At 43.7% G+C, this 143,082-nt stretch overlaps 4 protein-coding genes and 1 pseudogene across 4 annotated transcripts in view; 3 read left to right on the top strand and 2 right to left on the bottom strand.

Annotated features, from left to right (window-relative positions):
• Nucleotides 1-40,718, top strand: part of Zc3h6 (zinc finger CCCH-type containing 6) — a 51,234-nt gene extending 10,516 nt beyond the window's left edge. Inside the window, exons 2-12 of the mRNA XM_038330199.1 lie at nt 10,073-10,253; nt 12,607-12,729; nt 19,014-19,278; nt 21,035-21,171; nt 26,073-26,189; nt 26,762-26,873; nt 31,140-31,249; nt 33,032-33,285; nt 34,903-35,405; nt 38,464-38,703; nt 39,170-40,718. Coding sequence (XP_038186127.1) covers nt 10,073-10,253; nt 12,607-12,729; nt 19,014-19,278; nt 21,035-21,171; nt 26,073-26,189; nt 26,762-26,873; nt 31,140-31,249; nt 33,032-33,285; nt 34,903-35,405; nt 38,464-38,703; nt 39,170-40,623 — 3,496 coding nt within the window. The 3' untranslated portion in view covers nt 40,624-40,718. The remainder of the gene's footprint in view (nt 1-10,072; nt 10,254-12,606; nt 12,730-19,013; nt 19,279-21,034; nt 21,172-26,072; nt 26,190-26,761; nt 26,874-31,139; nt 31,250-33,031; nt 33,286-34,902; nt 35,406-38,463; nt 38,704-39,169) is intronic.
• A 9,802-nt stretch (nt 40,719-50,520) lies between these two features.
• LOC119814967 lies at nt 50,521-77,465 on the bottom strand. Its single transcript, XM_038331077.1, has 7 exons — nt 77,260-77,465; nt 68,777-68,960; nt 64,518-67,724; nt 59,300-59,461; nt 57,019-57,191; nt 53,901-54,018; nt 50,521-51,134 (listed from the first exon to the last, which is right to left on the bottom strand). Exons 1-7 carry the CDS (start codon nt 77,463-77,465, stop codon nt 50,946-50,948), a joined length of 4,239 nt encoding a protein of 1,412 aa, XP_038187005.1. The 3' UTR covers nt 50,521-50,945.
• Nucleotides 77,466-86,243: 8,778 nt separating this feature from the next.
• Ttl (tubulin tyrosine ligase) lies at nt 86,244-111,295 on the top strand. The gene is made up of 7 exons (XM_038331988.2): nt 86,244-86,563; nt 89,403-89,481; nt 97,526-97,758; nt 100,512-100,647; nt 101,288-101,557; nt 104,187-104,330; nt 108,067-111,295. Exons 1-7 carry the CDS (start codon nt 86,407-86,409, stop codon nt 108,176-108,178), a joined length of 1,131 nt encoding a protein of 376 aa, XP_038187916.1. The 5' UTR covers nt 86,244-86,406; the 3' UTR covers nt 108,179-111,295.
• A 3,259-nt stretch (nt 111,296-114,554) lies between these two features.
• Polr1b (RNA polymerase I subunit B) lies at nt 114,555-140,420 on the top strand. The gene is made up of 15 exons (XM_038331545.2): nt 114,555-114,798; nt 116,314-116,481; nt 116,933-117,079; nt 118,474-118,606; nt 119,903-120,039; nt 121,009-121,232; nt 121,810-121,981; nt 125,153-125,324; nt 126,005-126,286; nt 128,756-128,889; nt 130,820-130,990; nt 131,913-132,069; nt 136,841-137,037; nt 137,369-137,622; nt 139,072-140,420. Exons 1-15 carry the CDS (start codon nt 114,622-114,624, stop codon nt 139,952-139,954), a joined length of 3,408 nt encoding a protein of 1,135 aa, XP_038187473.1. The 5' UTR covers nt 114,555-114,621; the 3' UTR covers nt 139,955-140,420.
• On the bottom strand, nt 126,796-126,894 carry LOC119815917 (annotated as a pseudogene).
• Nucleotides 140,421-143,082: the final 2,662 nt, after the last annotated feature.

Raw genomic sequence — 143,082 nt, 5'->3', positions numbered from 1 at the left:
CAATGTAATTGCTTTTACCTAATTGAATTTTGAGATCTTGTTCTTGTTCAAATTGGAATATGATGCTGTAAGCAATAAGCTGCCATATTGGTTTTATGAATACCCTTGAAGAGAGTGTCCATTGTATTGGGTATTGTCCATTATCTCAGGTAATACAAGAACTCAGAGGAGAAATTTCTCTTTGATCTTATTCTCGGAAAAAGAAAGATGTGGATTTTTTTTCTTTTTCTTTTCCTTTTTTTTGATCCTGGAAGCATTGCTATCTTATGCTTGATTTTGTTTTCTGAAGATCAGGGCTGAATTTATAGCTAAAACTTAGTGTTTTCTCATATACTTGTAAATTTCTCTCCTGTGATACTGGTGATTGAGCCTGTAATGCTAGACAAGTGTTCTGCTACTGAGCCATGTTTCCAGTCATTTAAAAAATTAAAAAGTTCTACAGTGGGCTAGAGCAGTGGTTTTCAACCTTCCTGATGCTTCAATCCTTTAATACAGTTTCTCATGCTGTGGTGACCCCCCAAACAATAAAGTTATTTTCGTTGCTACTTCATAATCTAAGTTTGCTGTTGTTAGGAGTTGTGATGTAAATATCTGTTTTCTGATGGTCTTAGGTGACCCCTGTGAAAGGATTGTCCTACCCACAGAGGTCATGACACACATGTTGTGAACTGCTGGATTAGGTAGACAATTCAGTGCATTAAAAGCATTGGCTACTCTTCTAGAAGACCAAATTTGATTCCCAGAATTTACATGGTAGCTCACAACAGCCTGTAATTCCAGCTCTAGGGCATCTGCTACCTCTGGGCTCTTTGGGCACCTACACTCATGTGCACAGATTCCCTTTCTCTCTCAAAATGATAGCAAAATTTTTAAAAAATTACTATAAAAAGAAAACTATTCAAGATAATTAAAATATTTTTGTCTGGGCATGGTGGTGCACACCTTTAGTCCCAGCACTCAGGAAGCAGAGGCAGGCAAATCTGTGAGTTTGAGGCCAGCCTGGACTACAAAGCGAGTTCAAGGATGGACAGGGAGGTTACACAGAGAAACCATGTCTCAAAAAAACCCCAAAAATATGGTCAAGGTTTTGCTACTTTGACCAAGCCATTCTTGAATTAACTCTGATTGTGGCAGGCATTGAATTTGCAAAACTGCCTTAGCTTCCCAAGCAACTGGGATTACAGGTCTATACAACCAAGGCCAGATCATCAACCTTACCCCTTAGCCTAGTTTAAAGTAAGCTTGGTTACTTATCTTAAACTTTGGAATTTTAACTAATTTTATTGTATATTTTAGTTTGTTCAATAAGATTTTATAAAAATATGTTTCTGGCCGGGCGGTGGTGGCGCACGGCTTTAATCCCAGCACTCGGGAGGCAGAGGCAGGCGGATCTCTGAGTTCGAGGCCAGCCTGGTCTACAAGAGCTAGCTCCAGGACAGGCTCTAGTAACTACAGGGAAACCCTGTCTCGAAAAACCAAAAAAAAAAAAAAAAATATGTTTCTGGCATATGTCACTGGAGCTTTAATAAAAGATAAGAAATATTGGCAATAAAACAAATTCAGTGTGTCTCTCCACAGTGAAGTTAGAAATAGAAAAATAAAATATATTTCATAGCAACAAGGAGTCTAGGTATTAAAGTTCAAATTGGTTCACTTAGGGTTTACAACATTGTCTTTTGGTTTTTTTTTTTTTTTTTGGTTTTAGAAACAGGGGTTTTTTTTTAAATATTTATTTATTATGTATACAGCATTTCTTCCATGTATGTCTGCAGGCCAGAAGAGGGCACCAGACCCCATTACAGATGGTTGTGAGCCACCATATGGTTGCTGGGAATTGAACTCAGGACCTTTGGAAGAGCAGGCAATGCTCTTAACCTCTGAGCCATCTCTCCAGCCCCCGAAACAGGGTTTTTTCTGTAGCTTTGGAGCCTGTCCTGTAACTAGCTCCTGTAGACCAGGCTGGCCTCGAACTCACAGAGATCTGCCTGCCTTTGCCTCCTGAGTGCTGGGATTAAAGGCATGTGCCACCGGCTACAACATTTTTTTTCAGTTTATTTTGAAAAAAATCACAAAATTGGTTTAATGAGGAGGTCTGAAGTATATACATTAGAACTTGGTTTGAATAGTTTGAACCCCTTTGATCCTCAGTCATACAGATAAAGAAGAGAAAGTTACACACCTGCTGTTTTATGACTTAGGACCTTTATAGAAATTCTGACTTACAAGCCTTGCTTTTAGAACCCTAATTGGGGAGCAGCAGCCCCTTTGTTTCCTTCTATTACAAAGCATCTTTCTGAGTGTTACTTATTATTTTCATTTTGTGTGTGTGTTTTGTTGGCATGTGTGTCTGTGTACCATGTGTGTGCAGTATTCTTAATCCAAAAGAAGGTGCCTGATCACCTTGGAACTGGAGTTACAGATGCTTTTTAGCAGCTATGTGAGTGCTGGGAATTGAACCCCATTCTTCTGGAAAAGCAGTTAGTGCTCTTAACTAATGAGTTATATCTTCTGCAAACCAAAGCTGTTACAAATGCAGTAACAGCTTGCAGCAACATATGTGACTCTGGAGAGCAGCTTTGCCAAACTGTAAGACAAAAATCACCATGAGTGGGGGCTCAGCAGTTAAGAGTGCTTGCTGCTCTTGCAGAGGACTAGAGTTTGGGTCCCAGCTGGTGTCTGACACCCTCTTCTGATCTCCACAGGCACCCCACACACATACTTTCACACAGTTAAACACACACACACAAAGATACTAAAAATAAATATTAAACATAACCACAACTATCATGGAGACACTGGAAAGCATTTAGATGAATGACCAAAGGAAGATTTTCTGTCTTAAGGTGTCAGAATTAAGCATGTTGTCTTTTCTTTTGGTTTGACTATTGTTGGTAATCTTCCCTGCGTTATTAATCTATACAGCAGAAAGTACTAACTGCATCGCAGATTTCTCCCTTGCTGGTAGCAAGAGCCCTAGGGCTGCACTTTTTTTTATAAGTATTAGATCAGTTATTTCAGATTGGTTTGTTGTGTTTCTAGGGCTACACAATTTCTGTTTACATTTTTAGTCAATAGTTTGTTTATAACGTTTTTAAAGTTACATGATCCCATCTAAAAAAGATAAATGTCCTTTCAGATACTCCCAGAAAAACATGGTCTTCTGAGTTGAGAAGGAAATATTTAAAATGGTTTAATTCAGTGATTCTCGACCTTCCTAATTCTGTGACCCTTTAATACAGTTTCTCATGTTGTGGTAACCCCCAATCATAAAATTATCTTGTTGCTACTTCATAACTGTAATTTTGCAATTAGATATTGTAATTTAAATATCTGATATGCAGGATATCTGATATACGACCTTTAAAGGGGTCAGGACACATAGGTGTAGAACAATTATTGAATTGCTACATAGTACTTTTATTTAACAATTACTGTGCAAGCTAGGTGTTGAGTAAGTATGTTACTGACTGAACAAGTGAAAGTTATTTGTAACACAAGAAAGGAATTTTCAGTTATCTGTGGTATGAAAATACTTTTACATAGAGTTAAGTGAAGTTTTCTAAGATTGCCATAGGACTATGAATAATGTTAGGATTAATGAAAATATAAAGTCCATATATTTGTACTAAGTTTCACTCATAAAATAATCTTTATTTGGACTGGTTTAGGCTTTAAAACCAGTACTCATGAGGCAGAGGCAGCCTGGGGTACAAAGTGAGTTCCAGGATATCCAGAGCTACACAGAGAAACCCTGTCTCGAAAAACACAAACAAGAAAGGTGGTAAAGGGAGTTCCTGTAAACTAAATGGCTGAAACGCGTAAGAATATGTTGGATAAAGGACAGGATAGAAAGGTTGTGGGTGTTCATCAGATTTTACCAATGGTAATTTATAAAGAGAAGACATTTGATACTTGCAACACATGTGGTAAAAGGAGGGGCTGGACCAACTCCTGAAAGGCGCCTTCTAACCTCCTTGCACTGGCACACACACACACACGCACAAAGTTATTTTTGATTACCGCTTTTTGTTGTTTGTTTTTAAGAAGGTAAGAGCTGGAGAGACGGCTCATTAGTTCAGAGTACATACTGCTCTTGTAGAGGACCCAAGTTTGGTCAGACATCCTCCTCTGGATTCACAGCACCTGCACTTAGAATATTCATTTACACTCCCCATACAGACACGCGTAATTAAAAAAAAAGTTAGGCATGATAGCGCACACCTTTAATCCTAGCATTTGGGAGGCAGAGGCAGACAGATCTCTGTGAGGTCAATGCCATCCTGTTTTACAGAGTGAGTTCCATGCCAACCAAGGCTACACAGTGAAGTTCTCTCTCAAATAAATGTTTTCTAAAAAGTAACTTAAAAGGTGAACTACCCAGAATATAGACCCCTAAGGTCCAAATCTAGGATAATATAATATAAGGCTGGTAGCACGGCCTCAGGATGACCAGTCAGTGGTTTTTCTTGAGTGGAAATAACTGGTCTAGATGTGTAGTTCAGGGAGATAACGTGCAGCTTGATCCAGAGTTTGTCTAGGTTGAGACAAAAGGTAAGAGTAGGCCTGAGAAAAGCCCTAAACCCCAACAATTCTGCCAAGCCTGCTGCCAGATTCTGTCAGTAGGACCAGTTTATTACAAGGAGACCTGCTTAGTATCACCTGGGATAGCCCTGAAACAGAAGGAGCCTGATGATGAACAGCACTGGGGGAGGGCAGACATTTTGTAGCTGAGGAACTGTTTTACCACAGTGCTAAGCAATTTTCTTTAACCTGAAGCTACATTTTCGGGAGCAGAGAAGGTAATAAATTAGACCTAATTGGACCTTGGAAGGTGAATTAAAAACTGCTTCACAGGAACCTCTCTCAAAGCTGGGAGGTGGGTGAGAAGTAGCTCTCTGACTTCGTCTCCCAGCACTGCCTGTCTCCATATTTTAGTGAATCACAGGGAATGCTGTTGAGGTTCAGGCTGAACCACAGTTCAGCCTTTCTTCTGTGGTCTGTGAAAACATGGAAGGTCAAAGACCAGCGCAGAGCAGTGTCCTACCGTGTCATTCACGGTAGGGAGAAATGACAGCATGAATTAATACAAAGCATGAAAGGAAAATATGGTAAAGTAGAAGTGCCAAGTCTTGAAAAGATTCCCAATTGGGGAGGATCCAGCCTCTGTCTCTGCTTGTGTACTGTGAAGACATCCTGGCAGTCCCTTAGTACATTTAAAGAATATCTGTTGTGTGATATTTATGTCAGCAAATGTGTGTAAAATGTCTTGTTGTGTAGTATTTATGAGAGTGAATATGTGTATTCATGAGCGATCTTGGTAGTGTCTGTTAGGAGTGCTTAGCTAGTCTTTTATTGAGGATTTAGTTTCTTTCAGAAGACTTAATTTCTGATGTTACTTATAACGAACGAGCCTCTAAACAGTCATTGTAAAGACAGAAACTGTCTGTGGAGTTAAGACTGAATGATTCAGGCTACTTTATCCTAATAGCAAAATATGTCAGAATGAACGAAGGTAGAATTATTGAAGGTTGAGACATTCCTAGGTTTTTGAGACAGGGTTTCTTTGTGTGGTCTTGGCTGTCCTGGAACTAGTTCTGTAGACCAGGCTGTCCTCGAACTCAAAGAGATTTACCTACCTCTGCCTCATAAATGCTGGGATTAGAAGCCACCACTGTCTGGCCAGAACTTTTTTTAAAAATAAGATACAGATATATAACCCAGACTAGCCTTAAATATATGATTGATTTATCTTAGCTGCCCAAGTGTCAGGATTATTGGCATGCATCACTATATTCAGCTCCTGAATACCTTCAGAATTACCTTCAGAATGAGAACCATAGGGTGATGGAGGTGGGTCTTCTATCTATGTGTTAATTTCATTGGTTAATAAAAAAACTGCCTTGGCCCTTTAATAGGACAAAAAATTAGGTAGGCGGAGTAGACAGAACAGAATTGTGGGAGAAAGAAGGCAAGGTCAGGCAGACGCTTCAGGCAGTTGCCATGCCTCTCCTCTCTGAGATGGACGCAGGTTAAGATCTTTCCTGGTAAGAGACCACCTCGTGGTGCTACCCAGATTACTAAATATGGGTTAAAGCAAGATGTAAAAATTAGCCAATAAGAGGCTAAAACTAATGGGCCAGGCAGTGTTTAAAAGAATACAGTTTCCGTGTAATTATTTTGGGTATAAAGCTAGCTGGGTGGCAGGACACAGTCCGCCGTTCCATACTACAATAGGGACATCTGAGTCATTAATTTGTACAATTGTTTATTAGGATTTTATCCACCTGTTTACAATTTAGATATTTAAACATCTCACCTTCATGGTGTTGGGAATCAAACACAGAACTTTGCATATCTGGGAAAGTTCCTTATTACAGATATATTCCCAGATCTTAGACATTTGAATCTAAATAAGAAGAGTTTTAGTTTTGATGCACGTAATTAAGCTGGAATTCCATCATTTTCCCCCTTCTGTTTCCTCTCTCCAGCTCCTCACAGATACCCTCCTTCAACCCCCTTCATGCCCCCCCCTTTTAAATTGTTGGCCTCTCTTCCTTTGATTATTATTCTTATGTAAACATGTAGTTGGACTTTCCTTTGGACTGCCAACTCACAAATAATGACATGGAGACTTATTAATTATAAATCTTGGTGTAGATTAGACTTGTCCTATTAGTCCTTATAACTTAAATTAACCCATTGCTATTAATCTACATAGCTTTTACTGCCCTCCCACTCTCTACATCCGATTTGCTCCATGTCTTCCTGGCATCTCCTACCTCTCTTCTTCCCAGAGCTCCTGTCTGCCTATTCTCTCCTGCCTAGCTGTTAGCCATTTTTTAAAAAATATTTATTTATTATGTATACAATATTCTGTCTACATGTATGCCTGCAAGCCAGAAGAGGACACCAGATCCCATTACAAATGGTTGTGAGCCACCATGTGGTTGCTGGGAATTGAACTCAGGACCTTTGGAAGAGCAGGCAATGCTCTTAACCGCTGAGCCATCTCTCCAGCCCTGTTGGCCATTTTTAAACCAGTCAGAAGGCACCTTAGGCAGAGACAGATCTTTACAGTGTAAAAAAGATTATCCCACAACATGTATGTATATATACATAGACACACACAAATGTTTACAAAGTCATTTCTAGAAGAGTCGTTTTCACATACAGATTTCTGGCTCTTAACAGTCTTTCCATCCCCTTTCCATCTGCTCTTCCAGCATATTCCCTGAGTCATAAATTCAGGATCTGTAGACATGTCTGTTGGGGCAGGGCTCCTATGATCTCTGCATTATGTCCAGGTATAGTTTTCTATGATGGCCTCCATCAGCTGTAAAGAGAAGTTTCTTTGAAGAGGGGTAGTAGCTGCACACATACACATGTGCACATAAAGTTACATGTAGTGGTCACAGAACAGTCAGTATTCTAACTATTTCAGTACCCTGAAGTAGCTCCCTCTGTTATTTCTACTCCTGCAAAAGAACTAGTCTGGCTTCTGTCACTACAGATTTTGTCTGTTCTTGAAGTGGAATGATACAGTAGTGTTGTGCCACGCGTTTTTGATTAATCATTATGTCTAGAAGATTCAGCCATATTGTTGTTTTCTATCAGCAAGTTTCTCTTTATTGTATTATATAAATCAATGTATATATCTGTTCACATGTTGATAGAGATATGTGTGTTTACAGTTTTTATTTTTTATAACTAAAATTATTAAAAACATTTTAATACTTGCTTTATAGTTAATATATTCACTAATTTTACTGGGCCAAAGAATTCTCTAGTTGTTTTCAAATACAAAAAAATAATTTGAACAGATGGGGCCAAGGCCAGTGAGGTGGTTGATGTGAAGCTTATAACATAAACGGGATGCTGGGGCCCACTCAAAAGTGGACAGACAGAATTGACTCTGCAGAGTGGTCCTCTGATCTCTACATGCATTCTCCGCATAGTGTTCCCCCTCTGCATCATGCACACATAGCAACAGCAACAATAGCAAATATATCATCATTGTTATCATCACCATCATCAAGATAGCAGAATGCAAATCTCGCTCACAGAACATGTTAAGTCCATGTAGGTGAAAATACACCATTATCTTAGTTACTTTTCTATTGCTGTGAGTAGACACCATGACCAAGGAAACTTATGAAAGAAATCATTTAATTGGGGGCTTGCTTACAGTTTCAGATGGTTTTGTCCGTGGCTGTTATGGTGGCACATGTGGCAGAATGAAAGAGGGAGAGAGGAGGGAAGTGAGGGAGGAGGAGTCAAAAGGAAGGAAGAGACAGGGAAGCTCACTGGGAATGGCATGGTTCTTTAAAGCTAAAAGTCCCCAGTGGTATACTTTCTCCAACAGGGCCACACCTCTTAATCTTTCTGAAACAATTCTACCAACTGTCGAACAAGCATTCCAATATATGAGCCTGGCGGGTGGGCATTCTCATCCAAACAGTACACTGTTTGAATAGAACTGGGGGAAAATAGCAATGACCGTTTAGGATCGTATCCTTACTTGTTCTGTATGGGTATGACATGATCAGTGATTGAGCAATAGCAGATACTGTGCTAGATGCTAGAGGAAAGACAGTCAAACCTTCCATTCACCAGGCAGGGAACAGGTGATTAGAACAGTGTTTGAGTGCTCTAACAGGACCAGCAGGGCAGTACCTGGAGTATCTCCTCTAAACTAGAGTTACTAAGAGGAGGCATATTGGAGGAAATGGCATCCAATTTGTTTTCTAAATATATTGAAATACTAGGGAGTTGTTACTGAGGTGAGTAGGTCAATGAGAAATTTTAGATGATATTTTAAGTCCTGGAGACTTCAGATACTGAAATTAGCTGGCAAAGTGGGGACTCAAATTTTAAGAGCCTTTGAATAATAAATATCAATTGCTATCAGCCTCAGGCCAGAACAGAGTCATTGAAGACTGTTAATGAGTCTTTACTTACACAAACCAGTTTCCTTAACTACCAATTCCCAGTCCTCTTGAGACCATTTCCTCTCTTCAAGTTTCTAGATAAACTTGAGGCACCTTTTGAGTTACTGCATTATTATTGAAGATTTTTAACAGGAGGATGACATGAACAGTTTATATTTTAAACCTTAAACGTTCCTAGTAATTCCAACTTACCTTTAAGATGCTCACATCATAATTTGGTGTTTATCATTTGGTTTGAATTTTAAAATAGAATTAAAATTTAGCTTCTATAACTGAAAATGAGACAGCAATAAAAGTTAGTTTCTAGGATTTGGCTTTGATAATAGCAAAACACTGGTCATGGGAAAGTGGAATTAGGTGTATAATTTTATGTATTTTGTAAATGAAAGCTAAGGAATTTGTAACTTTTGTGGCTTGAATTTTATCTTTCAATTAAATCTGTGCATAACTGCTTACTGAAATTTACTCTGATGGTAAAAATACCATAGGTTGCCTTTATTTTAAAGCTAATTAAAGCTACGTACAGGCCACAAATTAAGTCTCTCTTGTAATTAGAGTATTTCCTTAATTCGTTTGTTTTCATTGAAAGTAGTTTAGTCACAGTTATTTACTGTTAAAATTTGTTTGTAATTACGTTATATTCATTCATTCATTTTGAGAGAACCAGTGATCTTAATCTAAGGTAGAGATTCGGAGCTAAAGAGTGGCTCAGAGGTTAAGAGCACTGGCTCCTCTTTCAGAGAATCCGGGTTCAAATTCCAGCATCCATATGGCAGCTCAAAACTGTCTGTAACTCCAGTCCCAAGGGCTCTGACACCTTCACACCAACGCACATGAAATAAAAGTTAAATAAATTATTTAAAAAAAAGTAGAGATTGACAAACTTCGGTGGCTAAGAGTAATTGTTACAGTTTAGTTTTTTTAAGGAAAGAATTTGTAACAGAAACTAAAGATACTCTTTAAAAAGTAAAATGTTTACTTGCTGGCTCCTTATTGAGAAAAATTTCCAGTTTTTGTCTGTATGAATAAAATTTAAGTTCTTGGAATATTTTTCTTTTCAGAGTATTTTTTAATTTGTTTTAGAATTAACATTTGAAGTGTAAAATTTTCATTATTTTCTACAGAGAAGATGGCGAATTAGAAGATGGTGAAATAGATGATGCAGGGTTTGAAGAAACACAAGATCAGGGAGCAAAAGAGAATGAAAAGCAGAAAAATGAGAAAGCCTACAGAAAATCAAGAAAAAAACACAAGAAAGAAAGAGAAAAGAAGAAATCCAAAAAAAGGAGGCATGAGAAACATAAGGTAAGTTAACATAACTTTCCATTCCTTTTTATTCTTGTTTGCTTGCTCGCATGTGTGAGACCATAGCTCATGTAACCGAGCTGTAGAATTCATTTTGTAGCTGAAGATTACCCTAAACTCCCGATTCTTCTTCTTTCCCCCCAGTTCAAGACTACTGTGTTTGGCGTAGACTACATATAGACACCGTGTCTTAAAACCACCCTCCCAAATAAAGGCCTTTTATAATGATAAAGGTCACAATTCAAAAATGAATATATACATTATTAAATTGTATATTCTTCAAAATAACTACTGTCATAGCAGGAGCTGGTAATGACTAAGAAGAAATAGAACATAGTAGTAATAAACAGGCTAATATAATTTACCTAATTCAGAGAGATCAATTTAAGCGCTTATCTGGTTATTCTTTATTAATAAAATTCAGGAGTCAGAGATATCAAGGTAAGAACCTGAATATCAGAGAAGTGGTGGAGAAGCGACCAGAGACCTCCTCTTCCTTCCTCATTCCTTTATCCAAAACTGGCCGAGACCTTCTCTAAGCCCCTGTCCTACTACTTTCTATCTTTCTGTCCTCAGTCCTCCAAAACCTCTTTAGTTAATTTTGGTCAGCTAAAAACTAGATCTGCCCTCTGATTAAAAGCAAATTCTTATTGGCAGTCTCAGGAGTGTCAGAATGTGATCAAAATATCACACAGCAATCAATCAAGTAATGACTGATTGAGCAAACTTATCTCCTAATGGACAATGTTTATTTCAAACCCTAACCAACAGTGGCTATGTATTTGAAATACTTGGTAGCATAATTGTAAAAAGGTTGTTCATCTGTCAAATAGATTAAATCAAGACTGAAAACAGAAAACCAATCTCCAAACATTTAGAAGCAAAGGAATACTAAGCAAAGGAAAACAGACCCTGCCTCTATAAAAATCTTAGAGTTCAGTTCAATTAAATAGAATTTTACTTAGTTTGTGCTATACTTATGATGGAAATTTACAGATTAAAAAATGCAGAGCCAGTGTTTTTGTTGTAAAGAATACTAAGAACTGCTTAAAGAACTTAAGTTGAGGAGGTAATTATTTTGGCCAGACAAAAAAGCTTGTACTACTGAGGTTGAGGCAGGTGGATGTCTGTGAGTTTGAGGATAGTCTGGTCTACACAGAGAGGGTCAAACTAGCCAGGATTACATAGTGAAACCTTGTCTCAAAAAACAAAAACAAAAATACTTGTTGTTTCTTTTAATTTGAAATTACTTTACAATGTAAATAAACCTTTTCTCGTATTTTGCCAACTATTATCAACCACTTGAGGTTTTCATTTTACTTTTGTTCAATTTTGTTGACTGGATTCATTTCATGTAGGAAATTTGGAATAGTTTAGGATTTTCATGCCAATAAATAACTTCAAAGCAACTTTAGGCAAGATTAAATGAATGCATATTCTACTCATGTTCTGAAACCTTTTGGTGATGAGGAGCCAATTTTATTTTCTTTAATTTTAGATTAAACTGAACATGGTGGCACGCACCTGTAATACCAGCTCTGGGAAGCTGATGCAGAGAAGCGTAAATGTATAAATGCCAAGTGTTTTCTGTTTCAAGCTCTTGGCATGGGGTTGATGAGAAACATATGTCCATAAAGTCCCTGAGCAAAAGGGAAAAAGTTCTTCAGCCTAGAAGTTGTGGTGGCCTTTAGAGCAAGACTTTCTTTCTCTCTCTCTTTTTTTTTCTCATTTTTTTAATTAAAAATTTCCATCTCCCCTTCTCCTCCCTCTTCTCTCCCCTCCCTTCCACCCATACCCCCACTCCACCCCTCTCCAAGACAAAGAGCCATCAGGGTTCCCTTCACTATGTTAAGTCCAAGGTCCTCCCAGCTCCCCCTAAGTCCAGGAAGGAGAGCAACCAAACTGACAAGGCTCACAGTGAGCCCGTCCATGCTGTAGAGTTCATGCTCATTGCCGTTGTCCTTGGTTTCTCAGTCCTCCTCCACCATCAGCCACATTCAGAGAGTCCCTGTTCCATCAGTCCCATTCCAACTGGACTTGGTGGTCTCCCGTTAGATCTGTCCCACCGTCTCAATGGGTAAACGCACTCCTCACGGTCCTGACTTCCTTGTTCATGATCTCCCTCCTTTTGCTCCTCATCAGGACCTTGGGAAGACTTTCTCTTTTTGATTGTGAGCCTGGTATTTAATGGCTGAGTCATCTCTCCAACCTAGAGCAAGAATTTTCTCAATGTCACCCAGAGTCTAAGGCCATAGTGTACCCTACTGGTTGGCACCACTGGCGGAAACAAGCGTATGTGATTATGCACTAGTTTCCTTCTTGTGAATGAGCACGTTTCTTTGTTTCCTTTCAGCACAACTCTCCATCTGGCGATGAGAGTTCTGACTACAGCCTGGATTCAGACGTTGAACATATGGAAAGTTCCTATAAGAAAAGAACTAGCTTCTACAGGGATTATGACATTCCATTTTCTCAGGTATTGTCTTTTTATTATGATAAAAACATGTACAACATAAAATATACCAAGTAACTGCCTTTCAGAGTAGGAGTTAATGACATTAACTATATCTGCAGTGCTCGCCTACCACCACATCCATCTCCAGGCTCTGTGCGCATTTGAAACAGAGACACTGTACTCGGAGGAGCCCTGCTGCCCTCACGTTCATCTAAGAGTTTGCCTTTTCTAGGGCCCTTGTATCATATACTTTTGTGTAACATGAATAATAAAAATCCAGAGACAGATATTGGGGTCGATCTGAAAATCAGAAAAGCAAAGCAGCCAATCATTAGAGAGACCTTTTACCTCTACCAATGCTCAGACTGCAGGGGCAGCCCTCAGACTGCCAAACCTCAGACTCCACATTTTATACTCTACTGAGTTCCGTTCCTGTTTCTTCCCCTTTATATTCTTCTCTTTGCCTAGTCATATGGCTCCTGTCTCTTCCTCCCTAGTGCAGGGATTAAATGTATGGGATCCCAAGTTCTGGAATCACTTTGTGTGAGCTCTGTTTCTCTTTTAGACAGATTCAGTCTGGTCTAGCCCAGGGTGGCCTTGAACTCACAGAGATCTGCCTGCCTCTGTCTCTCAAATCCTAGGATTAAAGTGTGTGCCACCACTCCCTGGCCTGTATGGCTGACTAGTATGGCTGCCTTGCCCTCTGATCTTCAGGCAAGCTTTGATTTATTAAAACACAAATAATATACCACTACACTTTTGTTCTTTTGAATCTGGCTTGTATTACTCAGCATGTTTTCAGGATTCATTCATGTTGAGCATATATTAAAATTTCATTCTTTTTAAGACTGAACAACACTCCATTGTTGTATAAGCTACATTTTTGCTTATCTGCTCATCTGTTGAGGGACTCTTGGATTGTTTGTACTTTTTGACTGTTGTGAATATCCAGTTTATGAAAATGGGTATAAAATTGTCTTCAGAACCTTTCATTTGTTTTCTTGGAGCATATGCCTAGTAGTGAAATGATTGGTCATTCTCTAACTTTCTGAGGAAGCACTAGCTGCTCTCCAGACTGTACTGTTTTACATTCCCGTCAGGAAAGCCTGAGCCATCGTCTCTGTATCCTTGCCATTGCTTGTACTTCTCTGTTTTCCTTGGCTGTGGGGAGTAGAAAATGGGTGTTCAAATGGTATTCATTGGTTTTTAAAAATTTCCTTTTGAGGCCGGGCGGTGATGGCACACACCTTTTATCCTAGCACTCGGGAGGCAGAGGCAGGCAGATCTCTGTGAGTTCGAGACCAGCCTGGTCTACAAGAGCTAGTTCCAGGACAGGCTCTAAAACTACAGTGAAACCCTGTCTCAAAAACCAAAAATAAAAAAAATTCCTTTTAAAGGTGTAAAATACAAGTTTAAGTTGCACATTTTTTTGAAAATCCTTTTGTCATACTAATGTATGTTTGTCAGATACATGCTACAAACTCCTGTCTTTGAGATAAAGAGTGCATTTTATATCAAGTTTCTGGCACTGGTGTTTGTCTGGATCACATATTAGACACTTTTTCTGAGTCTGAAGGCTAAAAGTCCCTATTTAAGATCCTAGCAGCGTTGGTTTCCAATGGCAGCTTTATGGAAGTGTCTGTTTAGGCTCCTTCCTCTCTGGTTTATAGATGGGTGCCTTCTCACAGCTTTGCCCTCACATGGCCATGCTGCTGTGTACAGCAGGTCCTGGTGTCTCTAAATGCACAGATTATTCCTCGTTGTAAGAACACCAGTCAAACAGGGAAGTAGTGGTACACGCCTTTAATCCCAGCACTTGGGAGACAGGGCAGGTGGATCTCTGAATTCAAGGCCAACCTGGTCTGCAGAGTTCCAGGACAGCCAGGGCTACACAGAGAAATGCTGTCTTGAAAAAACACTACAAAAGGACACCAGTCAAATTATATTAAAGGTTATTTTTAAGGCCACTCCCCAGATGAAGTCACATTCTGAGCTACTATGGTTAGAGCTTCTACACAGGAAATTTTGGAGGGATATACTTCAGTCTATAGTTTACCTAGGCACTTCACACTCAGCCTGCTTTCAAAGGGAGGTCATAACGATTGTGAATATACGTGACATTGGCTCCTTTAAATGCAACAATCATTTCGAATGTTTTAAAAATGGAAGAGTGGTAGCACAGTTATCTAGCATGTTCTGGGTTCCATCCCTAGCACTAGAAAAAAAATGGCCACAACATTATACTTCTTTATTTAATATGTGTACTGCATGAACAAAGTCCATATGTATTTCTTAATCTCATAGCGTCAATCTCTTAAGAATTTAGAAACCAGATTAGTTTGTTTGATTATCTCTCTTGTCTTATTCCTCATGCTGAATTGTCTTGTACAGCCTGAATACAGGGGGAGGGAGGCTTGGTTTTGTGGTAGCTTGATTCCCATGCTTTGCTGAAGCCCATGGGAGGCCTGTCCCTTTCTGAGTGATTATGAAGGAGGGGTAGATTGGGAGGAGCTGAAGGGAGGAGAGGAGAGAGAATAGGGGGAAAGGAGACAGGGGAAGATGTGGTTAGAATGTAAAATAAATAAATTAATAAACAAGACTTGGTTTATGTTCTTTTACATAATTTTATTTTGAAAAAAAATCGTCAGCAGCTGAAGAGAATATGTATTTTGCTATGTTTGGATGAGGTATACTGTAGTTGTCTTAGGTCCATTTGATTTATGATGTAAACTCAAATGTTTCTCTTTTTCTTGTCACAATGACCTGTCTACTGATGAGAGTAGAGTATTGAAGTCAATCACGATTATTGTGTTGAGGTTAATCTTACATCCCTACATCTAGTAGCATTTGTTTTATGAAATGAGGTTCACCTGTGCTTGGTGTGTATGCCTTTAGAATCATAATATCCTTTTGATGGGTTTCCCTTAATAAGTAAGAAATGGCTTTCTCTCTATCTTCTTATTTTTCTGTGACATCAATTTGATCAGATATTAGAACAGTAGTAACTGCATATTTCCTATTTCTATTTTCTTGGAAAACCTTTTTAATCCCTTTACTCTAAGATTGTGTATGTCTGACTTTTTTTTACAAAATTTTTTACATATTTTTGATTTTTTTCCATTTTTTTCCTTTTATTAAAAATAGATTCTCAGACTGGGCATGGTGGCACATGCTTTTAATCCCAGTACTTGGGAAGCAGAGGCAGACGGAGCTCTGTGAGCTCAAGGCTAGCTTGGCTTACAGAGAAGTTTCAGGACAGCCAGAGCTGTTACACAGAGAAACCTTGTCTAAATAAAACAAAATGAGGAAGAGGAGTGGGGAAAAAGTGTATAGCTCAATAAAAACAATAGTTAAAAAAGAAAATAGATTCTTTTCTCATATCCTGATTACCATATCCCCTCCCTCTACTCCTCCTAGTTCCTTCTTACCTCTCCTCCCTTCCAGATCCACTCCCTTTCTAGAAATTCTAGTTATTTCAGAAAATATCAGACTTCTAGGAGATAACAACAAACATGACAAAATAAAATATAAAACAAAACCATCACATTGAGTCTGTACAAGGTAACCCAATAGAAGGAAAAGAGCCGCAAGAGGAGGCGCAAGAATCAAAGACCCACTTGTTTTTTAGGACACACTCAGGCATCCTATAAAAACACTGAGCTGAAAACTAGTATATAAGTAGAGGATCTAGTATAGACCTGTGTGTGCTGCTTCAGTTTATATGAGCCTTGCTCAGTTGATTCAGAGGGCCTTGTCCTTCTGGTGTCCTCCATCCCCTCTGGCTCTTTTTTTTTTTTAAAGATTTATTGATTGATTGACTGATTGATTTTTTCGTGATAGTATTTCTCTGTGTAGATTTGGAGCCTGTCCTGGAACTCACTATGTAGACCATGCTGGCCTCAAACTCACAGATCTGCCTGTCTCTGCCTCCTGAGTGCTGGGATTAAAGGCGTGCACCACTGCCACCCATCTGGATTTATTTATTTTTTATGTGCATTGGTATTTTATATGCATGTATGTCTGTGTGAGGGTGCCAGATCCCCTAGAACTAGAGTTACAGACTGTGTGAGTTCCAAAGACTCTCTCTCTGTGTAATGTCTGGCTGTGAATCTCTATATCTGTTCTGTCTGCTGCAGAAGGAAGTTTCTCTGATGATTACTGAATAAAGCACTGAGCCATGAGTATAACACAGTATCATTAGGAATCATTGTATTGATAGGTTTTTTTGTTTTGTTTGGATTTGTTTTTAAGCTAGTAGTGTTTGGTTTTACCCTAGGTCTCTGGCCTATCTAGTCTCTGGTTCTTAGTCTCCCAAACATTGTTGGATGTGGGCCTTAAGTCAAATCAGACATTGGCTGACTGTTTGCTGCCACTGTTGTCCTAGTAAATCTTGCAGGCAGGACAGACCATAGGTCAAAGATTTTTGTGGCTAGGTTTCTCTTTTGGTAGCTTGCAGAGTACCTTCCTGCACCAAAGACACTAGAACATAGAGATGAAGGCTCCATGTTGGCACCAGCTTGACTTCTCCATGCTCAATGAGTTGTATTTGTGTTGTCCTTGGCAGTGGGGCCCTGCTGTTAGATGGCAGAGAGCAGCAACCCATCGTCTTGGCAACAGCCTGGGTTTGAGGATTTCCATTGGACCCCTTTGACCAAAACTTGATTGAATGCAACTCAGTCCCAATACTGGAAGCGTTTGGTGACAAGAGATGGCCAGCAGGGACTCTGTCTCCCTCAATTTTAGGATACTTCATTAGGATAATCTTCATATATTTTAGGAAGTTTCCAATGGACTAGGGTTCCATATCATCCCTCAAATGTCCCTCAGTTCCAGCTGTCTCTTCCTGAAATTCCTTCCTCAACTGATGGAGGAGAGTTATCTGTCTATGTTACTTTCATTGGTTAATTAATAAAGAAAACTGCCTTGGCCCTTTAAGAGAACAGAAAATTAGGTAGGCGGAGTAGATAGAACAGAAAGCTGGGTCGCAGGAGTGGGGAGACGCTTCAGGCATTCACCATGGTGAGTCTCCATGCTTCTCCTCTCCGAGATGGACGCAGGTTAAGATCTCTCCTGGTAAGCCACACCTCGTGGTGCTACACGGATTACTAAATATGGGTTAAAGGAAGATGTGAGAATTAACCAATAAGAGGCTACAGATAATGGGCCAGGCAGTGTTTTAAAAGAATACAGTTTCCGTGTAATTATTTTGGGCAAAGCTAGCCGGGTGGCGGGACACAGCCCGCCGTTCCTTCTACACTCAACCTTATCTCCCCTCTGATCCTCTCATTCTGTCTCCAACCACCTGACGTCCACGCCTATTTAATCTTTAAATTTTTATATATGCATATTTTTGTATTATCCTAAAGCTGCTTTACTATTTTCTTTAATTTTAGAAAGGACTTTCATAGTGTTACAGCTGTAAGGTGAAGGGTTTCCCCAAAGCAAGTGTTACAGCTCTGTTTCAACCTGTATGATATCTTAATATTTCAATTAGAAATGTAATTCTAATATTTTTAAATGTATATAACATTACAATAAAAACACTGGCAGTCTGGAGCCAAGGAATACCACAAAGTCAAACCACAGAATATACCTCACTCAAGAGATTTGTTGGGAAAGACACATGAAATTGGTTGCTTCTCCTTGGATGAAAAGTAGCAAAGAACTGAGCTGGAGGTAGGCTTTATATAGAGAGTGGAGTTCTTGGGAGTGGAGCTTCTCAGAGTGGTGATTTCCAGCATAGGGATTGGTTGGATTTCACGTCTTGATCTTGGGGTAAGCTCAGGGATTGGTGGTTTTTTGAGCTTAGGGATAGGTGGAATTTCAAACCCAAGAATTGAGCTCAGGCTTTTTACTTGGTGTAAAAAGGGCAGAGTTTGGCTGTCTGTATCTGGAGGGGCTGGTTCTGTAGGTTGATCCTGAAAGATGGAGATCCTCAGAGGTGGGGCCTGGCCACTCCATGCCTCGAGGGGCTTAGACCTTTTTCTCTGGAAAAGGGTCTTATATATGAGGGCATGGATTGGAAAATAGCTGTATGCCTATAACTATTGAGACACAGACATGGAAAATAAAAGCTAAAGAATAAAAAGTACAATGTTTTTGTACAAAAGAAGTACAATAAAGAGGTGGCATTTAATGTATTGAATTTAGTGTTAAATATATTCATAACGAAATACTAATGTAGTAAGACTAATAACTGGCTTCTATTTTCTTGTTCTCCCAACTTCTGAGGGAAATGATACTCTTGCTATCAGTTACTATTATTAGTTGAACATTTCTGATAATGATTGTCCATTTTTACCTAGCATGGACATATATCAGGAAGTTATATGACATCAAAGAAGAGTCAACATAACAAAAAATTCAACAGTAAAGAATATGCTGAGCCTAGTTTCTACAGTGATGACAACTTTGGTAACTACAGTGATGACAACTTTGGTAATTACAACCACGAGGGAGAAGAAGACTTTTCCAGTCAGCTGAAATACTATAGACAATCTCAGGAATCCTCGGGTTCATCATTTTCTAAAGAATCAGGGAAAAAACAGAGAACTAAAGGAAGCCCGCCAGGTGAGTTTAAAGTTAGCCTGTCTTAGAATATGAGAACCATATAGGTTTATGATAACAAATTTCTTAGTTCCTTTTCAAGAATAAATCTAATGTTTTTAAAAAGGGAGGTAGATTTTAAAAAGGGTGTGGTTGTGCATGTCTTTAATCCCAGCACCATGGAAGCAGAGGCAGGAGAATATATGTGAATTAAATGCCAGCTTTGTCTACATAGTGAGCTCTGGTAAACCAGAACTACATAGAGACCCAGTGTCAAAAGAAAAAGAATGAATTATGAACCAGATGTGGTTGCTTATGTTTATAATCCCAGCACTTGAGAAATTGAGATGGAAAGATCACTGGGGATTCTAGGCCAGCCTGAACTACAAGGTCAGACCCTGCCTCAAAACAAAACCAAACTAAAATAATCAATTATGAAAAACAAATTTCCACAATTTAAGACCATAGCCATACACAGACGTTTGAATCCATATGTCGAGTTGACATCTGAAAAGTTGATAGGCCAGTATTTTTATAACTGTACTTTTCAGCATGTAAAAGTGCACATTCTCTAAATTCCTGTCAGCACAAATTCTTATAGTTTTGAGATAAATACGAGTGTGTTCTCTATTTGCTATTTAATTTCTTTATTTTTAAATTTGTTATTTTTAAGTGTGTGTGTGTGTGTGTGTGTGTGTGTGTGTGTGTGTGTGTGTGTGTGTCCCCACGTGCTTCAGGTGCCCACAGAGGCCAGAAGAGGGCATCAGATCCTCTGGAGCTGAAGTTAAAGATGGTTGTGAGTTGCTTAATGTGGGTTCAGGGAACTGAATTCAGGTCTTCTGCAAGAGCAGTATGTAGTTTTAACTGCTGAGCCATTTCGGCAGCCCTCTTGATTTCCTGTAACAAAGTGAAAATCTTCACATATTTATTGGTTGCTTAATAAGTCATTAAAAAGCTTATTCTGTATAACTTTGATAAAATATTAAAGTTACATTTTATTATAATTTGGTATCCTGTTTGTATTGTTTTCAGACAGAGTCTCACTGGGTAACCCTTCCTGTCCTGGAACTCATGGTAGTACTCTTGCCTATGCCTCCCAAGTACCAATATACAATTTTTCAAATATTTTATTTTTTGCAGTGCTGGAGATTGAACCTAGGGTCTCATGTATGCCAGGCGAGCAGTCTACCAGTAAGCTGTATCCCTGGAGCACTCTTTTAGATACTTTTGTTGGGTACAACATCTTATTGCGTAGCCCAGTGTAGTCTCAAATGTGTATTCCTCTTACCTCAGCCTCTCAAGTGCTAGGATCAGCCTCTTTAATGCTAGGGATACACTTTAAAATCCCATCATTTTCAAAAACAATGAAGATAGGTGTGTATATATAGAAACAAAATTATCAGTAGAAATCTGACTTGCTTACAGATAAACTACTGTTATATATATATATATATATATATATATATATATATCTTAAAATATGAATATAATGGTTAGTTCATTTGTTAATCATCTTATTCCAAGATGGGAAGGGAGAGACAAGAGTAGCTTTTCTAGACATGGATACTCTTAAGCTTTGCATCCTGTGCAGCTAACACTGCCATCTTCTGAGCAGGAAGCAACACTCAAAAGATAGAGCTGGGTTAACTTTCTCACTGGCTCTTAGGGGGAAAAGGATGATTCACTGTAGACTATTAAAGACAGATTGGTACTTGTAAGCTAATTGATGTTAGTTACACTACTTTTCTGTAATATTTGAAATACGTTTTAATTTTTTCAGGTACTGAATATCGAATTAAAAGTTTTAATACTGGTCATGGACATATTTCGCCGAAGAAAATCAAAAGAAAAGAACACCGTGGGGCAAGAGTCACTAAAGGGCCTAATGTCTTTTCAGGAATGGATGACTTTCAAGAGGTACTGAGAACTTAGATGTAAGGAGGGGAAGACCTTTTTTTCATTTTTAAATTGCTTGGTTGTAAAGAATGCATTGTAACTGTAATACTACTATCTGAATCAGTGAAAAATTTTCAGCTGAGATCCAATGAATATGAATAAAATTCTTCCAAAAGAATTTACTATAAATTAATACATATTAGGCATGGTATTAATATATAGATACACATTTAAGAGACCTAGGAATAAAATGAGTGTATGTGAAAAGCCTCAAAATAAAATTGATATGTTTCCAAGCAAAAACATACCCCTATTCTGCCTTCACTGTGCTTTCCTTTCTTAGAGGTCATTCTCCCCAATGCAAATAGCTGTAACAGGGGAATATAGCTCAGTGGGCCAGGGAGGAAGGTGCTAGTAAGTTTATCTAATTATCAGAGCTGAGAGCATTGAAAAGGGGAAAAGGGTGTATAAATGATCAGAAAGATGAACTTAAATACTTTTTATGTAACAGTTATTCAGCAAATACATGTTAGATTGAGTTGAATTTTGATGCATGTATATTTCAGCAGCTCTGACTTGGAGCTATCCATTTATGTGTTCTATCACAGTTCTAGCTTTGATTCAGTTAGATGGAGGCAAGCGTGCTCTAATGTGCTCATTACATTTTATGTATTTTGTGCTCATGCATGAATATGTAGGGGCAGCACAGACAGAGGTCAGAAGACAACCTGCTGCTGCTCTCCACCATGTGGGTCTCATAGGTTCTGGGATTTGGTGCAGGGGCCTCAACCAACAGACTCCCTCATAGGCACCAGAATAGACTTTTAAAAACAGCAACCTTGGCCGGGCAGCTGTGGCTCACGCCTTTAATCCCAGCACTCAGGAGACAGAGGCAGGTGGATCTCTGTGAGTTTAAGGCCAGCCTTGTTTACAAGAACTAGTTCCAGGGCAGCTAGGGCTGTTACACAGAGAAACCCTGTCTCAAAACACAAAAATCAAACAGACAAAAAAAACCCAGAAACCTTGAGTAAACTACATGGCTATAGTTTGAAAATGCTTGCTTTGGGGCTAGAGAGAAGCCTTAGCGGTTAAGAGCACTTACTGCTATTGCAGAGAACACAGATTCAATTCACAGCACCTACATGGCAGCTCATAACCACCTATAACTCCAGTTCTAGGGGATCTGACATCCTCTTCTGGCTTCTTCAGGCACCAGGCACACACATGATGTACATAAATACTGTAGGCAAGATATTCATACACAGAAAATAAAAATAATACATCTTTAAAAAGAAATAAAAATGTTTGCTTTTTGATGGATATTTAGATAATGGGCACAGGTTTCTTACTGTGTACTACTTAGAATACTATTTAAGGGTATATTCACAAATTTGATCTAAAAATAAAAACTGCCATAATGATATTTGTACCCCTGTATTTATTGCTGTTTTATTCTATGGTAAAGAATTGAAGAATTGGAATCAATCTAGTTGCCCATCAACTGACAAATGGGTAATGAAAATTTGGATATAAAATTGATAATTTTCAGTTCTAAAATTATGTAATCACAAAATTTTCAGGAAAATAGATGAACATAGAATATGTGATGTGAAACTAGCCCTCAAAATCTTAGAAACAAAAAAGTGTGTGTTCACCCTTATATGTAGAATCTAGCCAATAGTAGCTGTGTACATGTGCACATGTGGGCACAGTAGAGCATGTAGAAAGAGAACAAGAAAGGCCAGATAATAGGAGCGAGAAGGACTGAGTAATGAACGCGAGCTATCAAAGGGCATATTCCCGTGTTTTTCTAGTTCTAACTCGGTCATGGACTTTTCAGTTTACATGGTGGATACGTGCATAATATATTTGGTAGTGAAAGTATAAAACCCAATGTGAAGCTCCACAGCTTCTCTTTCAAATGACTACACTAACTACCTTCCTGATGCTGTGACTCTTTAACACAATTCCTTATGTTGTGTGATTCCCAACCATAAAATTATTTTCAATGCTTCTTCATAACTGTAATTTTACTACTCTTATAAATTGTAATGTCAGTATTTTTTTGGAGATAGAGGTTTGCCAAAGGGATCATGACCCACAGGTTGAGAACCACTGGAAGGTTATTGAACTGTGAAAACTTTGGGTCTGGTTAATTTCAGTGTGTGATTTTATTTGCAAGTATTTTTTTATAATAAGGTTTAAAAAATTAAAAGTTTGTGCTGAAGAGATGGCTCAGCAGTTAAGAGCGCTTGTGTTTATAGATGATCTTGGTTTTGTTCTTAGCACCCACATAGTGGCTCACAGCCATTCATAAATCCAGTTCCAGGGTATCTGCCACCCTGATTTGACATCAAGCACCAGATACTCACATGATAGATTGACATACATACAGGCAAAACAGTCATACATGAAAATAAACAGATCTAAGAATCTTTTAAAGTTCATGACCAGATTAATTTGTAAGATGCAGTAATACCACCCTGATTTAGGGGATATCAGTCAACATTTCATGTATGAAAAGCTGTAAGCAGGTTAGGCATAAAGAGGCCTTTTTTACTTTGTTAATCCATTGTTCTCGGCTCTCCTTTCCTCATTTACTAGCGTTTAGTCAGCATCTCCTGTTCCATGGATAAGAGATTTCATATCATAGTTTTTGCTATTACTGTATCTGTTCATTTTCCTAGACATAAAAGATTTCTAGAATGTGTTGCTTTTAAGTAAAGTAAACCTTTTAAGTAAGTTTGCTCCATTCCTGATACTTATACAGTAGGCCTAAAAATAATTCATTCTCAAAAAAGTTCCTGTCTGTTTCTACTTAACTCTGTAAAATGAAGGCATATAGTGTTAACTCTTGAGGATGCCTGCAAACACTAGCATTTTAAACGCCTCTAGATGCAGGCACTAACTAGTTTCTTTATTACTCAGTAGGGAAATCGAGATTAAAATTTATTATCAACTGTGTTAGTTAATTGACTGTAATGAGAGAAACTTTGTATGCAAGCATATGTGTCAGTGTGTGTTCATGTATGGTGCACGCACATGTGTATGTAAACACCTTATATGTGTTGCTCAAGAGCTGTGCACCTTCTTCGAGACAGGGTCCCTCATTAGGCTGGCTGACTGGTCAGAGATCCCCAAGAATCTGCCAGTGTCTACCTTCCTAACACTGGGATTACAGACACAAATCACCATGTCTGACTTTTTAATGTAGATTCTGGGGCTCAAACATAGGCTCTAATGTTTGTCTCATTCATTGTACTGACTGTACTAATCTCCCCAGCCCAGAGATACTTATGATTCTATGTTGTGTGATATTTTACTCTTTTGGATTTTTGAGGGGCCTGCCACCCTAAATAAATGACACTCAAAGGCTTATTCTTAATTATAATTACCTGGCCCTAGCTTGGCTTGTTTCTAACCAAACTTTTCTTAACTTATATTAGCCCATCTACCTTTTGCCTCTGGGCTCTTATCTTTCTTACATCTGTATGTTTTACTTTCTTTCTTACTCTGTGGCTGTCTGTGTTGCTGAGTGGCTCCCCCTAATTTCCTCCTCCCCTTGTTCTCTTGCTGCTCCTTCTTGCTCCCCAGATTTTTCCTTCTATTTATACTTTCTGCCTTTCAGCCCCACCTATCCTTGTTCCTGCCTCAGCATTGGCCGTTCATTTCTTTATTAGACCATCAGGTGTTTTAGACAGGTACAGTAACACAGTTTCACAGAGTTAAGCAAATGCAGTGTAAACAAAAGTAACACACCTTAACATAATATTCCCCAACAATTGTAGGCACATGCAAAAGCCCAAGGGAAAGGGGAAACTAATCAGATGAGAAAGAATAATAGTTACTGGGTTCATATTATGTTCAAGGCATAGTTCATACTTGAAAAGCATTATTATATAAAATTTGTGATTGTGTATCATTACCGTTAGCCTGCTTCAGTGATATATTCTGCCTTCTTATTCCATCTTATACTTAGGACCGAAGTTGAATAGTAAGTGGGAACTACAGAAAGAAGTAAAGCTGTGAAGTTGCTTCTTCACTTAATGTACTTTTTTCTTTTCCCTTAAGTTTGAAGGTAACTTGTGACTTCTGTTCTTTCTTCTCTAAGGAAGTGTACAGAAACCACACTGTACAAACCTCTCATCCCAGCATCTGAACACATGCACTGAAATGGGAAGACAAATCACTTTAGTCGCTACCTTTGCTTTTCTTACTGGAAATTAGATCAGGTTTTTGTTCCATAAAGGATTGTGAGCATTTCTTGTATCCTAAAGTTCTTTCTGTTACATGATTTCATTATGACTGCATAATATTCTACCACCTTAATGTAGCATAGCATAGTTGATTGATATCCTAGTTTTGTCTATGTTCAGTGTTTCCAGTGGCAAGTGATTTTGCATTAATTACAGTAAATAAATTTTTGTGTGTGCTTCCCTGTTCTTAGACTAATTCTGAAAAGTCAAAATTCTGTATTTAACAATTATGTATTTGCTAATTTTTGTGGTGCTGGGGATTGACCTGAACCTTGTGCAGTGCTAGGCAGGTACTGACATGCTGAGCTGCAGCCTTGGCATCAGGGTGGGTGTTTTAAAGTTGCTGATAATGTTTCTCTCAGCAATTCATAGGAGTCTATATTTTATAGTACCTTTACCCAATCTGAGTATTATTATGAAATTTCAAGCCTTTTATAATTTTATTTTTAAAATTTATCTTTAAAAGGAAAAAGGCTCCCTTGCAGCCAGTTGTAACAGTAAACAAGACTACCAGAAGCATTTCTCTCCAGTTAAGCGAATAGACTCAGAATGTCTAATCTTGATTACTATTAATAGTTAATTTATACTGCTTTCCAGATCCATGTAAGTATGTTTAATATGTATTGATATTTCATATCTTACATTCCAGTGAATCTTTTCTTACAGTACAATAAGCCAGGGAAAAAGTGGAAAGTTATGACTCAGGAGTTTATTAACCAGCACACAGTGGAACACAAAGGAAAACAGATCTGTAAATACTTCTTGGAAGGGAGGTGTATTAAGGTAAGTGTTACCGTAAAGAGTATGATAGAGCATTCTAACTTTCAAAGTAATCTTTAGAATTTAGTCCTTTGAGGAGTGGATATTTTCTTTTACTGCTGAGATAGCTTCAATAACGCTAGATATTTAAGATGTACCTTGCATGAAATTACTGTATACACAAACTCATTTAATTATATTCTGGGATAGCAACAAAGAAAGGGAAGAAAACAGATTTCGCTTGGCAGATGTGTTAACGTTTGTGACAGATAGCATTGTGGCTCTCTGGCAGTGCGACAAAAAGCATTCATGGTCTGGCTGGAGCACGGCCATTTACTCCTACGAATGCACTGCTTAGCTGCTGCTATTAGCTCTGATGTATATATGACACCAAGAGGTTAAATAAGTTCCTATGCCATGTGTAGAAATGGTGGGTGCTTGTGGGACACTGGCAGAGTGGGCAGGACTTGAGAGAGATTATCTGCATCCTTGTAGCTCAGTATCTCACATTAAGGATAATGACTAGAATCCCACCGTGGACACATGGCAAGAATAGATCTGAATTCTTCCTTTCTGTTTTCTTTTTGTTTAAATAGGGAGATCATTGTAAATTTGATCATGATGCAGAATTGGAGAAGAAAAAGGAGATCTGCAAATACTATTTACAGGGATATTGTACCAAAGGAGAAAACTGCATTTATATGCATGATATCCTTTATAGAAATGTGTATCAACTAACATACTGATATTTCATCATTGTGGTTTTTAAAAAATCATAAATACAATCTAAAAATCCTAGCTTGGTTTTATATTTAAAGTGACACATTGTATAAACCCAGTCTTGTCATCCTCTCTACTTCAAACATGCCAAGTGCTCAGGAATATAGGAATGCATTTCTTTATAACCCAGGGGAATAGAAAACCTTAGTATGGCTCAAAACCAGAATCAATAAGGGAAAAGACTAAAAATTTGACTGCAAGCATTTAAATTTTACAACAAAAATCTCCAAGCTAAGTAAACACATTAAAACATGGGAAATTATATAAAAATATATGAGTTTCATAAATTCTGTGAGAGTTTCCTAAAAATTGAGAAGATTTGGAGCAGGAAAGAAAGATAATTCACAGAAAAAGAACAATAAGTAGTCAAAAATCAAATGGAAGGATGCTTTGTCTTGTTTGCAGTAAGAGGAATATAATTAAAACCACACCAAGATAACAGCCATCAGATGCATACACACACACATACACAACACACACACACACACAACACACACAAACAATTTGTTATTAGCAAGGCTATGAGAAAAGAGACACACTAGAATTTTCTTGATGGGAAGGTCACAGTAGCACACCTTTATCTATTGTGCTGTTTGTCCTCCAAAAGAGTGTATTTGAGCCGGTTTTGGCGACACATGCCTTTAATCCCAGCACTCCAGAGGCATAGCCAGGCAGATCTCTGTGAGTTTAAGACCCACCTGACCCATAGATTGGGTTCTAGGACAGCCAGGGCTACACAAAGAAATTCTATCTTGAACCCTACCTCCCCAAAGAGTGTATTTGATAATCTGACAAATACACCTCATTTCTTTGTTAAAATATAATTTATTTTGGTCAAGAAAATACAAGTATATTGTTTTCAGATTTGATAGCACTTTTTAGAAACCAGATATCAAATTCTGTTTTTTTAAAGTTTCTACTCTGTTCTTATGGTTTCATTTCACTTGTAAATAAATGATATTTTATTTCAGTAACTTTTGTTATATTTCATTATAGTTTTTTTATTATTCTGGGGGGTTGTTTGCTTGTTTTCTGTTTTTGAGACAGAGTTTCACTATATAGCCCAGACTGACTTTACACTCACCTTATTGCCCAAGGCAGCCTTGAATTCTCTTGGCCTTGTGGAATTGCAAATGTATGTCACCATGACTTTTATAATTTTAATTATTTTCAGTATACCTTTACAGTAATGTTTAATAGTAGTGATTGGGGCAGACAAAATATTTGCCTTAACATAGTTTTTTAAAAAAAAAAATCAAAATAAGTATATTTTACAAAGATTTTTTATTAATTTAAAAAAGGATTTTGAATTTTATCAGTATTTTTTGCATTAGCCAAAATTATCTTGTGTTTTTTCTCCATTGAGTTTGTCCTTCTGCTTGTCTTGGGTTTTGTTGTTGTTATTGTCTCTTTTGAGACTTTGTGTTGCCCTAGAACTCAAGGGGGATGTGGACCATTCCAGCCGTGAATTCACAAAGACCCACCTGTCTGTGCCCCCAAGACTGGGATAAGAGGAGTACACCACCATGCCTGAGATGCAAGATAGCTTTAGTGCCACACAGGTATTCCCAAATGCCTGCCACCCAAATGGTACATTTCCACTATCCATCTGAATTGTGTATTTTCTTTAGAAATCTGTCTCTAAAACTTCAAGTAAAACTAGTCTTTTATTGTTGGGATTTTTATTTTTAACATGACATATTCAATTCCCTTTATTTCCTTTATAGATAAAATTTTTTCTTACCCTTTTTTTGTTCTCTATAATATGTAATCATTGGAAAAGAATGACACATATATATTAAAATCAACACCCTTTTCTATAATGACTAGAAATGTTTTCCTTTTAAAAGTACACTTGTTTTAGTACATGCCTTAACCCTCATCAAAGTTTCTATTTGCAGTAAATGATGGTTAACACAGACCCACAGCCATCCAGGGCAGAGAATAAAACTGGTATGCTAGACCTAAATGGAACATGTATGTCACCATCCCACGCTTGTAAGAATAGGCAGAACTGTCAGTGAATTATTTTGTTCCTCCTGCCCCCTCCCAAATTATGACACTTACTATTAATTATAAAAACTCGGCTGTTAGCTTAGGTTTGTTTCTAAGTAGTTCTTATAACTTAAATTAACTCTTTTTTTTTTTTTCATTTACTTTCTGCCTCTTAGCTTTTATTACTGTAGTGGCATTTCATTTATATTTTAATAAATAAAGCTTGCCTGAAGATCAAAGAGTAAAACAGCCCCACTAGTCAACCTTACAGAGCAGACAGTGGTAACACACACCTTTAATTCTAGTAGCCACACTAGTTTGCCTAGAAACCAGGCGGTGCATGCCTTTAATCCTAGTGGTGCACGCCTTTAATCCTAGCCCTACAGAGGTTTAAATACTGGGGGAGACAGCTCACAGAAACAGTCTCATTTGAGATTTCTGGAAGCAGGATCGCCATTTTCAGACTGAGGTAAAGGTAGGAGCAAGTGGTCAGCTATTTTGCTTTTCTGAACTTTAGGTTGAATCCCAGTTTCTCTCTCTGAGTTTTTAATTAACCGTGCTTCATATTCCTTCATCTCCATAGTGTTCATACTGCTCACTGCTTCTCATGCTGTCTCCACCTTTTTCCTTCCCAGCGTCCTGTATTTGGCTGTCCTACCTATACCTCCTGCCTAGCTAATGCCAGTTAGCTTTTTATTAAACCATTAAGAAGGCTCCTTGGCAGCCTGGCAGTGGTGTCGCATACCTTTAATCCCAGTACTCGGCAGGCAGAGGCAGACGGATCTCTGTGAGTTCGAGGCCAGCCTGGTCTACAGAACTAGTTCCAGGGCAGGCTCCAAAGCTACAGAGAAACCTTGTCTTAGGGGGAAAAATGGCGCCTTGGCAAAGACACATCTTCACAGTATACGAAAAGGTCATTCCATAACACAAAACTATATTAAGAACCAAAGGCAGTGGATGACTACAGGGAACAGTGTTTTCCAGACATAGCAAGACTGTTGCATGTATGAACTCAGAACAGGTGTGACATCAAGCACAAGATGTGCAGACTCAAGAACAATAATTCAAGCATGGAGAGGGGATGTTGACAGGAAGTCCCACCAAAGCTGGGGAGCTATTAGGTTTTCTTTTTTTAAGTATTGCTTTTGGTAGGTCGACTGTGCTCCTGTAGGTCACACTCCTAAGAATATATGGATAGCACAAATTAGACTTGATGGTTTTGGTTTTGGGGGTTACAAAGTTGGGAGGATAGAGAAGGTAGTATATCTGAGGGGAGTTAAGTAGTGAATATTATCAAAACATTCTGAATGTAATTTTCAAAGAACTAATAAAAATGGAAAAAGTACATATGTATTTATAGAATAAGAATTTAAAATTTTTAATGTTTCTAAATTATTAAAATATTGATTTATAATACATTACTAGACATGATTACGGGTTCTTCAGTATAGCAAATACTAGCAAAGTTGTATTGATTTAGCAGTTTTTTTATTGTGGTAAGAAGACTTAATATGAGATATATTCTCAACAATTCTTTTTAAGGTTTATTTATTTATTGCGTATACTGTATTATGCCTGCATGTATGCCTGCACGCCTAAAGAGGGCACCAGATCTCACCATAGATGATTGTGAGATACCATGTGGTTGCTGGGACTTGAACTCAGGACCTCTGGAAGAGCAGCCAGTACTCTTAGTCTCTGAAACATCTCTCCAGCCTACTCTTAACAATTTTTAAGAAGGTATAACATGTAAGTGTTGATTGTAGGTACAATGTTATACAGCAAATATCTGGAAGTGAATCATCTTTATAACAGTTTTTCAAAGGAAAAAGACTTGACCTTGGGCCTGGGATGATGGCTCCGGAGAATGCTTACTATTCAAGCATGGGGAGCTGAGTTCAGATCTCTAGCACCCATGTTAAAGTTGGGTGCAGTGGCATGTGTACATAGTGCTGGGCTGTAGATGGAGACAGACAAATCCCTAGAGGTCACTGGCCAGCCAGTGTAGCTGAATGGTGAGTTCCAGGTTCAGTGACAGACTGTCTTCAAAATTAAGGTTGAGAGTGATAGACACTCGGTGTTGACCTCTGCCCTCCATGTGTACAGGCACGTGTATGTGCACATGTGCATGCACAGATCTGCACATACACACAGTTATCCTTGCTTGTACTCAGTCTGTTCCTTAATGTTTTTGTTTACGTGAATTTCCTTGCAAGTTTTATCATAGTGGAGCAAAGTGCTACCAAGGAGACAACTGCAAGTTTTCCCATGATGATCTGACTAAAGAGACGAAGAAACTTTTGGACAGAGTGAGTTGTGCTTGTGCACTGTTGGCTATTTGTTAGCTCTTTCCTCGGATTTTACTTAAATCAGACCTTATAAAGAGTATTTTATAAGTTGCTAAGAAATTGAGGAACATCCTGTATGTTTTGTTCTAGTAATATAGTTTGTTGGAAAATAGAATTATTGGTCTAGAAATTTGAGAATATTTTAATCTGATCCCTATTCTGATACTAAAAGAAGTAATTTACTTTGAACAATACTCCAAACTTACTAGGGATCAAGAGTTCTAGAATCTTGGCCTTTATTTAAAGATTGAAAAGAAGGGCTCTAGTCTTACTGTAACTTGTTACGCCATGTTTGGTTGATATCCCTGCTAGGCCTTCTCTCTTCTGAAGCAAAACAGGGCAGGTGGGTCTCGGGGAGAAGGGAAAGGGACCAGAGGAAAGGAGGGAAGGGAAACTGTGGTTGGGATGTAATATATGAGAAAAGAATAAATAAATTGCTTAATTAAAAAGAGAAAAAGAAAATAAGGGTTCATACAAAGTTGCCAAAGTAGCAAGATAACTTTCTTTGGAGCAAAGTTGGATTGGAGTGGGCACTTGTCAGGAATGACAGTGGGCACATGAGTGGGGTTCAAGAAGAAGAAGAATGTAGCATGTAGTTCTCTATTTTAAAAAATTATTATTTTTATCTTCTTATTTTATGAGTGTTTTACGTACATGCATGTGTGTGTACAATAGATGTGCCTGATGTCATTGAAGGCCAGAAAATTGTGTCAGATCCCCTGGAACTAGAGTTACAGACGGTTTTGAGCTGCATCTGTGGATGCAGGGAACTGAACCTGGATTCTTTGGAGGAGCAGTCAGTGTTCTTAACCACTAGGTCATTGCTCCAATCCCTACTTCTCTATTTTGCTTAGTAGTAGTTTAGGTCATATAATAATTTTTTATTGCTCATGTCTCCTTCCATAATACAATCCGATTTTAATCACATATATATCAAATTATGCAAAATGTGCTTAAATAAGATGGTAAATAAGTTACCCCTAAAGTCTACTTTAAATACATAGTTTACCTTACTGTGCATGCACATAAAACCAGTTGATGCAGGATCAGCCTTCTGTTTTTCATATTAAACATTGAGAGTACACTTGAATAAAAGATGTCTAAATTTGATTGTTACTTGTAGTGGAGAAATCTGTACTGTTGTTCAGAAATGAGAGTATATGTAGCCAAGCAGGTGGGGATCCTAGGGGATTCTGAGGTTGCTAGGTACATTATTTGGAGAGGGGTATGTATGTATAGTTCATGCAGGTAAAGTGGCTAGGCTTCCAAGTGCATTGTTACAAGAATGTGTGTGTGTATCTATCTGTCTGTGTCTGTGGTATGTGCAAAAACTAGAGAGAGTTCCAGACTAAATTACCTTTTATGTTTGACTGCTTTAAACCACTTTGAACCTCATTCTGTGTATTGAAAATAATTACTCATCTCTGATCCATTTAAATTTTAATGTTGGGGCTGGAGAGATGGCTCAGTGGTTAAGAGCATTGCCTGCTCTTCCAAAGGTCCTGAGTTCAATTCCGGCAACCACTTGGTGGCTCAATAACCATCTGTAATGAGGTCTGGTGCCCTCTTCTGGCCTGCAGACATACACACAGACAGTATTGTATACATAATAAATAAATAAATATTAAAAAAAAACTTTAATGTTAATTTTTTTCTTTTAACGAAAGTAGCTTACTGAGGTCTTTCATTTTCAATGTGAGGAGGAAAGCTTGTTCTGAGGCACTAACCTCTGCAATTGTCCAGGTGTTGAATGCTGATGAAGAACTTACAAATGAAGATGAAAGAGAACTGGAAGAACTTAGAAAGCGTGGCATAACTCCTCTCCCCAAACCACCCCCAGGAGTTGGGCTTCTGCCAACCCCGTCAGAGCCCTTACCCTTTTCTGATCCTGAAGACGATTTTGAGGCAGATCTTTCCGATGATATGAAGAAAATTCCATCTCTTTTTGAAATAGTCGTAAAACCTACTGTGGATTTAGCACATAAAATTGGGAAGAAGTAAGTTAACACCACCAATATGGCAGCATTCTCCCCTAAAGTTCAACATTAAGATACCAAAGAGCATCCCAGGTCATTCACATGGTTAAACCTAGGCAGAGCAGCGGTTACCTGGCCTGGGTTGGGGTTGCTGCTTCCCCTTTCTCTATGCCCTTCCCCTTCTTTCCTGCCCCCAGTGGTTTTCTCGGGGATTTTACACAACCTTAGACACTTTGCTGTATACTGCACTGGCAGGATGCATTTGACTTCCTTCTACTTACTTAGGAGCTTCCATTTTCAAATGGCTGATATGCTGTCTCCTACATTTGGTTCTGACTCTGGTAAGCCGCATCCAGTCTTCATTTTCTAGCAGGGCCATTTCAGTCCTGATTCCTGTCCTTTAGTGAACGTATACCCAGGCCCCTGCTATGTATTATTCTTTAATACTGAATGCCCAGAGAAGCGATGATACCTCAGCAGATGAGGAATAAAAAACTAGAGTAAATATCACAACTAACGTGAGCCAGTAAGAGTATTTCAGTTAAAGTTAAGGAGAAAACCAGAAATGGTGGTAGATGTGCTCATGATGTCAGAACTGGGGCGTTGAGAGGTGTGCTGTTTCGGTCAGCTTGACACAAGCTAGAGCCATCTGGAACAGGAAACCTTAGAGAAGATGCCTTCATCACATTGGCCTGTAGGCAAAACTGGAGGAGCATTTGCTTGATTGTTTGGGAGAATATGGCCCATGGGGGTGATACCATCCTAGGGCAGGTAGACCTGGGTGAAGAAGCTATGAGAGCAAACCAGTAGAAGGCAGTGTTCCTCCATGGGCTGTTTCATTCCCCTGCGTTCCTGCCCAGCTTCTCTTCATGATGGACTGAACTGTAAGACGATGTGAACCCTGTCTTCCCCAGGTTGCTTTGGTCGCAGTGTTTATCACAGTGATAGAAAGCAGACTAGGACAGGAGACTGAAGTAGAAGGGTTATATGTCTAGGGCCGCTAGGGGCCATAGAGTGAGAGTTTGCCTCAAATTTTAAAAGGATAGGAACACCCACCATTTTGCCAATATCATAATCAATGAAGTAAATGAAAGATATAAATATGTTAAGATTAGAATTGTAGTGGGAGACTCATCACTGGGCAATTTCTCTCAGCAAAACCAAAAAATAAACTGACAAAACTATTAGAAATGATAAAGTCAGCATTAAAAATGAAATCTTTTGTATGCCATCGACATAATAAGCTTCCATTGGAGATCATGATCAGAGCTATATGTATAGATATATGTAAGATTTTAATTTGATTGTAGACAAGTTTGTATATATCCAGAAAAACGAAGAGTCTCCTAGTGCTTGGTTTCAAATGACTTTATTTATATTTGCAGTTTTCTTTATTTTCCAAACAGCTGGCAGTGAACAGCAATTTAGAGAACCATATCTAAATGAAAGCAAGAGATGTGTGTTTTTAAGTAATCTATTAAATACACAGGATTCTAATTGAACATAAAAGATCATCCTTAACTATTATCTATGTAGGATGATAACATTTTTGTTTGTCTCTTTGCTTTAAACTGAGAAATACTGCTTTTTGTTTTTGTTTTTGTTTTTTATTTTTATTTTGTTTTGTTTTTTCCACAGACCACCAGCATTTTACAGCAGTGCCTCACCACCAGGACCGCAGTTTCAGGAAGGCAGTCCCTGTCCACAGCACATGTACAATTCTGAGTCAAGTCCAGATCTGGGACCTAATGTGCCTCAAGGTTGTGATAGTCCTGTGAGGCGTCCAGGCTCCCCTGGCCATCACCCATGTGTGGGACCTCCTGGTCCCCCAGTGCACGAGAGTGCACCTTTGCCACCTGGTCCACCTGAAACTGTAAGCTCTCATAGTCAAGCTGGAGGGCTTACTCAGTTGGACATATCACCAGCCACGGGTAGAGCTTATCATTCCCCAAGCTTTCCAGGACCTGCGATGAAAGTCCCTAGAGAGAACCACTGTTCTCCAGCCTCACTGTACCAGCAAATGCCTGGAGAGATGCAGCTTAGCATGGACTCCACGTCCCCGCAAGTCCCAGCCGAGGTTTATGAGGACTACTACTCACAGCATGCTGCACATAGTTTTCAACCACCTGATAACTCTGCTGGTAAGTTGAAGGCAACTAATTTCCAATTTAAAATGTTAAGACTTGCTTTTCATTAAAAACATGCATTTTTAAGTTAAGTAAAATTGATGAAATTGAAACCTTCAAATGTTTTTAATTTCTTCAAAACTATAGGAACAAAACTTCAGCTAACTTCTGATGCAACAAAATTTCTGATAATATTTAAGAATACAGAATTTAATGTAGGCAGAGACTGCATGTTTGATCCCAGCTGCCTAGACCCAAATAATCACATAGAAACTATATTAATGACAACACTGCTTGGAGCCGGGCGGTGGTGGCGTACGCCTTTAATCCCAGCACTTGAGAGGCAGAGGCAGGCAGATCTCTGTGAGTTCGAGGCCAGCCTGGTCTACAAGAGCTTGTTCCAGGACAGGCTCCAAAAGCCACAGAGAAACCCTGTCTCAAGAAACAAAACAAAACAAAACAAAAAGACAACACTGCTTGGCCAATGACTCAGAAATATTTTTAGTTAGCTTTTACATCTCGAATTAACCCATTTCTGTTAATCTTTGTATCACCATGAGACTGTGGCTTACTGGTAAAGGTTCTGGGCATCTATCTCCTTTGGCAGCTGCATGGTATCTCCTTGACTCCACCTACTTTCTCTATATATCTCTGTTTGGATTTCCCAGCTGGATTCACTCTGCTAAGCCACTGGCCAAAACAGCTTTATTCATCAACCAGTAAAAGCAACACATATACAGAAGGACATCTACATTATCTCCCCTTTCCTGACTAATTAAAAAGAAAGGCTTTAACTTTAACATAGTAAAATTTTATATACAGAACTGTTATCAAGCAAGAATTATAGTTAAAATTTTTTGTGAGTCTAAAGTTTTATATTTATCTTTTATCATAACTAAAGAAAACTATAATTAAAACTATTTTTCTTCAACTCCATCAAAGACCCCAGAAGGAAATAATATTACTTAAATAAACAGGAAATGCAGTCAAGCAACTTCCAAAATTCTAGAATTGACTTAGACATCTCACTGCCTGGACAGTCACCCACAGTTCTTCTGTACCATTGGGGCATCCATCTTCAGCCTGCAGGCCCATCGTATCCAGCAGACTTTTCTGTGAAGCTGGAAATTTGAAGATCTGTTCTGCCTTGTACTGGCTAAGTTCATCAGTTGCTTTCTTCTGTGTTCTGCAGAATGTCTGGCAGTTTGTCAGTCACTTTCTTCTGTCCTGCAGAATATCTGGCAGTTAAATGATCTGTACAGGCACAATACCTTAAATAAGAGTAGAAATATACATATAACTAAGTTGACCTTAAATTTGTATTAATACACCAAAGTCTATACAAATGTAAAGTACTTATATCTATATTATATTCCCCTTTAAATGAAAACAAACATTTATAAACAATCATTTTGGGAATTTGGATGTAGTTTTCTCTAAATGGTTTCCTGCTTTTTGTTGATGAAGTATTTTTAGGGTTCACAGAGAACTTTCTGGGGGGTATTTTTCCATCAAACCACCTTAGCCTAGAGGGAATCCACAGGTTTCTATGGAAATAAAAGCAGAACCTTAGGGCTGGAGAGATGGCTCAGCTGTTAAGAGCATTACCTGCTCTTCCAAAGGTCCTGAGTTCAATTCCCAGAAACCACATGGTAGCTTACAACCATCTGTAATGAGGTCTGGTGCCCTCTTCTGGCTTGCAACCATACACACAGAGAGAATATTGTATACATAATAAGTAAACAAATAAATATTTTTTAAAAAGCAGAACCTCTTTTCCATCCTTAGACTCAAATTCTGAAGTTAAGATACTTTTATAAAATATATGTTGATTTAGCTTAGCAGCCCCCAGAATCAAATGTCTCTCTACAGTCAAAAAATTCAAAGAAAACACAATATTATACATAATCAGACTCTCTGTGTATATTCCATCTTTATGTGGCTTATTTTTCTTTACTCCTTTAATCTATGACTGTCTGTAATCTTTTATATTACTTTTGATGTCTCTTTAAAGACTTTGTTTTATTTTTTAAACCTATTTCTTTTTGTAACTATCTATACTTCTTCTCTCTCCCAAGCCTATGTACTTTTATCCAATACTGTGACCCATTCAGAGGTCTTGTTCATCTGAATCTGTCTTTATTGCATATCTGTAATCATTTTCTGACTAGGAGTGCTTTTTTTTAATGTTAAGTGGGTGTGGTTAGGACCAACTCCACAGCCCTGCCTGTTTTCCCCAACCAGTCTAACATGGCAGAGGCATGTTCACTACCCCAGCTTCAGGGACACAGCGAGTCTGTGTCACCATTAAGCAATTTGTAACATGCTGCTCACAAACGCCATTTAAATGTTCCATAGCAGGACCTCCTGAGAGAGCCACAGCTGTTTGTGCAGCCAGTATGAACCAGGAAGCCTTCTTAAAGGAGCAGCATCTCTGCTTGCAGCCAGAGAACAGAGCCCACCCGAGAAAATGCTACTACCAAGAAACTGTGTTTATCTCTGTTCTTTTGTGTCTAGAGTCTCTTCCCGAGCTCTCTCGGGTTTTATGTGGATGTAGTCAGTCCATGTTGGCACCATTTGTTGTCGGTGACTTCTTATTCATTCCTGGCTGCCCGGGTCTGAATAATCACATAGAAACAATATTAATGACAACACTGCTTAGCCAATAACTCAGGCGTATTTCTAGAGAGCTCTTACATCTTGAATTAATCCATTTCTATTAATCTGTGTATTGCCACAAGGCTGTGGCCTACCAGTAAAGGTTCTGGGCACCTGTTTCCTTCAGCAGCTACATGGCATCTCCTTGACTCCACCTACTTTCTCGCTATATCTCTGTTCAAATTTCCTGCCTGGCTTCACTCTGCTAAGCCATTGGCTAAAAAGGCTTTATTCATCAACCAATAAATCAGAACATATACAGAAGGACATCCCACATCGATTTAAAACAATAGACTTTAGACATTTTAAAATATTTAATTATATAACTTAAGAATTCAATGTGGTAATTAGGAGAGATTCAGTCTCTTACACTTTGGTGGAGTTTGAGCTCACAGTGTCTCTTTTGTGTCTGTAGATGAGATGTGGCCTGAAGAATTTGCACCCCAGCAGCCTCCCACTGCCCATGACTCATCTAACCTTGGGAGTGGGCCTGACACCAGCAGCAATATGACAGGTCACTGCCCTCTGCCTGCCTCAGGGCTCCCTCCTGCAGTGCAGAGAGCTCTTTTCATCCGATTGGCTCAGAGATACCAAGAAGAAGAAGCAGCTGGCACCCAGCTTCATAGAACATCAAGCAAGGAAGAAGGTTTAATAGGTTAGATGTTAAAATGAGTTCCTCTGCACCATCACCTTCCAGTTTACCTTGTAGTCCTCGTCTTATAACTGTTCCTGGCTTCAGTGACAGGCTTTAAATAGCAGTTGCAAAGGTTATATTTATACACAAGCATAAAAAAGATGTCAGATAGAATAGTCTTCCTAAAAGTTTACTTGAAAGTCACAGTTTGCCTTACTGTTCCTAAAACCAGTTGATGCAGGATCAACCCTCCCTAAACATTGAGAATACATTTGAATAGAAACTGTCTAAATTTGTTTGTTACTAGGAGTGGAGAAATCTGTACTATTGTTCAGAGGCGAGAGTACATGTAGCCAAGTAGGTTGGGAGGTTGGGAAGGATCTATTTTAGTGACTATACTAAGTTCAGAAATAGTATTGCTTTTAGTCTTAATTAAGGTCACATATGAATGCTTTGTTTTTGACCACAAGCTTCTGTCTTTGTTTAGATGATACAGTTAACTGGTACTCCAGCAGTGAAGAGGAAGAAGGAAGTGGTGTCAGGTCAATACTGAGAACATTACAGAAACAAACAGGAACTCTAAGAAGTCAGCAGCACCCTCCCCCAGAGCTTGGCATTCCTACTGATCCGAGACTTGCTAAAGAGAAGAGGAAAGGAAGTCAGGTGGTTGACCCTAGGCTTCGGACTGTCCCAAGGCAAGACCTTAGGAAGCCTCATGAGTCTGTCCCAGTGGATCTTAGACTTGCGTGGGACCCCAGGAAATCAAGAGGGAATGGAAGTGCTCCTGCAGGCTCTTCTGCTAGAGGAGCAAAGTGTGATTTACATCATGCAAATGCTGGTACAAATCGCAAACCCAAAAGAAGAGATGATGATGATGAAGATACAGAACGAGAACTGAGAGAAAAAGCCTTCTTAATACCTTTGGATTCTTCACCTGGAGTAGTACTCCAGGATCCAAGGTCACAGTTAAGACAATTCAGTCACATTAAAATGGACATTATCCTAACCAAACCCAACTTTGCAAAACACATCGTGTGGGCTCCAGAAGACTTACTTCCAGTACCTTTACCTAAACCTGATCCAGTATCTTCAATCAATTTACCTCTGCCTCCACTTATAGCTGACCAGAGGCTCAGTAGGTTATGGAATACAAAAAGTGACCATCAAAGTGCTCTGTCCCTTGATCCAAAATCAGCAGCCAAAGCCAAAATGAATCTAACACAGAGAGAGGGCTACTTAGAACAGTGTGCAGACTTACATAGTTCAGGAGGTAAATTAGGAGACCCTAGGCTGCAAAAGAATTTTGACCCTAGACTTCACAGACTGCCCAATACAGAGTCACATCAAGTGGCTATAAAGGACTCACATGTATCAAAGAATGCCCCAAACTTAGCCAGATCAAACCCTACTTTATCCCAGCTTTCAACAGCATTACCTACCAATGCTGGTCCTGTGGCTCTTCCTCCATATGCCCCCAAACTGTCTTCTTCAGCTGGCCTTCCACTAGGAACTTCAAGTTCAGTTCTTAGTGGCATTAGTTTGTATGATCCCAGGGAGAAGGGTTCATCATCTTCATCAGAGCTATCAGCCATTTCTTCAGAAGAAAATGCAGAGAACCAGGAAACAAGTGGTTTAAAAAATAGTGATAAAAATGACCCTTCCCCTGGAGAAGTGATCCTACAGAAATCTCCTGCAGACATGGAAGTCCCTGGTGAGGGGCCAGTTGACATGCAGGCAGATACTCTGGGGAGTGCTGATAAGGTCCAGGTTCCTGCTCTGCACAGTCTTCCTATTCAGGCCTTAACAGGCTTAATTAGACCTCCATACAGTGACCCAAGGCAGGCCAGAGAGCCAGGACAGGGAAGCCCAGCCCCAGACGATGACAAGTCTCTGAGAGAGGTTTTTAAGACATTTGATCCAACTGCGTCACCATTTTGTTAGCTGTGGCCACCCTCTCACAGTTCTCTGCTGTTTTGTAACTGGTTTACCTCTATAGTTTATTTATTTTTAAATTATAAGCATTTTTCAGCTGCTAGTATCAGACTAAAGTCTGTGGTATTTTATATAATATTTTTATAACTTCAAGAGACTGTAGTATAGAAATACATATCATGTTAGCGTTAGTAAAAGTACTTTTTTTTCTTTTTGGTTTTTGAGACATGGTTTCTGTGTTGCTTTGGAACCTGTCCTGGGATTAAAGGCGTATACCACCACCACCCAACAAGTAAAAGTACTTGTTACTTGTAAGTAAGTGAACTATCATGAACTCAACACTCAGCCCAAGTAAATGCCAGTTGTCTTTCATAATCAATGTTTAGGTTAACAACTAACACTTTTATATGGTTGTTTAGTTTCAAGCAATATGATATACATTAATTTTGAGAATCAGTATTTTAACTAGGATCCTCTCTGCCAGCACAAAACTGATTAGTGTATAATGCCAACTGCTAAGTAAAATGCAAGGTGGAAACATTTAAAACCATAATTAGCTCAGCTCGTGTTTAAGGGCATCACTTCATTAGCATTGGCAACACTGTTTGTGTACATGAAGCACTTGAATGTTGTATCTTTTAAAAGTATTTTGTTGTACACTGTATCATAGAAGCCGAAAGAAATAAATAAGATGTTTTGCTACAGTAAAAAAAAAAATCCGGGGTTCTGTAACAGAACTTTTAAAATTTAATTTTTCATATAAATAGTTATGAGTTTATTGCTATGTCACATTGTGATAATAATGTATGTATTTCAGTGTTTGGTCTTTAGCTACATAATTTTTATCTCTTTCAAATGATGTAACTGCAATAATTGTGTTCGTTATGACTGGCAATTTTTAACAATTTTCAAAGTGAGACCGTAGTAATTATTAAGCTGATAATGTTTTAAATGTCTAGTTTCTATATTTTTTCTTGCATAGCAAAAACTTCCACTGAGATGGCAGATATATTCCACTGTATAGGGTACCAATAAACAATCTTTTAGATCTCACATGACTGGTTCTATAGCAGAGGTCACCTGTGTTCTAATTATTTAATGTTCTCATAGCTTAGAAATTTAAGTTGATTAGAAATTGTATTTTATGACAAATAACTTGTATTCATTTTTGTGTATTCGTTGGTGAGTATAGACAATGACACCTGTGTTTTATGCTCTAACCCATAACTCACAGTGTTACACTGGCATGGTCTCTTGAACTGCTGGCGTATGGCAATGTCTGCTGCGATGCCTCCAGGAAATCACTTGTAAAGGGGAATTTCTTATGAGACAAAGGAGGTAATAACTCCAGTGCTTAAACAGAGCGCCCAGCGAAGCAGTTTTCACAGTTCACAGCAAAGGTTTTTGTTTCTATTTGTTGCCTAAAATGGCTCTGGATAACAGGGTAGGATTAAAGATACTGTTTAAAGCCACCATAGAAACCATTTTCTGACTTACTGTTTAAATGAACTTTACTGTTAATTGAAAAGTCAATAAAGTAGTTAAAACTGACAAAAATATGTATCCCAAAGTAGTACAATTTCCTTTCATTGGAATTTATTTATTTATTTTTTTTGGTTTTTCGAGACAGGGTTTCCCTGTAGTTTCTAGAGCCTGTTCAGGAACTAGCTCCTGTAGACCAGGCTGGCCTTGAACTCAGAGATCCGCCTGCCTCTGCCTCCCGAGTGCTGGGATTAAAGGCGTGCGCCACTCATTGGAATTTTTTTAAAAATCAATAAAATATCTAAATTTTAGTGAATCAAAAATCGCAACAAATCTTTAGTTCCACTCATACACATCCTTATTGTTGAATTAGTAATAATTCTAAATATACAAAAAAGATAATTTGGCTTGTTAAACATGAAACTCTTAACGAAAGCTCTTTTTTAAATTTCTGAAAAGGAAATTAAATGGATAATTTAAAAGTAGGATTTAAAAGTTATTCATTCCAATAATGGAATATTTGTTTACTCATTTCATTGTCTCAGTCACTGTTCTGTTGTTGTAAAGAGACACTATGACCAAGGCTTCTCTTAACAAAATAAAACATTTAGCCCGGGACTTGCTTACAGTTTCAGAGGTTTAGTCCGTTGTCAGCATGGCAGGAAGTATGGAGTGGGCATGGCAGCACTCAAGGTGCTGGAACAACAGCCAAGAGATACGTCCTTGTCTGCAGGCCAAGAGAAGGAAGTGGGCTCAGCATGGGCTTTTGGAACCTCAAAGCCTGCTCCCAGTGACACCCTTCCTCCAACAAGACCATGCCTCCCAATCCTTCTCAAATCACCCCACTCCCTGATGACTAAGCATTCAAATATATGAGCCTAAGGAGGCCATTACTATTCAAACCATCACAACTCATTCATGGATGTCTAATATATCAGCTAGTGCCCTAAAGACTATTTACAAGCAAATTTAATCTTAGTTGCAGCTTTGACAAAACAATTTATATGAAAGTATTTTTTGTTTAAAATGGGGCTTTTAATATACACAAGTCTTTGGGATTGAGATACTCGATTATGGTGTATTGTACAGAGCCCGTCAACATAGACTTGCTTAATCCCCCTTTATTACTATCTCACAAAAAGTGTAACAAATTCTGCTTCTCCCAGTGAGTAAGCCCTTCTTTAAAGTGGGTTGCATTGGGGTTTAAAAATAACTTTCCCCATGGACTTAGATATTTGAATTCATGGCCCCAGCTGGAGCTATTGTTTGAGGAGGTTTGGGCGATGTGATCTTGTTGGAGGAAGTTTGTCTCTTGTGGCTGGCTTTGAGAGTAAAAAGGACTCACCTACTTCCAACTTGCCCATCTCATGCTTTGAAGATATGACCTCTCAAGTTCTGACTTCCGCAGTGGTGCCCACCTGTTCTAATGCCTCCCTGGCCGGGTGGACTCATGCTTCTGGAACCACAAGTCAGGATAAGCTCCTTCTTCTGTATGTTACCTTGGTCATGAGGTCTCATCACAGCAACAGAGAAGCAGCTGATAGAGTTGGTATTTTCAGAATTTGTGGAATTTGGTGTATAATATCACAGTGAAAGTAAGTTCTGCCCTGCTCTTAGAAGCTTCACATTTCCAGACAACAAGAATAGGCTGTGTCTGGAAGACTGCATAGTCGCTTCTGTTGTGATGCATTGAACCTTCCTGCTGGGTCTCAGAATTCATACCCATTTACTTTGGTTGGATAGAGTGCGAATCGGGCCATAAAATAGGAATAGCAGCTGATCATAAGAATTTAGATATGTCAACTATTTTCCTGTATCTTGGTTAGAACTTTATTCTGAACTTTGAAAACAAATCAGATGTTGAAATTGCTTCACTCTTAGGTACTTGACCCCATTTCTGTATGGAACCTCCGTGTTTCCCACCCTGTACTTGAAACCCCAGAACTGGGCTGCAGTAAAAAGAGCCACATTATGTGATGATATGTGCTTTGGGTTTGGGGTTTTGTTTTGTTTTGTTTTGTCTTTTAACTTGCCTTAGTTTTCAGACCTTAATGCTCCTGCTAGACCTATTTATTTCAAGAGTGAGAGAACAGTTGAGTAGTTAAGTCTTGTTTCAACTATGGGGCTGGAAGGACAGAGAACTTTTGAAGGTCTCAAAGTCTAGGGACAAAGGAATTCACTTTCTTGTTCTGAATTGACTTCTGAGCTTTATGTCAACGTCTAGTTTCTTATCTGTGATATATACATAATTTCAACTATTAGGTCTGAGGTGGGGAGGGAATTGTTTTTATAGCATATTTATAAATATAAAATTGCTTTCTGTATATCGTAGACACAATCCCTACATTCCTATCGGGGTTATTAAGTTATTCCAGGTTGTTCCAGAACAACTAGGCGTGACCTGTGTGGTTTACCGATTTTATGAAGCTTTAGATTTGCACTGAAATCATAAGAGAATTACCTGAGATGTTGTTTCCGAGAATACTAGCCCACCAGGCTAGCAAGTCTTCAAATGGTAGTGTGTAAGAAATCCAGAGCTTTTCTACCCTAGAGGTAGGTGTATAGATTTGTAGTTTGTCATAAGGATCTGATCTGCCCAATTCATACATGATGGATGTTGATGGATGGCAACAACTGCTCTGCTGCTGGGCCATGTTGTGTGTCTCTGGAACAGTATGTGAGGGTGGGGTGGGCACCTATTCGTAGAAAAGCCCCTGGTTCTTAGAAACAGCAGAGATACTGGCTCAGGTGGGCATGTGACCACACTGTTTATTCATGAGTTGTTCATGTTTTAAATGTAAAATGTGTTAGAAAGAATGAAAATATACTAATGTATTATTAGTATCAGCTCTTCAAGTGATTAGTCCCCCTATGTCTGAATCACTGTTGATTTTATACAAACAACTTTTGTTTTCTTTCACTGTCAGAGACGGAACCTAGCGCCTCAGCATACCAGGCAAGAGCTGCCACTGAGCTCCACTTTGCAGCCCTTCGCTATGGATTTAAGTATCTTTAAGGATATTAAGGCTGGAAGGAATATATAAACTTGCATTTCATTAATGTACTTTGGATGTAACTGGCCCCATAATCTCGTGGTGGAGTGACACTGTTTGGAGGCGTGGCTTTGCTGGAGTGGGAGTGGCCTTGTTGGAGGAAGTGGGGCTTCCGATGCTCAAGATACTGTCCCCACGTGTCAGTCGATTTCCTGTTGCTTGCACGATGTGGACTCTCAGCTCTCTTCAGTGCCGTGTCTGCCTGCATGCCGCCATGCTCCCCGTCATGGTGATGATGGACTGAACCTCTGAAACTGTAAGCAAGCCCCCTCAATTAAATGGTTTTTTTTTTTTTTATAAGAGTTGCCATGGTCATGATGTCTCTTTACTGCAATAAGAAAATCATAACAATGGCAGTATCTTGTCAAAGAGGTTTTATCCATAATAATTTATTATAAAAAAATAAACACATAGAGGCCGATTTTTTTTTTTTTTTTTTTTTTTTTTTTTTTTTTTTTTGGTTTTTCGAGACAGGGTTTCTCTGCAGCTTTTTTTTTTTTTTTTTTTGTTAGAGCCTTTCCTGGAACTAGCTCTTATAGACCAGGCTGGCCTCGAACTCACAGAGATCCGCCTGCCTCTGCCTCCCGAGTGCTGGGATTAAAGGCGTGCGCCACCACCGCCCGGCTTTAGAGGCCTAATTTTTAAACAGTAACAGTTTTTCCCTGGATCTCCATTGCCATCGTGCCTTGGCGTTGTCAGTGATGCCCTGTCTTATTTTGCATGCTTTTAAAGTCAACACAAAGGAGAGCATGGTCACCCACTCAGGAAGAGGGTGTCACGTGCCTCCATTTTAGTTTTTCCTCCAGGTGCTTAAGAGGGAAGTTAATATAGAAGAGTTTTTTTTAAAAAAAAAAAACAAAAACAAAAACAAAAAACAGTATACTGCCTTGTAAATAAAAATAGAGGTCAAGAAGTAGTCATTTGTATATTGACTTGACAAAATTTAAAAGTTTTACATTGCTTATGCTACACATGATGCCCCAGCCACCTCACTCAGAAAGGGACTCAGCATAGATCCAAGGTTAGGATTCCACAGGGCTTCGGTGCTTGCATAAGGCAAGGCCTTTGGTGGCCTGTGCCCAAGGTATCTAGACTTGGTGATGTGTTTGCTATCAGATCCACTAGCACCATCTGTCGGGGCTGAAATCTTGGTTATACCTACTCAGGATAAAGTGTTTTGTTTTGTGATTATTTTATTTCCCAAAATTGTATGTCAGATTTTTGGGAAATTCTTCTATTTCACCTTGGAAAGTTTATATATACCAATTTAACAACTGCATTGCTAATCTGTTCAGAGAATACAGCAAGGGTGTGCTTTGCTGAATTGAATAACTATAACATTAAGAGCTAACAAATCACTTGGGAAAAAGCAGATGATGCTGTTTTTTTGTTTTTTGTTGTTTTTTTTTTTTAATTTACTAGTAAAATTTCTAACTGACATTCTCAGCAGTGGCACTGTTGCAAGTTTCTGTAGTATTTTTTCTGTATTATCTGAATTTAAAAGCATGTCTAGTGGTGTGCATCTGGAAGTGTGTTGTTTTGCTCTAATTTCAGCATTTCAAGGCAAGGGAGCCTTGTGTATATACAAGAGTTTATAAATGGGGATCATCCCAAGGCTTCCTAAAAAGGGAACACTGTCCTTCAGCAAATCCTTTGTTCAGGGAAATTATGCCTTATCTAACTACAGACTAGCAGCGTAAGGCCCTATTTCCAGCTGTTTTCATTCTGGGAACCCTCTTAAATTCAGGTGTGTGCATTCTTCTGATGTTGTGATGTCACCTACAGAGTTTGCACTGGGCAGCTGTCTAAAAAGACATAATGGCATGTTAAGGTTGATGGTTTTGTTTGAGCGGCATTCATAGTTACCCTGGTAATCGAGGTTTATTTTGGGGTTAAGCCCATTAAATCTCGGGACCCAGAAAGATTTGCTATGGCCAGCAAAAACTGGCTAACTGGATCTGAGGGTAAACAGAATAAATCAACGTTACCGCTACATGTTCTTAATTCCTTTGCATGAAGAAACAGTGAGGAAAAGGTGATCTCCAATGAGGTTTCTAGTTTTTACAGACATAATTGGAAAATCCCATAGGCAAGGAAAGTGATAATATACATATCAAAATCACAAAAAAAGGGCAGATAGAACCTGACAAAGCGACATTCTGGAACAAGTGACACCACCCAGGAAAGAGCCTGCACCCAAGGGAAAATACCTGACATTCCAAACCATTAGATAAAGCTACTAAATGTCCCTGAACCTGGACTTTACTCACACCCTGACCTGTCTGTCTAGTAAGAGCAGGGCATGCTGCCTTCCTGCTCAGTGCCTGTCTTCTATAAAAATTTCTATGTGGTCTGTTAGATAATTCTGTGGGATTGACTCTATGTAAACTTGACTGTTAGAACTAAGGGTGAATGTTATCGCTCTAAGGTCTCATGGTGTGGGGAAATGGAAAGGTCATTCATTCTATTGCCTATGCAGGAGAAGTTACACGGATGAGGTGTTTTGGGAATGAATCCCATTTTGAAGGGAGAATCATGGCTTCACGAAGCTTTTACAGACATGACAACTATAATGGTCTGTCCTGTCCCTTTAAGAGACAAGCCCTGCCCACTCCCTCCCCTGTCATCCACTTCCAGCCTAAGCTCCTTCCTTTTCCATCTCTCTCCCGAAGAGGTAGCTTCTCTTCTCTTCTCCCCTGCTCCTCCCTCTCTGTTTCTCTCTCCTCTCTCTCCCTCTCCCTCTCCCTCTCCCTCTCCCTCTCCCTCTCCCTCTCCCTCTCCCTCTCCCTCTCCCTCTCTCTCTCTCTCTCTCTCTCTCTCTCTCTCTCTCTCTCTCTCTCTCTCTCTCTCTCTGTGTGTGTGTGTCTTTCTCCTTGTCTGCCTTCTCTCTCCCTCTCCTCTTTCCTCTTCCCTTCCATAACCCACTAAATAAATACCCACTTTCTCTGCATGGCATGCCTTTCTGTCTCTGTCTCTCCATGCCTTGGCTCCTCGTTGGACGGGCTGACCTGCCAAGGTCTCTCACTAGCCATGTGACTGCCTGCCTGGGACCCACTGTCCCTCAAGGCTCATGGGCCCCTCAGGGAATGGTGCCATTTTATTTTTACCATTACAACAATGACTTTTTCAAAAGACAAGTGTTCCTGCAGCTCTGCAAAATGGGTTATTCCATGTGGACATGTTCGTATATACTTCCTGTGGATTAGTCTATTGGTTTGTCAGCTGTACATTTACTGTATAGTCTTGTGTGCTCCAACACCCTGGGATGCATGCAACACATGGGTTGTAGGTTGACTATGCCTAGAATATGTGAATCTGACAGGTTGCTAGAAAATCAACTGCAGGAACTTATTGGGGTCAAAATGGGATCTCATTGAAGCAGGAGATGCTCAGCAACCCTTCGTGGTCAGGGAACATGACAGTAAGATGGTTTCTGGTTTCTCTCTTAGTCTGTTCACTGATCAAGTGCTCATTGCCTTATGGGAATCTACAAGATTACTAGATTTAATTGTTGAGCAATCAATCTAATCACCAGAAACTGCTTCATTGAGAGCCAGCATAGTCTAGTCTTGGTGCCTCTTCTGTATGAACAGTGTCATTCAGGCTTTAAATGAGTATCACATGCCACATCTACAAGATGCAAATTCATTTGCTCAAGAATGATGGAGGGACTGGGGAGTTGGCCCAATACTTGCTGTACAGGCATGGGAACTTGAGTTCAGATCCACAGCTCCCATAAGAAAAACAAGGCACAGTGGCACACACCTATAATCCTAGCACCAGGAAGAACGAGGCAGAAGGATCCCTGGAGTTCACTGGTCAGCTGGCTTGTTGAGTTGGTGTAATTGCTGTGTCATATTCAGAACACACGTTCAATGCCCCGCCATATTTTCCCCATGCTTGGTTCCCATAGTCCTACCCCATCTTGTTTGATGTTCCTTGGGCCTCAGAGAAGATGACACAGATGTTCCCCTTAGGACCAAGCACTCATTTCCAATACTTTAGCTAGTTATGAGTCCCTGCTCTGACCATTGCCCATTGCTGAAATAGGCCTCTCTAACCACAGCTAAGAACTGCACTAGTCTATGGGTGCAAACACAAATAAGGCAGCTTAGCTACAAGTAGGCAAAACAGCAGTAGCATGTTCACTACAGGACCTGTGACCCACATAGACAGGACCTGTGACCCACATAGACATAAAACTTTTGACCAGGTTTGCAAGGCCAGGCACATATTCCATCCCGTGGAACAGTCCTCAAATCCTGACAGGAAATAGTTGGTCACTCCCAGAACATTGGTGTCACTATCGCAGCAGGTGACCATTTCCGGGACGTAGGATCTACAGGTGGGTGACTTTCCTCCTACTGCCTAGCCTCGGCCCTTCACTCACTTTGCCCACACACCAAGCCACCCCACAGGACTCCTGTTACACAGGTAACAGGGTTTATTCTTCTGCCTTAAACAGCTACAAGTGAGGTAGGAAATAAAAACAAAAATACAAGAAAATCTACAAAACCAAAATATGGGTTGTTTGAGAAGTTTAATAAAATTAATGAATCACTGGCCATAATAATGGAAGGGGGAACAGTACACAGATGAACTGTATAGAAACTGAGAGACGTGATACAATTATATAATTGACAGAAAAAGAGAGTAGTGCAGAAGTATTATCCACAACATCATTCCAATAAGCTCAATGCGAGTTTTACTCAGAATAGTTAAAATTGGAAGGAACCCAAATGACTAGCCATCAGTGAGCAGATAAGTAAGGTGTGGTACCCCATACAATGGAAATGGCAGGAAGAAATGAAGTACCAACATAAATGGACTTTAAAAATCTATGCTAAGCAATGTAAGCCAGTCACAAAGAACTGCTTATATTATCCTATTTATAGAAAGTGTCCAGTCTAGGAAAATCTTTTTAAAAAGAGGTTGAGGAGGGAGAGGGATGAAAGAGATATCTTGATAGAGAGAGACACTATGGGTGGGTTAGGAAGAAACCTGGTGCTAGGGAAACTCCCAGGAACCCACAAGGACGGCCCCAGCTAAGACTCCTAGCAATAGTAGAGAGGGTGCCTGAACTGGCCTTCCCCTGTAATCAGACTGGTGAATACCCCAACTGTCATCATAGAATCTTCATCCAGCCACTGATGGAACCAGATGCAGAGATCCACACCAAGCACCAGGCAGACTTTGTTGACTTCCCGTGGGAGCCCTTACCCCTGAGGAGGAGTGGGTGAGGGATGGACTGGGGAGAGGCACGGGGGATTGTGGATGGAATGTAAAATGAAACTTAAAACATTAATTAAAATAAATACAGAAAGTAATTAACAGCTACTAGGCTAGGGCAAAAGAAAAGACTACTAAAGGGATTATCTAAACTGTTGATAAATCTGTGAGCATTAAAAACCACTGAAGATATAACTTAGATGTATGAATACTATGATATGTGAATTAGTAAAGTGGTTTAAAAAACAGAATGAGCAGAACAGAGTGAAAGGATGGATGGGACAAACAGGAAACAAAGGCATGCGTCTCTTCAAGTACCTTCACATTCGTTTTCTGTCTGTGCTGCTCTTTTTAAAATCCCGCTGTTTGTATCACATACAGACAGCGGCATTCCCTGTTAAGTTTCCATCAGTGCCCCATGTTCTTAACCAGGAATGCTGTCAGGGAAGCTCTGTAAAGCACAAGCCCTAGCGGCATATACCTATGCCTCAGATTCCGCCTAAAAGGCATGCTAAGTTACCACAGTACTGGTCAACACAGGCTGATTTGGAGAATATGCCTCAGCTTTTATAATGTGTCTTGAACCAGGGCCACCAATGCTGGGAGGTTCCTCGTGCTTGCTTTTCGTAAGCCCAGCTCATCACAGGTTTTGTCTGAGGCTTCTTGAAGTCGGTGTTGTAATAGTTTCCTCTTCCACTGTGTGCAGAATGCAGCAACCTCCAGCTCCTCTGGATCTGAGGAAGGCCATCTCAAACCCTGCAGGAGTGCAAGGAGAATCAAACTCAGGACTGGGGACCCTGGTGGAGCTTGCTCCTGTGGGGTTCCTTTTAGAGTCATAGCTCTCATTATACAGCATCAAGTATCACGTGTGAAGGGGGCAAGAGACCACCCACCCTGGAAGGAGATGAAAAGTGGAGCAAAGGGCTTTAGATTTATCCTAGTGAAATAAATGTTCTGAGATCATCACCAATTCTTTTACATTCCCTCTCAGCAGTTAAGAACATTTGCTCTTCCTGAGCACCCAGGTCTAATTCCCAGCACCCATATGATAGATCACAACCACCTCTAACTCCTCTTCCAAGGGACCTAGTGTTCTCTTCTGGCTTCCTCAGGCACCAAGCACACATGTGTACACAGACATATATGCAGGCCAGAATACCCACACATATTAAAATACCCACACATATTATCTTTTTCCCTCCCCATCCAATTTTTTCCTCTGCTTGTGTCTTGCACACAAAGAACTGAAACAGGAAACTGAATATGATTTAGTTTACATTACAGATGATCCCTGACTTATGAGTACCGATTTACAGCTTTGAAATATGATTATATCTTAAGCTATATCTATTCTGTGTGAGGGCTTGGAGACAGGACTCAGCAGTTAAGGGCGCTGGCTGGTCTTCTAGAAGACCTGGGTTTGACTCCCAGGATCCACATGCTGGCTCACAGTCACCTGTAGCTCCAGTTCCAGGAGGATCTGACACCCCCCGCTGAAACCACCTCCGAGGGCACTGTATACATGTGGCACTCAGACATACATGCAGGCAAAACATATACATAAAATAAAAACTAAGTAATTTTTAAGAATTAGGTAAACTATTAATGTGTCTTCTATGTTTTTGTTTGTTAGCTTTTTTCCCCTTCTTTTCCCTTTTTGAGACAAGGTCTCATCACTATGAATCCCAGTCTAGCCTCCAACTTCCAATCTTACTTCAGCCTCCCGACTGCTGGGATTACAGGTGTGAGTCACCATGTCCAGCCTGAAATGCATTTATTACTTAACCATATTTTCAACTTGTGGTGGGTTCTTAGGGGCATAACTCCATCAGGAGTCAAGAGGACTCCATACAGTGGAGGTGTTTCATCCCTTCAGAGGACATAGGATTTAAGTTCAGGTCTGAAGGAGAAGCAGCCAGGCCTGGGAAGAAGTGATGAGGGCAGAGGTAGGCCTCACACAGAGGCCCTATGCAATCTCTTATTTGTTTACTTAATCTATTTTTGATTTGGGTTTTGTTTTGCTTTGAGATGGGGTCTCATGTTGCCCAGGCTGACCTCCAGTTTGCTGTGTACCTAAAGGTAATTTTGAACTTCAGATCCTCCTGCACCCACCTCCAGTGTCCTACATCACACCCAGGAGGTGCTCTCTTAGGCATGCCAATAGTGTCCATCAAAAGCTGTTGCTTAAGATGTGGGAAGCCAGAAAAATATTGCTTTCCCCGCAATGAGACAGTCAGTCATTACACAAAACTGCTTTCTTGAATCTATTTGAGAACTGAGTTTGAGGTTCTCCAGCCTTAGATGTACTGGAAAACAGACATCTCTGAGGAGATATTGGAATAGGACTGGTTTGCACAAGACTCAGCCTGTAGGGAGACAGGGCAGCTATGTAATTGAATGTAAGGCTTGGGGGAAAGTTTAAACAGGGCTAAGAATGTAGCTCAGTGGGAGAGTACCTGCCTAGTCTCTTCAGGGCACTGACTTTGACCCCCAGGACTGAGAAATAAAATGAACAAATTGCTAATGTCCAAATTGGATTAGTGTGAGTATAGCGCCCATCCACAAGAAAGGTCCATGTGTCCTCAGAGTTTTCTAAGACCTCACCTGATGCTCCTGAGAAAGGCTCTGGTCGGGATGGGGACTAAGAACACCTCTCTGAGATGCAGGCTTTGGGGAAGGGAGCAACTCCTGTCACATAGGCATGAATCACTGTTGATATGTCCTTTTTATTGAATGGAAGTCTTTGGCTATTGAGGAAAGGACAGTAAACTAAACACAAGGTAAGCCTGAAACCCTCAGTGATTGCAACAATAAAATCCAAATCAGGTTAATGTCTGATGCCTGGAGGACATGAATATATATGTAAATCTTATTTAGCATTTACAAATCTACATGTAATGTCAAGTTTCCAATGGAAAGTTATGAGCCATGCAAACAAAACACTCCCCGTCCATTGTCAAGAAACAACAAAAATCAAATCCCCTAAATCAGCTAGAGTCAGATCTGAGCCTGTTATCAGAGAAGAAAGTAAATATCCCTACAATTAATATCTTCACGACTTTAATTGAAATGTGAGCAAAAATGCACAGGTAAATGATAAATCCTACAAACGAAAAAAAAGAGATCTAGGCCTGGTAGTAAACACTGGCAACCTCAGCACTCAGGAGGCTGAGGTAAAAAGACCCTGTGTTAAAGGTCAGGCTGAGTTATACATTGGGTTTGAAGTCAGCATGCACTATCCATGATCTTATCTCAAAAACAAAAACTGCTTTCGACTAACCAAACAAATAAAGGGAAACCTGAAACAGAAGAAAACGTAGCAAAGGGGTGCGGGACGCTATGGTAGGCTCATCTGCAGGCTGACTATGGCTAAAGAAGGGTTGAAATTAAGGCCAGGCTAACAGAAAACATAAATAAACAGACAGGAAGTGAGGTCACCGGTTTAGAAGGAACAGAGTGGAATAGCTAAGAGGAGGTATCCCGGTGACTGCCTGGCATTTGCTAGGTCCCTGTGGCACTCACCCGAAGACAGGCGGCTTCTGCAGCCCTCACAGCCTTGGAGACGGCCTGGAGGAGTCGCTGGGCATTGTCTAGAAGGAGCTCTTCAGAGGACTTGCTTCTTGCCAGGGAGGCCTTTACCCTGGGAGCGTTGGGAAAGAAATAAGTCTTTAACCCAGGTTAGGAGGCAATTGCCAATAAATACCAGTATTTATAGGGAAGCCCCACACAGAAAGCTGAGATACTTTGGTGGGAACATTCAGGGAAAGGGTGTGTGTGTGTGTGTGTGTGTGTGTGTGCACGTGCATGCACGACAGAGAGCAATGTAAAATGTTTTCCTCAATTGTCAAGCCTGGAGCTAACAGGTTTGGCTATAGCAGCAAACCCTGGAGAACCCCTGTCTTCACCGCCTCAGCCCTGGGTTAGAACTACACACACCACACCCAGTTCTTAGATGGGAATCAAAACTCAAGTCCTCCTCATGCAGGTGTTGTCTCCATAGTCCCAGGGGAAGACTAAATTAAGACTAAAGAGCTTAATTTAGCATTTTTAAATGAAAATTTGGCTTTAATGCCAAGAAAATGTGAGTCATATAGCATTTATAATGACAAAGAAGAGTGTGTGGTTCATGGAAATCACTGAGTAGAGGCAACGGAACAGAAGCCAGCTGCCATCAAAGCATGAAAGAGAATAAGCCCTGCATAGAGCTGTATGCAGGCTGATGTTGGAGGAGCTGCCTCTTCTAGGGCTCACCAGTTCCCAGAAAGAGCAAATGACTTACCTGCAAACATAGCTTCCAAATCCAAAATAATCAGTCCTACACATGCTTAGCCTGCTCATTTGGCCTTGTCCATTCCTTCCCATGAGAACCCAGTGAATGCTTAGCCTGTTTCCCCCTAGCGCTTCCTGCCAGGTGACACAGGGAAGTTGTTTTGTGTCATTCTCCCTGCTTGGCACCATGCGTCTTGTGTCTATGGGGGTGGTCTCATTTTGATGATAAAACAGATTTGTTTGTGGTGGTCATTTTTATATTTATGTCTTATGTAGAAAAAATATTGGCAGCTAATCTTGAGTGCCATGCAGATGACAAAGGAGAAAGATGCCAGCCAGCCACTGAGGAAGCAAGATGTGTAGAAAATGAGGTACTGCCATAGCCATGTGGTAATACAGAGAAATGGGTTAATTTAAGATATAAGAGCTAGCTAGAAATACAATTGAGCCAACAGCCAAACAGTGTTGTAATTAATATAGTTTCTGTGTGATTATTTGGGTCTGGGTGTCTGGAAAACAAAAACACTGTCTCTGTTTACATGAGATGATTATGCATCTGAAATGGTATTTCCTGGAGAGCAGTTGCCAAGTATTATTATTATTTTTTAAAGATATATTTTCATATGTATAAGTATCTTGCCTTCATGTGTACACATGTACCATGTGTGTACCTGGTGTCCATGAAGGCCAGAAGAAGATGCCAATCACCAGGAGATGGAGTTACGGTTGTGCACCACCATGTGGGTGTTGGGAATCAAACCTCTGTTCTCTGAAGAGGAGCCAGTGCTCTTAACCATGGGGCCATCCTACAAGTTGTTCTCTGACTTCCCCATGTTCTCTGGCATGGATGTGCATGCATGTACACTAAATAAACAAATAAATAAGTACATGTAAAAACACTCTAGCTTGAGCAATGTCATTTTTATTTCTCACCATGGGAATGTAATGTAAGAGATTAGCTGCTGCATGAGTCCCTGGCTAACAGATGACGTCCTGCTGGTCGGACCTAGGGTCACGCACTGAGGAAGTGAGTGAGTTTACATCAGAAGTGGGTATTGGCACCACACATCCTGCTCTGAACTCCCTTCTCTGCCCCGGCCTGAGAATCGGCCTGGCTGCAGGATTATGCTGTGAAACCTCCCTCCCCTTCAGAAAGGTGTAGGAAGAGACTCCCCCTTCCTGCCATGTGACCCTCCCATGCTGCTGTCTGTCTGTCCGTAGCACTAAATAAATCTTGCAGGCTCAAGGAATCATGTCTGCCGTGGTGTCCTCTCCCATATCTGAGACATTTCACTCACAACTGACAGCAGGTTTAACAGTCCAGCCTTTCCATATGGAAGACGGTTACCATTGGGAGTTTCTTAGTGTGTCCTGCAGATTCTAATGCTCTCAAGTCGAAATAAAACTTTTATAATTCTGTTATGCTGTGTAATTTATATCAACAGGAGAGCTGTAATAGGGAGACAAGTAATAAAATTGACTCATCTCCAGAATTGAGGCATATTAAATGGCTTGATCTTTTTTTTGGGGGGGTGCTGTGTGAGACAGAGTCTCATGTAGCCCAAGCTGACTTCAACCGCACTGTGTAGCCAAGGATGGCCATGAGCGTCTGCCTTTACCTTCTGAATGCTAGGATTACAGGTGCACACTGTCATTCCCAGTTTATAGGTGAGCTAGCCTCACCACATGCTCCGTACTGGTAAGTTTTTCTCTTTTCACTCACTGTCTTCGCTTGTTTATTGAGATAGGGTCTTTTGTCGCGTGAACTCGACTTGAGCTCACTATGGAGCCAAGGCAGACCTTGAACTCCTGGCCTTCCTGCTTCTACCTTCCAAGTGCTGAGGTTACAGATGTGTGCCCCCATGCCCAAGCCATGACTTGCTACTGACGTACAGTCAGGAGTCAGTGACAGGAATCCATCTGAGAACTATGTTGTTGGGTGATTTCCTCTTGGTGTGACTATCATAGGGTGTACTTCCACAAACTAAGATGGCTGTGCTGTTATCATGTGATTAACCTGTGGAACCAGCATCACATATGCAGTCTTCCACTGTCCAAAATGTCACTGTGCACCATGTTTTAAAAGGTAGTTGGCTTTTTCACTAGATATGATTAACATAAAAACAGGGCTAATTGTCAAAATTTACACGTGGTTACAAAGAAAGGGTGTCAGTCACTTGTGCCAAAGGCTAACTACCCCTGACGTGTTGTGAGCTCAGCCATGCCATAGAGTAAGGGCCTGTGTTCTGCATGGGGGAGGGACCGGTGTAAACTCTAGGAGGGTAAGTCATTAAACATATACAAATAACTCACCCTCCATCCCCACTGGGCCTCACAAAACTTAGCTATTCTCTTGCAAGCTGCTTCCTACCTGGAGATGATGCTGAGCTGGCTGCTCATGGTTTGAATCTGCTCCACCATACACAGAAGCTCGCGGGAGCATGTCTGATCTACGCAGTTCTTAGCAATGATGTGAATGAGTCTGGCCATGTTTCTTCCGGAAGTTGAGATTTTTTTGGCTGAGGCAATGAGCTGATCTTTGGTCTATATTAGAGAAGGAAATGTGAGAAGTAGGCAAACACTGCCTTCATAGGTTTCCCCCCAAAACATCAGGGACAAATTACAATGCTTGCCCTCAGCTTTCTTAGCTCAACTACTTCTGCCTCTGGAAATGAGAATGTTTGAGCCTAAACCACCATTTCCTGAGTCAACTCTAAGGGCTTTCTCTTGCGTTAGAAAGAACCTGACTGAACGAGGAACAATCTTCTTCCTGTGTGGGGGCAGCAGAAGACCAGGACCCAGACTCCTAGGCTCACATATCCCAGGCTGACCTCGAACTCCTGATATAGCTGACAATGGCTTTGGACTTCTGACTTGGGAGTGCTGGGATACCCAGCATGTACCACTGCGCTTGGCTTATGTGGTGCTTGGGGTTAAATCATGGCCTTGTGCATGCTAGGTGAGTGTTCTACCAAATGAGCTCTACCAAATAACCCCAGCCCTAATTAGATATTTTTGTTTCACTCAAGAGCATAATACTCCAGTTATTAAAAAAAAAAAAAAGATTGGTATTAGGATCAGGATGTGAAATTGGGGAACTCGGGTGAATTCTGCATAGCCGCTTCCTACCAGAAGCAAACCCCACTCTTAAAATGGCCCTTGGATTGTACATCTCTCCATAAACACAAGGGACGCAGGGCTTGCAAGTGTCCTAGGTTCTTAGCCACACACCCCTGCAGACACCTGCGTCCTATTTAAATCAGGACACTGGATTTGGAAATACATCCTGGAAAGCCACACCTGTTTGGGTGGCCTTGGGGATCGCTGGTTTAGCCAGACGTTGACTGGCTGGGGGTGCTGGGAGGGGGACCCAACAACGGAAGATTTGAGTCTTGCTGTAATGGAGGCTCTGGATTTGTCCCTGTAGTAATATAGCCAGGGGGGTGTCCTTCCCTTTTCTCCTGAACTCTCTGTCCTGCCCCAGGATAGGAAAGTCAGGTCCCTTGGAGCCATCTGTACCTGGTAGGCCCACACTGGAAGTTTTTTACCTGCCATTTTGTGTCTTCTTTTTGGTCTATGCCCAAAGTAAGAAGATTTCTTCTTTTTTTTTTTAAACTTTTTTTCCCCATTATGACATGTTGACAGCAAACATTTGCCTCAGTTTAATCAAGAAGAGGGTTACAGAGTGAGACTAGGCTCACGGTGGAAGTCAGCCTCTAGAAGCTAGTGGAAAAAGGCCCTTCCCCTCCAGGGATGCCAGCCATAATGGGCTAGCTTTCAAGAGAACTCAGTCCTCTCTGTCATCCTGGGGCGGCCGGGGTGGGGGCATGGAGGCAGGAGCAGCAAGGTGTGCTAACATGTAGACCTGTAATGCCAGCACTCGAGACACTGAGGTAGGAGGACACTGAGTTAAAGGCCTGATGGGTATTGAGACAGTGTTCCAGAGGTCAGCTTTAATAACGGGCTCCTGCAGTGGCTCTGGGGAAAGGGCCCTCACTGCAAATGCTTTGTGCGCTGAGCTTGAAACCCACAAAAACAGAAGGCATTGATGCCACAAAGTTGTCCTCTGACCTCCATAGGCATGTCGTGGGACACCTACCCCTCCCTGGGTCATGCACACATAGCGGAATAATGACACTTAAAAGTAAAATTTAACTCGGGTGGGTGGTGGTGGTGCACATCTTTAATCCCAGCACTCGGGAGGCAGAGGCAAGTGGATCTCTGTGAGTTCAAGGCCAGCCTGGTCTACAAGAGCTAGTTCCAGGACAGGCTCCAAAGCCACAGAAAAACCCTGTCTCAAAAAACCAAAAATAAAAAAAAAAAAAAAGGAAAAAGGAAAAGGAAAATTTAAAAGGTGTAAATAACACTCTTGACTCATTGTTCTGGGGAATGAATGGCTCCTTGAATTTCACTAATTTTACTACATTGAAGACTTGGCAAAATTATCTTCCCCGATATAATTGATGAAAACCATAGTAGCCAAGCCAGAAAGAGGAGGGGAGGAGAGAAGTGAGGTGAATTTTACAGAGATGGGGTACTGACAGCATCTTCAGTGTGCCCCTTCCTTCCAGCCCTGTCTAGGGATGCCAAGACACCACTTCCCCAAGTGGTGCCCAATCACCCACCACCATGACCTGCTGAAGATCAAGTACCAGAACTCGCCCTCTCTTCCTCAAGCTCTGAGCCATCAGGAGCACCTCCTTGGCCATCTCTTGTGTGATCTGGGTGATTCTGTTCTCGCTGTCTGCACCGCCATTGTCTGGAACAGTCTGGTCCATCTGAGCAGGAGGCAGAGAGGGGCTGCCACGCTGGTGCTGAAAGAAGATGGTCAGAGGGTTGGAACAACACAGTTCCTGGCATGGCATTCGGGCTGCTGAACTGCAGTGAGGATGCTTGTGTGTGTGTGTGTGTGTGTGTGTGTGTGTGTGTGTGTGTGTGTGTTCGTACACATGTGGAGGCCAGTGTTCCTCAGGAGATGTCTTCATTGTTTTTTGAGACGGATTCTGCCATTGGACTGGACCAAGGATTTGCCCACTTCTGCCTCCCTCCCACCCCATGCTGGGATTACAAGTGTGTAACACGTCAGTGAACCCAGGTTTTTAACCTGGGAATAGAGTTTAAGTCCTCACACTTGTGCAGTATCTTAGCTAGAGTTTCTATCGCTGTGAAGAGACACCATGATCATAGCAACTCTTATAAAGGAAAACTCAGTTAAAGGAAAACGTTTAACTGAGGTGGTGGCTTACACTTTCAGGGGTTCAATCAGTCCTTTGTCATCATGGTTGGGAGCACGGTGGCTAGGAATATTATAGTATGCTGGCAGGCATGGTGCTGGAGAGGTAGCTGAGATTTCTACATCTTGTACAAGCAACAGGATGTGGTCTGAGATACTGGGCGTGGCTTGGGTATGTATGAGACCTCAAAGCCTGCCTCCATAGTGACACACGCCCACCAACAAGGCCACACCTACTTCAACAAAGCCATACCTCCTAATGGTGCCACTCCCTCTGGGGGCCATTTTCTTTCACACCACCACTAGTAGTAAGTGCTTTATCAACTGAGCCCTCCCCCTCATCCTGTCCCCTCAATTGCTTTTTAAATCATTTTAAAGAAGGCACCAGGGAATCAGGCAGATTTCCTGAGTCCTCAAAGCCCTGGGAAGTCTTCCAAATGTACTATAGGGAAGCAGCAAGGAGAGGCATGATGATCCCCTGAGAGCTTGTACTCCGTTTCCCTGGAATTTGCAGAGACTGAAACATGGCATCCTTGAATCTCAGCCTAGGCGGCATCGTGTATCTCTTTCCTACGACTGCTCAGGCTACAAGGGAGAAGAAAGAACATGTAGCCCCTTGAAGAGAACTTAGGGTTAGGCTGCTGGCAGCCCAGGAAGAAATGAATTAGTGCTTTCTCGGCCTTGGCCAGGGAAGCTGCTCTCTCAGCCTTGGCCAGGGAAGCTGCTCTCTGCAGTTACCATTCCTGACTCATTAACTAGTAAACGTGCTGAGAATTAGTGGCAGGTGAGTGTTCTTCCCTAAATGAGACATCTGAACTGACACCCCACCGAGGCCTAGGAACACTGAGGAAGAGCAGAATAGGAGATGTGGAGGATGGGGAGCTATCAAGGCTGTCTTCTGGACACAGCACAGCCACTGCGCTCATAGACCCACCACAGTTATGATTACCTGTACAAAATCAAGCCAACACGAACGGGTAGCATTTCAGTAGGCAACACTGATGGGATTCAGTTTTGTGTGTTTGTTTGGTTTCGGTTTTGGTTTTTGATTGCTTGTTTTGTTTTTTTTAATCTTTTTAATATACACTGGTGTTTTGCCTGTTTCTATATTCTGTATGATGGTGTCAGATCTCCTGGAACTGGAGTTGCAGACTGTTATGAGCTGCCACGTGGGTGCTGGGAATTGAACCCAGGTTCTCTGGAAGAGCAGCCAGTGTCTTAACCACTGACCAGTCCCTGGTTTTTGTTTTTGTTTTGTTAGGAGAAGGGGCTGGAGAGATGGCTCAGCAGTTAAGAGCATTGGCTATTCTTCCAGGGGACCCAGGGTCAAATCCTAGCACCCATCTGGTAGTTCAGAACCATCTGTAATTTCCTTCCAGGGAATCTGATACCCTTTTCTGGCTCTAGGTCACCGCATGCATGTGGTGCACAGAAATACAGATAAACAAAACCCTCATACACATAAATAAAAACAGGGATCCAGACATAGTGGTGTACACCTTTAATCCCAGTACCGGGGAGCCAAGACTGGCAGATCTCTGTGAGTTCAAAGCTAACCTGGGCTACATAGAGTTCTAGTCTAGCCAGGATTACACAGCGAGACCACAGGTCTGAGACAACTCCAAAAGGGGGTGGGGAGGAGACGAATTGGGAATAGGAGAGGGGACCTGTGAGTCAAATAGGAGGTGATGGTTGGGGATGGAGATGGGGAAGATACATTGTTCACATGTGTAAAACTGTCAACAAAAAATAAAAGATGCTCATCTTCTAAAACGGAGAGTCAGGAATCCTTGGATGTTTCAACTTGAACCCATCCTATTCCAAAGGTCTTCACACTGAATAACTATTTTTTTTTTCTTAAAAACTTGATTTTGGCTTCCTGCTAAGGAAACAGCAGCCCGGACTTCTGAAAAGTCGGCTGGACCTGACTTTTTTAGATGTGGTTTTTCTATCAGATCTTTAGTGGTGCCTTTCCTGTCTTCTTTCTGACTCCAGAATCAAGACAAATTGTGCTACACTGCAAGTGACCCCAATAGCAAAGCATTGAAGATACCCTTGGTTATCTCTTCTCCTCAGATAGGCGCCAAACTCCAGAACTGTGAGCCAATTCAGTTTCTTTTCTTTACAAGTCACCTCATCTGCGGTGCTCTGTAGTAGCCCTGTGGAGTGGGCGAGGACCCTCAGCTAGCGAGTACTAATAAATCGCCTGTCTTTGCTGGGGTTTCTGTATGACGTTTTCAATTAAAGCATCCTCCTGAAAATGAATGATGTCATCTGCTTCAGCAATGGCCCAACTTTAGATCAGGATGTCCCTATGTGCTGGGAGTGGAGGGCAGAGGCCTTTTCTAGAGAGGCTCGCCGGTCAGCCTGCTGGGAGCTGGGAAGGCAGGAGTAGCTGAAAAGAAGGAAGTGATGATGAACTCACTGACCGGGAATTCAGCAGCAGTTACTGAAGACCACGGAGAATGGACATGGCGGTCTGGAGCTAAGAGTGGATGTGGCGGGGTGAATGAGCGTAGCCCCCACACGCTCATGTGTTTGGATATTTGGTGCCCAGTTAGTGGGACTTTTGAGGAAGGGTGAGGAGGTGTGGCCATCTTGGAGGAGGCGTATCACTAGGTGCGTCCCTTTCGCGGTTTCAACAGCCTCCCGCCATTCCCAGGGTGCTCTCTGCGTCCTGCTCGCAGATCAAGATATGAGCTCTCCAAGCCTCCTGCCACCATACCTTCAATTCACCGCCACAGACCTTAAGCCTCTGAAACCATTATTGTCAATTAAACACCTGCTTTTTCAAGCTGACTTGATCATGATGTTTTATCCCAGCAACAGAAATCCCAACTAATATGGAGTGGAAGCTTGGGAAGGGGCTTTGTAACACCTACCAGAGACTTTCAGCATCCAAATCTAGATAGGACTCCAAGCATTTCAACGTGGGCCGAGGATTGTGTGATAGAGACTCCAGACCCAGAGTCTGAAAGCTGGCTGCCCAGCGTCTCCCTACCCTGCGGCCGTGCCTTGCAGCTATGGGAGACACTTCTGATGCACTGACAGAAACCGGAGGCAAGCTGGTGAGTGGGTGGCATCCTTAGTGTGTGCTGACAGCTACAGAGAGATGAGGGCTGGAGAGATGGCTCAGAGGTTAAGAGCACTGACTGTTCTTCCAGAGATCCTGAGTTCAATTCCCAGCAACCACATGGTGGCTCACAGCCATCTATAATGAGATCTGGTGCCCTCTTCTGGCATGCAACCATACATGGAAGGAATGTTGTATACTAAATAAATAAATAAAATATTTTAAAAAAAAAAAGAGATGAGCAGGTGAGCATAGAGCTTGGGAAAATGGTGTCCGTTATTCTCCCTGTTGGGTCACGGAGTCCCCTTGAGTGGAAGTGACATTTTGATGAGGAAAAAAAGCATAGTGTGGCATGGTCAGTTTTCTCTCGGGCAAAGCCCTATGGAGTTTTGGGAGATTGTGCTTAGCCATCCGTAAGGTCACGGTGGGAATACATGGGACGACTTCTCTATTAAATGCTGCATGGTCAGAACACGGTCCAAGAATGGAGTCATGCAAGAGGCATTCTGAGTGCTTGTGAGAGAATGCCGAGAAAACAAGAGTCTTGTGACCTCGGCTTCCTCAAAAACACAGAGTTGTTTTTGGAATGTGCTTCGTGCACCTCCCAGGTGTAGCAGACAGGAGTGAGTTTACTGTAGGTTATCTGTTACAATTGGCTATTGCTGTTTATCTGCTTCTGTGGATAGGTTGTGCCACATGGGGCTTGTCCTTGTGATTGTGTACAGCCCAAACTCACGAGAACTTTCCTCATGTGACCTTTCTTAACCCTCAGAGTACAAACTGTCTGAGGCTCTGAATAAGGCTGGCTACGGCATGAGACTCCAGTCTGCCTCATTTTTAGGCTCTCCTCTCCCAGGTCCCACCTCTAGAGCGGTAAACACTGGATGAAGTGTATCTGCGTAGAAACTACTAGAGTCCTGCTAAGCTGTACTATTGCCTACTGACTCTGGTTATGGTCAGTAGAAATACACACGATCTTTAAGATCCTTAATGCCTAAGTGTCCTCTCTTGCCCTAGAAGGAAGCAGATATGTAGGGGAGGCATTCGACAGACCTAGTATCTTTCTAATAAACCCCTTTACCCCCCACTACAATGATTCTAGTTGTGTTCCTGTCACTTTGGAGCAGGGAGGTGACATCTGTAAAGGTCAAAGTGGATGAAGCAGCCTGAGTACTGGCAGCCATAGGAAAGTTTGTTAAAGCAACAAGGAAAAACTCCAAAAGGCTGATGGAAAGTGTAGGCACTTGCCCTAGGACACATACTAGATGCTAAGGGAAGGGAAGTATTTTTGCAGGGACTCATTCAGCAGCCCTCTAGAGGACTAGAATGCTGGCATCTGAATGGTGCTGAGACTTCTCTCTGATTTTGGTAAGGACATGGCAGAGGTAGCTGCAGGCTAGGGTAGCTGAACCCCAAGCCTAGGCTTTTAGAGGCTGCTCATGCTGCCTGTCCTGTATGAATTATACATGTGGTGTGGGCATTGAGTTTCTGGAATGAGTGAGTGTCTTTGGTTACTAGAAAACAGATGCAGGTGTAGGTAGATGAAAGATGCCACATAGCCTACCATGCTCACGTCTGCGGTGGCAGTTCCGGAGGTGGCTAGCTCATCAGCACAGGTCCCCATTGAGATTTCTGTGATGCCTTTGGGAACAGCATCCTGAAACTCCACACTGCCCCCTGCAGAGGTTTCTATTGCACTTTCTTTACATTGCAGCTGGAGCTGGACGAGAACCTCTCCTGGGGCATTTGCTGGCTCTTCCCCGGGTTTCAGACATTGGACCAGGAGTCTCCAGGCCTCCGTGGGATCACTTTCCAGGGCCTGGAGCTGAGTCACTGCATGGTGGACCTTGGCTGCCCATTCCCACCTAAGCCAGTCCAGCATATGCAACCCCTGCTCCTCCGGGTGTTCTTGGAGCTCAGGGACCCTCTCGGCCACCTCCTTAGTGAGCACGAGAACGTTCTCTAGAGACACAAGAAGGTCTTCCTGGAAGGGTCCAGACTCTTGACTTCCTGCTATAATTCCCTGCACAGCTTGGATAATAGACAGCATCCTTGTCTGGGGGCCCTTGCCAACAGCATCTTGGAACATACACTCATAGACAGCATTGATGCTGCTCAGATGGTTGGTCAGGGCCTTGACTCGCAGGCTGAGTTCCAAGCAGAGAAGCTCAAAGCGTGTGGAGAGGCTGGGACAGGGCTTTGGGGAGGAGACCAAGACGTGTGCCACCTCCAGCAAGGCATCTGTGAGTACATGAACTTCTCGACAAAGGAAGGTGACCTCATCCTTTACCTGTTCATCAGCACACAGAACACGAGACAGCTCAGCAGCCTCTTGTAACCTTTGGGAAACATGCGCTGCCTGCTCTAGCCCTTCCTGCAACCCTTGCTGGCTCTTCACTGCTTGCTGCAGGGGCAGTAGGAACAGACCCTGTCTCCTGCTGAGCCTCCCCATACACTGCATCAGGTCCTGCACAGCCACTGCCCATAGAAGGCACTCATCGTCAACGTTCTCCTCCCTCACCTTGGGGGCTTGGCGACCATCAGAGGACAGAACTTGGTCCAATAGCTGTTTAGCATGGGCCTCTGTTTTTTCCAATCTACCTTGCAGCTCTAAAAGCATTCCCGGGTGCTCCATTGGGCCAGGGCTCTTCTCGGCCAAATTCACAGGACCACTTTTGGCTGCTACTTGAACCATTGAGGCCAAATTCTGCTGAAGTTCCACAAACACTGCTGTGCTCCCCGGTAATTCAGTGGTTGGGCTATGGCAAAAGAGTTGTCGACACAGAGGGTACCAGTCACCAGCCCTGGCTATCAAAGCCTGCCTGGCTTCCCTGGTCCTCCCAGATTGCTGAAAAGCCACTTCCAGAAGTCTGTCACTTCTAATGTTTGTGCTATGGACTTCCTCCCCGGCTAGGTTGATAATCGAAGGTACCACTCTTGAGAATTTGTATAGTCCTGGCATCCTCTCTCGTCCCAGGGGTTCTTCCCTAGCCAGTATGTCTGGGGCTATATTCACAGTGAACTCTGGCTCTGGCATGTTGGTGCATGGTGAAGTCACTACCCGGTGCTCCTGGCTCTCCGCAGTAGTGATGACTTTGCTGACAGCAAGGAATGGAAAGCCCCACCCCTGTTTGCAGGTGTCGGGGACCACCGTGTAGGAAAGCTGTTCTAGTGGTAGGAAAGAGGTGTTCGTGTCATTTCCCCCCAACCCAGGCACCTGCTGGTATTTCAGCGCGGGAGCTGTAGGAGGCTGGCGGCTGGGGAGAGTCAAATAAGGCCATCCCTTGGCAATGTCAAACCTTTGGACTTGGAATCGTAGCGGGCTGAGGATGTCTGGGTGGTTGGTCCCATCCAGCCCCTCGTGGACTTGCTGAGCTGAATAGATGAGGTGTTTTGCCATGGTTAAAAGAGCACCTGTGTCCTGGGTGCTGTCCCCACCTGTGCTGCCTTCAGTGGCTGCAGCCAGCGTCAAGGAAGACTGCGCCAGCTGCTGAACCACGACTCTCATCCCGTTTCGGAAAATGGGATCCGGGTCTTGACCCACGTACCTGTTCATCACCTGCACTATGTGTGTGGCTCTTCCGCGTAAGAACGCCACAGATCTAGAAAACTCTCTGGGTGCTCCGCTCCTCAGAGCCCTTGAGTACAAGTCCAAGTGTTTAGCCATTTCCTGGATGGACAAACTCAGGAATTCAGGAATATCGAGAACGACATCAAAGCATGCCAAGAGGTGTTCCGATTCCCTGGCCCAGGCCTCAAGCAGAGCCTGTAGGGTGTCAGGGCTCCAGTCCAGGCCTTGCGTTTGGGGACTTTGTGAAAACAGTTCCATTGCTTTGACCACAAGCCCCCAAAGACCTGCCACGGCAGCCTCCACGTCTCTGCCAGGTTGCTGTTGGGGGCAACAGACCCAAACCAAGTGTGCCACTCGGATCATTTGCTTGGCTTGGTTGTGAAAAGCATCAAGGAGAAGTCGGAAAGTCTCTGCCAAAGCTTCGCTATTGCACTGGAACCTGATGGTGGAAGTCGCCAAGGCGGCCTGGACCAGCCTCTCTAGAGGACTTTGGGTATCTGTGAACGTGTCCAGAATCTGGCTCAGTAATCCAGCGCGGACTCCCCGAAAGAGAGCATCAGTCGCGGCCCGCACAGCTTCGCATTCTGTCCCTGGGCTGATCTGGGGAGACCCGTGCAGCCTAGGGCAGAGCTGTAGCAGCTGGCGACAATGGGACACTAGGTGCATCCTCTCCCTTGGCGTGGAGCAGGCGGCTAGGTGCAGGCAGTGCCACACCACGGCGACCATTGGCGCATCCAGCAGCTCACCACGCAGGTGGCCCTGCCCAGGCTCCTCCAGGACCTGTTGCAGCTTCTGCAGACGACGTGCCAGTGCGCCATTCTGAGAGCGCGCACCAGGCCCTGCGATGCCGGGCTGCAGTACAGCCAGGAGCTCCCTGAGGCTCTGCCTGGTCAGGGCAAAGATGCGGCGCCGTGAAGCCACCAGCTGCGGCTCGCGCGGGTGCCGGAGGTGGCCGCGGGCGGCTGCGAGCAGCGCTGGGATGCAGCACCCTAGCCGGTGGCGAACTCGACCCAGGCGTTCGTCCCGGGCCCAGCGCGTGGTCAGGCCGCCCAGTCGCAGCAGCGCAGTCGCCAAGTCAGACAGCGAGGCGCGCAGAGAGGTGGAGTCCTCTGCGGCCTCCAGAGCCTCCAGGCACGTCAGGCACCAACCAGCCGCAGGCACCGTCTTCCTCGCCACCGCTGCGTCTTCGAGCAGCAAGACCTGCTGGGGCGGTCACAGGAAAGAGACTTGAAGATGACTGAACATTCTTGGGGCCATGTAGCTTAAGCCTAGGAGACCTTACATTGTCACTTAACCTGAATGTAACCAAACACAGACACCGTCTAGATGACCGGACTAGAGAATGCACACTCCATCCAGTCTTGGAGGTTTGCGGGTGTGCGCATTTCTTTGTAAACCAGAGGTCTGAACTGGCTGCCTTCTCTCCATATTTAGGGGGTGTGGGGTTTACCCTGCACTGTTCAAAGACTGATTATTATTTAGATGAGAAGGATGGGCTGAAGGGCTTCCCTGAGGCAGCTTTTCTAGCCTGACTGCCTCTCACAGACAGCTCCATCCACTCCCTAACCCTGAGGCTGGTACCCAAGCCAAAAGCCTTTCTCTCCTTTTCATTCACCACTAGCAGGTGCCCAAACCCCTCCGGTTCTGCCTCTCACCCTCCCCTACCCCACTGCAATATCCTCCAATAAACCACACTACAGATGTTATACAATGAATAACAACAAAATATTTTGAGGATTTGTAAAAGTAGTAAAAGGGCCGGAGAGATAGATGAGTCAGCAATTAAGTGCACGGGCTACTCTACTAGAGGACCTAGCTTTGATTACCTGCATCCACAAGGGGACGCACAACTGTCTGTAATTCCAACACTAGAATTTCCTAGGCCCTCCTCTGCTCTCCTCTTCCTCAGTCGGTTTACAGACGTGGTGCATAGCTACACATTCAGGCAAATACTCGCAGACATAAAATACAAATAAATAAACTCTCCAAAATAAATTTAAGTTTTGTTTAGAAAGGAATGTGGGTCAGGATGAAAAACTGAGTGTGTCTGGAAACTGAGGGGTTCTACCAGCTCCTGTTACAGCTTCAATTTTAGCCCTTATTAAATCGGTAATGAACCCTGTCAAGGAGCTTGGCAAGCACTTGGGCAGGTTTCAAATTAAGGGACGGCCAGGAGTTCCTGTGAGAACTGCATGACCATGTGTGCTCTCCAGCAATGACCAAGCGGCCAGCCAGCTCTGAGGGAGCCTCACCTTGGCAGTGTCCACCAGGATCTGCTGAGCTGCGGCCACTAGCTCCTCCCAGTGGCGCTGACACTCCGGCTGCACCGGGAGCTTCTGGGTTACCAGCAGGATGTTCCTTGCAGAAAGGATCAGAGACTCCACCACTGGCTTCATTTCCTCCCTAAACCACTCATCCTCAGAGTCTCCTGCCAGCCTGAGTGGACACATTGTACTTAGAATGTTATCACGTTAAACCCAAAGAGTCCAATGAAACGAGTATACACAGAAGGTACAGAGCACCAGGTGGCCATTAAAGTGTACCGTGAGGACTGTGCTTATGAGCCAAGACACACGTTGAGTTTAAAAAACAAAACAAAACAAAAAAACAAAAACAAAAACAAAACTCTCTTCATCCTTTCTTCAGGTGTCTTAGTTATGAATTAGAGTTGTTACTTCAATCTCAGCCTTAACAAACTTCACACGGTAAGGTTAAACAGGTTAATGACAGGCAATCTGGGTAGAGAATTCTGAGTCTCAGGCTTTTCTTTTCAACCGCCTGTATACAACTGATCCAACATCTTCTGTCCTCCAGAGTTTCCGGTAAGAAACCTGAGGCCACTCTATCTTAGCTATTAAAATAAGATAAAGCCACCAAGCTCGGCACGGTGGGGGCACATCTATAACCCCAGCTATTTGGGAGGCAGAGGCAGGAGGATCACAAGCTCTCGGTGCACGTAGACCACATAGTGAGTTTGTGGCCAGCCTGGACAATTTAATGAGAACTTGTTTCCAAGCTTGCAATAAAAAGGCTGGTGATCTAAGTGGGTAATGCAGCATTTGCCTAGACTCGCCAGGTTCTGAGTTCAATCCCCAGTACTGGGGACACAGAACTAAAAAGAAAGAACGCTGCTGTGGCTATGCATGTGGACACAGGATTCCATTTCTCTTGGATAACAACGGGTATATCCAAGAGATATACCCGTTTAACGGTTTTAACTTTTAGAGAATATTTTCTAAAGTAGTTGCAGCATACTATGTTCTAATCAGCAAAGAGAGAGTTCAAGGTCTCACACATTCCCATCAACACTTGAGATTGTTCTTCTTTTGAAACATCCCAAGGGTTAGTGATCGTCAATGGTAAAACATATTCCAGACTTTTCTCGAAGATCAAATGTGGCTTCTGCAGAGTGCTTGGATCAAGTTTTGACACTTTGTGCCATACACCAGTCCCTTTCCTTTGGGGATGAACCTTTCTGCAAGTTGCTATTATTCAGTTATACTATACACAGGAATACAACACTATTTCCACTGTGCCACCAAAGTACCTAGGGTTCAGAAATCAGAACTACCAAGTGGCCATGTGACATGGGCATCGCTTTAAAAAATGAAGCACAATGTGTGGTTTTCAGTTTAACTGACCCTGGGCATTTCACAATAGAAAAATAATAATTTTGCCAGGTGGTGGTGGCACATGCCTTTGATCCCAGCACTCCAGAGGCAGAGGCAGGTGGATCTCTGGGTGTTTGAGGCCAGCCTTGTCTACACAACGAGTTCCAGGACAGGTTCCAAAGCTACAGAAATGCTGTCTCAAGGGAAAAAAATTAATTAGTTAATTAGTTAATTAACTAATTAATTATTACAATAAAAAAGAAGTGTAGCTCTAATTGCTGCGTGGCTTATGGTAAAGACTGAACCACCACTGAGAAATGTGAGCAAGACCATTGATATTCAATGCAACGTGTCGACAAGAGTCCAGGGTGTATGTTTTACACAAGGTTCCATTTTTTTGGTTTTCTTCTTTTAGGCTTTGTGGTGGTTTGAATGAGATTGGTTGCCATAGGTTCATATATTGAAATGCTTAGTCACCATGGCATGGTAAAGATTAAGAGGTGTGGCCATCTTGGAGTAGGTGCGGCCTTGCTGGAGAGAGTGTGTCACTGGGAGTGGGCTTTGAAGTTTCTAAAGCCCATGCCAGGCTGATCGTGTTTTCTCTTTCTCTCCCAGTTGCCTGAGGATCAGGATGCAAAGCTCTCCCTGCTTCTCCAGTGCCATGCTCCCTATTTGCTGCCATGCTCCCTGTGTGCTGGCATGCTCCCTGCCTTAATAATAATGGACTCCAAAACTCTAAATGCTTTCCAATGCATGCCTTGGTCATGGTGTCTCTTCACAGCAAGAGAACACTAAGACTGGCTTGTTGTTAGTCAAAGCAACATGAGTGTGCCTCTGCCATGACTCTTGTGTCTCCTTCCATGTGGGTCCTCAGGTCATTGGGTGTGCTGCCTAATTTATGTCAACCTGAAACAAGCTAGAATCAACTAGAAAGAGGGAACCAGGATTGGGAAAGTGCCTCCATTAGATTGGCCTGTACACAAGCCTGTGGGGCATGTTCTTGATTTATACTGGTTGTGGGAGAGCACAGCTCACTGTGAGCAGTGCCACTACTGGGCAGGTGGTCCTGGGTTGTATAAGAAAGCAGGCTGAACAAGGTATGGAGAGCAAGCACATAAGAAGCATTCCTCCACGGTTCCTGCCTCTGCTCCGGCTTTGGATTTCCCTGATGAAGGACTGTATCCTCCAGACAAGTAAACCCTTCCCTCCCAGGTCTGCTTTAGGTCATGGTGTTTTTACCACAGCAACAGGAATCTATGACGTCATGCTTAACAACAAATGCTTCCTCCAGCTGAGCCAGCTCACCAGCCCCTATTTCTTATTGATGAGAAAATGGGTGTTGGTGATTATACTTGGGTGAATCAAAAGCATCTCTGTTTACACTGCCTGAGCAAAAAGATTGTGTGGTAGCATTATGTGTAGAGATCATAAAGGTGTAAGAAGTGTAAAATGTTTATAACAATCCAGAGACAAAAAGACAAATAATAGTAACAAACAATAAAAACCACGTCTGTATCTATGGATACATCTATAAAACAACTAATTATACATTTTTGTGAAGTGGACCATACTGCATGCACCAGCAATTGTCCATTTGTACAACTGCATTTATTTTATATCGCCCATGATGTTAAACGCGAAAGGAGCTATGATTCTGTAATTTCCATCAGTGATGTACTTCCAGGCGCTGTAAACAACCGTCAGCACACCTCCATTAAAAAGTGTTTCCCAGTCTCTGGCTACTCTTCTCTATTTAATAGAGTCCTCCGAAGAGAAGCTTGTTTAGTCCTTTCATGAGTCAAGCTTCCAGTTTTACATTTGGAAATCTGTACTTAACCCAAGATCTCAAAGACTCAGATCCCTCTGTTTCTTTATGAATCATTTATAAGATTAAGAGCTATAGTTAGACATTTGATAGATTTTGAATTGATCTTCTTATACAGTTCCACATTTACTTTTGCACACAAATAGCTAAGTACTCTCTCTGTGTCCTTTGAATTGGTGTGCACACCTATATGTGTGCTTCTGAATCTCTTCTTGTGTTGTTTTTTTTTTTTGTTTTTGTTTTTTGGGTTTTTTTTTTTTTTTTTTTGATTTAACTTTTCGAGACAGAGTTTATCTGCATAATAGAGCCCTGAGCCCTGGCTGTTCTGGAACTCACTTTGTAGATCAGGCTGACCTTGACCTCACAGAGATTCACCTGCCTGTGCCTCCTGAGTGCTGGGATTAAAGGCATGCTCCACTACCATCAGGCAAATTCTCTGTTCTTAGATTGGAAGCATAAACAACATTTACCCCAGTTTTGATCCATGAGTTGTTTTTAAGTTGATCCGTGATCCCACTTAAAATCCTAGCAGCCTTTCCCCCCTCCCCCAAATGGAAATTACTAAGCACATTCTCAAGTTCACAAAGGTATGCAAAGGCCTTACAGTAAATATCTTTTAAAAAGAAGAAAACTGTGGAGGCTGTACACCAAGTGACTTCAAGACCCTCCATAGGGCTGGAGAGATGGCTCAGAGGTTAAGAGCATTGCCTGCTCCTTCAAAGGTCCTGAGTTCAATTCCCAGCAACCACATGGTGGCTCACAGACATCTGTAATGGGGTCTGGTGCCCTCTTCTGGCCTGTGGGCATACACACAGACAGAACATTATGTACATAATAAATATTTTTTTTTAAAAAAAAAAAAAGACCCACCGCCGGGCGGTGGTGGCGCACGCCTTTAATCCCAGCACTCGGGAGGCAGAGGCAGGCGGATCTCTGTGAGTTCGAGGCCAGCCTGGTCTACAAGAGCTAGTTCCAGGACAGGCCCTAAAAAAGCTGCAGAGAAACCCTGTCTCGAAAAACCAGAAAAAGAAAAAAGAAAAAAAAAAAAAGACCCACCTTTAATCCCAGCATGTGGGAGGCAGAGGCAGGTGGATCTCTGTGAGTTCGAGGCCAGCCTGGTCTACAAGAGCTAGTTCCAGGACAGGCTCCAAAGCAACACAGAGAAACCTTGTCTCGAAAACCAAAAAAAAAAAAAAAAAAAAAGACCCACCATAAAGCCACCATGTTGAAGATGAGCAGCTGTCCATGTTAACACAGACATGTGGGATGAACACTCCAGACAGAACTGGGCGGTGGTAGCCCATGCCTCTAATCGCAGCACTGATCTCTGAGTTCAAAGCCAACCTGGTTTCCAAGACAGCCAAGGCTACACAGAGAAACCCTGTCTCAAAAAACAAAAACAAACAGAAAAGCTCCAGGCAGAGGCCTGTGCACACGATCTGCTGATCCTGACAGAGGTACTGAGGCACCTGAATGGAGAAAGGATAATTCCGGAAGCAGGGTATCCTGCACCTCCATCACATTAGCTTCTGCACTCAAATAAGCTCCAGATCAAAATGCGAGCATGTGAAACCACAAAATTCCTGGGGGAGAACAGGAGAAATTTGGGGTTTTGGTCAGACTCAGAGAGATCCCCTGCCTCTGACTCCCTAGTGCTGGGACCAAAGATGTGTACCACCACACCTGGCTAGAGTAAGGTTTTATGGTTGTGAGTTAGGCAAACATTCTTTACCTACAATACCAAAGAGAGAAAGAGAGAGAGAGAAAGAGAGAGAGAGAGAGAGAGAGAGAGAGAGAGAGAGAGAGAGAGAGAGAGAGAGAGAGAAAGACAAAAATTATTGTGAAGTTGGTTGGTTCACCAAAACCAAGAATTTCTGGCTTATGAAAGACATTGTTAAGTTAGTAAAGAGACAAGGTACAGACCAAGAGAAAATTTGTGAAGATATTGGATAAACCACATAAGCTAACAAATAAGCAAGCATAGACTGTATAGCCAGAATATATAAGCAGGCTTGTGGGCAGTATTATTTTCTTTCTTTTTCTCAATCATATTTCCTAAATGTTCATCATATGTGTCTAAGCAAGGGGAAACATATCCCTGTGCCAGCCTCTTCTCACTGGTACACGCTGACAGACATCAGCTGAGGTGGCAGGTTCTGGCCCCCCGAGAGCCTGCCCAGCAAAAGAAGGCAGGAACTTGCTGCTGGCCCGACACTTAGTGGGTGTGCTGCTGGCCTCCATTTGGCCTTCTCTGGAAACGGCTCAGGGATGGTGGAGCCAAACTCAAGTCCAAATGTTTATTATTACAGTTCTGCTTGGATAAGGAGGGCTGGACTGTTTCCCATGGTCATGAACACTGATGATAATTGTCTGTATAAATAATTTATCTTGCCAGGAACAGACAATGGAGCAAAGGCATTTATCCTGCAGTGAACACAAACAATATTTAGCCTCTCTCAAAACTGACTGTACTTTTTGGATTAAAATATGCATTGTCAGAAATTCAAAATCTACAAAGAAGTATTAAGTTGGTGTAAAATTGCTCTGTTACTAAATTCCTACATAGTTTATTTTATGAATGTGTATAGATGTTATTACATGGGTTCTGAGACCTGAACTCAAGTTCAGGATTGAGCAGCAAGTACTCTTAAGTGCTCGGCCATCTCTCCAGCTCCTGTACATAATTTATAACAAATATTTTGCATTATTTCTCACTGTAGTTTTCCTTTTTACCTTCCTAGAGCCACATGATCTTTAGGCCTTGCCCCAACTCCATAGCTGTGAGGGCTAATTTTGCACACCTGGGAAGAGGGACCTGGGCTGAAGAATTGCCTTCATCAGATTGGCCTGTAGACAGGCCTATGGGGACATTTTCTTTATTGATAATTGACACAGTTGGGCCCAACCTACTGTGGGCGGTACCACTCATGGGCAGGTGAGCCTGGACTAGTCAAGAAATGTAGCTGAGCAGTCAAAGGAGCGGCCCACAAGCAGTGCCACTCCGTGGCTTTTTCTGTAGTTCCTGCCTCCAAGTTCCTTCCTTGAGTTTCTCCCTCTAAGATGATGTTAAGCTGAGTAGACCCTTTCCTCCTCCAAGTTGCTGTTGGCCAGTGTTCTGTTACAGCAACAGAGAAGCAAACTAAAACAATCTATATCCATTCTTATACTAATTTATTTTCCACACATCTTTCAGAAAGCATTTTTTTTTTTTTTTTTTTGAAGCAGGGTCTCATGTAGCTCAGTCTGGATTCAAACTGACTTTGTAGCTGTGGTGGCTTGAATAAGAATGGCCCCCCATGGGCTGGAGAGATGGCTCAGTGGTTAAGAGCACTGCCTGCCCTTCTAAAGGTCCTGAGTTCAATTCTCACCAATCACATGGTGGCTCACAACCATCTGTAATGAGATCTGGTGCCCTCTTCTGGCCTGCGGGCATACACACAGACAGAACACTATATAAACAATAATGGCCCCCACAGGCTCATGCATTTGAAAGCTCAGTCACTAGAGAGTAGTGCTATTTGAAAGGCTTGGAAGAATTAGGAGTTAATGGACTTGTTTCAAAGAGCCCATTCCAAGCCCAGTCTCCCTCTCCATATGGATCAGGATGCAGAACTCTCAGCTACGTCTCCATGTCTGCCCGCATGCTGCTATACTCCCTGTCATGATGATAATGGACTGAACCTCTGAAACTGTAAGAGTGCCCACAATTAAATGATTTCTCTTATGAGAGTTATCTTGGTTATGGATTGTCGGAGCCATTATGGAGCTAGCATGAAACCTGGCACCAGGGAAATTCCCAGGAATCCACAAGGATGACCCCAGCTAAGACCCTAAGCAATAGTGGAGGAGGTACCTAAACTGGCCTTGCCCTGTAATCAGATTGATGACTCCCTTAATTGTCATCATAGAAACTTCATCCAGCAACTGATGGAAGCAGATGCCGAGATCCACAGAGTAGCCTGAGCTTCTCAAGACCAGTTGAAGAGAGGGACGAGCAACAATATGAGCAAAGGGGTCAAGACCATGATGGAGATACCGGTAGAAACAGCTGACTTGAGCTAGTCGGACCTCACTGACTCTGGACTGACAGCAGGGGAACCTGCATAGGACCAAATTATGCCCTCTGAATGTGGGTAACAGTTGTGTAGCTTGGGCAGTCTGTGGGGTCCCTGGTAGTGGGACCAGGATTTATCCCTAGTGCTTGAACTGGCATTTTGGATTCCATTCTTGCTGTGGGACAATGATCTTGTACCCTGTAAAAATTTGTCAGTTGTATTTCTTTAGTAAAACATTGATTGCCAGTAGCTAGGCAGGAAGTATAGGTGGGGTGATGAGAACAGGAGAATTCTGGGAAGAGGAAAGTCACAGTCTGCAGTCGTGACCCAGAAGCAGAGGAAGCAAGATGAGAATGCCTCTCTGATAAAAGGTACCAAGCCACATGGCTGACACAGATAAGAATTACAGGTTAATATAGGATGTAAGAGTTAATAAGAAGCCGGGCGGTGGTGACGCATGCCTTTAATCCCAGCACTCAGGAGGCAGAGGCAGGCGGATCTCTGTGAGTTCGAGGCCAGCCTGGTCTACAAGAGCTAGTTCCAGGACAGGCTCTAAAAAAGCTGCAGAGAAACCCTGTCTCGAAAAACCAAAAAAAGAAAAAAAAAAGAGTTAATAAGAAGCCTGAGCTAATAGGCCAACCAGTTTACGATTAATGCAGACCTCTGTGTGTTTCTTTGGGACTGAATGGCTGCAGGACTGGGCAGGACAGAAACTTCTGTCAATGCATTCTGTTTGGAGGGATACCTTACTCAGCCTACATATAGGGGGTAGGGCCTTGGTCCTGCCTTAAAGTGATGTGTCAGACTTTGTTGACTCCCCATGAGGAATGGATAGGGGTGGGGTTCAGGGAAGGTGAGGGGAGTGGGAGGAAGGGAGGGAGTGGAAACTGGGATTGGTATGTAAAATGAGAAAAGTTAATTTAAAAAAATTAATTACGAAAAGGGTTGTCTTGGTCATGGTATCTCCTCACAGCTATAGAATAGTGACTAAGACAGTAGCCAAGGAAAGCTTTAAACTTCTGGCCCTCCACATTCCACCTCCTGAGTTCTGGGATTACGGGTGCACGCCACCACATCCAGCTTAAGCAGTGCTGGGGATGAAACCCAGAGCTTCTTGTATGCTAGGTACTGAGCTACATGTACCAGGCCCCAAAGCGCTGAAGAATATAACCGGGTTCTATTTGTATGCTGCATCGTCTGCCAGGCCGTCAGGGCAAGGGGCTTAAGTTCCTTGGAGATATTACCTGCTGGCAGCGTGCACAAATGCCTCACTTGCATTGGCCAGTTCCTCTGCCACCTTCTGCAAGGAGGCAAGTGCTTCTCTCTGTACCTCTTTCCTCTCCACTGAGATGAGCAGCTGACAAAGCCGGGCCGCCATGGGTGTGATGATCTGCTCCATGGCCCTGTTCTGTATCCTAGGCCCAAAGTCATCCCAGAAGAAAGAGTCCATCTTCCCGAGTCTGTGAACAGAAACGAGGATACCACCAGCTCATGTTCAGTGCTCTCTCTCTCTCTCTCTCTCTCTCTCTCTTTCACACACACACACACACACACACACACACACACATATAAAGGGAAAAATTTATAAAATAGTAAAGGGATATTTAGGATTTATGCTAAAGCCCTTACACATACACAATAGGTTGTGGTCTAGCAGAAACATATGAAGGGGGTGGGGACACGTAAGTCAGGTCCCGAGGAAGACAAGAATGAAAAGTAGACTCACCAACCACAAAGTAGAAATGGTTAAGAAATGATTTAAGAAATGGTTAATGGCGATCCAGTGCTGGGATTTGTTGTGGACTATTATTTGAATTGGATAGAGATGTGTTACATTTGTTTATGCTGCCTTTGTGAGTGATGTGAAGACATGTTACATTCGTTCTTGCTGCATTTGTTTAACTATGTAAAGATGTGTGGCATTTGTTTCACCCTGTCTGCTTAAGGCACCGGAATGGTCTAATAAAAATCAAAACAGTCAGGAGCTAGGCAGGAGAGGTATAGGCAGGAATGGAGGGCAGACAGAGTAAATAGGAGGAGAAATTTAACCTAAGAAATATGAGAGAAGAGAGGAGAGAACAAGGGACATGCCTGGGACCAGTCAGGCATCCCCGCCCCCCAGCAGACAGAGTAGGGCATAAAGAAAGAAAGGTAAAAAGTCCTGAGGCAAAATGCAGATTAAGAGAACCAGGTTAAAATAAGAGCTAAGATATGGATGGCTGAGCATTCATAACTAATAGTAAAATCTCCGAGTCATGATTTGGGAGCTGGTTGGTGATCCAAAAGAAGAAGCTTGCTACAGGGATTCTATAATTTATCCAATCTTATTCTCTCATTCAAAATATCCCCCCAAATGGAGATTAAAAGAAGATGACTCAGGTTGCAGATGGTTCAATGGTTCAAAGCACTTCTTGCTCTTACTAAGGGCCTAAATTCAGCTCCGAGAAACCACAGCAAGCAGCTCACAATTACTTCTAACTCTTGATCAAGGGGATCTGGCACACTCTTCTCCTAGCAGCAGGCACATACATATGTGTGCACACATGTGTGTACAAGTGGACATGTGCACACAAGCACACACATGAATAAATAAAACTTAAAAGAATCTCAGGATACTATAGACGTGAAGAAAACAAAAGAATGCGGCTGTCGTGGTTTGGATGACACCCACAAGTTCGTACGTTTGAAGACTTGGTGGAGCTGTTTGGGAAGAATTACAAGGTGTGGCCTTGTTGGAGGAGATGTGTCATTGGGGGTGGGTGGGCTTTGAGATTTAAGAAGCTCGTGCCATTCCCAGACAGCCATCTCTTTCTTCCTCCTACTTGTAGATAAAGACACAAGCTTCACCCGCACCTCCTGAGGACCCCCTGTGCACATTCCCTTCCCCCCACCTCTGATTTACTATTTTGGAGGGTGGCTATTAAGAAACCCGTATCAGGGGCTGGAGAGATACTGCGATGGTTAAGAGCACGGGCTGCTCTTCCAGAGGACCAGGGTTTGGTTCCCAGCACACATATGGAGCCTCACACCCGTCATGATCCATGTTCTGGCCTCTGTGTGCGCTGCATGAATGTGGTACATAGACATACATGCAGACAAAACACCCATACTGGTAAAATAAAATAACGATGAAAAGAAACCTATGTCAACCAGTTTGGATTGGAAAAGACAGAGTCTGGAGAAATGGCTCTGTTGAGGGTGTTGCCATGCGGCTGTGGGTTCACGCAGGTCCATGAAATGAAGACTCAGAGACACTGGAGAATAAACTTAGTCTTTGGTGGCCACAGGGGTCCCCAGCCTTCATGGACTGAAGCACTTCCCTTCCCCCAGGGCATTTTTTTCCCCATATTTACACTTTAGCCAGTTGATTTCCATAAGCTCAAAACAACCTGAAAGAAGCTTCCAAAAATACAATGCCAAGGGCAAACACCTGATTTAGGAGGTACTGATGTTGCCCCCTAACCAAGTTTTGCATAGGCATTGTATCCTTGAGAAACTCTCAGACAAGATTCACACCGGGCGACAAAAGGTATCTGTAACACAAAGGATGGATTAGGGCTGAGTGCTAACTCCAGAGCTAGGCTAGGTGTGGCCCAGTGGGGGTGAGGGCAAGTAGCTAACTCTGGTGGCAGGCCAACAGGAAATGCTGCTACCTGGACCAATGGCTAAGCAAGCTAGCTGTTCTTCCAACCATTTGAACTCCAGTTCCAGGGCATCTTCTAGCCTTTGCGGATAGCACGCATGATGCTGTGCACTTACACACATGCAGGGTAAATAATTGTGCACCTAAAATGACAATACAGAAATCTTAAAAATAAATAAGATGGTGAATGGCTGAGGAAGGCACCTGACATTAGTCCTCCTCTGGCTACCACCTGCGCATATGCATACCTGAAAACATATGTACATACCCAGAGAGAGGGGATGGGGTGAAAGAAATTGAAGCACCAGAAGATAGAAAAACCACCATGTTCCTGGACGGGAAGAATTAATGTGGTGTAATGGCTATATCCTACCAATACAATCTCCATCACAATCCTAATGACATTCTTCACAGAACTAGAAAAAGGTAGTCAGAAAGATGACATGGGAACACCAAAGACCCCAAATAGCAAAAGCAATTCTAAGCAGAAAGAGCAATGCTGGAGTTATCATAAGACCCGATCTCAGACTATACCACAGAACCATGGTCATGAAAACAGCATGGCCCTAGCACAAAAACAGGCACGTAGGCCAATGCCACAGAATAAAAGACATTGAATGCTCTCAGAGCTGCAGCCACTGACTTTTGACAAAAGTGCCAAAAATATGCATCGGAAAGCCAGCAAGATGGTTCTGTGGGTAAAAACTCTCGCTGCACAAGCTGACCACTGAGTTCCAGCTCTGGTACCCACAGACAATTTGGCAGACTGGAGCATCTGTAATCCCAGCCCTCCAGATGTGTCTCCAGACACTACACAACAGTTTTATGTCAAACAAATGCTGCCTGTTTTTATAGCTGGAGTCCAGGTTTAGGTACAAGTGTAAACATGCATATGATATGAAAGCTGGAGAGGGATGTGAACGATGGAAGAATTGAAAGAACAATGAGTTTAAAAGCAGCAGTGTTGGGCTGGAGAGATGGCTCAGAGGTTAAGAGCATTGCCTGCTCTTCCAAAGGTCCTGTGTTCAATTCCCAGCAACCACATGGTGGCTCACAACCATCTGTAATGGGGTCTGGTGCCCTCTTCTGGCCTGCAGGCATATACACAGACAGAATATTGTATACATAATAAATAAATAATTTTTTTTAAAAAGCAGCAGTGTCTCTGGGTCCCACAAAAAGCACACATCCAGTGTAGACCGGTTCCAGAAGCATAGTTTAAGGTGTCATGCTATTACGCTGACCCCTTCCGTTGCTCTTGACCTAGCTGTATGACACCAACTGCTGAAGTCACATATCCCTGCTTTCCAGAGAATGGATCTGATGAATGAGCTACTTTCTTTGGGGAGTAGCCAGTGACTTCACGAGAAAGAATACAAATGGATAGTCCCTTTGCCTCTGGGAGAGAGACATCTACCATGCAGTTTGTGCTGCATGGCTGTATTGTCCAGTCCAGACCATAGCACACCTGGCTGTGTGTGTGGCTGTGCCTGCTCTTCCAAAGGTCCTGAGTTCAATTCCCAGCAACCACATGGTGGCTCACAACCATCTGTAATGAGGTCTGGTACCCTCTTCTGCCCTGCATAAGAATATTGTATACATAATAAATAAATAAATAAATAAATAAATAAATAAATAAATAAATAAATAAATAAATAAATAAATATTTAAAAAAAAGAAAGAAAGTGTCCTCAGCTGTTGGTCTCAGTCTTTTTTTTTTTTTTTTTTTTGGTTTTTCAAGACAGGGTTTCCCTGTAGTTTCTAGAGTCTGTCCTGGAACTAACTCTTGTAGACCAAGGCTGGCCTCGAACTCACAGAGATCCGCCTGCCTCTGCCTCTGCCTCTCCAGTGCTGGGATTAAAGACGTGTGCCACCACCACCCGGCTGTTCTCATTTTTAAAGTGGTGGATAAGCCACCTTACATTCTCACCATGAACTCTATTAGTGGAACATTTTATTACACCAAAATGTACTGTGAAATAAACTAGCCCAGAAAACAAAGGATTTGCCAAGAAAAGAGGGGTCATGATTGCATTTAAACTGAAAAGTTCCTAGAATGCATCTTTGACAGGCAATCATGAACACAGTCATCCACAGAGAACAAGGGGCTAGAAAATATGAACTTTCCCTTACCTTAGTAGGAAGACTCTCCACCCTCCACACAAATGAGACCCAGTTTCACGCTCCCTTGAGGAAACAGGTGGTTTAAGCAACCACAGGAGCCCACCTAGGTTTGCATACAGCTCCAAACTACAGGCTCTCCCAGCCTCCGTTAACTGACTCCACCCCTGACATCATAGAGAGTATCAAGAACAAGCAGCAACATAACTTATGCATGACACTGTGGCAGAGCCAATGCTCTGTTTCAGAGATAAGAACTGCACGAGAGCCTGAATAGACAGCTATCTTAACCAGTCCAATCACAATAGGGCTCAACGACAGGTCTAAACAGTTGCATTGTGTGGAATCGAAAAGAAATCATGCTCCTGGATTCTTGAAAGTCAGAGAGTGAATTGCTGACCAGTTTTATAAGGCTTCTTATTTCTAGTCCTTCATAGGTGGATTTTCATATAAGTTTGGTTGGTGAACAGGCATCAGACTGCTGTTTGAGAACTAAAAAGAAGCAGAGGCTTAAATTGGAGAGAGAATACATTGAAATGTGTGTGTCCTGTACATCACCTCACAAACCAATTTCATGATTTTAAATCTCCCTCTATATCTTTCTCTGTCTGTCTCACTATGGGTTCCAGGTTGTCCTTAGGCACAGTGCTAGAGTTACAAGCATGCACTACCATACTTGGCCTCCATCTTGTCTTGAGAGATGGGGCAGGGGAGGTGGAGGAGAGGTGGTCAGCAGTTAAGAATACCTGTTGCTCTTGTAGAAGACCTAAGTTCAGTCTCCAGCACCCATGTGGTAGCTCACAGCAACTGTAACTCCAGTTAGTAAAGTGCTTGCTTTTCCAGCATAGGGACCCTAGTGAGAATCCCCAACACTCATAAAAAGCCAGGTATAGGAGCTGGACAGACAGCTCAGTAGTTAAGAGCACTTGTTGGTCTTGTAGATAATCTAAATTCAATCCTCAACACCCAAATGATGGCTCCTCCTTCGGAGGAAAGTGTCTCCAACTTCTGTCATCCTTATGAAAATGTGCTCGTGACTTTCAAACGGCATCATTCAAATATCCAGACCATGGTTTTACCATTCAAAACTCTTCTCTATGCTGAGTTCTAGTGACCGGGATGATCCATTAGGGATTCTAGTTAACCTTCAGTGAGAATCAAGAAAGAGACAAGGCCTTGAGCTGAGGGTACTATCTACCACAAGGCTGGGCCTTTGGGAGAGGTACTTGTGGGTGATTATGGACCAAGGCTAACAGTTCTCCTTCTGGGTGTGGGTGTCCCTGTGTACTTACACTTCTTACAATAGCAATCGCTCAGTTGTGTTTCTTCTCTCACACTTTACTGAAAGAAGTCTATGGTGGTTTGAACAGGAATGACCCCATAGGCTCATAGATTTGAATGCTCGGTCACTAGAGAGTGGCGGCACTTAAGTGTGGCCTTGTTGGAGCAGGTGTGATCTTGAGGAAGTATGTCACTGGGGTGTACTTTGTGGTTTCAAATGCTCAAGCTAGGCCTAGTGTTACTCTCTCTTCCTGCTGCCGTGGATCAACATGTAGAACTCTCAGCTCCTTCTCCAGCACCATGTCTTCCTGTGTACCATCGTGCTCTCTGCCATGCTGATGATGGACCAAACAGATTGGAAGCGTCACCCCAGCCCCCGGCCTGGGAGTTGCCTTGGTCTGGACTCCACCTCCAGGAAAGCCCGCCAAGCGCTGACTGCTCCCCAGGGAGGGTCAGGACCAGTTCCACAGGCTATTTAGGCTTGTGGCAGGAAAAGAAACAGGTGGTCTCCCGGGTTTTGCGTGGGCTCCACCTCTCTCCACACTGTCCTGGTCACATAGGAGCCTGGGCATCTTGGAGGAGCCTCTCTGCTGACGCAAATAATTCCAATTAGACCAGATTAGGCAGAATCAAAGATGTCCATATTTAATAAATGCAGCACTCCACGGTGGCTGGGAGAAGGGAGAGACAGAAGTGGGGGGGCATACAAAACCCAAGACCAAGTGTTTCCCCCCCCCCAGCCTAAATAGGCTGTGGGAGTGGTCCTGATCCTCCCTGGGGAGGAGTCAGCGCTTGGTGGGCTTTTCTGGAGGTGGAGTCCAGACCAAGGCAACTTCCAGGCCAGGGGCTGGGGTGATGCTTCGAACCAAATATCCCAGGGAAGGGGGCTTAGATGGATGCCAGGGACTGGGTGACGCTTCCAATCACAAACCTCTGGAACTGTAAGCCAGCCACAATTAAATGCTTTCCTTTATATGAGTTGCTGTGGTCATGATGTCTCTTCACAGCAATAAAACCCTAGGACACATGGTTTGCTGAGTTTGCTTTTAGTACCACACAGGATCACCTTCCCAGGGTTGGCACCATCCACAGTGGGCTGGAACATTCTACATCAGACATAAATCAAGAAGAATTCCCGCTACAGACTTGCTCAGTCGGATGGAGGCATTTTCCCACTTGAAGTTCCCTGTTCCCAGATGGCTTCAGTGTGTGTCAAATTGACAAACTAGCAATTGGCCAGCTTTCTGTGGCTACAACTAATACCCAAGTTAATAAACTCATAGAGGGAAAGGGTGATTTTGCACCTCAGTTTGGAGCTGTAACTGATTGGCTCTGTTACTCTTGGGCCCGTAGTAGAGCAGCACACCATGCTAAGAACACGTGACAGGAGCAAAACACACTCACCCTATCACCAGCCAGGGAATAAGAAAGAAGAGAGGCTGGGTCACCCCTAGAAGGAGAAGACATGTGAATTCCAAAGGTTCAGACTAGGAGTGAGTGTAGCACACCCCTTACGTGTATTGGCAGGAACATACACATCCATGTGACCGGGACTAATTCAAAGGGGAATGGGAAGTCTAAGTCTCAGAGTTTCCCTTCTCTAAGATGGCAGTATGGTTCCGAGTTGTCCCACATCTTTCATCTGAGTAACAGCAACTGAAAACGTTAATGATTTCTATAGCTCAGAGTCAGATTGGATAGTTTTGGGCTATTTTTTTCTGTGCCACCGCTCACCATGGAACAGAGTGGCCCCATTAGTGCAGATCTGATACTCATTTCTCTCAGCGTTAGTCTCAGTAGACCCTCAGAAATCGGTGCTGGGGCAGCGGTGTGGTGGGGGGGAGAGATGAATTTTATCACTAATAAAAGGAGTGATGTACAAAACCCCAAACAAACAAAAATTATGCAGTAATGGGCTGGGGATGTGCTCAGTTGGTAAAGTGTTTGCTTAGCATGCACGAATCCCTGGGTGTGATTCCCCAGCATTAAATAAAGCCAGAGTGTCAGAGTGTGCCTATGGTAGATGAGATGAGGCAGGGGCAGTACTCAGTAGATAAGAAAAGCAGAGTAGAGAGAGGCCCCGTGGTGTTCTTCCCCTGCCCCCATCCCAACCCCACCCCTAAAGCTTGGGTCTGCTGAGGGCATTTACGAGTGAGTGTAGAAATGCTCTTAGTACTAAAGTTGGTTTCCTCAGGCTGTCAAAGGGACAATAAACCTTTTTGTTTGTTTGTTTTGTTTTGTTTTTCAAGACAGGGTTTCTCTGTAGCTTTGGAGCCTGTCCTGGAACTAGCTCTTGTAGACCAGGCTGGCCTCGAACTCACAAAGATCCACCTGCCCCTGCCTCCCGAGTGCTGGGATTAAAGGCGTGCGCCACCACCGCCCGGCTGACAATAAACCTTTAAAGGACAAATCTGCCACTCCTCAAAAGGGGAAGCTAGGGTCTAGAGAAGGGAACGCGGTCCAGTTCTGGTGAATTGCAGGACCTGTGAGGAGTCCAGGGCTTCCCTGATTCTGTTTGGGGAGGACCCTCAGCTGAGTCCAGAGGAGCCCTCCTCAGCAGATGACAGAGTTTGACACACACCCCCTCCCTGGAAACCAACAGCGAGCAGATCCGAAGGGAAGTACAGCTTCACTTGGGTACAGGAAGGAAACTTAGAACTTTAGTTTTGGTTTATTTTGAGACAGTAGCCCTTGCTGGTCTCGAATTCTCTAAGTAGCTGAGAACGACCTTGAATACCTGATCTTTCTTCCCCTACCTCCTTAGTGTTGGGCTTAGAGGCAGGCCCGATTTTACAGGGCTGAGATCGGACCCAGGGCTCGGGGCTGGCTAATCAAGCACTCTACCAACTCAGCTACATCCCCTGCCTGGATCTTTTGTTTTCACCCATCAAATCTGATTTTGAACTAGGTGGGAGAGCCAGACAGACTGCAGAAAGGGATATTTGCAGGCTATGACCCGGGCACAGCTGGAATCATTGCGCTCTGTCTCTCCACCGCACTTCGCGTGTGCTGCAACCACACCTGCGCCCCACGCCACTGGCACCCCAGCAGAGCGGCGGCCACCCTGGGGCGGGCCCTGCATTCGAGCTCCAGCCGCAGCGGCCGGCAGACCTGCCCCGAGCGCCGCGCGGAATCACGGTCGTGGGCGGGGCGCTGGCGGTGGGCGCGGCGTCCGGGTGGCGCTCGCCACTCGGGCGGGCGGTGGCGCGGGAGCCCAGGGCCGGCGCTGGGGGACCCGGAGGCGTGGCTCCGGAGCTAGGGAGACGGCTGGGGTTGGGGCAGCGACCACGCTGGGGCGCCGTGCCTTGGACTCGTGCGGCGGCTGCGGGGCGTGCGGCCCATCGCCATGTACACCTTCGTGGTGCGCGATGAGAATAGCAGCGTCTACGCCGAGGTCTCCCGGCTGCTGCTGGCCACCGGCCACTGGAAGAGGCTGCGGCGGGACAACCCCAGGTTCAACTTGATGCTGGGCGAGAGGAACCGGCTGCCCTTCGGGAGACTGGGTGAGCCTTTCCCTCGTGGCCGCTGCGCGCACGGCCCCGGGAAGCCAGCGCTTTTGTTTTTAAGGTCATTAATCTTCTCTAGGCGCTTGCTCGCTCTGGCAGATCTAAAATGGATCCAGCAAGACCTAAACCCATAGCTGGATTCGGAACGGAGCCTCGGTGCGGGTGCCCTGGCTGCTGACAGTGACCTAGCCCTGCACCCGAAGTGTCGGAGTGTCGGCCTGGTCTCCCCAGCTTCCCTGCGCCCGCTGCAGTCATCTTGCAGCTTTGCGCCACGGAGCATTCCGCCTTGTGCGATGTGGGTACGGAGGGGGAGTTGTCGTTGTCAAAACCCCAGCGGCTTGTGCTACCGGGAGGCCCAGGAAATTTGGGAAAGACTCACTGAATAACCCAAAGCCGGAGCTTCCAGGGAAGCGGGGTGGGAAGAGAGGGTGGGAGGGTGGGAGTGAGGAGGTGTTCCATTTCAGACCCTTAGAGCTGCACTGAAAGTGTGCATTCGCAACTGTGCGTCTAATGATGGTTTTTACAGGAGTTTGGATGCCCTTTGGTCTCCTCATCCACATGAAGCTGGCTTGGTACCAGTTCATTCACATACTTTCCTGCAGGAAGGGACAGCGACTCCCGTTTAAATGACGTAATCTAGAAGTTGTCCAGATGGGTTCAACTAGCATCCCACAGACTTGAGCCTGCTCTCACGGGTCCTTCACTGCACAGTCATCTGGGGAGGACCTGCCTCTCTCTGGGTTGCTGGTTCTTTTTGCAAAAACTCACTTGGGGGTGGAGTCAGTTGTATTCCAAGGACAGAGGGGAGAATTGATAGCAGAGAAGAGGCGACTCTACCTTGGAGGGTACCCTAGAGAGGGGAGTGTTTTCAGAAATAGGTGTGGTCAGAGATGGGCGAGACTAGACTGAAAGCAGGCCAGTTTGGAGTTAACTGGCTATTTGGCAAGCTTGTTTAAGGCATTTGGGTGTCATTACAGCCCTATCAAGATGTGATGGCTGGAAGGATGAAGTACATTAAGGCTTACCCTTACTGAAATAGTCCAGGGACAACTTTTCATTGTTATACAAGTTTACACTGTAGCAAGGTGACTTCAGGGAGTGACTGGTTGGAAGCCTCAGAAATCTCAGCCTAGACACATGCTTGTTAATCAAATTCCCCTGGAAGGGCTCAGCAAAGAAAATCCCCCAAAACTAACTTCCCCAGAGGGAGTACAGGAACAACTACCAGGAGGTCCCTCCTGGCTTTGTCGCTTCCCTTCCTGACTTCCCTTCCGCTTGGCACTTGGCAATGCCTGATGGTAGGAGCCTAGGTAGAGTCTTGGTATTGAGAACACACCCAAAGGCTCTGCTCAGACTGGGGCAGGGGTAGGAGGCCTTGCTGCTACAGTGACAAAATGAAACCCTTTGTGATCCCAGTCCTGAGAAGGCACCACATACTTAGCAGATGACCAGCAACATTTTATTTTTAGGGAAAAGACGGGTGCATCCTCTTAACTAAAATGGTTCTGCACCCTTGCTGTTGGGAGTATTTACTTTGTGTCTAAAATGGGCTGCATGAAACTGAAGGAGAAAGCAGAGTCATGTTCAGCACTGGAAGACCAGGGCCAATGGGATGAGGAGGAGGTACCAGGTCAACAGTGAATCGAATCTGTCTTCCCCAGGGAGACTTTGAAAACCAGATAATGTCCAAAAGTTCTGACTTGGTTTTGTGCCATAGTTGGATTAATTATTGTTACCCCTGACACCAACTCGGAGTCTCTTTTTTAAATCTTACCATTTGTTACCGGAAATGCAAAGCATTTTGTTAGGAGTTAAATTTTTTTCAATAAAATGTATTTTTGTTGTTTCATTTTATTTCTTTTTATTTGTTTGGTTTTTGTTTGTTTGTTTGTTTGTTTTGAGACAGGGTTTCTCTGCAGCTTTAGAGCCTGTCCTGGAACTAGCTCTTGTAGACCAGGCTGGTCTCGAACTCACAGAGATCCGCCTGCCTCTGCCTCCCGAGTGCTGGGATTAAAGGCGTGCGCCACCACTGCCCGGCTTTTTGTTTGTTTTTGAAATGGTTTCTCTGTGTAGCTTTGGAGCCTGTCCTGGAACTCACTCTGTAGACCAGGCTGGACTTGAACTCACAGAGATCCTCCTACCTCTGCCTCCCGAGTGCTGGGATTAAAGGCGTGCGCCACCACCACCTGGCCATATCATTTTATTTCTAATTTTTATCTTCATTTATTTCATTTCCTCTTTTATGGTGCCGGGGATTGAACCCGTGGCCTCATACATGGTGATGATGCACTGTACTCCAAGCTTCCTGTTGTGGTTTTAGAAAGGCTTTTGTAGTAAGAGCTATTGAAAGGTTTCCTTGTGGATAGTACAAAGAAGTTCTCAGGACTCCGACATTGCATTGGGGCCTTTCTGCTACCTTCCTTCACTTCTTAGTGGCTTCTGGAAGCTCCTGGAGGTAAATGTGCTGTACTCTGCTGCCTTCTTTGATGTTTGGGGAAAGTGAGGTTGGGATGGATGTGTGGTTGTATGCAGGTAGCCTTGCTCAGTGGGTTACAGGCCTATGTGTGTTCAGCTAAGAGAGAGCTATGTTAGGACCAAGGAGAAATGAAGGAAAAAGCACCCAGTGCTCTCCTAATAAGAAGGAAGGCAGCCACATCCCAGTGGACCTGCATGTCAGTGTGGCTGTTGTGGTATTGACGGTAGGACGGTGAGGGGAAGAGGGATCTTGGGACACAGAAGGAAAGCTGGGCCCGACACACCTGTTCTGCACACTGCTCCTGACACGGTCACTCTGCACCTGCTCTCTTTCCATTCTGAGCCTCTTCTTTCCTTGTAGGTCACGAGCCCGGGCTGGCACAGCTGGTGAATTACTACAGGGGGGCGGACAAACTGTGCCGAAAAGCTTCCTTAGTGAAGTAAGTGTTCCCAAGACCTCCATTTTTGGTGTTTTCTATAAAATGATTTCAGCTGTCATCCTGAAGCACTTAGGCCAAGATAAGGGATTATTTTAAGTGTCGGGGGATGTACTGTTTTCAAAGTCAACAGAAATCAGGGCTGTGGGCTCTTCTAGGTGGCTTTGATTACAGTTTAAGGCGTTGCTATGTATGACTTGCTAAAGCCTGGCTGTCTCCTAGGTGAGGCTCCCTAGAAGCAGAGCCCGGCTCTCTGGAAGGGGGGTACTAATGTCAGTGATTTCTTGGAAGAGACTCAAGGCAGACCCATCTGCACGCGAGGGGGCAGAGTGAGTTGAAAGGTAGTTTTAGCTGAAGTCTTACTCCAGTGCTCTGAGTCAGATGTCACCTCAGAGTTGTCGCACTTGAAGCAAGGTGATGCATCTGTCGATGTGTCTGTCGTCAGGAGCAGTTCCACTTTTTCTTGGTGTTTGCTCACCTAGAAGCTTTCCCATGCTCTCTTCTTGTGGGGAGGGGGCTGGGGCGGAGGCTCAGTTGCCAAGCATTTGTGGTCCCTGGAGAAGGGTGTGCAAGCCTCCTCAGCAGTTATTCACATGAGTGCAACAACCATCATCTCTGAGCCACTGGGGTATAACTAGATAGCACAAGCATGGTATTATCAGGTGGAAGAATTCAGCAGTATAGAGTGGTTAGCTGCTCGGGATTAATCTCAGCTCTTTGAAGAATCTAATTAGTGAACAAATCTCCTCATCTCTCAAGCCTGAATACCTCCCTCACAAAGCAATTGTGAGGGTTAAACTAGGTGACTGGGTAAGTGGAGGCAGCACAAGGGCCTGCTACAGACAAGTATTTGTGCTTTAACTTCCTTCTCTGTCAGTGCAATGGTAGTACCTAACTACAACTCTGGTCGTCATGGTCGTCAATGCTGTCATGTTCACGTGGAAGCTCTCAGTCTGGTCCCTAAGATCAGGGCTATAGTAGGTCTCCTGGACTCTTTCTCTGCAGTTTGTAAACGTGTATGAATAGTCAACAAGCCTTCATATAGAGACACTAGGAGATGGGATCCAACATAAAATGCTCTTTTTCCTTGCTAATGTTTCTTTTGGACTTAAGAGATTGAGTGTGTATGGTTACATCTCTGTTTTTCTTTGGCTGTGGTGGTTCTGGTGTCTTTCCTGTCTCTCTTCTCTGGGATGGGTTTTCATGAGTTAGCAGTAACTGCTAAAAGAGAGTGAGGCTTCCTAAAGTCTTTGTATGATGTATTTGTTTGTTTGTTTTAGACAGGGTTTCTCTATGTTGTGGCTCTGCCTATATGAACTCATTTTATAGACCAGGCTGACCTTGAACTCCTTGCTCCTGCCTCCCCACTGCTGGGATTAAAGGTGTGTGCTGCCACTACCTGGCTAATGTATTCTTTTTATGTCTAGGATGTAAATGACCAGGACTACATCTAGATGTAGATGGCTCAGGAGTTAAGAACACACATATTGCCCTTCCAGAGGAGCTGTGTTAGGATCCCAGCACTCACGATACGCAGCTCACAACTGCCTCTGACTAGCTCATCTGGCCACTGTGGGCACCCACACTCTTTGGAATGTGAACATGCCCACAAAGAGTCATAGAGACAAAAGAAGAATTTTGCTTTTATAAGTAGGAAGCAGAGGATGCTATAAAAATAATAGTGTTTTGCATATTTGCATATTCAACACCTGTAATGAGTCAGAGAATACAGGACAGGAGTCATGACCAGGTCTACTACCTTGGACAGCGCCACCCTGCCTCCCAGGGCTTACAAGGTGATGACAATACCTTGGACAATCTTGGACAGCCTGTTTCTTCTTCCCACTACTTCAGGGAGTGCCAGAAATTCTCGAAGAACCTATGACCACAATCCTAGAGCCCTTGAAGGCCTTTTTATCTCCTGGCAGGGTGCCAGGCTTTTCCTCTTCTGACCATCACTGCCTTGCAGCTGTGGATAAACCTACACTTGCACAGTTGCTTCCCAAACTGGCTGCTGAAGGAAGGGAAGAAATGCAGAGGACCTCATGCAGAGCTCAGCCATGGCTCTGAACTAGGGCTTCCAAACCAAGATCCTCTTACAAACTGGCACTGCCCAACAGAAAGAGGATGCTAGTCCCACGTATAGCTTTAGACCTAAAACAGCGGGGATAAAGAACATGCACCGTCAAGTCAATCTGTTTTATTTAAGCAAATAAATCCAAATTATGGGGGTGCTGAGTAGTTTTATGTCAACGTGACACAAGATAAAGTCATCTGAGAGGAGGGTGCCACAACTGAGAAAATGTCTCCCTAAAATCTAGGTGTAGGGCATTTTCTTAATTAGTGATTGTTGGGGGAGGGCCCAGCCCATTGTGGATGGGGCCATCCTTGGGCTGCTGGTCCTGGGTTCTATAAGAAAGCCAGCTGAGCAAGCCACCAGGTGCAAGCCAGCTAACAGCACCGCCGCAGGGCCTCTGCATCAGCTCCTGCCTCCAGGATCCTGACCTGTTTGAGTTCCTGCAGTCACTGCTTTGGATAATCTGTTCTATGGAACCGTGGGCGAAACAAACCCTTTCACGCCCAGGGTGCTTTTGTTCGTGGTGTTTCATCAAGCAATAGCAGCCACAACCAAGACAGTGGGGGTTAGGGTGCAGCTTGTCGGTAGAACATTCACTTTTAATGTGCAGAGCTTTGGAGCTGATCCCCAACCTGATAAAAAGTAGCCCCCACAAAACCCACACCCTAATCTGTATTGTCTTTTTGACGTGTTATTAATATAAAAAGAGAGTTATACTTTTCTCGTTCTAAATCTTCAAAAGCTGGCATATGTTTTAAACTCGTAGCATGTCTCAGTTCAGAGGTTACATTTTCACTGGAAACCCTTTATCTGAATCCAGATTTCATAAAACTGTGGTTGAAAAGTAGATTTAGGCCTGGGAGTGCAGCTCCGTTGGTAGAGTGTTCACCTAATAGGCTTACCAAAGTCCCAAGGAGGCCAGCCTGGGTTACAGGAGAGTTTGTCTCTCTCTCTCTCTCACACACACACACACCAAACAAACAAACAACAAACAAAAAAGTAGATTTCCGTACCCAAGTTGTTCCGATAGATGTACAAGATTCTTAATAGCTGGACCATCAAGCAAATCTTTCCATTAATATTCATATATATGTTGTCAAAATGGATTAATTTTTAAAAAAAACATTGACTTGGATTCTAAGCAAAAATATATCAGTGGTGCAGCTGGGCGGTGGTGGAGGGAGGCAGAGGCAGGCGGATCTCTGTGAGTTTGAGGCCAGCCTGGTCCACAGAGCGAGTTCCAGGACAGCTAGGGCTTCAAGTCAGTGAAACTCTGTCTTGAAAACAACAACAACAACAAAAAGCATATCATTTGAAAAAAACATGTCCCCATTAACTGAATTCCAACATATGTCAAACCATTTTCTTAATATTGGGAGGCAGGCGGTGGTGGCGCACGCCTTTAATCCCAGCACTCGGGAGGCAGAGGCCGGCGGATCTCTATGAGTTCGAGGCCAGCCTGGTCTACAAGAACTAGTTCCAGGACAGGCTCCAAAGCTACAGAGGAACCCTGTCTCAAAAAACCAAAACCAAAACAAAACAAATATTGAACTTAAAGGGGTATTTAACATATTGAAAAGTTATGTTATGACATAACTTTAAGTTATGTTTGACATAGTTTCGATTTTTTTAGTTTTTCAGCCAACAGTCACAATACCATTACAAATAAAATCTTTTTGCCTTTTTGCATAATAAAATATATAAAAATCATAATTATTAACATAATATGAAATTGGAACACAAATTGTCCTATGTATATGGGTAGATTACAAAGCCTTTTCTTCCTTGATCTATATATTTAGCTCATGTATGTATAATATGAATATATGTGACATTTTATATAATACTGCCACTTAAAAATCAATGATTACTGAATGAAATAATGGCTTACTGGGTGAAAATAATGACTTGGCAAGTATTTCTACTTCAAGAACATAGGAATGAATTGGAGTTAATACCAGAAAATGCTTTCTGCTCCCCACCAAAGAGTGTTGACAGAGAATGCTCATTAAGATCGCTGTCTTCTCTTTATTTTTTTTCCTGAACTGGTGATTCATGTGACACAATGTTTGTAAGTGTCTACTGAGCCAGCTGGGCAGCTGTAGCCATGATACTTTATCCAGAGTGGCCTGAGGAAACAAATGTGTCCAGTTTGTATCAGCAGGTGCAGGGAAGCAAATGTTTCCAGTATGCACCGTATGGTGGCATGAGGTGAAAAGAAGACCTCTGTCACCACCAGTAAAGCCACGCTTTAACCCAGTCTCTGAAGTTGTGTCTCTTATGACAGAAACTCATTTTTTACATGTAGATGAAATTCTTTGACAGATGCAAAATATTAAAAGATGCCTATATCATGGGTTCAACAAACATTATTTAGACTGTACTTTGATAATATTTTTTCATATAAGCTTACCCAAAGCATTAATTGGGCAACATCTGCTTATATCATAATATACATAAGGCTAAGAAAAACTTTAATATTTTTAAATTTTTCAATTAATTTTTGATGTTAGAGTTTGTAGCCAATGGCTACTTGGGGATTAACTATAAAATAAGAAAAATCTGTCTTAGTTAGGGTTACTGTGATGAAGCACCATGACATAAGGCAGCTTGGGGAAAAGGGTTTATTTGGTGTACGTGCCTGCATTGTAATCTATCATGGAAGAAGTCAGGACAGGAACTCAAACAGGGCAGGGACCTGAAGGCTGGAGCTGATGCAGAGACCATGGAGGGGTGCTGCTTACCGGCGTGCTTCCTCATGATTTGCTCAGCCTGCTTTTTTACAGAACTCAGAACTACCAGCCCAAGGGTGGCCTCACCCACAATGGACTGGGCCCGCCTCCATCAGTCACTAAGAAGATGCTCTACAGCCAGATCTTACCATGGGTGCATTTTCTCAGTTGAGGTGCTCTCCTCTCAGGGGGTTCTGGCTTGTGTCAAGTTGACTTAAGACTGGCCAGCACAATATCTTTTCAAACTTTTTTCTTTAAAATAATTTATTTCATCATCTGTCCATGTTCAGTGGTTTTCTTTCTGTGTAAGAATGGGAGCTATTTTATGGCCAGCTGAAGTTATAAGTTTAGATCCTGTTAAGAAGTTGTTGGCAGGCCAGGGAATATGTAGCTGAGTTATAGAAGGCTTTCCTGGGGGAAGAAATTTTTAATGTTTTTGTTCAGGGATTGGTGAGATATTTCAGTGGTTAAGAGCACATGCTACCCTTTCAGGGGATGTAAGTTTGGTTGCCAGCACCCAGAGGGCAGCTCACAACCATGTCTACCCTTCAGGTTCAGCGGATCCTATGCTCTCCCCTGACACATGCACTCACATGTATACACACACACACACACACACACACACACACTTAAATAGAGTAAAATAATTAAAAAAAATAATGTTTAGGTTAGGTATTTATGATCTCAACCACTAAAAGTATTGATTCTGGACTGTGGAGGAATAATTGTTCATGAAATATTCTTTGCTGAAAGTGTTGCCTTTACCAAACAGACTGCTTTTTCGTTTTCCTGGGCCGTGAGCAGAGCAGTTGGCACTGCTGGTGAGTCTGTGGCGTGTCCTTTTCCAGGCGTTGTTTCACTTGCCCGTTCAATTTCCTCTTTACTCTCCTGGGCATTTCCTTAGCTTTGTGTCCCTCTTTCAATTTCTTAATCATACACCTTTTTTTTTTTTTAAATTCTAAAATTGTCGATATTTACTAAGCAGCAGGAATGTTAATTTGGGTATTCCATTGCTGCATACTATTTTCTGTGAATGAGTGTTTGACCTGCATGTATGTGTGTGCACCCCATGCACATGGTACTAAAGAGGTCAAAGAGTGTCAGATCCCCTGGAACCGGAGTTCCAAATGGTTGTGAACCACCTTGTGGGTGCTGAGAGCCAAACCCAGGTCCTCTGTGAGAAAGGCAAATACCCTTCACCCCTGAGCCATCTCTCCAGCACCAATATTTATTTTTTAAACTAGAAAAATGACCACATTCCACCTCAGATGCCTCTCGTGGTGCACATAACTAGCTTTCCTCACTGCATAGTAAACACATACCATCTCCTCCGTGCACAGGGACAAAGCATTGCTTGAGCTGAATTAATCTCTTGTTCCTGGATAGAACAGCGATGCTTCTGTGTGTGCTCCTAGGAACGCCACCCACGTGTGAGCAACACCTGTGTGTGACCTGAGCGTTGCAGCGCACTGCTAAAGGAAATGCTAGCCTGCTCAATCAATAAAGGTGTACTTACTGGAAAAACGTTACCACAGTGCATTAGTTTTGTGATTAAAATTAGATATAGTTCATAGTTTACTTCCCGAGTCTTACTGGCCACCATTCAAATGCTCACTGGTTGCACGTGACCCTGATGACCATACAGGACAGGGGTGCAGAGGTAAAGAACATCCAGGGAGCTAGAAGCTTGTTGGTTTATATTTCTTAGTCTTTTTTGGATTGAAGGAACTTTCAAATCCTGTTTGTTGTTAAAATGGCTTTATTTAAAATTTTTTTTCTCTCTCTCTCTCCTCTCTCTCTTCTCTCTCTCTCTCCTCTCTCTCTCTTCTCTCTCTTCTCTCTCCTCTCTCTCTCTTTTCTCTCTCTCTCTCTCTCTCTCTCTCTCTCTCTCTCTCTCTCTCTCTCTCTCTCTCTCTCTCTCTCTCTCTCTCTCTCTCTCTCTCTCTCTGTGTATTTGGGAATGTGCTGATAACCATGTGTATGGAGACCAGAGAGTAACCTCAGGCCTCAGGTGTCATTCTTAAGTACTGTCTAAGTGTGTGTGGAGGCACAGGCCTTTAATCCCAGCACTTACGAGGCAGAGGCTGGTGGATCTCTGTGTATTCAAGGCCATCCTGACCTATAGAATGAGTTCCAGGACAGCCAGGAGTACACAGAGAAATCCTGTCTCAAAAAACCAAAAGTATTTTGAGACTGGCTAAGCTGGCTGGCCAGCGAGCCCCAGGGATCTGTGTGTCTCCACACCCCGGCTCTGGGATCCCAGGATAACAGCTTAAGCTAAAAGCAAGAAATAAAGTACTTAAAAATAGTGTTTGGACGATTTAGACTGAGTAATTAATTAGATTTAATAGTTTTTCTCCCCTAGATTTTTCTCCAGCTGCACCAAGATAGTATTTTTGCTATTCAATTTTTTTTAAATTTATTTAATTACATATATAGTATTCTGCTTGCATATATGCCTGCAGGCCAGAAGAGGGCACCAGATCTCATTACAGATAGTTGTGAGTCACCATGTGGGTGCTGGGAATTGAACTCCAAACCTGGAAGAGCAGCCAGTGCTCTTAACCTCTGAGCCATTTCTCCAGCCCTGGTTATTTGAATATTTTTCTTTCTCTCTTCTCACTTTTTCTTTTCTTTCTTTTTTTTTTTTGTTTTTTGTTTTTGTGTAGACAAGGTTGGCTTTGTACTCTAGAGATCCATCTGCCTCTGCCTCCCAGTGCCAGCATTAAAGGGCTGCTCCCATTTTTATTTGGATCTAGCTAGTATAACATATTAGTTGAAACACCTTCAGTTTAGGGTTGCACTGCGTTTTTATAGAGATACTTTTAAAATGAGCTCAATTCTGAGCCTTGTGGGGATTTGTTGTTTTGGTTGTCTCAAGCGAGGGTCTCTCGTACTTCATGCTGGTCTCTAGACCTTGAACTTCCGACCTCCCTTCTTGTACCCCTCAAATACTAGGATTCTAGGCATGCACCACCACTTCTGGTGTATTTGATGCTGAGGATTAAACCTAGTGTCCTATACTACCATGAGCCTTTGAATTAACCAGGATGTGGCTTTGGAGCCATGCCAGACAGTGTGATGCGTTGGAGGTCTGACCTTCCAGCCTAAGAACGAATAGAGAGGAAACCAGACTGGGTGTTGGCTTCTGGAAAAGCTTAGGCGGGAAAGCAACAGCCTTTCTGAGCAAGGTGACTATCTCCCTGGGAACAGAGACTGACCCTCTGTCATCTGCCAGGCTAGTCAAGACCAGTCCTGAGCTGTCTGAGTCCTGCACATGGTTCCCTGAGTCCTATGTGATTTATCCAACTAACCTCAAGACACCGGTCGCTCCCGCGCAGAATGGCATCCAGCTTCCGGTCAGTAACTCCAGGACGGATGAGAGAGAATTCTTCCTGGCTTCTTATAACAGAAAGAAAGAGGATGGGGAAGGCAATGTTTGGATTGCAAAGTCATCAGCTGGTGCCAAGGGTAAGTTACCATTGCCACCCTCAGGCACTTGTGGGATGCTCTTCAGCATCCTTCAGTGGCAGACTGGGTTTTAAGGACGTATTTATTCCTTTGTTTCGAGAGTGGTACGTATGCCAAGCTGTGCGTGTGGAGGTCAGCACATCCTTCAGGAGTCGGTTCTCTCCTTCCGCCATATTTTAGGGTTCACAGCAAACACCTTCACCCACTGGGCCGTTTCACAGGCCCTAACTGATGGATTAGGTGAGTGGCCTCACTCAGTCATGACGATCAGAGAACGTGTCCAGTTTTTATTTCTAGAAAACAATTTTTTTTTTTATTTTGAAAGAGGGTCTCATGTGACCTTAGACTGGCCTCACACTCTCTTAAGTGGCCGAGAATGACCTGAAACTCCTGATCTTGCTGTTCTTGTCTGTCTGAGTGCAGGGTTACAGGCATGCACTCCCACGCGTGGTTTTCTTGGGTTCTGGGGACAGAATCAGGCCGGAGCTTTATGTATGCTATGCAGATACTCTGCCTACTGAAATTCGGCCACAGCCCTTTAGAGATTTCTGGAGCCTCCTGAACGTTTATCGCCTGAGTCTTCGCTTTAAGCTCTGGACTCAGTGGTACCCTCACTGTCTCTAAAAGGCATTTCAAGCTCAAATCGTCTGACACGGAACTTTTCAGATCCTTCCCAGCTTGCCCACTGCAGCCTGCTCCTTCACATTGCCTGTTTAATGTGTGACCCCACTGTTCACAGAGTCTCTGAAGCCCCAAATCTCAGCTCCTCCTTTTCTTTATGATCTCTACCAAGGGCTCCCTTCAAAATACGTTCAGCATTAGGTTCTTACATTTCTGCCACTCCCACTCTTAAGTCATAGCTACCCTTCTCTCAGACCAGCAGCTGCAATGTGACCTTCAGCCGGCTCTCCTCTTGCCAGACAGTAGTGATTTCAGAATGCAAATCTGATCATGTTACTTCCTAATACATTTAGAATGGCTCCAGAGTCCTGGTGGGAGCCCACCCCCTTGGGTACTTCCTGATGTCTCTGATGTCATCTCCTATTCTTGGCCATGTGCACTGTGCTGTAGACACAAAGATCTCTAGATCTCTCAAATACACAGATAAATTTGCCTCCATACCTGGAATGTGTCTCCATCAGCTCAGACGTTGCCTCGTCAGAGAAGGCCCTTCTGGTCTACAGTGGCGGCTATACCCGTTGCTTTCTGTGTCTTTAACCTGTGTGTGCTAGTGTCTTCCCAGGAGTGTATCACACATTGGGCTATTTCCTTGATACATTCTAAGCCCATGTAAACACCTTGTTTGCTTCTGTACCCTCTACACAGGCACTCAATACATGTGTAGAATGAATGCTTAGAAAGGGATAAGGCTCATAATATCAACTTCAGGCTTATAACAGAGAAGGCTCCAATGTAATAAGCACACGATCTCCCTCATAACTTCTGGCATGCACTCTTTTTAAAACCATTGTATCTTGAATTTATTTTTTCATGGTTTGGAGGACCATCTGGCCTGTATTACTAACTTCTGTCCCTGGTCTACTGGATCCCAACTTCTTTTCACCAATCACAGGAAGGCATCCCTGGGAATCTCCTAAAGATGAGTGCAGTGAATTCTTGCCACAAGCAGGCCTCACCTGCTCCTGCTTCTCTCTTGTACCTCTGCTATCTTTTGGTTCTGGTGGTAAACAGGGGACTTGGAAGATTAGGCGTCTATGGTGTTCTAGATTATGGTCCATATAGTAGGTTCAGTGATTTTTCTTTTCTTTTTTTTTTTTTTTTTTGTTTGTTTTTTGTTTTTTGTTTTTTGAGACAGGGTTTCTCTGTAGCTTTGCTTTCTTTGCGGAGCCTGTCCTGGAATTTGCTCTGTAGTCAGGTTGGCCTTGAATTCACAGAGATCCGTCTGTCTCTGCCTCCTCCTGTGTGCTGGGATTAAAGGCGTGCGCCACCATAATAATCTTGAAAAAGATGAAGTAGAATCACTCACTCCGGTAATATTAAGGCGTACCGTATCACTGTAGTGCCCAGGACACTGCAATGTGGCGGAGGGACAGAAGCATGAATCCACGAAGCAGGACTAAGAACTCAAAAGTAGATCCAAACATTTATGTCCACCTGATTTTTCTGATAAATGCAAAAGCATTTATCTTCCATTCTTTCCCTGTTGCTGTGATAAAGTACCCTGACAATGCACCTGAAGGGAGGAAGGACAGGGAGGGGGAGGGAGGGAGAGAGGGCTCATTTTAGTTCACAATCCAAGGTACCGTCCACTGTGCCCAGGAAGTAAGGACAGCGGGAGCGTGAAGCAGCTGGTCACATTGCCTCTGCAGTCTGAAGACAGAGTAGCGTATGTGTGCTGCTCAGTTCCCGTCTTCATCTACAGCCCAGAATCCCCTGCCTCAGGAACGGTCCCATCCACAAGTAAGATGGATCTGCTCACTTCAGATAATGTCCTCAAGATAATCCCCCTGCACAGGGTGCCCAGGGGCACAGCTGCCGGGTGATTCTAGAGTTCATCAGATTGACAATAAGTGTCCGTAAAAGAGAGGTAGAGCTGGGGATAACTCATGTGGGTAAAGGACCTGGTGGCTTCAGTCTTCCTGACTGTGCCGTGGGGCACGCTGCTTTTACATCTGTGCCCTAACTTTTATACTTTGGTGTCCTTGCCTTCTTGGCTTTCTATAGGGCAGCAACTGTCCCTCTTGAAACAGGCAGGGCTGGTCTTCATGCTGTCATTTTCTCTGTTTTCCCAGGTGAAGGCATCCTCATCTCCTCAGAGGCAACGGAGCTTCTGGATTTCATAGACAACCAAGGTCAAGTGCACGTGATCCAGAAATACCTCGAGCGCCCTCTGCTCCTTGAGCCGGGTCACCGCAAGTTTGACATTCGGTAATGTTTGCTGTCCACAGCCTTGGTTTCAGTCGCCTTTTCAGAATGTGTTAGGATCTGGTGAGAGGATGATGTGACCAGCGTCTGGCTGTATCCAGCATGTTGCCACGCTGAGTAGAGCTGGTCCTCTCAACGTTGTTGCTACTTCCCTTTGAGTTCTCCCCTCTAGAAAATGTTGCTAAGATTATAGTACCAGTCAAGATGCAGATGTCATACACATACACATATGTTTATGTGTATTGGTTAACCTGAAACACATCCATAGCCTTCAAAATTGTCTGTTTCTGAAAGGAACGCAAGTCTCCCATTATTTATGGCGAATATTTGATTTGCCTCATTACAGTGCTAATCCGCTTATTGTTTTGTCTAACTCACGATTTGCCTTATATGACTTTAGAACCTCCTTTTCTTCACCATCTCATCCCTGCAAAGATTCCAGGTGTGCACCAGGTGGTTGCACATACATTTAATCCCAGCACAGGAAGCAAAGGCAGGAAGATCTCTTAAAGGGAGATTTCCGGGCCACCCAGGGCCTCACAGTAGGACCCTGTTCCAAAACAAACAAACAAATAAATCAAGGTGTGAGATTATGTATAAAAACTTGGGATCTAAATAAAACCATGTGTTTGCTGGCTTGCAGAAGCTGGGTCCTGGTTGACCATCAGTATAACATCTACCTCTATAGAGAGGGCGTGCTGCGCACGGCTTCAGAACCTTATCATGTCAACAATTTCCAAGATAAGACCTGCCATCTGACCAATCATTGCATCCAGAAAGAGTTCTCCAAGAACTATGGCAAATACGAAGAAGGGAATGAAATGTTCTTTGAGGAGTTCAACCAGTACCTAAGCAGCGCTCTGAACACTACCTTAGAAAACAGCATTTTGCAGCAGATCAAACACATTATAAGGTAAGGTCACTGACCCTTTTTGATTTATCTGTTTCTTCTTGTGGGAAGGGATTTTTCCACTCACGCTGTCTAATAGTGGGCCTAAACCATTTATAATTTTCCCTTATTTTCGTTTTAACATCTGCAGAACCTGTCTGTGGTAATGATACTTCATTTGTTCTAGATGTCAGTAATTTTTTCTTCTCTCTAGTTTACTTGGATGGATTAAATCTTTTTTTTAAATCAACTTTGGGCCTTATTTGCTGCCTTTTTTTGGGGGGTTGTTTCTTATGATTTTTGTTTTCTTCTCCTGTCTGCTCTTTGAGAAATTTAATTTGTTTTTCATTTACTAGTTATTCAGGGCGGAAGGCTAGATAATTGATTTGAGATGTTTTTGTTAAAATAACAAATACAAACATTTGTAACATTGAATAAACCAATGTGCCTAAATTTCTTCTGCATTCCAGAGATTATATGAGGTCGTGTTTATATTTTTATCGTAGCAAAATCTTCTTGTTTTTGCGATTTCTTGCAACCTTGTGTGATATAAACAGTTTTGTTTATTACCCAGGTGTTTGTGGATTTTCCATAATTTCATTATGGTCACGGGGACATTGTATGTCTGGTTTCCCTTTTATCTTTTGCAGGTGTAGATATATATGGTATGTGTCTGCATGTGTATGTGCAGGTGCCTGCGCACACGTGTGGGTTCCCATGCGTGCAAGATATTTATGGTACGCACACTTTGATCCCGGCACCTGGTAGACTGAAGCAACAGGACTGGGGACTCCAGGCTAATCTGGGCTATGTAATGAAACCCTGCCTCCAAAATAAATAAACAAATAAAAGGAAAGAAAGAAACTGGGCATCCCCAGAGACTCCTTTTACCACCCTTAAAATCAGAGTCCTTGGCCAAGGTAGCCTTCCTTTCTGTTTGCTTGTCTTAAATGGTGTCACTGGGATTGCACTGTGGCTCCTGCTTTGAGCTCAGCTCTTGCCGACATCATGTCGCTATATTGATCTACACAGCAGGACTTATTCAGTTGACAGACACCTGGGTTTTATTCTTTGTTTTATTTTTGTTCACTTATCGTTTTGTATTTCTTCTTACTTTTTATGATGTAGACCTATGCTTTGTCTAGAATTATTACTTGTTAGGTTCTCTGATAGTCATAGGTTGGAGATGGTTAGAATCCCTACTCTGAGAAAATTAAATAATACAGAAGGAATCCGGACTTCAGGCACTGTTTACTGGTTGCTTCCTCGCCCCCTGCTGGTCGTTGAGTGCAGTGCAGGGGTGCTGTGTCTCGGGGCTCTCAGCTTTTCTTTCCCCAGCCAGCCTCCTGTTGACTCCCACTCCGGCTAAAAAAAGGTGCACTGCCTGCAGCGTCTAATGACGAAGAAACTTTTTGCTGAGGATCATTCCTCCTAGCCTCCCAGCAGTTTGGTTTAGTGTGTCAGATCAGATTGCAGTGTTTGCTTTTTTATCCCTTTCTGTTGTTGTCCCGTTTTGTTAAACTCCGGACTTTTTCTTATTTATAGTATTTCCAATATATTTTAATTAAGAAGAGTTACCTTAGTAAAGTGTACAATCACAAGAACAAACTTCCTCCATTTACTCAGTATATTTGTAAGATTCAATTTTAACTTCTTTCTGTTACTGAAATCTAATTTAAAGCCAGGTGGTGGTGGTGCACGCCTTTAATCCCAGCACTTGGGAGGCAGAGGTAAGGCCAGCCTGGTCTGCAAGAGCTAGTTCCAGGACAGGCTCCAAAGCTGTAGAGAAACCCTGTCTCGAAAAACAAAATACAGGGCCGGGCGGTGGTGGCGCACGCCTTTAATACCAGCACTTGGGAGGCAGAGGCAGATGGATCTCTGTGAGTTCGAGGCTAGCCTGGTCTACAAGAGCTAGTTCCAGGACAGGCTCTAGGAACTACAGGGAAACCCTATCTCGAAAAACAAAAACAAAAAAAAAAAAAAAAAGAAAAACAAAAAACAAAAACAAACAAAAAATCTAATTTAAAAAATGGTAGTCAGTGCTAATAAGAATTCTGTGATAGATTTCAATATTTAGTTTGAATACTTGTAATCTTAGGTGTTCCATTAACAGTAGTTGGCAGTAGATCTGAAGCTAACAAGAGAAACCAATGCTGCCCAGCTTTCTTTCTGCAACTCCTGTTTTAGCTGGCATTTCCCGACAAATGTCAGTGCACTTTCCACGTGGCAAAATACAGGGTGTGGTCTGTGGAGACGGCTCAGTTGGTGAAGCCATTGCTGGGCGAGCCTGAGGAACCCGAGTTCCGTCCCCAGACTTGAGACTCCAGCACGGGGCGCAGGCTCACAAACTGGCCACCGGTGATACACAAACAGCCATGGCAACAGCTAGTGATGTCAGCACTGCTGATGGAGATGGGGGCCTGAGTGGGCAGCTTTGACCTGGAAGAACAGGAGCGATGCATGCGTCTCTAACAAGTTGTTTAATAAGTAGCCTTCTCTTGAATAATCAGGAGAATTTATCCATTGAAAACGATAAGTAAGGCGAAACCGATTTTTATGCACGCTTGGTGTAAGATCTTCCAGGCATGGTCTATGTGTTCCTTCTGCCCCTACCACTCCATTCTCAGCGAGCTCTCCCCCTTTTACTTCACAGGAGCTGCCTCATGAGTGTGGAGCCGGCCATCAGCACCAGGCACCTCCCTTACCAGAGCTTCCAGCTCTTCGGCTTCGACTTCATGGTGGACGAGGAGCTGAAGGTCTGGCTCATCGAGGTCAACGGTGCCCCTGCGTGTGCTCAGTAAGCCTGAACCCACCTGTGTTGAACAACTGGAAGTCAGATGTGCACCTTGGGTAGCTGACAGGTTGAAGCATGAACCCCGTGACTGCTGTCAGGGTAGCTGTCACAGTGAGGGCAGTCCCTTAGAGACCTGGCAGAAGGGCTTAGCCACCAGGGTATCAAACAAGACTAAGCTGGGTATGACGAGTGAGACTTGTAATCTCAGCACCAGAGAGGCTGAGGCAGGAGGATCACTGTGGGTTCAAGGCCATCCTGGGTTATAATCAGTGAGTTCCAGGATGGCCTGGGCTATAGAGTGAGATCCTGCCTCCAAGTAATAACAAAAATAATCCCCCACACTCCAAATTGTAAGAGAAATCCTGTCACCGCCATGTTCATGTGGCAGGTCGAATAAGCTGGACCCCGTGAATAAGAGACAGTGAAATTCAAGGGCTTCCCAGGCAGGAGGTGACACCGTAGAGCAATAGGGTTCAGTGTACAGTACAGAGACTGTCCAAAGGGACATGGGGACCTTGCTTTGTGCTGGGTTGGCTGTGAGCTTAGATACTCAGCTGGGGAGATGCTGCTCCCGGAAGCGGGAAGACATCCTCTTCCTGTCTGGTGTTTTGAGTGAGCTGGACTTCTTGTACAGGCAGCCACGAGGGTATAACTCCCCTTGGTTGTCTGATGTTCTGAAGATTCACTCTTACCATGTCGGGAACCTTCCATGGATCTCGTGTCCACTTCTGAAGCTGAGGTGATTTTCCTATGGTTTAGGAGAAAGCCCCATCCACGGGGAGAGTATGGACACGTGGTAGTTCAAAGGCCAGGCCTTCGCCACTCACTTGGGGGCTGGAGTAGAGGATGCGCTTGCGTTTTCCAGACCCTGCAGCCAACAGTTGCTCCTTAGGCTCTGCCTGAGCTTCCAAGTCCCACGGTGGGTGTCGACTCTGCCTCCAGCCTCCCGTTCCTCAGGTTCTTTGCCAGTCCCGTTCCATCGCTGGGGGATGTTCGCTGAGAGCCTCCTTACCAGAAGGTCTATTTCTGCACTGCCCCCATAAAATCCTTCCTTCCCAGCGCAGCCTGAGTGAGAAAATAGAAGCCACACTTCCCTTCCGCCCATGCGGCCTCTGCCTCGCCTGCCTCTGCAGCTCAGTTGCAGGTTCCATTCCCCAGGATAGCTCTTACCTGCCTGCGGTCTTTGCTTTCTGTGGAGTCCCTACCTCCCTCACCACGGCTCCCACTTTCTCTATCCAAAGACTTACCATTTCTTCCATTACCTCAGTTGCCGTCAATCAAAAACTAGTTTTTGTTTTCTTTATGGAATTGTTCACACTGTGATGTCCCACCCAGCCTTGCTTTTCTTGGTCACTTTTGAATCTTTGAGCCTGGCCCTGTGCCTGCCACCCAGTCTGTATTCTCTGAAAGAGCAAACTGTGCTTCCTGGCTAACAGTGTTTCTCACTCATTTTTTCCCCTCTTTATTGTATGCATGTGTGTGAGTGTGTGTGTGTGTGTGTGTGTGTGTGTGTACACATGGGGACACATGTGCAACAGGGTATGTGTGAAGATCAGAGGGCAGCCTTGTAGAGCCCGTCCTCTTTTCTGCCTTTACATGGGTCCTGGGGACCGAGCTCAGGTTGTCACCCATACGCTGCAAGTGCCTTTTCCCTCTGAGTGTCTTACCAGTCCGGCCTTTCCTGATTTACAGTTGCTTGGGTTTTATCTAAGTAGAGGTACCTTTAGATTGTCTTTCTATTAGCTAGTAACTGTAGTGCTTAACTATAGAATATTTCTTTGTATTATGCCAAACCTTACATGCCAACCTAAATTCTTCTAGTGACGTGGTTTTATGTGTGGATCCCCTAGGGTTGAGCTTCAGTGCTGCGGGCCTGGTGGCCATGAGACACCTGTGCCACACTAAGTCTTCCTCTGTCACCAGTGTTCAAGATACAAGTTGGCCTGGCTACCTTGAAACTGGTCTGTGTTTCATTTCTTTGCTCCAGCTCTCCTCGTGGGAGATGCTCACAGTAGTCATATACACGGCACATTTTTATGGCTTGTGGTTCTTGGCGAACTAACACCCTTAATGGAAGAAGAGCTTCCATGTCTCTGTCCCTTCAGAAATGGGAGCTTGAATCATTTGGCTGCTAAACTGTTGAAAATGGGCCTTGATTGTGTAAACAGAGGGCCTGAGGAGTTGGGATGGAGAGAGGAAGGAGCAAGACAGATGAGGTTCAGCCAGCAGTTAGGGTTTCCTAAGAAAGAACTGGAAGCATGGCTTCCGACAGGTCTTAAAACAGGGTGAAATGCAGACCTAGCTGCCTAGGGGCTAGGGGTGAGAGGAAGTTCTGTGATGGGGGAAGCTTCTGGGTGGACATGTCATTGTACAGCAGGGTGGGAATGATGTAAGAGGACAGTCTCCTAGCTGGTGGGACACAGCATCTTCTGGGGATTAGAATGGCTAAGATCCTGGGCCTGGATAGACTGCCCTGGACTCCTGTCCTTGGATTTGGCCACTTGGATTCTCAGCACTTCCTGAGCAAGCTATGGGAAGGGGCAGGGGGCTTCTGCCTGCTCTAAGCCTCAATCCCAAGCAGCTGGCTCTGGGGACTCATGCTGCCTGTGGAGTCCCTCGAGGAAACCAGACAGAGCCTCCCCCGCCCCCAGTGTCTTCTGCTTTCCATTTGCAGTTGTTAATGGTCAGCAGCCCCGGAGGGAAAGCTCTGGTGTGCTGATTGGAACCACAGCAAAGGAAACAAGATGATGGGCTTTGTTGCCCCTGGAGGAGGCTAAACCCACTGAGCCTTCTACCTTGGGCCTTGGAGGGTCTACAGCACACTGCCCGACACTGCCCCACACTGCCCCACACTGCCCCACACTGCCCCACACTGCCCCACTCTGCCCCCACACTGCCCCACACTGCCCCACACTGCCCCACACTGCCCCCACACTGCCCCACACTGCCCCACACTGCCCCACACTGCCCCCACACTGCCCCACACTGCTCCACACTGCCCCACACTGCCCCACACTGCCCCACACTGCCCCACTCTGCCCCCACACTGCTCCACACTGCCCCCACACTGCTCCACTTCCCACTTCGGCTTATCCTGGTTACCCTGAATTCCTCTTATTGGTATAGGCTATGTTCCCATCACGCTACTTCTCTCACACCAGCATGCACACTCAGCCTCCCTCCCCTTCTCTCACACCAGCGTGCACACTCACACAGCCTCCCCCTTCTCTCACACCAGCGTGCACACTCACACTGCCTCCCCCCTCCCCCGCTTTTTTAAGCTGTCATCCATCCTCTGTCTCACTCCTCTCTATTTCCTGGGTCCCATCTTAACTGTCAGTCTCACATCTTCGCTAGTGTCCCTTCTCCCATAAATGGTGGGGATTTTCCTGGACGATGCCTACCCCTCCATGTACTCCACCACAGACAGGCAAGGTAGGGCTCGTGCCGTTCCTGAAACCGCCTTCTCCGCTAGTCAGCAGGAGTTGTTGGTTTTATTCCCATCAAGGCCTTTTTAAAATACATAAATACCGCCGTACATGTTTCATCAGTGTGCAGAGCCTCTTGTTGGTACTTTACTTCCAGAGACGAGTTTTACCAAGGTGTCATATGATGGCATTTCTAGGGCAGAGCCTCATTGAAATCCACCTGCCCCTGACACACACACCATAGCCAGCTTTGACTTTTCTCTTGCACTTTGGTGAGCACCCTCAGTGATATCTTTAACAACTTATTTCAGGAAGCTCTATGCAGAACTGTGCCAGGGAATCGTGGACATAGCCATATCCAGTGTCTTCCCACCCCCGGACATGGAGCAGGTGCCACAGCCGGCTGCATTCATCAAGCTGTGAAGGACCGGGAGGTACAGAGCCGCCTTGGGAAATGTGTGGAATCCTGCTCCGGAGGACCATGAGATGACCGGACTGCTCCTTATCAAGGCATGCTGGGGAACGGATGTGCAGAAGAATGCACACGCAAAGGGAAGGCAGCTGCGGGAGAGCAGGTGGCGCTGCGGAGACCTTAGAAAGCTGAAGGAGTCACTGAGAGGGAGAACCAAACGCTTTTCCAAAGGGCCGGAACCAGGGATTTGGTTGTGGTGTGATCTCAGCCTTTGAACAGTCTCTGGCCTTGGGTAGTACAGAGAGCAGAGCTCTCTCCTCCCCAGGATGCAGCCCAGAGACCTCTGAGTGGTGTCCGCCCCACCTGCTGCAGCTTTAGTGCCTTAGCGCTGTGTCCAGTGCAGCCTCATTGGACACAGACTGGACCTTAAAGCATGAGGTTGCCACATGTCCCCTGCACATCCCCTCTGCGACACTATGTCCCAACAAACTGGACAAGCATGCAGCACAGTCCATGCTGTGCGCTGGCCCATCAGTGAAGGTCTCTTGCTTGTCACCTTCCTGGTGGCCTGTGAGTGAGCACTTGTCAGGGGTCCTGTGGGCACCAAACAGTGTATTTTGCTCACTGCATGTTTTAGAAACAAAAGCACCAGGCCTGATGAATCTGCAAGCATCAAATAAGCATGAGAGAGAAAGAGAGAAAAAACAAATCATGGTATCTTACTTTACTTCACGGTGTGGGTGGGTGGGAGTCTCTGAAGTATCATGAGCCTCGGTTATCTTTGATTTAATTGGAATTCTGAACAGAGCTTTGCAAATTCTCTTTCTGTCACCCCCTCCACACCTTTGAACCGTTGTAACAATCCTCTCTGGGAGTCAGGGGAGGTAGAATTCCATTCCCCATCCTCCTCACCTTGTAGCTCTCCCCATGTCTGTCCTCCTCGGCTCCAAGGGCCTGGAGGCCCAGGTCCATTCTAGAAAGGGCCCTGTCTGTTTAATGTAGGTAACAGGAGAGATGCCCTCTGAATGAGGGTGTGTCCTGCCCGAGTGAGAAAAGTCTTTCGGAGCTTTTCATAGCTTCTCGTGTCAATAGAAGTGAACCACGAGATGTGGTTTACGTGTCACAGAGCCATGCGTATCTTACAGGCTCCTCGGGAGCCCACTCTGAAGCAGGGGGAAGATGTCACGCATGTTCAGTGTGAGCTGAGTAAATAGGCTCTCTTTCACTGTCCTGGAAACCACAGCAGGCAGCAAAAGCTCCCTTCTTCCCGGAGCGGCGTGTGTTTCTTCTGGTGTGTGCTGCTTCGTGTGCATCTCCTTGGTGTGTTCTGCAGTCAGGCGAGGCTTATACGAAAGAGCTGGAGAAGCATCTCTTCCTCAGATAGAGTGAGAGGTGGGGACTTATGGCGAAGAAAGGGGATAATGAGATTATTAATTACATGTATCCTTGCATGGCACAATGCCTTATGCGGAAGTAAAGAAAGTCCCAGCTCATGAGAATCTGGGATTAGAGGGTCCAGAGGTGCCATGGTTGCTTAGAATATGGTTAAAGTTGGCACCCAGAGCAAAGTAAAACATTTGCTATTAAGACAGTTCTTGAGGCCCAGCACAGCTGATGGGTTAGCGCTGAGGAACTTCTGAGAAGGGAGAGAGGTTAGCCATGTATGGGGAAAATGCATTCTCACTGAGAGAGTAGAGGGTGCTGGGCCCTTGGCTAGTCCAGGTGGGCCAGCAATGGAGAAAGCAAGGTGGTCTGTGTATGTTCTTAGACCCAGATCACAGGGTCATTTAAAGTGTTTGTTTGTTATGGGGACAGAGTTGACAAAGCAGATGCCATTGAGTCCTTATGAGCCCTGACAGGTTTTGTCATAAACCTGAACAAATCCATAACATCTGTATAAGGAGAAGCAGGAAGGGTTGAGTTCATTCCTTAGATAGCTTCAACTATTTATGCATTTACTTCCCACCATGTAGGAAGGTTGGCTCTGAACTGTTTCGTGCCATTCCATGGTGTCATTGGCACAGACGGTCATGTCTGGCTCCCCGGTAAGTTTTCGCGGTTAGTTGGTATAAGTGTCCATCGCTGGGGGAGGGGGTTATTTATTTGGAGATATTGATTCCACTCCTGGCTCTGTCATCTGACTGCACAATGTCACATGAGCCAAATAACCTCGCTGTGCCTTAGCTTCTTATCTCATGGAGGAGACGTCCCCTGGCCCAGGGACGACCTCAAGGGCCTTTGGTCCAAGGTTCTCAGTGCCGACTACATGCTATAGATTCCCATGGAGTTCAAAAGTTGATGACCCTTCCACCTGCGGCTGACTGGATGAGAACCTCACTATGTCTTGAGGTGCCTTGAACCATTCTTTGGGAAGCAGGAGAAACACATTATTACCTTGGAAGAATTACTTAAGGATTAAGGCTCAAAAAAATACTCTTTGAAGCAAATCTGTTAGAACAATCAAATATTGACATAAATATTTATAGTGTAAGATACTGGCCAAGCAGTTTCTCAGTTTGCTTCTCATCCAGGCATCTGGAAAATCATACAGGCTTTCATTTATACAAGCAGTTTATTAAGTCCTCAATAGCAAATGTAAACAGACACGAACCAATAAATCTAATGCTATATATCAGAGTTATTCATTAATTATGGGAGAAAAGCCCCTCCCCTCACACTTGACTTCAGCGGCAATTATAAAGTCCATTTTGCCAAGAATATTAAGTGCCTCTGTGTTGTGAGATAGAGTAGAGCAGGAGCTGGCATGCACACCAGCTGATGGTGAGTATCTAGCTCTTTGGAATGGCACTCGCATGCATGGGACATTGGGGAGCACTGGAAACGGCTGTGATCCATGGAACCAGCCAGTGTCAATGATGCTATAAAGTGTTTTATGAGCAGTTATGGTTGTGTTCATGGGTGTTGCAGAGAGGGGATCCATGAACAGAAAATGACAAGGTGCCAAAGTAGGTTGCATGTGGCATGTGGCTGTCTTGAGGATTCAGTGGTTGATGTATGTGCCTCCAATCCTGGACACAGAACCTGCACCTAAGAGGAAATGATTTCTGACATAAGGCAATTATATGAATGTTTTCAATGCCTGGAGCATTAAAGTAAAGATATTTCAAGTGTTTTTGTGTCCTTGGGTTTTACTGTGGGTGTTGGCTAGCCTTGGCTATCACTGGTTAGCTCAGTCTACGGTACCTCTCAGAGGAAGGCAGAACTTTTTCTGTAAGCATAATACGTAGATACCCTGGCCTCTTGTGAGCCATCTGGAGTCTCTGTGGTATAGCCTTTGTTCTTTCCTCAGCTCTTAAAATGGATGAACATAATTCTAAGCTCACCTACCAGACAGAGCCAAGCCAAATATGGCCACAGTTTCCTAACCAATGCTGTTTATTACAGAGGTCATGAGCTGCTGGGCTCCAGTCTGTCCTCGCCAGTGCTTGTGCATCTGAATCACAGGACAGTGGTCAAGTAGGAGAATTACAAGTTCAAAGCCAACCTGAGCGACATCTAGAGTCCTGTGTCAGCCATGCCCTCCTCATAAAACAAACAAACAAAAACAATAGTGCCCTAAAGATCCTAGATAGAGCAATTCACACACACACAAAAAAGATGACAAGATCTTACACAGCGAAAACCTCTAGCAAGATTGCTAAGTACAGTATCAACATATAAAACTCAATTGCATTTCAGAACACTATAATAGAACAATTTGAAAATGACATCAGAAAACAATTCTCTTTTATCAACCCCCAAAACAATGGCTTAGGAATTAACACAGCTCTTTTTGTTGTGGTTTTAGGACAGGGTCTCTCATACAGCCTTGGCTGTCTAGGAACTCTCTATGTAGACCAGGCTGGCCTAGAACTCACAGAGATCCACCTGCTTCTGCCTCTTGAGAGCTGCCACCATACCTGCACACAGATTCATTTGTACAAATTAATTTCTTTTTTTTAAACAATCTTTTTGTGTGGTCCTGGATATTCCAGAACTCAATATGTAGGTCAGACTGGCCTGGAACTCAGAGATCCACCTGCTTCTGCATCTTGAGAGCTGGGATTAAAAGTGTGCACCACTATGTCCAGTTATACAGATATTTTTTTTTAAAAAGACAACCCATAAAAAGGAAACAAAAAATTTTAATAATTACTTTTTTATTTTATTTTACATTCCAACAAGAGTTCTCCCTTTCACCCCTCCTCCCAGTCCCACTTACCCCCCCAGCTCACCTCCTATCCAGCCTCCCATGGGGAATCAACAAAGTCTGGCACATTAAGGACCAAGCCCCTCCCTCTGCATTAAGGCCGAACATGGTATCCCACCATAGAGAATGTGTTCCAATAAACTAGCTCATGCACCAGGGGTAGATCCTAGTCCTACTGCCAGGGGCCCCTCAGATAGTCCAAGCTTCACCACTGTCTCCCACATACAGAGGGCCTGATTGCTCTAGAGTTTGTGATTCTCCATGAGATTGGTTCAGCTGTCTCTGTAGATTTTTTGTTTTGTTTTGTTTTTCAAGGCAGGGTTTCCCTGCGTAACAGTCCTAGCTGTCCTGGAACTAGCTCTTTTAGACCAGGCTGGCCTCGAACTTACAGAGATTTGCCTGCCTCTGCCTCCCGAGTGCTGGGATTAAAGGTGTGCCCCAGCACCGCCCATCTGTCTCTGTAGATTTCTCCATCATGATCTTGACCTCCCAGGGAAATATATTTTCAAATCACAAGCCCAAGAATAACCAGCATATTACAACTCAATGGTAGAATGAGAAGCAACTTTAAATGAACAATTTAAACAGACATTTTTTCCAAAGAAAATATACCATCAACCAAATGATGTTTGACACTATTATCCTCTAGGGAAATGCTGATCAAAACCCATAAATAGATGCTATTATACAAGTCACGAGATGGGATAGTACCAGTAAGGATGTTGTTGGGGAAATTTTAAATTATACAGTTCACTTGAATAGTTTCACAGAACTAAATACAGAGTAAATACACGACACAGAAATTCTGTTCTTAGATTCAATACTAAAGAGAGTTGAAAACACACACACACATACAAAAACTGATTTTTGCCGGGTGGTGATGCCTCCAGAGTGCTACGATTAAAGGTGTGTGCCACCACTGCCCAGTAGATGTTCTTAATGGCAGCAACTGAGGATGTATCCTGTCAGAACCCTAAGGGCAGGCCAGTACAGATGCCTGAATACTAGCAGAAGTGGGCTTGGGGTGACTTCCTTTCTTTTGGTGTAGGGGGTTTGGTAACTTAGCCTGATTCCTGCGGCTGGTCCCAGTGGTATAACTTCACTCATTAAGAACTGAGTAGAGAGGGCAGGGAATGGTTGCAGACGCCTTAAATCCCAGCACTCGGGAGGCAGAGGCAGGCGAATCTCTGTGAGTTCGAGGCCAGCCTGGTCTACAAGAGCTAGTTCCAGGACAGGCTCCAACGCTACAGAGAAACCCTGTCTCGAAAAACAAAACAAACAAAGAATCTCTGCACTTAGGTAGAGACAGGTGAGGTGGATCTCTGTGCTACAATAGCCTTGTCTACAAATCGAGTTCCAGTACATGGAGTAGTGATTCTCAACCTTCCTAATGCTGCGACCCTTTAATAAAGTTCCTCAAGTTGTGGTGACCTCCTCCATAAAATTATTTTTGTTGCTGCTTCATAACTGTAATTTTGCTACTGCTGTGAATTGTAATGTAAATATTTTTGGAGATAAAGAGTTGGCAAAGGGGTCGCGACACATAGGTTGAGAACAGCAAGCATAGAGACCCCGTCTCAAGTAAGCAAGCAAGCATACAAACAAATAAATAATAAAGAGTTGGGTAGAGAGGACTGAGGTTGGTGCTCAACATCTGTATTTCGGTTGCAACCAAGACTCCAGAGTTTTGCTCGGCGGGCGGTGGTGACGCACACGCCTTTAATCCCAGCACTCGGGAAGCAGAGGCAGGCAGATCTCTGTGAGTTTGAGGATCTACAAGAGGACAGCTAGGACTCCTACACAGAGAAACCCTGTCTCAAAAAACCAAAGAGTCCAGAGTCTCTTAGGATCAGAGTCTCTTAGGATGTAATCGGAAAGTTACCCAAAGGAACAGAAAAGAATTTCTGAAGATAGCTCTATGAGGTCCTAATTGACTGAGCGACTAAGGGCCACAGAGGTCACACACTAAAGTGGAGTGTGTTTTAGAGCGGTTTGCAGGATACAGCTGAGAGAAGAGGCAGATATGCTGCTGTGTGTGTAGATTTAACCGGCCTAATCACGCCATGGTTTTGGTTCCCGATCGACCCTGCAAAATGAAAGGACCAGGGTGGGGCGGGCCGAACAAGAGGAACTACATTTCCCAGCAAGCCGCGGGGAGGAGGGAGGGAATCGGGGATTCCGGCCTTTCCTCCTGGCCGCGAGTGGGGTTGCAGCCGTGGTCTCCGGTTCCGGGTTGGCAGAAGCATGGAACCCGACGGCCGGTGGCGGAGCCTGCCCAGCGGGCCCAGCCTGAAGCACTTGACCGACCCCTCGTACGCGATTCCTCCGGAGCAGCAAAAGGCTGCGTTGCAGGACCTGACGCGGGCGCACGTGGACTCCTTCAACTACGCGGTGCTGGAGGGGCTGAGCCACGCGGTGCAGGTGAGCGGCACGCCCTCGGCCCGAGTGGGGCCCGGAGGGTTCCAGAGGATGGAGGAGGTGGCCGGGAGTCCGCAGTACGGCCTTAAATAGTGACACTCACTCACTGTGCAAGGGTTTGGGTAGTTCAGGGACAAAAGCGCTTCGTTGCAACTTGTAGCCGGGTAGTGTAGGAAAAGATGTTTTTGTGATTTCTGGGTTTATATGTGAGTACGAACCCTGGTTTTGTGTGGACCGTTTCTGGGTACTGTGAGATAAGTGAGAAAGTGAACTGTTTGGGAATATGTTTTCCGACCATTCAAAGCGCTCCCGCCTTTTCCCACCTGGACTTTTACGTTCTAAAACTACCTCAGAAGGTTCCAAGCTGAGTCAGACAGACTGCAAACTGCGGCAAGGTCACCCTTCAGTTTCTTTCTCTTAGAGAAGTTTTCTTTGGGGGGGTGGGGGCGTGCTCGAGACAGGGTTTCTCTGTGTAGCCCTGGCTGTCCTGGAACTCACTCGGTAGACCAGGCTGGCCTCGAACTCAGACAGAGATCCGCCGCCCCTGCCTCCTGAGTGCTGGGCTTAAAGGCGTGCTTAATTAATTAATGCTACCACCTAGCTTCTTTCCCTTAAAGAGAAAAACTGGCTGCCGTTCTGAGTTAGGCTTGTTGAGGAAGATAAAAGTCCTAGGTATCAGTCTAACAGTGGTAGCGGATTTCAGGTAAGGACGATGGGGGAGGTCTCTTTTTGTTAGCATCCTTAGTCTCTCCTGGCACTAGGCTCTGAAATAAGAACATGCCCGTTTCTGGATAGAGACCTCAGGTTTGAGTGCTCCTCGGGGTTGTTGGTTGTGTAGAGGTAGCAGGCACCAGCAGCTAGTCAATACTCTTGAGAACAGCCCTAAGATGTAGTTTACTAAGTCAGGAGCAGGAGGGAAGTGTGCTCATCCGGGTGTTTAGAAAACTCCACCTTGGATAAGGTCAAGGGAAGAGGATGGTGGGTTCCCTTCAGGAGGAGATTAGGAATAGCCCTGTGGGTAGTAGGCACTACCTGGAGGTTTTGTTATTGAACAGTTGTGCTGTAGGAGATAGGGATGGAGATGCCTTGGAGAGCTTTGACTGCCAGGCTGATACTCGAAAACATGGGAGCCATTTAGAAATCTTTGAATTGTCAGGCAGGCTTTAGTCTGAGGGGATAAAGTGTGCGAAGGTAAACACGAAGAACGAAAGAGTGGAGGGCGGCCCTATTCTCACGCATGCGCAGCAGTTCTCTTGTCTTGCTGTGTGGAGGAGGTAGACTTGGCTCAGCCTCTTCCGTATCCGTAGAGCCTGCTGCACAATCAGATACTCAGCACACTGTCCAAAAGGCCCTTAGTGAATGCATTATGGTTAAGTAGTTGGCGAAGTTACCAGTTAGTTGTAGCGTTAGTTATTGGGTTTAGTTGGCATGATAGACATCAGTGAGTGCAGAACATGCGTGATCCCGAAAAGTGCCCTGAAAAATACAAGAGACTGAGCAACATGAATTGTATTTCAGGCCATTCCTCCCTTTGAATTTGCTTTCAAAGATGAGCGCATATCTCTTACTATCGTGGATGCTGTCATCAGTCCGCCTTCAGTGCCCAAAGGGACCATCTGCAAGGAGCTCAGCGTTTACCCAGCCGAGTGCCGGGGACGAAGGAGCACCTACCGTGGGAAGCTGACGGTGAGCATCAGTCATGCCAGGTGGCTGTCCCTGCACAGTCTGGAGACTCAAGGTTATAGGAAAGGTCTGCTTTCTTAGTGTTGCCACTTAGAGAATTGTATCTTCTGAATCTAAAACATGAAGTCAATTTTCTGTGACCTTCCTTCTTTCAAACTTATCTGTGGGTCTGGAGACATGACTCTGGTTAAAAGCACTGATTATTTTTCGAGAGGACCAGGATTTGGTTCCCAGCGCCATATTGTGGCTCATAACTGCCAATAACTCCAGCTCCAGCAGATCTAATGCCCTCTTCTGGCCCCCACTGGCACCAGGCACAAATCTGGTACATAGGCATACAAGCAGGCAAAACATTCATATTCATAAAAATAAGTACATCTAAACATTTTTTTAAATATTCATTTGTGCTTGCAGGTCCAGATAGTTTATTTTTGTTGTTGTTGTTTTCGTGTAGGCTGACATCAGCTGGGCAGTGAACGGAGTCCCCAGAGGAGTCGTTAAACAGTTTCTTGGCTATGTCCCCATCATGGTAAAGTCTAAACTTTGCAACTTATACAACCTTCCTCCTCAAGTCCTCATTGAGCACCATGAAGAGGCAGAGGTAAGTGCAGGAATCTAGGCTGTGGGGTGGCAGTGAGGGCCACGATCAGAGGTGGGGAAGCAGGGAGCTTGCCAATGGAAGTCGGTTTTTCGAATTCTGAGTTCAAGGTATGTGGTATGGACACAGCTGCTGCCCTGTCTGGGTGCTGTGCACGGCTTTCCTTGCTGTCTGCTGAGGCGGTGTGGGAAGCAGCCGTATGCTGAAGGATGTTATTGTTTTGGGCAGTGTACTAGGAGGTCCCCCCCCCTTTCTTTCCCTCTCCTTCCCTCCTCCTCTTCCTGCTTCCCTTTCCCCCTTTCTGTTTCCTCTTCCTGAGCGTTGAACCCAGGGCCTTTGCCCATGTGAAATGTATTTATGCCACCAGGCTACACTCCCAACCCAAATTTTCTTTTCTCTTTTATGACCTTTCTTTCTTTTGGGGTGGTGGGGTGGGTCTTGCCGTTAGCCTTGGCTGGCCTGTAACTCGGTGTATAAAGATCAGTCAGGCTGGCCTTCAGCACACAGAAATCCATCTTAATCTGCCTCCCCCCTCCACACACACACACACACACACACACACACACACACACACACACACAGTGCTGTGATTAACAGTGTGTGTACCTCCAAACTTGGCTGTTTCCTTTCTGTGGGAGTGGGGTGAGGGGGGTTGAAGGGCACTTTAGTAACATAGTCCATGTATAGACGTCAGAGGATCCGTGGACAACATGTGAGGAATTGGTTCTCTCCTTCCATCATGTGGGTCTCAGGGCTTGAACTCAGATCTTCAGGCCCTATACTATAGCAAATTCCTTTACCTCCTTAGCCATTCCATTTATCAGTGGTGAGGGCTGTCACCCCAAGCCTCAGTTTCCTCTGGTGAAACCAAGCAGACCAGTGGGTAGGAGGATAAGAGCTTCATGAGCAGAGCGCTCTGTAGAATGTGCCTATTTGATATCAGGCATTAGCAAATACTTGTTATAAACGTTTTCCTATATTTATCTAGGCCAGACTTCTAGTTGGAAAAGCTTTTATGAAATCAACCTCTTTTCTTCCTTCCTTCCTTCCTTTTTTTTTTTTTTTTTTTTTTTTTTTTTTTAGCCTAACATTTTTATTTTTAGATTTTGGAATAAGTTTTGTTTAAATAGTGCTTGGGAGTGGAAATAATTTGGGACAGAAAAGCTTGAGCCTGTCTAGTTGGAGGGGATGGCGTTGTTTGTCTGCTCTCCGGTTGTCCTGTGTCTTTTGGGCCCTGGTTGTTTTCTGGAGCCTGTGCTGTTTCCATAGACCAGTGTCCCCTTCACTAGCGTGTGCCTCTTCTGGAAGCTGCACTTCATGTGACTAGAAATAGCTTTGTGTTTACTTAGTCATATACTTACCTTTATTTAACAGATGATAACCCTTGTCTTTGGCAGGAAATGGGAGGTTATTTTATAATCAATGGCATCGAAAAAGTCATCCGAATGTTGATTATGCCTCGGAGGAATTTCCCCATTGCCTTGATAAGACCAAAGTGGAAAAGCAGAGGGCTTGGCTACACTCATTTTGGTATGTTGTTTTAGATAACTTGAAAACCATTTTTTTTAAAGTAGATACAGCTATAAACAATCTTTTTTTTTTTTTTTTTTTTTTTTTTTGGTGGGGGCAGGTTGTTGAGACAGGGTTTCTTTATGTAGCCATTGCTGTCCTGGAACTCACTCTGTAGACCAGGCTGGCCTCAAACTCACAGAGATCCGCCTGCCTCTGCCTCTTGAGTGCTGGAATTAAAGGCGTGCGCCACCACTGCCTGGCTAACTATACACCATCTTTAATGTGTTTCTCTTACGTGATTTTTGTTTGTTTTGCCATAAAGCCTTTCTGTAAGATTCAAGGTGGTGTTGGTGGGTGCCGTGTTTATCAAAGTATAAACTTTAAGTTACAGGCCAAGTACAGGGTGGGAAATGGTTCAGTGGGAAAGTGCTTTCTACAGGATCACGGGGATTGAGACCTCATCACCTACATTTAAAAACAGTGACAGGAGGTTTGGCAGTGCACAGCAACCTCCTGACTCTGGAGGGGAGGGGACGGGGCACAGGAGTTCCAGCTAATTTAGCCAAGAAGGAAGTTCCAGGTTCAGTGAGAGACTCGTCTCAAAAGACACAAATGGAGAAGTCATTGCGGAAGACATCTGGATGCCAGACTCTGGCCTCTACCTGTGCCTGCATGGGAGAGTATACTCCCACCACACATAATAAACACAATACACTAATACTAGTGTTCAGCACTGTGAAATCATTAATACTATTGTAATTTTGAAATTTGAAAATGGAGTAGATTTTTAAGTGTCTTGATACCACATGCACATACATACACAGTTGGTAACTGTATGTGGTACTTGATGTTTTAATTAATATGATTATGGTAATTGTTATGCAATACATGGATGCTTCTTAATAAACCTACAGTAAATTGAAAGTATTGTATATTTAAAAATGTACTTCAAGGGGCTCAAGAAAACATTTGGCAAGGTCTATGGACATTTTTGATTGCCTGACTCAGTTAATTTTTTTTTGTTGTTTAATTGGTTGGTTGGTGGGTTGGTTTTTGTTGTTTCTTTTTGTTGTTGTTGTTGTTGTTGTTGTTATTTGAGACGGATCTTTCTGGGTAGTACTGGCTGTCCTGAAACTAGCAGTGTAGACCAGGCTGACCTTGAACTCCTAGAGATCTGCCTGCCCCTGCCTCCCAGGTGCTGGGAGTAAAGGCATGCACCACCGTGCTAAGTGATTTGCCTTTGATTATGGTGATACAATGACCAGACGGAAAATGAAAGAGTTGGGCCCTGACTCCTTGCTCCTCCTCTGGCAGGGGTCTCCATGCACTGTGTGAGAGAAGAGCATTCCGCCATCAACATGAACCTTCACTATGTGGAGAATGGCACAGTTATGTTGAACTTTATTTACCGGAAAGAGCTGTTTTTCCTTCCTTTGGGATTTGCACTTAAGGTGAGATGAGATGAATATGTCTTTGATATGAATAGGCTCATTGGAAGCTGTATCTTGTATACGAGTGGACGGTTTCTGTAAAAGTACACGTGCATGTATATTACCCAGGCTTTTGGGGAGTCAGTCTGGAGGCTGCAAGTTCTAGGCCAGCTAGGGTAACATGCCAAGACCCTGTCTCCCCCCACCCCCGCTCATACCATAAACAGAGCAAGACCATCAATGCTGTACTAATTAGTTGCTGCTCTATTAAAACCAGTTGCTTGAAATAAACATTTCTCAGAGACTCTGGAGATGTCGCATTTGGGAGCAGCTTGACTGCATAGGTCATAGGTCACACTGAAGTGTTTGGAGGTGCTGCCAGGCTGGTGAGATGACTCCATGGGAAGAAGCACCTGCCACGCAAGCCTGACAGCCTGCATTAGTCCCCAAAACCCCCAGTGGAAGGGAGACCTGGCTCCCAGAACTTGTCCTCTGACCTCCTCCCTGTGCTGTGGCTTGTGTATGCCTACACATGGACACACACTCTCACTCTTTCTCTCTCAAATAAGAATTAAAATTTTAAAAATAAATGAAGTGCTGCAGTCACTTGGATTGACCAGGGTTCCAGTAGCGAGTTGGTGGCTATTGGTCGGAGGTCTCAGTTCCCTGCTCCCCTGGGAGTTAGCACAGAGGATAAGATAGAGGGCGTCTATGCCCTAGCCTTGGGGATCTGCCATCTCCTTTTTGCCATATTTTGGTCATGTAGGGACAACCCTGATTCAGAGGGGGAGGAGACGATTCCGTTTCTTTGCCTACCTAGAAGTAGAATCACTGCGACTTTGATGTTTGGCTGGTGCAGAGAGAATGTTTTGTTTTGGAGGGCTAGTTTTGCTTGGACATTAACAGTTGTTAGAGGGGAGGATTGTAACTAAGTGAGTTAAACCTTTGGTAGTTGTTTAAAAGAAAGCTTTAATTTTTTTTCTATTTCAGGCACTTGTGAGCTTTTCCGACTACCAGATTTTCCAGGAGCTCATCAAAGGAAAAGAGGAGGACTCTTTCTTTAAGAATTCTGTCTCGCAGATGTTGAGGATCGTCATGGACGAGGGCTGCTCCACGCAGAAGCAGGTCCTTAACTATCTGGGCGAGCGCTTCAGAGTGAAGCTCAGTCTCCCTGACTGGTACCCGAATGAGGAAGCTGCCAAGTTCCTGTTCAAGTATGTGTGCTTTGGGCTGGAAAAGTGAGCCTGGGTAGCATGCTGTGGTCCTAGCCAGGAGGGCAACTTTGCTTCTTTTATTCCATGTTAATTTCAAGTTTGCTTCGGTGTCCAAGTAAGACAGTGAACACTGGAGGTCACCAATATTGACATTTTGTTGGTCACGGTGATCACTTTGTCTCTGCATAGGTACACATTGCCTCTCTGTATCTCTGAAAGTTGCAGACAACATGCGGCTGTATTTCTCTGTAACAATGACTCTCTTACATAACCACATATTAAAGGAGCTGAGTCCTAGATCACCCTGGCAGGTGCTGAGCACTAGCCATGTGGCCAGTGCAGCTGAGAAAGTGAAGTTTTGTTTTTAACTGAGCTGGAGTAGCTGCAGGTGTTAGTGATTGCTCTCTACTGCTGAGCACAGCTGCAGACGTGGTGACTGTATCTGCTGATGTTGTCAGAAAAGGTGAAGAACAGTTTTGGAAGAAATGTTAAGTAAACGTGAAGTAGGCACCTTGGTCAGTGGGGAGCTGGACGGGAGAAGGCAGAACTGCTTTAAGGTCGTCTGTTTCTCTTTCAGCCAGTGCATTTGTATCCACCTGAAGTCGGATACTGAGAAGTTTTACCTGCTCTGTCTCATGACCCGGAAGCTCTTTGCTCTAGCCAGAGGCGAGTGCATGGAGGACAACCTCGACAGCTTAGTGAATCAGGAAGTCCTCACCCCTGGTCAGCTCTTCCTGATGTTTCTGAAGGTAAGCGCGTGCTGATGGTTCCTAGTTTGGGCATCTTACATTGCATCCTTTTGTTTAGCAGTAAGGGACTTAATCAAAACTCTGGCTCATATCAGGTCCAGATTTCTGTGTGTCACCTGTACATATGTGATTTTATGTTTCCATGTAAAACCTGAGGGTCTCAAATGAAAGGTAGTGGTTTTTTTTCTGAGACTGACTTAGTTTTCTTTCTTTCCTTCCTTTAAAAAAAAAAATTTTGTTTTCAAGACAGGATTTATCTGTGTTTCCCTGCCTGTCCTGGAACTCGCTCAGTAGACCAGGGCTGGCCTCGAACTGAAAGATTTCTGCCTGCCTCTTCCTCCTGAGTGCTGGGATTAAAGGTTTGTGCCACCACTGCCCAGCTGACTTAGCACTCTTAATATGATTTCAGTTAATGGACTTCTTTAGTTGAATCTATTTTCCTCCAAATGATAAAACTTCATTCCTTATAGCTTTAAAAAAAAATCCAAAAAACAAAAAGCCCCTTTATTATGAATACATGCACTGTGTTTTCCTTATCCATTTCTCTTTTCTTGGACACCTGGGCTGGTTAATAACGTCTCTGCTGTGAGCAGTGCTGCATTGGTGTGCAAACATTGGTGTGCAAACATTGGTGTGCAAGAATTTTTGTGACACATTGATGTAATCTTCAGGGTCACACAGAAGTTTTAATATTTAATAAATATTCTTATTTATTTATTTTTATTTTATGTGTGTTGGTGTTTTGCCTGCATGTATTGTATGTCTTTATGACGGTGTCAGTTTCCCTGGAACTGGAGTTACAGACAGTTGTGAGCTGCCATGTGGGTGTTGGGAATTGAACCTGGGTTCTTTGGAAGATCAGTCAGTGCCCTGAACTGCTGAGCCATCTCTCTAGCCCCAGGCCTATTTTTTTTTTTTTTTTTTTTTTTTGGTTTTTCGAGACAGGGTTTCTCTGTGGCTTTAGAGCCTATCCTGGAACTAGCTCTTGTAGACCAGGCTGGTCTCGAACTCACAGAGATCCGCCTGCCTCTGCCTCCCAAGTGCTGGGATTAAAGGCGTGCGCCACCATCGCCTGGCCCCCAGGCCTATTTTTAATATTCTGAGGAACCATTATACTTCCGTAATAGCAGAGCTAGTTCACCTTCCCCCAGCAGTGTACCAGGCTTCCCATCTGTCTGCGTCCTCTCCATGTTGTTTTCTTGACTGCCATTCTGATGGGTTGCCATAGAATCTCACTGTTGTTTCTTTTTGCGTTTCCCCAATGACTGGTGACGTTGACCGTTTCTTAATATGTTTATTACCCATTTGTGCTTCACTATCTGCTTTTAGCTCATTTGTTGATTGGGTTGTTGGCCTCTTTTAAAAAATTTTGTACTATATGCGTGTGTATTATGTTGCGTGTGCATGCATTCGGGCAGTTTTTTGTTTTTTTTTTCTTTTTTTAAAATTGTTTTTATTGAGTTGTATATTTTTCTCTGCTTCCTTCCCTGCCTCTCCCCTCCCCTTCAACCCTCTTCCATGATCCCCAAGCTCCCAGTTTACTCAGGAGATCTTGTCTTTTTCTATTTCCCATTTAGATTAGATCCATGCATGTCTCTCTTGTTGTCTAGGTTCTCTGGGATTGTGAACTAACTGTAGGCAGGTTTTTCTTTGCTTTATGTCTAAAAGCCAATTATGAGTGACTACATATGATATTTGTCTTTCTGGGTCTGGGTTACCTCACTTAATATGATGTTTTTTAGATCCATCCATTTGTTGGAAATAAATTTTTAAGCTAGGGTCTCAGTGAACGTCGAGCTTGTTGACTTGATTGGGCTAACAAGCTGCAGGGGTCTACCTGCTTGTGCCTCATTAGTACTGGGATGACAGGCGTGTGCTGCTGTGCCTGCTTTCCGTGCTGGGGATCCAAACACACATGCAAGGCAAGCATGTCACCCACTCAAGCGCATCACCTACTGAGCCATCTCCTTGGCTGCTGTTTGATTTCTTGTTATTCCGTGTTTGACAAGTTCTCTCTCCAGCAGCTCACGCTGGCCTCTGATTTAAATCCTCCTGTTTGAGCCCTCGAAATACTGAGATTAGTTATGTAGAACCATGCCTGGTTCTAATTAATATTTGTTGTATAGTCTCATCAAATCTTGGTCATAGCATGGATGACCAAGCATAAAAGTACATCCTTGGATACAGCTAATCTTTGTCTGTTTGTTCCATGTCTTCAACACTTGCTAAAATTAATTTGCAATACTTTATATTAGTTGCTTTTTTGTTGTTTTGACAAAATGACCAACTTTGGGCTTGTGGGTTTGGGGAGTATAATCTGTCACCGTGGAGAAAGGGTCTTTGGATACAGTGCAGGAATGTGAAATAGGGAGCAGGGACGGCTCCTGGAGGGCAGGCCCACTATCCAGATCCCATGGCCCAGATTTTGTGACCTCTGCAAGAGCAGTGCTCACTCTTAACCACGGAACAATCTCTCCAGCCCCTGTAATGATCTTTCTCTGTCCCGCCAGCCAACTCCCAAATAAAAACACAGAGACTTATTCATTATGAAAGCTTGGCTTTAGCTTAGGCTTGTTTCTAATTAGCTCTTACAACTTGAATTAATGTTTTTTTTTTTTTTTTTTTTTTTTTTTTTTGGTTTTTCGAGACAGGGTTTCTCTGTGGCTTTGGAGCCTGTCCTGGAACTAGCTCTTGTAGACCAAGCTGGTCTCGAACTCACAGAGATCCGCCTGCCTCTGCCTCCCGCTTGAATTAATGTATTTCTATTGATCTGTGTGCTGCCATGTGATATGTGACTTTTACCTCTTCTCCTGCATGTCCTGCTTCCTCTGTGTCTGGCTGGTGACTCCCCCTTTCTTTTTCCCAGAGCTCTCTGTCTAAAAGTCTCACCTGTACCTTCTCCCTAGCTATTGGCCATTTAGCGTTTTATTAAACACAGTGACCTGTCTTTACACAGTGTAATCAAATCAGAGACTTCTTGTCTCTGTCTTTAGGAATGCTAGACTTTTGTACATTGAAGGGCTGTCTTTTACAACCCTGGTTGTGCTAAAGATGCATCCTTTGTCGCATGTATAACAGTGGACCTGGATTGTGTAGATTGTGTGGGGTAGATATAGCATTTATGATATTTAAAGCATGTACTACTTTAAATTTAACGTTTTCTTCTTTTAGGAAAAAATGGAAAATTGGCTAGCATCTATTAAAATAGCTTTAGATAAGAGGGCTCAGAAGACCAATGTATCCATAAACAATGAAAATTTGTTGAAGGTATTTAGTATGGGATCAGAACTAACGAAACCATTTGAATATCTTCTTGCTACTGGGAATCTGCGATCAAAAACAGGTAAAATGAAACAGATAGGCTATTTATGTTTTTCAAATTATGTGCATAATATAATAAAAATATGTTGCTGCAGAATTCCAGAGTAAGCTAACCCTCACTGAAGTTATATTTTATATTATAGTAAATTTTGACAAATGTCTGCCAACTTAAAGGGTTCAGCGAGGTGTCTTGTTTTTGTAAGTCCAGTGCTAGTGAACAAACACATTCTGTAACTCCTGGAAAGCAGATGACCACATATGTCTGGGCAGGTTTACAGCTGCAGCCGGAAGGGTTTGGATTTGTGTCCCTCCCTTAACCATTTGTGTTGGAATGAACTGAAATAATTTAAAAGGGCAACTGGGACCCAGAGATCTGCTTTTCTATTTTGGACAGATGCTACTGATTTCTCTTGTTAGCATGCCAACAAATGCTTGTGTAATGGCAGGGCTCTCAGACCAATCTAATTTGATTTTTTTTCCCATTTATCAGAACTAATATTCTGTGTTGCAAACATGTATGTGGGGGAGGCCCTACTGGGAAATTGAACCCAGGGCCCACGCATATATTAGACAAATGCTCTTACCACTGAGCTGTATCCTTAGCCCTGAAGTTTTGTTGCTTTATCAAAAGCATCAGAAACAGACAGTTTGGGGGTTTTAAAAAGACTTTGGCTTGTTTTGAGTGTCTTTTTCTTTATTAAGGTCTCGGCTTCCTGCAATACTCTGGCCTGTGTGTTGTGGCTGACAAGCTGAACTTCATTCGCTATCTGTCCCATTTCCGCTGTGTGCACAGAGGGGCTGAATTTGCCAAGATGAGGACCACCACAGTGCGCAGGCTGCTCCCCGAGTCCTGGGGCTTCCTCTGTCCTGTGCACACCCCAGACGGAGCACCGTGTGGGCTGCTGAACCACCTGACTGCCACATGCGAGGTTGTCACGAAGTTCGTGTACACCGCATCTGTCCCAGCCTTGCTCTGTGGCCTAGGTAGGACACTGGACAGTCCAGCTGGGTTTGCTCTGTGGCCTAGGTAGGACACTGGGCAGTCCAGCTGGGTTTGCTGGCTTTGCACAGCATCAAGCAGCAAAGTTGCCCTTTGGGATTCAGCAGAGAATTCCTTTTCAGTCCTCCATGCGTGAGTCGGGCTGCTTCCTTGGCTTTTCTCTCATGCATTTCTGGAGCTAAAATCAGCAAAATGTTATCAGTGTTGATAATAGAAAGGTGTGAATGAGAGTAGCCATTAGTAGTCAGAGTTTAGATGCTGTTGTATAAATTTCTGGGTCACTCTCCTATGCCCCTGGTAGATCTTTGCATTTCTAAGTAGGAGACTGTTGGTTTGGGGGAATTCAGTTAAAAAGTAGCTTATACAATATATCTGATACCATAGATCCAATGACCTTTGTTCCTGGTAGCTTGCGGCCGTTGTCTCTACTTTGGGGGACCCTTAATCATATTGTTTTCTGGGCTTTGGTTTTAGTTTGAGTTTTCTTTCACAGTTAAAGAGATGGCATCTTTTGTTTAATTTTTTTAAAGGGGTCGTGCTAATCTTCTCTGTAGCATACCAATTTTAATATATGTGCTGCCAAAGTGAGCACTTGTTTGATATTTTATAACAGTTTAGTCCTGGGGTTTTCCATTTGTGATTTAAAAACCATAGTTTTGTATCTTCGTTGGTGTGTGGTGAGGTCACCAGTGGACTGAGGTGGATGCAGCTTAGGACTCCTCTAGGGGTCAGGTGATAGATTGGTGCTTCAAGCAACCAGAAGGACATTGAGTCAAGAACTTGTTATGTAGAATGCGAAACGCCCAACTGTAAAGTAACATTAGATAGGAACATTAGAGAAAGCAGTAAAGAAATAGTCAAGATTCCGGAGATATAAGCAATCTGTCCATTTGCTGACAGCAAGGCAAAGAATACTTTTGTTCGCTCATTAATTAAAATCAAACGAAGCATAGTGGCACACACCTGCAACCCTAGCCCTTGGGTGGTAGAGTCAGGAGGATCAGAAGTTCCTATCCTCAGCCACATAGGAAGTTTGAGGTCAACCTGGGTTGCAGGAAACTGTCTCAAAGTCTGGAAGGAAATAGAGAAAAGGTTAGAGCGGTGGAAAGTGTCTCCCACTGTGGAGAAAGAGAGGGCTCTGAGGAGGAACCGCTGTCCCTGGAGGGCTGTTGACAGATGAAGCCCCAAGTGGTAACCTTTGACACTTGGGAAATACTGGCTGTTTCCATGTGGCAGTTATGATGTGTGCAGGCCTCGCTTTTCACTCGGTGAGTTGGTTCTCATTATTTGAATTGTACTAACTGGCAGTGCTGTTAGCCCGTCCTGAGCCATTGCTGGTGTGTGTGTGTGTGTGGGGGGGGGGGGTTTGCAGGCCTCAGTTCTCTTAAGTCTTGAACTCTGAGCCAGCAGCCTCAGCTTGTCTGGCTTCCTCTGTGAGGTCTGGGCAGCACTCGGCACTAGGTGTTTGTGTGGCCTGGAGCAGGCATTGAAGGATCTGCCTGCACTTGGAGCATGGAGACGAGACGGCAGAGCATGTGCACCAGGAAACCCACGCTTCTGCCGTGCGGCCTTGGAAGTGTCCATAGTATGATTCCAGGGTTAGAAATCAAATGTCCAAGCATGGGGTCTGCAGATAAGGAGGATCAACAATAATTGGATTTTACTTGGGCAAGGGTATTCAGCTATAAGATTTAGCAATCCGTGTATGAGAAGGGATTTTGTGCAGAACCTTTTGTGCCTAGCCATCCTTTCAGGAGAGGCTTTGCTAGATTCTCTGTCCTTGATGAAGCAGTTTACAAGCAGTATGAAAGCTTTTGTGTTGTACAGACTGTAACATGAATTCTAATTGGTTTTAATAATAAAAACCTGGAGTCGGGATATCAGGGTGTGGAAGCTGAAGGATCAGAGAAGCAGAGCAGTCAGCCACTAGAGAGTCCTTACTTCTACCACTGCTCAGACCAAAGGGGTCTACGAATCCTCAGACTGCTGCTGTCTGTGAATCCTCAGACTGCCCTGAGCTCTTGACTCCTCCCGCCTTATATTCCTCTTTCCGCCCATCCATATCACTTTTTTCTCCACCTTCTTAGCGCTGGGATTAAAGGCATTTGATCCCAAAGGCTGGAATCATCTTCTGGTGAGCTATGTTTCTCTTTTAGACAGAATCAGTTTCTAGCAGCTCAGGGTGACCTTGAACTCACAGAGGTCCCGGCTGCCTCTGAGTGCTGGGATTAAAGGTGTGTGCCATCACTGCCTGGATTCTGTGGCTGACAATTGACTTAGCTCTGCACTCTGACCTTCAGGCGAGCTTTATTTGTTAGATCACAAACAAAATGTCACTACAGCTGATAGGACAGTTGGCTAGCCGCACTGAGAAAGCAGTCCCAGTGTCTCCGGGAGCTGGAAATGTTGGATGAAGCCTTCTGATTTTATTATTCTGCTTGTCCCCTCCCCAGGTGTCACTCCTGTTGATGCGGCATCTTGTCGACCATACAGTGACTGCTACCCAGTCCTGCTGGATGGTGTCATGGTGGGCTGGGTGGATAAGGATCTTGCTCCTGAGGTCGCAGACGCTCTCCGTCGCTTTAAGGTGACTTATCTCCTGACTTCTGGTGTTCAGTCCTTTCCTGGTTGATGAGGTGTTATGCGCTGCTTTAGAGTGGTCACACAGTTGGGATTGAAGCCAATTGCAAAAGTACCTGACTCTTGCTTGCTCTGGTAGTCTTGCCTTCTATGTGTTAGTGACAGACACGTGACCTATAATTGTTTATTAGGCATTTCATTGAGGTCCCTGTCTGTTTATCTATCCAGTGTAACTTCATAGGAGTACCACCTGCTGGCTGCTTCGCAGCTGAGCCTCTTGTTTGTCCTAGGGAGGTGCTAACCTGGACCTCTCAGGTCGGTGTCAGGCTAGAGTTTTTCAGGGGTAATTTGTGGCGAGAGAGTTGAAAGCTACGTGATGGTTCCTTTCCTGCTAACTTCACCACTGATGGATGGTTCCCTGCTGAGTTATCCCGCTCCCTTGGCTATTCTTTGCTAAACGATGTGACTGTGGTGGATGTCCTGCACCCACTCTGTAGTCCACATGGGCCTCGGCCATCCTCCTGCATCAGTTTCCCAGGTAGCTAAGATTATGGGTCTGTACCCCTAGCCCAGTCAGAATTCTATTTTTTTTTTTTAAGATTTTATTATGTAAACAGTGTTCTGCCTGCACCAGATCTAATAGATGGTTGCCGGGGGGGGGGGGGGGGGGATGGATGGGACTGAACTCAGGTCCTCTGGAGGAGCAGCCAGTGCTCTTAACCCCTGAGCCACCTCTCCAGCCCCTGTTATACTCTTCTGAAGTTTCTGACTCTACTGAGGTCTGTTTTGGTGAGCTGGATATTTTTTATCTTGGTTTTATGTGCCAATGATTTTTAAATTTTTCTTTCTGTATCTGACTTCCTATTATCAGTTCTTTACTAATGTGAATGTTAATTCAGTTTGGGGGCCGATAAGTTGACTCAGCTGGGTACAGGCACTTACTGCCAGTCCTAGAGACCTGAGTTCAATCCCCAGACCCTTCAAGGTCACAGGCGAGCTGACTTCTGAGGCTCTCCTGGACCAGTACACAGGCACACAATGGATCAGTTAACAGCGGATTCAGGGCCCCAGAGAGATAGCTCGGTTCAGAGCGCTCCTTCTCATCGTCCCTTCCAGACCCCTCCCTCCCCTTTCATTTTTGCTGATAATGTGTAGCTGTGAATCCCTTAATTGTATATAGATCTTATAATCTTTTAGCTTAATGTATCTTGGATTTATATTTCTCCCTTCACATAGAAATTTTTAAAAATGAGTTTAAAAGATTTTTTTTTTTCAGTTTTTTGAGACAGTGTTTCTCGGTATAACATCCCGGCTGTCCTAGAGCTAGCTCTTGTAGACCAGGCTGGCCTCGAACTCACAGAGATCCGCCTGCCTCTTCCTCCCAAGTGCTGGGATTAAAGGCATGTGCCACCACTGCCCTGAAAGTTTTTTTTGTTTTTTTTTTTTTTTATGTATGCATGCAATGCCTGTGAAGGCCAGAGGGGAGTGCGGGATCCCTGGGCGTGGAGTTCTCAGCACCCGTAAGCCACTTGACATGGGTGCTGGGAACTGAACCCCAGCTTCTGTGAGAGCAGTGCCTGCTGTGTGTCTCCTTCCTGTGCAGCCGTCTCAGCATCCCCGTTTGCTTTGTTCTGTTTTTTTTGTTTGTTAGTTTGGTTTTTTTTTTTTTTTCACATGAAAGACCCTTTTCATGTACTTGTTTGAAAAGAAACTCATTAATCTATATTTCAGACATCAGAGCGTAAACTTGCCTTTTCTTAATCTTTTGCCATTTCTCAAGTGGGCTGAGTGGCTTTCTATGCAGGGTAAAATTGGAGCGGACAGCTGTGGTCTTGGAACACTAGGTTTTTCTTTCCCATTCTACCTGGCTCTGGTGGCAGGGAGGGTGGGGTAAAACATACATTTGTTCTTCATTAAACTCTGTTCTGCTGAAACAGGTGTTGAGGGAGAAAAGAATTCCTCCCTGGATGGAGGTGGCCCTGGTCCCCATGACAGGAAAGGCAAGCCTGTACCCGGGGTTGTACCTCTTCACCACCCCCTGCAGGCTGGTGAGGCCTGTGCAGAACTTGGAACTGGGCAAAGAAGAACTCATTGGAACGATGGAACAGGTGGGTGCCTACCGCAGTGTGTGCTTACGTAGGACAGTTTCCGGGGCTCGCTTTCACTCTCAGGAGCATTGACAGAAAATCCAGCTGTTTTTCTGGTGCTCTTTGTCCAGCACTAAGTAGTTTTGTTGTTGTTGTTGTTGTTGGGCTTTTTTCCCCTTTTGGTTTTTTGAGGCAGGGTTTCTCTGTGTAGCTTTGATGCCTGTCTTGGAACTCGCTTTATAGACCAGGCTGGCCTCGAACTCACAACGATCTACCTGCTTCTGCTTCACAATGCTGGGGTTAAAGTGCACCACCACCACCCGCTGCACTAAGTAGTTGTGAAGTCTTGCCACACTGCTGGGAAACTGAGGGAGGCTTGATGCTCACATAACTGCCCTTCCTTCCTGCCCAGTGTTCATGGTTCCTTTGCACCTGGCTCTGTCACAGTTGGTGACACTGAGGAATCTCTGTGTCTGTCTCAGTTGTCATCTGCATCTTTGCCGTTGCCAAACTAGAGTTTGTGCCTACTTTAAATTTTTATTTTACAAAAAGTTGAAGCCGAGTATGGTGGTACACTTTATCTCCAGCCCTCAGGAGGCAGATCTCTGGGTTTGAGGCCAGCCTGGTCTACAGAGCGAGTTACAGGATAGCCAGGGCTACACAGAGAAACTCTGCCCAAAATAAATATTTTTCTCCCTCTTCAGCCTTTGACAGTTGGACAGGGTAGATACAGGATGAAATATCTAAGGGGAAAGTATTGTGTGCTTAGCACACACAGACCAGGTCCTAATGCCAGCTCCACAGCAGTAGCAGAGAAGAGCGGAGCATTCATGACTGGGGCGAGGAACTTAAACACTGCCGCCTTGAACGCCAACCCCTGGGAAGCAACGAGACAACCACAGTTATTTTGTGCTTCTCCCTCCTTACCCTTCCTTTGCTCCAGCTCTTCATGAACGTTGCCATTTTTGAGGATGAGGTTTTTGCTGGGATTTCCACACACCAGGAGCTCTTCCCTCACAGCCTGCTGAGTGTGATCGCCAACTTCATCCCCTTCTCTGATCACAACCAGAGTCCTCGGAACATGTACCAGTGCCAGATGGGTAAGGTGGGCAAGCTGGTAGTTGATGCGTGCACACACAAAAGGTGCTCGTAGGTTAAACTGAAGTAATCTCAAACTTGAGCAGCTTCAAGAATAGCATAAAGAATGCCCGCACTTCTGGCACCTATTCATGAACATTCCTCCGGCTCATACTTTCGCTCTTTACTTGAAGACTGCAGGCCCAAGCGCCCTCTGTCTCACCCTTTGGTGCATACTTACGAGCCTTCTTAGGGGATTTACCTAAATCAGGAAGTTTAGCATTGACTTCTTTATAAGGATAGTTTACTTCAGATTGTGTGTGTGTGTGCCTGTGTGTGAGTACTGCATGTGTGCACAGAAGCCAGAGGCGTTGAGTCCCTCCCTCCAGAAATGGGGTTATGGTCAGTTCTGAGCCACCTGACATGAGAATACGGGATGTATGCAAGAGCAGCACACGCTCCGTATCTTAGTCCTTACTCGGTTTGAGCAGAGACTCAAAGGCCCATCCAGGATCACTTGTGTTCCGCTAGTGCATACATTTGTCTCCTTTGATGCAGAAGAGCCCTGTAGCTTCTTTGTGTCATTCTTGGCATTTACATTGTCACAGAACATGACTTGCGTTTGTCTAAATCTTATGACTTGACTTTTGAGGGATTCGAGCCATTACACATTCACATAACTATCTCTTTCAGTGCTCTTGATTTCTATCTACAGTTAAAGCCTGCAGCATTTGATGTTCTCTTTACCCCTACAGCCTTCCCTGAGCTGGTCTTGGATTCATTATCTTCCAGGAGGGCTGGAGGGATAGCTCAGTAGTCAAGGGCGTTGGCTGCTCTTCCAGAGGTCCTGAGTTCAATTCCCGGCAACCTTATGGTGACTCACAACCATCTCTGTCGATAGTCCCTGGGGTCTGATTCCCTCTTCTGGTGTGTGTTGTGTGTCCACACAGACAGAATCCTACAGCTTCAGCCTGTTGAGTACTAGGATCATGGGTATACACATCCCAGATCCTTTTAGCAATTTTGTTGATAGTACAGGTTACTAACTACAAATTCTCTAGTAGCCTTTATTCTGAGAAGTCTTTTTCATTATTCTGAAATTTCTTTCCACACTCACTTGGAAGAAGTCTTCCACAGCTGTGTAATCCTGAGGACAGATCCTTTCAGTTCAGTGTGTTAAAGTGGCTCCGTCTCCATCCAGTCGGTCTTCTAACTAGACGGCGGGGCTCGTAAAGCACAGCTTCCCATATGATGTACTGTCCTCTCTCTAAAACTTGTCCTTTAGCTTTGTCTAGATATAGTTCTCTTTGTATGCACACGCTCTGGTTACATTTACTGGTCTTTATAAGAAAAAAATTGATCAACTTTGGGAGCATTTCCCAGTTGCTTCCAAAATTGATTCTGCCTCTTTATTTCGTTCTCTTCCAAGATTTAGTCATGCATTCCTTGTTTTTTATATATAGTTGGTGTGTTTGTGTGTGTGTCAGGATATACATGCTGCCACATGGAGGTCAGAGGACAACTGTGAGATTGGTTCCCTGTCCCATCTTTATGCTGCTTCTGGTGATTAAGCTCAGGTGCCAGGCTAGCACAGTCAGTGCCTTTGGCCACTGAACCCTCTTGTCAGCCCCATATGCATTATTTATCTTAAACTATCTTTCTTGTCCTTTTTTTCTATGTATGTATGTGTTTGTGTGCGTGATGGTTTGAATGAAAATGGCCCCTATTGGCTTACAGGGAGTGGCATTATTTGGAAAGATCAGGTGGTGTGGCATTATTTGGAGGAAATATATCAATGGGGGTGGGCTTTGAGTGTAAACAGAGGTTTCCCTGTCCTTCTCTGTCCTTCCCTGTTATGCAGCCACTTAATATTAATTACAAAATGCTTGGCCGAACAGCTCAGGCTTATTGCTAACTAGCTTTTTCTTTTAAATTAAGCTGTTTCTGTTCATCTGTGTTTTGTCTTGTGTCTTGTGGCTTTACCTGTGCTCTAACACATCTTGTTCCTCCGGAGGCTGCTGACATCTCCCCTGACTCTGCCCTTCTTTCTCCCTGTATTCAGTGTGGCTTTCCCCCCTAACTTTATTCTGCCTTGGTATAGGAAAGCAGCTTCTTTATTAACTAATGAGAGAAATATATATTCACAGTGTACAGGAGAATTATCCTACAACATTTGAGGTTTCAGAAGCTCAAGCCAGGCCCAGTGTCTCTTCCTGCTACCTGTGTATCTAGATGTAGAACTCCCAGCTCCTTCTCCAGCACCCTGTCTGCCTGCACACCACCATGATCCTTGCCATGATGATGATGGACCTGTAAACCAGTCCCAATTAAATGTTTTTCTTTATAAGAGTTACTGTGGTTAGGGGCTGGAGAGATGACTCAATTAAGAGCACTGTCTACTCTTCCAGAGGTCTTGAGTTCAATTCTCAGCCTCCACATGGTGGCTCACAACCATTTGTAGTGGAATCTGATGCCTTCTTCTGGTGTAAAGGCATACATGCGGATAGAGTATGCATATCTACATAAAATAAATAAAGCTTAAAAACAAAGAGTTGCCATGGTAGTGGTGTCTCTTCACAGTAATAGAAATCCTAAGACAGTGTGTCTGTGTGTTCCTGTGTGTGTGAGTGTGGTGTTTGTATGTACACACATGTGCACATGGCGGCCAGAGGAAGACAGCTGGTGTCTTGCTCTACTACTCTTCACTGTGTTCCTTTGAGACAGGGTCACTTGCTGAGCCTGGAGCCAGGCTACTAGCCAGACAGCCCCCGCAATCCTGCTGTCTCCACTCCCAACAGTGCTAGGATTACAGATGCACGCGACCACTCAGGTTTCCTTTTCTGACTTGTGATGGATGTCGTGTTCACTGACATCATGCTGTCATCTAATGAATTTTGGTCTCAGTCTGTCCTTAGTCTAGAACTTCTGTTTTTGTTTTGTTGTTACCACTTTATATTTCCTGAGGGTTTTGTTCTCTGATCACTGTGGGCATATTTTCCTGTATATATTGAGCTTGATATCATTATTGATGATATATAATCACCTATTCTTTGTTATGATGGGTGATGTAAAGTTACTTTCAAACATCTGGGTGGTACAGGATTCCTATCCATTGAGAATAGTTTTTTTTGTGTGTGTAGATTATGTTTACTGTTTGTGTCTCCAGTAGCTGCTGTGCCAGCTATGAGGGATCGGGCTTCAAGCAAGGCTCCTGGTAGTCCTCTCTGAAGAGGCTGTTGTCCGTCTTGAGTGTTAACTTGGTTCTTAGTCTCGGGCTACTTGGCTCAGTCTCATGCATTATGAACAATTCAGTGCCTACCAAATGGTTCAACTTAACATGTGTGCAGAGGGAAGGCTCTCCCTCCAATCTGCATTAAAAAGAAGAAGGAAGGAAAGAAATGCCCCTTTCCAGTAGCCACTGTGCTCTGAACTCAGTTCATTGATTCTTCAAGACAGTAACCATAGATTCTAAAACAATTAGAATCTAAAAAGGAAACAATTGTTCACTGAAGTGGTTGCTTTGTTTCAAATATAAATTCCTCTCCATGGCTGACTACTTTGAGCAAATCTCCAGTCTTTGGGCAGTGAGTGGGTGTGTGGATGCTTCCTAACTCTTGACAGTTGAGTGTTGAGCATGGTCTTGTAAGAGCAGCCCTCCTCTCCACTGTGTGCTGTGTTAGTTATCTGACCTGTTCCTGCAACAATATCTGACAAGCAGCTGATGGAGTGTCTGAGACATGGTGACCATGGCAGCTCTTAGAAAAGAAAACATTTAATTGGGACTGGTTTACAGTTTCAGACGTTGAGGCTGTTAGCAACATGGCAGGAAGCATACGTGATGCTGGTGAAGTCTACTTTCCAATCCTCAGGAATCAGGAAGAAAGCCATTGGGCCTGGCTTGGGCTTTTGAAATCTCAAAGGCCCCACCCCCACCCCCAGTGTCAAATTTCCTCCAACAAGGCCATACCTCCTAATCCCTCTTCAATCGTTCCACTTCCTGATGACTAAGCATTCCCATATGAGCCTATGGGGACCATTCTTATTCAGACTATCACATGCGGGGTTTGTTTTAGTTACAGTACCAGGAAGGCAGCTGGCAGCTGGAGGCAGCATCAGGCAGTTAGGAAGCCAAGAGCAATGAATCTTTACATTCAGTCTGCTTTTTTTTTTTCATTTAGGACCCCAGCCCACATTTAAGTAGTTTCTCCTTTCTCCATTAACCTATCCTAGATAATCCTTTATAGACATGTCCAGAGATTTGTTTCTGTGTAGTTTCTGCATCTAGTCACGTTAACAGTCCAGATTAGCCGTCATTTGGGTATGCATTTTTAGTTTTAAAATCATCTTGGTCTGAAAGGATTGTTTGTATCTAATACATAGATGTATCTAGTTACCTGTAACCCTACATTCTATTACCCAGAATTTACAAAAATTGACATTTCTGTGTATATCCCCACACATCCTATACTTGTATATATCCTCTGTACCTTTCAGTGTTTCCATTATATTGTACGTTTGTCCATAAATGATAGCGGTGTCTTACAAGTGTCTATGAATAGTACATTAAATGCAGTTCTGAGCTTCTCTTGACCAGCATTGTTTTTGTAGCCTAGGCGTGTTGACAGAGATTCATGCTCAAAGCTGACGTTAGCCTATGATAAGCAGAGCTTATGCTTGCTTTATTCATTCCCGCGGCATGTGTTTGTATGTATTTATAGTTGCTTCCAATTTCATGGAGCACGTTGAGAATTGAGGATTGAAAAGAAGATGCAGAGACATCTTTTTCCTTCATAGGTAAGCAGACCATGGGCTTCCCACTGCTCACTTATCAAGACCGATCAGATAATAAACTCTACCGTCTTCAGACACCTCAAAGCCCGCTAGTGAGACCATGCATGTATGACTATTACCACATGGACAACTATCCGATCGGGACAAATGCCATCGTAGCTGTGATCTCCTACACTGGCTATGACATGGAAGATGCCATGGTGAGTGCTGGTAGTTGGGACTCCAATCTTCTTCATTGCTGTTCATGAGCTCACTGAAGGGGCGTTTGTGTCCTCGAGGACATAATAGCAAATGAAATGGTTAAAGGTTGCTGTGAGGTCTTGGTATATTTGCCTTTTATGTTTATTTTTAATCATATCTTAAGCCATTTATGAATCTGGATCCTGATAGCATTAGTAATTTGGAGATGCTATTTCAAAATCAAATGCCAGTTACTCTGAACCAAGTATTTATCCAATCTTAACTGGTTATATTTTGAAAATTGTTGTTTGCCCTCGGTCTTATAAGTTAATTTTTTCTTTGACTCCACAGATCGTGAACAAGGCTTCTTGGGAACGAGGCTTTGCTCATGGAAGTGTCTACAAGTCTGAATTCATAGACCTCTCTGAAAAATTTAAGCAAGGGGATGATAATCTTGTGTTTGGGGTCAAACCTGGTGACCCCCGGGTTATGCAGAAGTTGGACAATGATGGGTTGCCTTTCATAGGAGCAAAGCTGCAATTTGGTGACCCCTACTACAGCTACCTCAACCTTAACACCGGGGAAGGCTTCGTGGTTTACTATAAGTAAGTTTGGGGACTTTCGGACTGCTGGTTGGTTTGTTAGTGGGAAGTGTGTCCCTAGGAGTTCTGACTGGTCTGGAGCACATTGTGTCAACCCGCCTGGCCCTGATGGTTTTTATAGGCTGTTTCTTAGTGACGTTTACTGGAGGTCAATGAAGTTGTCTTTTTTTTTTTTTTTTTTTTTTTTTTTTTTTTTTTTTTTTTTTTTTTTTTTTTATGGTTTTTAGAGACAGGGTTTCTCTGTAGCTTTGGAGCCTATCCTGGAACTAGCTCTTGTAGACCAGGCTGGCCTCGAACTCACAAAGATCTGCCTGCCTCTGCCTTCCGAATGCTGGGATTAAAGGCATGTGCCACCACTGCCCGGCTAATGAAGTTATCTTTTAACAGAAGGGAAATATACTTTATACATATATATATATGCATATATAATTATAATCTAGTTATTGTTTTAAATCTGCTGCTCTAACAAAATAGGTAAGACTGGGAAGTGAAACAAAGTCTGTCTGTGTTCTGGGGCAAGGACATTCAGGACTGAGGCACTAGTGGATTCACTGAGGTGGACTCATGGGGGCACTGCCTCCGTGTCCTGACATGGGGAAGAATGGAGAGGCAGACAGCAGTGAACAGCTCAGACCGTTTTTGTAAAGCCGCTGTCGATGAGGCTTCATCCTAAAGGCCTCGATGACTTCCATCCCTCCTAAAGGCCTGGCTCCTAATCCCACAACGTGGAGGTGGAGCTCGGCATGGTGTCATTCTGGTCATTGCTGAAGTCAGCACTGTCCTCTGTCCTGCCTCTCTGCTGGTTTGCTATCATCGTTTCCGTCATGCCGGCATTAAGGATGTTTCCTAGGAAAATGTTCATTATGCCTCTTGCTAAAGATGAATAATTATCTCAGCTGCTTTTATAATAAAACGGCTTCAGTATTTCCATTGCCGATACTCTCTCAGATAAACATAATTAGTAATCCTAATCATAAATAATTTGTAACATCTACTTATATTGGTGAGCAGATGGAAGCTATATTTACATATATACTTTATGGAACATTAATTGTGTCAACAAAATTTAAATTTTTTTTCTTCAAAGATTTATTTGTTCTGTGTACAGCATTCTGTATGCTTGCAGGCCAGAAGAGGACACCAGCTCTCATTATTGATGGTTGTGAGCCATCATGTGGTTGCTGGGAATCGAATTCAGGACCTCTGGAAGAGCAGGCAGTGTTCTTAACCTCTGAGCCATCTCTCCAGCCCCGAAAATTTAAATATTCTTATGTACAAACAAAGCTTGGGTAAACTTTGTCAAACATACCTGTGATTCTAGCACATGGAAACAGAGGCAGGAGGATTACTGCAAGTTCTAGGTCAGCATGTTGTGGGCCAGCCAGGGCTAGCCTGTGAGACTCAACAAACAGAACAAATAGCTTGACTTTATTTCCTGTTTTCTTTCTCTAGGAGTAAAGAGAATTGTATTGTGGACAACATCAAAGTGTGTAGCAATGACACGGGCAGCGGGAAATTCAAATGCATCTGCATCACCATACGAGTCCCTCGGAATCCAACTATTGGAGATAAATTTGCCAGCCGTCACGGACAGAAGGGCATTTTGAGCAGATTGTGGCCAGCTGAGGACATGCCTTTTACTGAGAGTGGGATGGTGCCCGACATTCTGTTTAATCCTCATGGGTTTCCCTCTCGTATGACCATTGGAATGTTAATCGAAAGTATGGCTGGGAAGTCTGCGGCTTTGCACGGTCTCTGCCATGATGCTACCCCCTTCATCTTCTCCGAGGAGAGCTCAGCCTTGGGGTACTTTGGGGAGATGCTAAAGGCTGCTGGCTACAACTTCTATGGCACTGAGCGATTATATAGTGGCATCAGCGGGATGGAGCTGGAAGCAGACATTTTCATCGGTGTGGTTTATTACCAGCGCTTACGCCACATGGTGTCAGACAAATTTCAAGTTAGAACCACGGGAGCCCGGGACAAAGTCACCAACCAGCCTATCGGGGGAAGGAACGTCCAGGGTGGAATCCGCTTTGGGGAGATGGAGCGGGATGCTCTGTTGGCACACGGTACATCCTTTCTCCTTCATGATCGGCTTTTCAACTGCTCTGACCGCTCGACTGCCCACGTGTGTGTGAAATGTGGCAGCTTGCTCTCCCCACTACTTGAAAAGCCTCCTCCTTCCTGGTCTGCTATGCGCAACAGAAAATACAACTGCACTGTCTGTGGCCGCAGTGACACCATCGACACTGTCTCTGTGCCGTATGTCTTCCGGTATTTTGTAGCTGAGCTGGCAGCTATGAACATCAAAGTAAAACTGGATGTCGTTTAACTTGATCCTGCCCATCTGAGTTAGGAGATTAGAACAAAAGGGGATTTTAATCCAGTGAAGATGTTATGGGCTCACTCTGGGTCTATACAAGAATTTCAGTACTAAAGCCAAGAACAAGCAGCTGAGAATTCAAGGCTTCCATGCCTCTGAAACCTGCTGAAGTTGGTTTTGGTATATTTTTTTAAAAACGTTAGGTATCTTCTTTAAAAAATGATTTATTGATAATAGATCATGCAGGAATATTTCCTTTCCAGGCCCAGGTTCACTGTTCCCTGCTTTCAGTAGCAGTTTGTCATCCATCCAGAGCAGGACAGTATAATAAACAGAAAATGGAAGCCATAAATGTAATTTTTAGTTTTGTATACATGTAAACTAAAGCTGTGTCATGTATATAATTTGATGGATTGGAACATAGGTATAGTCTGTGACGTCATCGTGGTCAAGGTAAATAAACATATCTGTCATATCCCATGTGTCCTTGTGCACCTTTGGGTTGTGCGTATGTGGGTTTGTGTTTCTGTCTGAGATCTGTCCCCTTCACGGCTCCAAGTGCAGCTTGTCAGCTACAAGCAGCTCCATGTTTCTGGCCTCCAGTGAACGCTATTCTTCTCTGTTGAGTTGGCCTTCTTGTTAACTCAGTGGGGTGGTGCAGCCGCTGTCCATGCTTCCCTTAGCGCGGTGTCCTCAGGGTGCAGCTATGTCTTCAAATGTGGCAGGACTTCCTCCACCTTTAGGCTGAGTGTATTTGATTAGTGAGTAGCTGTGTTCCTTTGCTTTTTTTTAACCTTTGTATGAGTTTCTGGTGCTTATTAGGGTTTTATGTGTGTGCTTGTGTATACTATATACTTACACAGCTGTATAATAATACTGTATATACTTACACAGCTGTATAATACTATATATACTTACACAGCTGTATAATACTGTATATACTTACACAGCTGTATTGTTCCCTGTTGTTGGGTGTTGGAATTCTTCCATGGAAAATACCTTGAACTGGTTGATACCCAGCTACCCCATCTCTGTCTACCTCACAGCCCTGTGGCTGGGAGTCCTGGTCGGATCTCTGGTGTGAGAAAGAGCTGTGGTTTTGAAGGCCTTGTAAGTAAGATTCACTGTGACGCCGAGGTTGGCTGTGACAGAGTCATCCTCTTGCCTCCAGAGTGTTAAAGTTATCAACGTGGACCACAACACCCAGCAAATGTGTTTCATTTTGATACAGGGTTTCTCTATAGTCCTGGCTGTCCTTGCTCTGTATACCAGGCTGGCCTTAAACTCAGAGACTGCCTGCCTCTGCTAGGATTAAAGGCATGTGCCACCACTGCCCAGCACCAGCTAATTTTTTTTACATTAACTTTTGATCTTGTAGATTCTTGACCAATAAATTGATATGACATTGAGACAACCCAAGAGCTTACTCAGATTTTTCCAGTTTTATGTATACCTACACACAGTTGCACGGAATGTTATTTTCTGTGTAGATTTGTGTTATACATAGGACATTTGTCATGTTGTCCTGGTAATATCTCTAACCCTTCAGTCTTCTCTATAATTTCAAGAAATACATGTAAATAGAATCATAAAGTACCATATTTTGAGACTGACTTTTTTTTTTTAACTTAACAGAATTCCCCTTAAATTCATCTAAGTCGTGTGTATTAACTCATACCTTTGTATTGCTGTATAGTACTCCAAAGCATGGGTGGGCTAGTCTAACCATCCACTTGGAAGGACATTTCAACTGTTTCTAGTTTGGGGTCTTGTAGGTAAAGCTGCTCTGGGAAGCCAAATACTTGTTTGTGTGTAGATATAATTTTCTATCTGGGACAAACGTTCAAGAGAAAATTATTGAGTCCTAGTTTTATAATAAGTAGACATGGGGCTGGGGAAGCGTTTAAATAAGTGCTTGCTCTGCAAGCTTGAGGACCTGAGTTCGGATCTCCAGGCGGGGCACACAGTTCCAGCTCCGCGATGTGGGGGCGGGGTCCCAGGTGCTCTGGCCTGCCAGTCAAACTCCCTGTGGGCTCCAGGTTCAGTGAAACACCCCATTGCCAAAAGCTTCAGGTGCAAAGCAATGGAGGAAGACACCTGCCAGTGACCTCTGACCTGCACACACACATGCATGCACCATGCACACGGAATGTGTAGCGCACCACGCCCGTCTGCGCTCTATGTGCTACCATACAGTTTGTGAACCGGGCAAGGGGCTGGAGATTGAAACACAAAGACTCACAGACAGAGACACAGGTCATCCTCGATGCCAGAATGCCCCCTTTATTGTGTCCAGGGGTAGCTTATATAGGGATCCTTAACTGATAACCATGCCCCAGCCAAACCCACCAGAAACCACTCCCCTGCCATCAGGAACTCCTGAGACTCCTGAGGGTCTCATGCTCAGAGCAACTGCAAGCATTACAAGTTGTTTACCAGTAATTCAGGATCTGGGGGGTTCACAGCTCCCAACAGGAATGGACCTGGGATTGGCACAAGACACCCCAAAATCAAGTTCTCAGCACCCGATTTCTTTGCCCCGAGAGACAAAGACAGGAGGAGATAGAGGACAAAAGGGAAGGGGCCTTTGTCAGCAACAAGGGAGATGGGGAAGGGATATTTGTCCTGGAGGGACAAAGTACTGCCTCTGAATAGAGAGGAGAGACGTGACTCAGGCCAATGGCAGTTTATAAAGGTAAAAGGGGAAACCCCGTGTTAGGATGAGGTGTTTAATATAGATCGGGCATGTTAATTAGGGTGACCATAAAGGGGCTTTTAATTGCTGGACTTCAGTACTTTGATAGCTGGACATTGGTAGTCAGCCTTAGTGGGAGGAAGTGGCCAAATAAGGAAACAGACCTTGGTGGCTAGTTTTAGGAATGTAACAGTAAAATTGCCTTGAGCTTCCTAATGAACACATGTTAAAAGTCTTTCGTGAACGAGCTTCCCCAGGAACAAGCACTTCTTTCTCTCCGAGATCTTCATTTCTCCCCTCTGCTTCTCTTCCAACAGTATGGTTCTCTACATTTGATTCTTAGTCAAATGGACTAAGACACCAGCCAAAAGGCAACTGAAGTGTGGGGGTGTCAAGTTTCCCAAAGATGAAAATGTCGTGGGTGGCTTCAGTCTTACATCTG

The sequence above is a fragment of the Arvicola amphibius genome, chromosome 5 (assembly GCF_903992535.2).
Source record: "Arvicola amphibius chromosome 5, mArvAmp1.2, whole genome shotgun sequence".
Lineage (NCBI taxonomy): Eukaryota > Metazoa > Chordata > Mammalia > Rodentia > Cricetidae > Arvicola > Arvicola amphibius.
The sequence above is the reverse complement of the archived record's forward strand: the minus strand, read 5'-3'. Positions and strand labels throughout refer to the sequence as shown.

What these genes read in the sequence shown, in the direction of transcription:
- Polr1b (XM_038331545.2), top strand. Translation starts at nt 114,622, where the DNA reads ATGGAACCCGACGGCCGGTGGCGGAGCCTGCCCAGCGGGCCCAGCCTG. An exon ending in GCTTGGCTACACTCATTTTG is followed by an intron (nt 118,607 to 119,902) that starts GTATGTTGTTTT and finishes CTCCTCTGGCAG; the next exon opens with GGGTCTCCATGCACTGTGTG. An exon ending in CTTTGGGATTTGCACTTAAG is followed by an intron (nt 120,040 to 121,008) that starts GTGAGATGAGAT and finishes TTTCTATTTCAG; the next exon opens with GCACTTGTGAGCTTTTCCGA.
- Ttl (XM_038331988.2), top strand. Translation starts at nt 86,407, where the DNA reads ATGTACACCTTCGTGGTGCGCGATGAGAATAGCAGCGTCTACGCCGAG. An exon ending in GTCATCAGCTGGTGCCAAGG is followed by an intron (nt 97,759 to 100,511) that starts GTAAGTTACCAT and finishes CTGTTTTCCCAG; the next exon opens with GTGAAGGCATCCTCATCTCC. An exon ending in CAGATCAAACACATTATAAG is followed by an intron (nt 101,558 to 104,186) that starts GTAAGGTCACTG and finishes TTTACTTCACAG; the next exon opens with GAGCTGCCTCATGAGTGTGG.
- LOC119814967 (XM_038331077.1), bottom strand. Translation starts at nt 77,465, where the DNA reads ATGGACTCTTTCTTCTGGGATGACTTTGGGCCTAGGATACAGAACAGG. An exon ending in TCCTGGTGGACACTGCCAAG is followed by an intron (nt 67,725 to 68,776) that starts GTGAGGCTCCCT and finishes CCGCCCCAGCAG; the next exon opens with GTCTTGCTGCTCGAAGACGC. An exon ending in GGAAGAGAGGGCGAGTTCTG is followed by an intron (nt 57,192 to 59,299) that starts GTACTTGATCTT and finishes TCTCTAATATAG; the next exon opens with ACCAAAGATCAGCTCATTGC.